The sequence below is a fragment of the Triticum urartu genome, chromosome 7A (assembly GCF_056163025.1).
Source record: "Triticum urartu cultivar PI428250 chromosome 7A, HENAU_Tu73, whole genome shotgun sequence".
Lineage (NCBI taxonomy): Eukaryota > Viridiplantae > Streptophyta > Magnoliopsida > Poales > Poaceae > Triticum > Triticum urartu.
Genome location: NC_141879.1, coordinates 748,522,784 through 748,664,659, shown reverse-complemented (window position 1 = coordinate 748,664,659; position 141,876 = coordinate 748,522,784). Strand labels below are relative to the sequence as shown.

Here is a 141,876-nt window from a genome sequence, read left to right as displayed (position 1 = left end):
AGAGGACGTCTAACTTGTTTTTGCAGGGTATGCTATGTGATGTGATATGGCCAAAGGATGTGATGAATGATATATGTGATGTATGAGATGATCATGTTCTTGTAATAGGAATCACGACTTGCATGTCGATGAGTATGAAAACCGGCAGGAGCCATAGGAGTTGTCTTAATTTATTTATGACCTGCGTGTCAACATAAACGTCATGTAATTACTTTACTTTATTGCTAACCGTTAGCTGTTGTAGTAGAAGTAATAGTTGACAAGACAACTTCAAGAAGACACGATGATGGAGATCATGATGATGGAGATCATGGTGTCATGCCGGTGACGATGATGATCATGGAGCCCCGAAGATGGAGATCAAAAGGAGCAATATGATATTGGCCATATCATGTCACTGTTTGATTGCATGTGATGTTTATCATGTTTATGCATCTTGTTTGCTTAGAACAACGGTAGTAAATAAGATGATCCCTCATTAAAATTTCAAGAAGGTGTTCCCCCTAACTGTGCACCGTTGCGACAGTTCGTTGTTTCAAAGCACCACGTGATGATCGGGTGTTTGATTCCAACGTTCACATACAACGGGTGTAAGACAGATTTACACATGCAAACACTTAGGTTGACTTGACGAGCCTAGCATGTGTACAGACATGGCCTCGGAACACAGAAGACCGAAAGGTCGAGCATGAGTCGTATGGTAGATACGATCAGCATGAAGATGTTCACCGATGTTGACTAGTCCGTCTCACGTGATGATCGGACACGGCCTAGTTGACTCGGATCATGTAATCACTTAGATGACTAGAGGGATGTCTATCTGAGTGGGAGTTCACAAGATGAACTTAATTAGCCTGAACATAGTCAAAAGGACTTTGCAAATTATGTCGTAGCTCACGCTATAGTTCTACTATTTAGATATGTTCCTAGAGAAAATTTAGTTGAAAGTTGATAGTAGCAATTATGCGGACTAGGTCCGTAAACTAAGGATTGTCCTCATTGCTTCTTAGAAGGCTTATGTCCTTAATGCACCGCTCAGTGTGCTGAACCTCGAACGTCGTCTGTGGATGTTGCGAACATCTGACATACACATTTTGATAACTACGTGATAGTTCAGTTAAACGGTTTAGAATTGAGGCACCGGAGACGTTTTGAAACGTCGCGGAACATATGAGATGTTTCGAGGGCTGAAATTGGGATTTCAGGCTCGTGCCCACGTCAAGAGGTATAAGACCTCAGACGATTTTCTTAGCCTGCAAACTAAGGGAGAAAAGCTCAATTGTTGAGCTTGTGCTCAGATTGTCTGAGTACAACAATCATTTGAATCGAGTGGGAGTTGATCTTCCAGATAAGATAGTGATGTTTCTCCGAAGTCATTACCACCAAGCTGCTAGAGCTTCGTGATGAACTATAATATATCAGGGACATATATGATGATCCTTGAGATATTCGCGATGTTTGACACCAAAGTAGAAATCAAGAAGGAGCATCAATTGTTGATGGTTGGTGAAACCACTAGTTTCAAGAAGGGCAAGGGCAAGAAGGGATACTTCATGAAACGGCAAATCAGCTGCTGCTCTAGTGAAGAAACCCAAGGTTGAACCCAAACCCGAGACTAAGTGCTTCTGTAATAAGGGGAACAGCCACTGGAGCAGAATTACCCTAGATACTTGGTAGATTAATAGAAGGCTGGCAAGGTCGATAGAAGTATATTGGATATACATTGTGTTGATGTGTACTTTACTAGTACTCCTAGTAGCACCAGGGTATTAGATACCGGTTCGGTTGCTAAGTGTTAGTAACTCGAAATAAAAGCTACGGAATAAACGGAGACTAGCTAAAGGTGAGCTGACGATATGTGTTGGAAGTGTTTCCAATGTTGATATGATCAAGCATCGCACGCTCCCTCTACCATCGAGATTGGTGTTTGTGTTGAGCATAGACATGATTGGATTATGTCTATCGCAATACGGTTATTCATTTAAGGAGAATAATGGTTACTCTGTTTATTTGAATAATACCTTCAATGGTCTTGCACCTAAAATGAATGGTTTATTGAATCTCGATCGTAGTGATACACATGTTCATGCCAAAAGATATAAGATAGTAATGATAGTACCACCTATTTGTGGCACTGCCACGTAAGTCATATCGGTATAAAATGCATGAAGAAGCTCCATGTTGATGGATCTTTGGACTCACTCATTTTTGAAAAGTTTGAGACATGCAAACCATGTCTATTGGTGTATATGCATGAAGAAACTCCATGCAAATGGACCGTTTGGACTCACTTGATTTCGAATCACTTGAGACATGCAAATTATACCACATGGGCAAGATGACTGAAAGCCTCGTTTTCAGTAAAATGGAACTACAAAGCAACTTGTTGGAAGTAATACATTTTGATGTGTGCAGTCCAATGAGTGCTGAGGCGTGTAGTGGATATCGTTATGTTCTTACTTCAAAGATGATTTGAGTAGATGTTGAGTACATTTACTTGATGAATCACGAGTCTGAATTATTGAAAGGTTCAAGTAATTTCAGAGTGAAGATGAACATCGTCGTGACAAGAGGATATAATGTCTATGATATGATCGTAGAGATGGATATCTGAATTACGAGTTTGGCACAGAATTAAGACATTGTGGAAATCGTTTCACAACTAATACAGCCTGGAACACCATAGTGTGATGGTGTGTCCGTACATCATAACTGCACCCTATTGGATATGATGCATACCATGATGTCTCTTATCGAATTACCACGATAGTTCATGGGTTAGGCATTAGAGACAACCACATTCACTTTAAATAGGGCACCACGTAATTCCGATGAGATGACACCGTATGAACTATGGTTTAGAGAAACCTAAGCTGTCATTTCTTAAAAGTGTGGGGCTGCGACGCTTATGTGAAAAAGTTTCAGGCTGATAAGCTTGAACCCAAAGCGGATAAATGCATCTTCATAGGACACCCAAAAACAGTTGGGTATACCTCCTGTCTCAGATCCGAAAGCAATAAGGGATTGTTTCTAGAATCGGGTCCTTTCTCGAGGAAAAGTTTCTCTCGAAAGAATTGAGTGGGAGGATGGTGGAGACTTGATGAGGTTATTGAACCGTCTCTTCAACTAGTGTGTGGCAGGGCACAGGAAGTTGTTCCTGTGGCACCTACACCAATTGAAGTGGAAGCTTATGATAGTGATCATGAAACTTCAGATCAAGTCACTACCAAACCTCGTGGGATGACAAGGATGCGTGCTACTTCAGAGTGGCACGTAATCCTTTCTTGGAAGTCATGTTGCTGGACAACAATGAACCTGCGAGCTATGGAGAAGCGATGGTGGGCCCAGATTCCGATAAATGGCTCGAGGCCATAAAATCCGAGAAAGGATCCGTATGAAAAAGAAGTGTAGACTTTGGAAGAACTACTTGATGGTCATAAGGCTGTTAGGTACATATGGATTTTAAAAGGAAGACGGACAATGATGGTAAGTATCACCATTAAGAAAGCTCGACTTGTCGTTAAGATGTTTTCCGACAAGTTCAAGGAGTTGACTACGGTGAGACTTTCTCACTCGTAGCGATGCTAAGAGTCTGTTGGAATTATATTAGCGATTACTGTGTTATTTATGAAATCTTGCAGATAGGATGTCAAAACATTGTTTCCTCGACGATTTTTCTTGAGGAAAGGTTGTATGTGATACAACCGGAAGGTTTTGTCAATCCTGAAAGATGCTAATAAGTATGCAAAGCTCCAGCTATCCTTCTGAGGACTGGAGTAAGCATCTCGGAGTTGGAATGTATGCTTTGATGAGATGATCAAAGATTTTGGGTGTATACAAAGTTTATGAGAAACTTGTATTTCCGAAGAAGTGAGTGGGAGCACTATAGAATTTCTGATGAGTATATGTTGTTGACATATTGTTGATCAGAAATGACGTAGAATTTCTGGAAAGCATATAGGGTTATTTGGAAAGTGTTTTCAATGGAAAGCCTGGATTAAGCTGCTTGAGCATTGAGCATCAAGATCTAGAAGGATAGATAAAAACGCTTAATGGAACTTTCAGATGAGCACATACCTTGACATGATCTTGAAGGTGTTCAAGATGGATCAGTCAAAGAAGGAGTTCTTGCCTGAGTTGTAAGGTATGAAGTTAAGACTTAAAGCTCGACCATGGCAGAATAGAGAGAAAGGACGAAGGTCGTCCCCTATGCTTAAGACGTAGGCTCTACAGTATGCTATGCTGTGTACCGCACCTGAAGTTGCCTTGCCATGAGTCAGTCAAGGGGTACAAGAGTGATCCAAGAATGGATCACAGGACAGCGGTCAAAGTTATCCTTAGTAACTAGTGGACTAAGGAATTTTCTCGATTATGGAGGTGGTAAAAGAGTTCGTCGTAAAGGGTTACGCCGATGCAAACTTTGACACTAATCCAGATTATTCTGAGTAGTAAACTGGATTCGTATAGTAGAACAGTTATTTGGAATAGCTCCAAATAGAACGTGGTAGCTGCATCTAGGAGATGACATAGAGATTTGTAAAGCACACACGGATCTGAAAGGTTCAGACCCGTTGACTATAACCTCTCTCGCAAGCATAACATGATCAAACCCAGAACTCATCGAGTGTTAATCACATGGTAAATGTGAACTAGATTATTGACTCTAGTAAACTCTTTGGGTGTTAGTCACATGGGGATGTGACCTTGAGTGTTAATCACATATCGATGTGAACTAGATTATTGACTCTAGTGCAAGTGGGAGACTGTTGGAAATATGCCCTAGAGGCAATAATAAATTGGTTATTATTATATTTCCTTGTTCATGATAATCGTTTATTATCCATGCTAGAATTGTATTGATAGGAAACACAGATACATGTGTGGATACATAGACAACACCATGTCCCTGGTAAGCCTCTAGTTGACTAGCTCGTTGATCAATAGATGGTTACAGTTTCCTGACCATGGACATTGGATGTCGTTGATAACGGGATCACATCATTAGGAGAATGATGTGATGGACAAGACCCAATCCTAAGCATAGCACTAGATCATGTAGTTCGTATGCTAAAGCTTTTCTAATTTCAAGTATCATTTCCTTACACCATGAGATTGTGCAACTCCCGGATACCGTAGGAGTGCTTTGGGTGTGCCAAAGGTCACAACGTAACTGGGTGGCTACAAAAGGTACACTACGGGTATCTCCGAAAGTGTTTGTTGGGTTGGCATGAATCGAGACTGGGATTTGTCAGTCCGTGTGACGGAGAGGTATCTCTGGGCCCACTCGGTAGGACATCATCATAATGTGCACAATGTGACCAAGGAGTTGATCACGGGATGATGTGTTACGGAACGAGTAAAGAGACTTGCCGGTAACGAGATTGAACAAGGTATCGGGATACTGACGATCGAATCTCGGGCAAGTATCGTACCGATAGACAAAGGGAATTGTATACGGGATTGATTAAGTCCTTGACATCGTGGTTCATCTGATGAGATCATCGTGGAACATGTGGGAGCCAACATGGGTATCCAGATCCCGCTATTGGTTATTGACCGGAGAACGTCTCGGTCATGTCTGCATGTCTCCCGAACCCGTAGGGTCTACACACTTAAGGTTTGATGACGCTAGGGTTATAAAGGAAGTTTGTATGTGGTTACCGAATGTTGTTCGGAGTCCCGGATGAGATCCCGGACGTCACGAGGAGTTCCGGAATGGTTCGGAGGTAAAGACTTATATATGGGAAGTCCTGTTTTGGTCACCGGAAGAGTTTCAGGGTTTATCGGTAACGTACCGGGACCACCGGGAGGGTCCCGGGGGTCCACCAAGTGGGGCCACATGCCCCGGAGGCTTGCATGGGCCAAGGGTGGTGAGGGACCAGCCCCTAAGTGGGCTGGTGCGCCTCCCACACGGCCCAAGGCGCAGCAAAGGAGGAGAGAGGGGAAACCCTAGGCTTAGATGGGCCTAAGGCCCACCCTAGGGGGCGCCCCCTCTCTCCCCCTCTTGGCTGCCTCCCCTTTCCCATCTAGGGCTGCCGCCCCCTAGGGGTGGGAACCCTAGAGGGGGCGCACCCTCCTCCCTCTCCCCTATATATAGTGAGGCCTGGGGCTGCCCATAAGACGCGATCTGATCTCTGCCTTTGGTGCAGCCCTCCCCTCTCCCAAGTCCTTCTCCTCTCCCGTGGTGCTTGGCGAAGCCCTGCAGGATTGCCACGCTCCTCCACCACCACCACGCCATTGTGCTGCTGCTGGATGGAGTCTTCCTCAACCTCTCCCTCTCTCCTTGCTGGATCAAGGCATGGGAGACGTCACCGGGATGTACGTGTGTTGAACGCGGAGGTGCCGTGCGTTCGGCACTTGGTCATCGGTGATTTGGATCACGACGAGTACGACTCCATCAACCCCGTTCACTTGAACGCTTCCGCTTAGCGATCTACAAGGGTATGTAGATGCACTCTCCTTCCCCTCGTTGCTAGTTTCTCCATAGATAGATCTTGGTGACACGTAGGAAAATTTTGAATTTCTGCTACGTTCCCCAACACTATTTTCATTGGGTGTGTAACCATATAAGGTTTTATTCATGTAAGCAGAACAACAATTTATTCTCTTACTTAAATGAATAACCGTATTACAATAAACATGATCAAATCATATTCATGCTCAACGCAAACACCAAATAACACTTATTTAGGTTCAAAACTAATCCCGAAATTATAGGGAGTGTGCGATGATGATCATATCAATCTTGGAACTACTTCCAGCACACATCGTCACTTCACCCTTAACTAGTCTCTGTTTATTCTGCAACTCCCGTTTCGAGTTACTAATCAGCAACTGAACTAGTATCAAATACTGAGGGGTTGCTATAAACACTAGTAAAGTACACATAAATAACATGTATATCAAATATACTTATGTTCACTTTGCCATCCTTCTTATCCGCCAATCACTTGGGGTAGTTCCGCTTCCAGTGACTAGTCCCTTTGCAGTAGAAGCACTTAGTCTCAGGCTTAGGACCAGACTTGGGCTTCTTCACTTGAGCAGCAACTTGCTTGCTGTTCTTCTTGAAGTTCCCCTTTTTCCTTTTGCCCTTTTCTTGAAACTAGTGATCTTGTCAACCATCAACACTTGATGCTCTTTCTTGATTTCTACCTTCATCGATTTCATCATCATGAAAAGCTCGGGAGTCGTTTTCGTCATCCCTTGCATACTATAGTTCATCACGAAGTTCTACTAACTTGGTGATGGTGACTAGAGAATTCTGTCAATCACTATCTTATCTGGAAGATTAACTCCCACTTGATTCAAGCGATTGTAGTACCCAGACAATCTGAGCACATGCTCACTAGTTGAGCGATTCTCCTCCATCTTTTAGCTATAGAACTTGTTGGAGACTTCATATCTCTCAACTCGGATATTTGCTTGAAATATTAACTTCAACTCCTGGAACATCTCATATGGTCCATGACGTTCAAAACGTCTTTGAAGTCCCGATTCTAAGCCGTTAAGCATGGTCCGCTAAACTATCAAGTAGTCATCATATTTAGCTAGCCAAACGTTCATAACGTCAGCATCTGCTCCTGCAATAGGTCTGTCACCTAGCGGTGCATCAAGGACATAATTCCTCTGTGCAGTAATGAGGATAAACCTCAGATCACGGATCCAATCCGCATCATTGCTACTAACATCTTTCAACACAATTTTCTCTAGGAACATATCAAAATAAACACAGGGAAGCAACAACGCGAGCTATTGATCTACAACATAATTTGCAAAATACTACCAGGACTAAGTTCATGATAAATTTAAGTTCAATTAATCATATTACTTAAGAACTCCCACTTAGATAGACATCCCTCTAATCCTCTAAGTGATCACGTGATCCAAATCAACTAAACCATGTCCGATCATCACGTGAGATGGAGCAGTTTCATTGGTGAACATCACTATGTTGATCATATCTACTATATGATTCACGCTCGACCTTTCGGTCTCCGTGTTCCGAGGCCATATCTGTATATGCTTGGCTCGTCAAGTATAACCTGAGTATTCCGCGTGTGCAACTGTTTTGTACCCGTTGTATTTGAACGTAGAGCCTATCACACCCGATCATCACGTGGTGTCTCAGCACGAAGAACTTTCGCAACGGTGCATACTCAGGGAGAACACTTCTTGATAATTAGTGAGAGATCATCTTAAAATGCTACCGTCAAACTAAGCAAAATAATATGTATAAAAAGATAAACATCATATGCAATCAAAAATATGTGACATGATATGGCCATCATCATCTTGCGCCTTTGATCTCCATCTCCAAAGTACTGTCTGTTGGAAATATGCCCTAGAGGCAATAATAAAAGCATTATTATTATATTTCCTTGTTCATGATAATTGTCTTTATTCATGCTATAATTGTATTATCCGGAAATCGTAATACATGTGTGAATAACAGACACCATCATGTCCCTAGTAAGCCTCTAGTTGACTAGCTCGTTGATCAACAGATAGTCATGGTTTCCTGACTATGGACATTGGATGTCATTGATAACGAGATCACATCATTAGGAGAATGATGTGATGGACAAGACCCAATCCTAAACATAGCATAAAGATCGGTTAGTTCGTTTGCTAGAGTTTTTCCAATGTGTCAAGTATCCTTTCCTTAGACCATGAGATCGTGTAACTCCCGGATACCGTAGGAGTGCTTTGGGTGTACCAAACGTCACAACGTAACTGGGTGACTATAAAGGTAGACTACGGGTATCTCTGAAAGTATCTGTTGGGTTGACACGGATCGAGACTAGGATTTGTCACTCCGTATGACGGAGAGGTATCACTGGGCCCACTCGGTAATGCATCATCATAATGAGCTCAAAGTGACCAAGTGTCTGGTCACGGGATCATGCATTACGGTACGAGTAAAGTGACTTCCGGTAACGAGATTGAACGAGGTATTGGGATACCGACGATCGAATCTCGGGCAAGTAACATACCGATTGACAAAGGGAATTGCATACGGGGTTGCTTGAATCCTCGACATCGTGGTTCATCCGATGAGATCATCGTGGAGCATGTGGGAGCCAACATGGGTATCCAGATCCCGCTGTTGGTTATTGACCATAGAGCGATCTCTGTCATGTCTACATGTCTCCCGAACCCGTAGGGTCTACACACTTAAGGTTCGGTGACGCTAGGGTTGTAGGGATATGTATATGCAGTAACCCGAATGTTGTTCGGAGTCCCGGATGAGATCCCGGACGTCACGAGGAGTTCCGGAATGGTCCGGAGGTAAAGATTTATATATGGAAGTCCTGTTTCGGGCATCGGGACAAGTTTCGGGGTTATCGGTATTGTACCGGGACCACCGGAAGGGTCCCGGGGGCCCACCGGGTGGGGCCACCTATCCCGGGGGGCCACATGGGCTGTAGGGGGTGCGCCTTGGCCTACATGGGCCAAGGGCACCAGCCCCAAGAGGCCCATGCGCCTAGGGTTACAAGGGGAAAGAGTCCTAGGAGGGGAAGGCACCTCCTAGGTGCCTTGGGGGGGGAGGGAAACCCCCCTTGGCCGCCGCCCCACCCTAGGAGATTGGATCTCCTAGGGCCGGCGCCCCCCCTTGGCCCTCCTATATATAGTGAGGGAAGGAGGGCTTTTCTCCCACGCCTTTGGTTGCCTCCTTCTCCCTCTCCAACACCTCCTCCTCCTCCATAGTGCTTGGCGAAGCCCTGACGGAGTACTGCAGCTCCATCATCACCACGCCGTCGTGCTGCTGCTGGTGCCATCTCCCTCAACTTCTCCTTCCCCCTTGCTGGATCAAGAAGAAGGAGACGTGGCTGTTCCGTACGTGTGTTGAACGCGGAGGTGCCGTCCGTTCGGTGCTAGGATCTTCGGTGATTCGAATCACGTCGAGTACGACTCCCTCGTCCACGTTCTTTGAACGCTTCCGCTCGCGATCTACAAGGTATGTAGATGCATCTAATCACTCGTTGCTAGATGAACTCCTAGATGGATCTTGGTGAAACCGTAGGAAAATTTTTGTTTTCTGCAACGTTCCCCATCAGTGGCATCATGAGCTAGGTCTATGCGTAGTTCTTCTTGCGCGAGTAGAACACAATTTGTTGTGGGCGTAGATGTTGTCAACTTTCTTGCCGCTACTAGTCTTATCTTGCTTCAACGGTATTGTGGGATGAAGCGGCCCGGACCAGCCTTACACATACGCTTACGTGAGACCGGTTCCACCGACTAACATGCACAAGTTGCATAAGGTGGCTGGCGGGTGTCTGTCTCTCCTACTTTAGTTGGAGCGGATTCGATGAAAAGGGTCCTTATGAAGGGTAAATAGAAGTTGACAAATCACGTTGTGGCTTTCACGTAGGTAAGAAAACGTTCTTGCTAGAACCCTACTTCAGCCACGTAAAACTTGCAACAACAATTAGAGGACGTCTAACTTGTTTTTGCAGCAAGTGCTTTGTGATATGATATGGCCAAAGTTGTGATGAATGATGAATGATATATATGTGATGTATGAGTTGTTCATGCTATTGTAATAGGAATCACGACTTGCATGTCGATGAGTATGACAACCGGCAGGAGCCATAGGAGTTGTCTTTATTTTGTATGACCTGTGTGTCATTGAGAAACGCCATGTAAATTACTTTACTTTATCGCTAAACGCGTTAGCCATAGTAGTAGAAGTAATAGTTGGCGAGCAACTTCATGGAGACACGATGATGGAGATCATGATGATGGAGATCATGGTGTCATGCCGGTGACAAGATGATCATGGAGCCCCAAGATGGAGATCAAAGGAGCTATGTGATATTGGCCATATCATGTCACTATTATTATTTGATTGCATTTGATGTTTATCATGTTTTGCATCTTGTTTACTTAGAACGACGGTAGTAAATAAGATGATCCCTCATAATAATTTCAAGAAGTGTTCCCCCTAACTGTGCACCGTTGCGACAGTTCGTTGTTTCAATGCACCACGTGATGATCGGGTGTTTGATCCAAACGTTCACATACAACGGGTGTAAGACAGATTTACACATGCAAACACTTAGGTTGACTTGACGAGCCTAGCATGTACAGACATGGCCTCGGAACACAGAAGACCGAAAGGTCGAGCATGAGTCGTATAGAAGATACGATCAACATGAAGATGTTCACCGACGTTGACTAGTCCGTCTCGCGTGATGATCGGACACGGCCTAGTTGACTCGGATCATGTTATACTTAGATGACTAGAAGAGGGATGTCTATCTAAGTGGGAGTTCATTGAATAATTTGATTAGATGAACTTAATTATCATGAACTTAGTCTAAAATATTTACAATATGTCTTGTAGATCAAATGGCCAACGTAGTCCTCAACTTCAACGCGTTCCTAGAGAAAACCAAGCTGAAAGACGATGGCAGCAACTATACGGACTGGGTCCGGAACCTGAGGATCATCCTCATAGCTGCCAAGAAAGATTATGTCCTACAAGCACCGCTAGGTGACCCGCCTATCCCACAGAACCAAGACGTTATGAACGCTTGGCAGACACGTGCTGATGACTACTCCCTCGTTCAGTGCGACATGCTTTACAGTTTAGAGCCGGGGCTCCAAAAGCGTTTTGAGAGACATGGAGCATATGAGATGTTCGAAGAGCTGAAAATGGTTTTTCAAGCTCATGCCCGGGTCGAGAGATATGAAGTCTCCGACAAATTCTTTAGCTGTAAGATGGAGGAAAATAGTTCTGTCAGTGAGCACATACTCACTATGTCTGGGTTACATAACCGCTTGACTCAGCTGGGAGTTAATCTCCCGGATGATGCGGTCATTGACAGAATCCTCCAGTCGCTTCCACCAAGCTACAAGAGCTTTGTGATGAACTTCAATATGCAGGGGATGGAAAAGACCATTCCTGAGGTATTTGCAATGCTGAAATCAGCAGAGGTAGAAGTCAAGAAGGAACATCAAGTGTTGATGGTCAATAAAACCACTAAGTTCAAGAAGGGCAAGGGTAAAAATAACTTCAAGAAGGACGGCAAGGGAGTTGCCGCGCCCGGCAAGCAAGCTGCTGGGAAGAAGCCAAAGAATGGACCCAAGCCCGAGACTGAGTGCTTTTATTGCAAGGGAAGTGGTCACTGGAAGCGGAACTGCCCCAAATACTTAGCAGACAAGAAGGCCGGCAAAACAAAAGGTATATATGATATACATGTAATTGATGTGTACCTTACTAGTACCCGTAGTAGCTCCTGGGTATTTGATACCGGTGCAGTTGCTCACATTTGTAACTCAAAGCAGGGGCTGCGGAATAAGCGGAGACTGGCAAAGGACGAGGTGATGATGCGCGTCAGGAATGGTTCCAAGGTCAATGTGATCGCCGTCGGCACGCTACCTCTATATTTGCCTTTGGGATTAGTTTTAAACCTTAATAATTGTTATTTAGTGCCCGCTTTGAGCATGAACATTGTATCGGGATCTCGTTTAATTCGAGATGGCTACTCATTTAAATCCGAGAATAATGGTTGCTCTATTTATATGAGAGATATGTTTTATGGTCATGCTCCTATGGTGAATGGTTTATTCTTAATGAATCTCGAGCGTAATGCTACACATATTCATAGTGTGAGTACCAAAAGATGTAAGGTTGATAATGATAGTCCCACATATTTGTGGCACTGCCGCCTTGGTCACATAGGTGTCAAACGCATGAAGAAGCTCCATGCAGATGGACTTTTAGAGTCTCTTGATTATGAATCATTTGACACATGCGAACCATGCCTCATGGGTAAAATGACCAAGACTCCGTTTTCAGGAACAATGGAGCGAGCAACTAACTTATTGGAAATCATACATACTGATGTGTGCGGTCCAATGAGTGTTGAGGCTCGCGGTGGCTATCGTTATGTTCTCACCCTCACTGATGATTTGAGTAGATATGGGTATATCTACTTAATGAAACACAAGTCTGAAACCTTTGAAAAGTTCAAGGAATTTCAGAGTGAGGTTGAGAATCAACGTGACAGGAAGATCAAGTTTCTACGATCAGATCGTGGAGGAGAATACTTGAGTCACGAATTTGGCACACACTTAAGAAAATGTGGAATAGTTCCACAACTCACGCCGCCTGGAACACCTCAGCGTAATGGTGTGTCCGAACGTCGTAATCGCACTTTATTAGATATGGTGCGATCTATGATGTCTCTTACCGATTTACCGCTATCTTTTTGGGGCTATGCTTTAGAGACTGCCGCATTCACTTTAAATAGGGCTCCGTCGAAATCCGTTGAGACGACACCGTATGAATTATGGTTTGGGAAAAAACCTAAGCTGTCGTTTCTAAAAGTTTGGGGATGCGATGCTTATGTCAAGAAACTTCAACCTGAAAAGCTCGAACCCAAGTCGGAAAAATGCGTCTTCATAGGATACCCTAAAGAAACTGTTGGGTATACCTTCTACCTCAGATCCGAAGGCAAGATCTTTGTTGCCAAGAATGGATTCTTTCTAGAGAAAGAGTTTCTCTAGAAAGAAGTAAGTGGGAGGAAAGTAGAACTTGATGAAGTATTACCTCTTGAACCGGAGAATGGCGTAACTCAAGAAAATATTCCTGAGGTGCCTGCACCAACTAGAGAGGAAGTTAATGATAATGATCAAGATACTTCTGATCAAGCTCCTACTGAAATTCGAAGGTCCACAAGGACACGTTCCGCACCAGAGTGGTACGGCAACCCTGTCTTGGAAATCATGTTGTTGGACAACAGTGAACCTTTGAACTATGAAGAAGCAATGGCGGGCCCGGATTCCGACAAATGGCTGGAGGCCATGAAATCCGAGATAGGATCCATGTATGAAAACGAAGTATGGACTTTGACTGACTTGCCCGTTGAACAGCGAGCCATAGAAAATAAATGGATCTTTAAGAGGAAGACTGACGCGGATGGTAATGTGACCATCTATAAAGCTAGGCTTGTCGCTAAGGGTTATCGACAAGTTCAAGGGGTTGACTACGATGAGACTTTCTCACCGGTAGCGAAGCTGAAGTCCGTCCGAATCATGTTAGCAATTGACGCATTTTATGATTATGAAATTTGGCAAATGGACGTCAAAACGGCATTCCTTAATGGTTTCCTTAAGGAAGAATTGTATATGATGCAGCCGGAAGGTTTTGTCGATCCTAAGAATGCTGACAAGGTGTGCAAGCTCCAACGCTCGATTTATGGGCTGGTGCAAGCATCTCGGAGTTGGAACATTCGCTTTGATGAGATGATCAAAGCGTTTGGGTTTACGCAGACTTATGGAGAAGCCTGCGTTTACAAGAAAGTGAGTGGGAGCTCTGTAGCATTTCTCATACTATATGTAGATGACATACTTTTGATGGGAAATGATATAGAACTCTTGGACAGCATCAAGGCCTACTTGAATAAGAGTTTTTCAATGAAGGACCTTGGAGAAGCTGCTTATATATTAGGCATCAAGATTTATAGAGATAGATCAAGACGCCTCATAGGTCTTTCACAAAGCACATACCTTGATAAGATATTGAAGAAGTTCAATATGGATCAGTCTAAGAAGGGGTTCTTACCTGTGTTGCAAGGTATGAAATTGAGCTCAGCTCAATGTCCGACCACGGCAGAAGATATAGAAGAGATGAGCGTCATCCCCTATGCCTCAGCCATAGGTTCTATTATGTATGCCATGCTGTGTACCAGACCTGATGTAAACCTTGCCGTAAGTTTGGTAGGAAGGTACCAAAGTAATCCCGGCAGAGAACACTGGACAGCGGTCAAGAATATCCTGAAGTACCTGAAAAGTACTAAGGAAATGTTTCTCGTTTATGGAGGTGACGAAGAGCTCGTCGTAAAGGGTTACGTCGACGCTAGCTTCGACACAGATCTGGATGACTCAAAGTCACAAACCGGATACGTGTATATTTTGAATGGTGGGGCAGTAAGCTGGTGCAGTTGCAAGCAGAGCGTCGTGGCGGGATCTACATGTGAAGCGGAGTACATGGCAGCCTCGGAGGCAGCACATGAAGCAATTTGGGTGAAGGAGTTCATCACCGACCTAGGAGTCATACCCAATGCGTCGGGGCCGATCAAGCTCTTCTGTGACAACACTGGAGCTATTGCTCTTGCCAAGGAGCCCAGGTTTCACAAGAAGACAAGGCACATCAAGCGTCGCTTCAACTCCATTCGTGAAAATGTTCAAGATGGAGACATAGAGATTTGTAAAGTACATACGGACCTAAATGTAGCGGATCCGTTGACTAAACCTCTCCCTAGAGCAAAACATGATCAACACCAGAATTCCATGGGTGTTCGATTCATCACAATGTAACTAGATTATTGACTCTAGTGCAAGTGGGAGACTGTTGGAAATATTCCCTAGAGGCAATAATAAAAGCATTATTATTATATTTCCTTGTTCATGATAATTGTCTTTATTCATGCTATAATTGTATTATCCGGAAATCGTAATACATGTGTGAATAACAGACACCATCATGTCCCTAGTAAGCCTCTAGTTGACTAGCTCGTTGATCAACAGATAGTCATGGTTTCCTGACTATGTACATTGGATGTCATTGATAACGAGATCACATCATTAGGAGAATGATGTGATGGACAAGACCCAATCCTAAACATAGCATAAAGATCGGTTAGTTCGTTTGCTAGAGTTTTTCCAATGTGTCAAGTATCCTTTCCTTAGACCATGAGATCGTGTAACTCCCGGATACCGTAGGAGTGCTTTGGGTGTACCAAACGTCACAACGTAACTGGGTGACTATAAAGGTAGACTACGGGTATCTCCGGAAGTATCTGTTGGGTTGACACGGATCGAGACTGGGATTTGTCACTCCGTATGACGGAGAGGTATCACTGGGCCCACTCAGTAATGCATCATCATAATGAGCTCAAAGTGACCAAGTGTCTGGTCACGGGATCATGCATTACGGTACGAGTAAAGTGACTTGCCGGTAACGAGATTGAACGAGGTATTGGGATACCGACGATCGAATCTCGGGCAAGTAACATACCGATTGACAAAGGGAATTGCATACGGAGTTGCTTGAATCCTCGACATCGTGGTTCATCCGATGAGATCATCGTGGAGCATGTGGGAGCCAACATGGGTATCCAGATCCCGCTATTGGTTATTGACCAGAGAGCGATCTCGGTCATGTCTACATGTCTCCCGAACCCGTAGGGTCTACACACTTAAGGTTCGGTGACGCTAGGGTTGTAGGGATATGTATATGCAGTAACCTGAATGTTGTTCGGAGTCCCAGATGAGATCCCGGACGTCACGAGGAGTTCCGGAATGGTCCGGAGGTAAAGATTTATATATGGGAAGTCATGTTTCGGGCATCGGGACAAGTTTCGGGGTTATCGGTATTGTATCGGGACCACCGGAAGGGTCCCGGGGGCCCACCGGGTGGGGCCACCTGTCCCGGGGGGCCACATGGGCTGTAGGGGGTGCGCCTTGGCCTACATGGGCCAAGGGCACCAGCCCCAAGAGGCCCATGTGCCTAGGGTTACAAGGGGAAAGAGTCCTAGGAGGGGAAGGCACCTCCTAGGTGCCTTCGGGGGGGGGGGGGGGGGGAGGGAAACCCCCCTTGGCCGCCGCCCCACCCTAGGAGATTGGATCTCCTAGGGCCGGCGCCCCCCCTTGGCCCTCCTATATATAGTGAGGGAAGGAGGGCTTTTCTCCCACGCCTTTGGTTGCCTCCTTCTCCCTCTCCAACACCTCCTCCTCCTCCATAGTGCTTGGCGAAGCCCTGACGGAGTACTGCAGCTCCATCATCACCACGCCGTCGTGCTGCTGCTGGTGCCATCTCCCTCAACTTCTCCTTCCCCCTTGCTGGATCAAGAAGAAGGAGACGTGGCTGTTCCGTACGTGTGTTGAACGCGGAGGTGCCGTCCGTTCGGTGCTAGGATCTTCGGTGATTCGAATCACGTCGAGTATGACTCCCTCGTCCACGTTCTTTGAACGCTTCCGCTCGCGATCTACAAGGTATGTAGATGCATCTAATCACTCGTTGCTAGATGAACTCCTAGATGGATCTTGGTGAAACCATAGGAAAATTTTTGTTTTCTGCAACGTTCCCCATCACTGTCATGATCTCTATCGTCACTGGCATGACACCATGATCTCCATCATCTTGATCTATATAAATGTGTCGTCACATGGTTGTCTCACCAACAATTGCTCTTGCAACTATTGCTATCGCATAGCGATAAAGTAAAGCAATTATTTGGCGCTTGCATCTTATGCAATAAAGAGACAACCATAAGGCTTTTGCCAGTTGCCGATAACTTCAACAAAACATGATCATCTCATACAACAACTTATATCTCATCACGTTTTGACCATATCACATCACAACATGCCCTGCAAAAACAAGTTAGACGTCCTCTACTTTGTTGTTGCAAGTTTTACGTGGCTGCTACGGGCTTAAGCAAGAACCAATCTTACCTACGCATCAAAACCACAACGATAGTTTGTCAAGTTGGTGCTGTTTTAACCTTCGCAAGGACCGGGCGTAGCCACACTCGGTTCAACTAAAGTTGGAGAAACTGACACCCGCTAGCCACCTGTGTGCAAAGCACGGCGGTAGAACCAGTCTCGCGTAAGCGTACGCGTAATGTCGGTCCGGGCCGCTTCATCCAACAATACCGCCAAACCAAAGTATGACATGCTGGTAAGCAGTATGACTTATATCGCCCACAACTCACTTGTGTTCTACTCGTGCATATAACATCAAACCATAAAAAACTAGGCTCAGATGCCACTGTTGGGGAACGTAGTAATTTCAAAAAAATTCTTACGTACACGCAAGATCATGGTGATGCATAGCAACGAGAGGGGAGAGTGTTGTCTACGTACCCTCGTAGACCGACAGCACAAGCGTTGGCACAACGCGGTTGATGTAGTCGTACGTCTTCACTGCCCGACCGATCAAGCACCGAAACTACGGCACCTCCGAGTTCTAGCACACGTTCAGCTCGATGACGATCCCCGGATTCCGATCCAGCAATGTGTCGGGGAAGAGTTCCGTCAGCACGACGGCGTGGTGACGATCTTAATGTACTACTGTCACAGGGCTTCGCCTAAGCACCGCTACAATATTATCGAGGATTATGGTGGCAGGGGGCGCCGCACACGGCTAAGAATATGATCACGTGGATCAACTTGTGTGTCTATGGGGTGCCCCTGCCCCCGTATATAAAGGAGTGGAGGAGGGGAGGGCCGGCCCTCTCTATGGCGCGCCCTAGGGGAGTCCTACTCCCACCGGGAGTAGGATTCCCCCTTTCCTAGTCCAACTAGGAGTCCTTCCATGTAGTAGGAGTAGGAAACAAGGAAGGGGCGCAGCCCCTCCCCCTAGTCCAATTCGGACTAGGCCTTGGGGGGGCGAGCGGCCTGCCCTAGGCAGCCCCTCTCTCTTTCCCGTATGGCCCAATAAGGCCCAATACTTCTCCCGGCGAATTCCCGTAACTCTCTGGTACTCCAAAAAATACTCGAATCACTCAGAACATTTCCGATGTCCGAATATAGTCATCCAATATATCGATTTTTACGTCTCGACCATTTCGAGACTCCTCTTCATGTCCCCGATCTCATCCGGGACTCCGAACTCCTTCGGTACATCAAAACTCATAAACTCATAATATAACTGTCATCGAAACCTTAAGCGTGCGGACCCTACGGGTTCGAGAACAATGTAGACATGACCGAGACATGTCTCCGGTCAATAACCAATAGCGGGACCTGGATGCCCATATTGGCTCCTACATATTCTACGAAGATCTTTATCGGTCAGACCGCATAACAACATACGTTGTTCCCTTTGTCATCGGTATGTTACTTGCCTGAGATTCGATCGTCGGTATCCAATACCTAGTTCAATCTCGTTACCGGCAAGTCTCTTTACTCGTTCCGTAATACATCATCTCGCAACTAACTCATTAGCTGCAATGCTTGCAAGGCTTAAGTGATGTGCATTACCGAGAGGGCCCAAAGATACCTCTCCGACAATCGGAGTGACAAATCCTAATCTCGAAATACGCCAACCCAACATGTACCTTTGGAGACACCTGTAGAGCTCCTTTATAATCACCCAGTTACGTTGTGACGTTTGGTAGCACACAAAGTGTTCCTCCGGCAAACGGGAGTTGCATAATCTCATAGTCATAGGAACATGTATAAGTCATGAAGAAAGCAATAGCAACATACTAAACGATCGGGTGCTAAGCTGATGGAATGGGTCATGTCAATCAGATCATTCAACTAATGATGTGATCCTGTTAATCAAATAACAACTCTTTGTCCATGGTTAGGAAACATAACCATCTTTGATTAACGAGCTAGTAAAGTAGAGGCATACTAGTGACACTCTGTTTGTCTATGTATTCACACATGTATTATGTTTCCGGTTAATACAATTCTAGCATGAATAATAAACATTTATCATGAAATAAGGAAATAATTAATAACTTTATTATTGCCTCTAGGGCATATTTCCTTCACCCATGTGCCCACGGCCGCCACACCGTTCCGTGGAGGCACTATCCCACATCACGCTGATGGAAGCTTTGAACCAAATGGTTCTACGACACTCTTGATCCTGAATGTGTCACCCATCAAGGGCCCACCAAGCGAAGTCAACCTATTACCCCATGGCTTATCGACCACCAAAGGTAAAAACTCACTCGAGGTAGATCTGCATGGAGTAGCCGATATCATTGCCCTTACAAACTCTTGACCCCTTCACACGTGAAACAAAGACTCTTTAGTTAATCCTAACCACCAAGGAGGAGCGCACCCTACAGTACTAACAAGCAAAATGAAGTCACTTGGATGAACTCCTCAAAATGAAGTCCAAACGCTTAGAGCATGTTCTGAACCAGGCCTAAAAAGAGCAGTGGTTCCGAACAACAAAAAAATGGCTCTTTTCTACGAGAATAGAACTGACTTAGAAGGCACGCATTGTCTTCCCTCCATCCTGGTGTACTGAACTCTCTCATGTTTTGGGTTAAAATTTGACCATCATTATGCCTAACAAAATATGAAGTATATTGTTGGATTTGTATTTAAAAGAGATTATCCATTGTATAATTTTTGTGGCATATAAATTACATTATTAGTTAAATGAATCTATGGTCAGACTTTAACTCAAAATAAGAGGGGGGCTAATAAACCCAGACGGAGGGAGTAGTTCTGAAGATTCAAAAACTACAACCTCTTCACTTCACGGACTTCTGAGAAACTGCAAGAAGCAAAACACAGTAATTTTTCTCGGAGGATTTAATGCATTTGTATTATTGTATATATGATGCATCTTCCCCTACCTCCACCCTGCAACGCAGGAAGAGGTGCCGACTACTTAACCAGTACAGACTTCGAACTACAGCACATTCATGAGTAGTAACACCAAATTCTTCTTGCTTGTACAGGACAGAAGCGAACTATCAACTATGCACAGTACTCCACAAGGTAGGCAAAGAACAAGTTCTGCTTTCCCTGAAGAATCTCTTGGTGACTTCTATCTGCAAGTGGTAAACCATAAACAGGAAACATATTTCAGTTTAATGCCAATCGGGAGAAATTTCAACGGCGGATCCAGAAGTGGACCAGTTTTCAAAAAATATTTTGTTAAAAAAACCACTAGGCTGGCAGTAGGACCTTTGTCAACCCGAAGGACATTCAGCTCATAATTTATGCATAAAATGAATTTCCAGTTCTTCACGTTCAAATATTAATGATCTTAATAAATCACATTCACCAAATAAAAATACTTTTTCTAAACCGAAACGAAACACAACCAGTATATATGATGGGACTTGGAGGATCAATTATATATGTTGAGACTTTCGCAAAGACCATGTGTGAAGTGCCAGAGCCTATTTCTTCTTGCCCATCCACCTTACTAGTACCTCACATCACAAAGTCAAGCATTAACCCAAGCAACTCCAGGAGTCACTAACCAGGCATGCAACTTGACTAATGTTCTGCTGATCTTAGATTACATACAAGACTTCACACGATTAAATCCGACAAGTTCCACTTGACAGGACAGGTACATACAAGTAGAACGACCTACATACTACATAGAAGAGCAATCTCAGCATCAACCATATCACATGCCGCGGCATACATTCATACCAGAAGAAACTACGGACTACACGGGAGGACAATTTGAGCATCAACTAGGCATGCATGTGTCTCGACAAAATAGAAGAACTTCATTACACCAATTGGCCATGGCTGCATCTAAGCAAAATAGAACAACTTCCCTGCGCCAACTAGCCTTTTTTTTTAAGGATGAAAACCCCCGGCCTCTACATCAATCGATGCATGCAGCCATATTATTAAATAAAAACGTAACAAGGTCATAAGGTCCAAAGATACTCATAAAATGAGCAGTAGCCGAAAATAAATAAATCCGGAAAGCGCCACAGCCGGTGATATAAGACTGAAAAAGTGCCACATCTGGCGATATAAAATAAGATACGATGCCTACACACCTAGCCTATTATTAGCTCGCCACCCGAATCGGCTGAAGATAGCCTGTGCTACCGCCTCCCAACGGTTGCACCCGATAACCAAAGGCTCCCTGAAGTTCGCATGAGTGAGTAAGGACCACATACGGATCCAAGTTGTAACTCTGTAGATAACCTGCAAAAAATTGGTGAATCGTGTCCCATTAAAAATCATATCATTTCTAGTGTTCCATATAGCCCAAAATAATGCACATACTTCTATCCGAATATCTTTAGCTAAGTGTACGTCCACTCCATTAAGCCACGTCCCAAATAACGTGTTTATGCTCCTTGGAGGTTGAACGTTAAAGGCTATATGAATTGATCGCCATAATAATTGTGCAAGAGGACATTCGAGAAAGAGGTGTTTAATCGTTTTATTTTGATCACAAAAACCCTGCACCAACTAGCCATGGCTGTGTCTCAGCAACCTTTCCTCCCAACTCCCCTGCCTATAATCAAAAGAAGCCCAAACTATATGAAAATTCAAAGAGAAGTTGAGTCAAGGATAATAAATGAAGCCACATCTATCACCAAGTCCAAAGAAGAATGGTAAATTGTCCCCGGGTGTACAATCAAACTTTACCATTGTGGAAATTGTACAAAAGTATCGAAAACTAAATCATCTGGATCGGCATTATTAGACAAAACCTATATTACAAATCAAGAATGGCAATAGAAGAGCAATTACTTTGTGATGTCTCACACCTTCGCCCTATGTTTATGATGGAAAAAACTGCACTTCTAGATTGTTAGGTTATTCAAGATTTACTTTGTGTATCATGACATATGAGAATCTGTACAAAGCGCTGATTCTAATCAAAAGAACATTTTTTTAGATGTGTAAGAACTGAAATTAATCAAATTCATGCACTACAAACCTAAATCAATTAATCATGCATTATTCTATAAACTGAAGAACCAAGCAAAAAACATATACACATAGCAAAACGATAAATTTACCTCACTTGTTCAACAAGGATAGCACATCACCAGACTTCATGCTTTCACAGTTCTAGATCCAACCATTTCCACCCAACTCCCCTGCCTACAAGCAAAGAAGCCCAAAAAACAATGAAAATTCTAAGAGAATTGGGATCAATGAGAAGGCATATGTGCCCAAAAAACCAATGAAAATTCTAATTCGTTAACTATTTCACATAGCAGATGATATCACTATATTCTCTTAGTGCAATTGTACCCAGTTTCCGGTTGTTAGAAACCACTTGGTGAAGAGATCATTATGTGCACAAAACCATAGTCAGCATTTGTAAATTGCTAGACATTAAAGCAATTGTTATATTCCTATTCTAGCTTTAATATTGCCTAGTAATAACAACATGTTACATTGCCATAAATCACCTTGGTGACAAAGAAACAACTAATTCGATGCATTCTTATATATATTCAATGGATCCTTAATCACATGAGAAATATCAGGAACGAAAATTAAATGTAAGGAATCCAAGCCAAACAAACAAATTGGGATTACTGTATTACCTGCAGTATAGAAATTTGTGTACGGATGAAGGGGGTCGTAACATGTTTTACTTGTATGAGTAATATGTCTGATTTGCATCGATTCAACTTGGAGCAGAAAGTTTCCAACTGTCGTAGAAAGAACAATCACATTTGTGTCCTCCTCATACCCCATTATCAACAAAAACCTTTCGTGGCCACTTTGCATTGAGTGTGGGAAGAGCCCTTCTAGCTCAATAGTTTTCTGCAGCAGCACCCATCTGGCAACACCATCACATTTTGATTCCCGCTCCCATAACTGGATGGTAAATTTTGACAAAGTGGCAAGACCAAGTTTATTATCCTCTGTTCGTAAGAGCTGCACAGACCCATACGTTTGATGGTTAATATGGGCATCCGCGGGCTTCTCCATCACACAAAGGCTCTGACTTTCAAAATCAAACACAAGGGCGCCACCTCTGCAAAGCGTCCAACAAAGTGCATTCCCAACAAGGACGCTCGGCCTTGTGAAAAATATCCTAGGTGTAGAGGCCAGCGAGACAATATCTCCCCACACACCAGATACCGATTTGTACACACAAGCGAACGTATTTTTGCCTCCGTTGTTGACCAATACCAATTTGAACGGGCTAGAGAAGCAATCGCCATGCACGTGCCCATCTTCGGCATCAACACACAACACCACGACATGCCATCTTGAAACGTCATCGTCATCTTCTATCCCCAGCGGAAAAGCCACACGGTGTCGCCGGCCGGTGAGAGGATCCCACACGATGGCCTTGCGCAAAGACTCTTCAAGCAGGACGGCGAGGCCATGGCGGCACCCGGTGCAGATCCAGCCTTTGCGAATGCAGATTTTGTGAGCTTATGCACCCGGGCCTCACTATCCTAGCACTCCAATGTTGCTTTGACATCTGTGCTACACAACTACCTTATTACATGGAATTTTCTTTTTTTTGTTCCTCTCATATAAAACATGTCTTGAACTTCAAACTTTGCAGTACAACATAACTTTGTAACTAGAATGTGAGATAAAACTTTCAGATTTTTTTGTCCGACATAAATATGAAAAATAAGATTTTTTTAATCAAACAAATCTCATTTTGTATATTTATGTTGGACCAAAAAATCTGTAAGTTTTATCCCACATTCTACATAGAGAGCTTTGTTGTGCTGCAAAGTTGAAGTCAAAAAAGAGAAAATTATTTGCATGAATCGTGATGCAGGAATGAGTGGTTGGATAAGGAGTACCCGGGTGCATAGGCTCTAAAACATGTTTTCGCAGCCTTTGCGGGTGTGTAGTGGCGTGAAGCGCCCGGCCAGGACGCGGTCCGGCGGGTCTAGCACGGGACTGAACTTGAATCTTGTGCCGCCGCTGAAGAAGCCGAGAAGAGGAGGCTTACGGTGGTGCTTCCGGAAGCAGCGCGCGAAGCCGGCGTCGGAGAGGATGCTGCGCCAGTGCTTGCAGACGGCGGACGCGCGGGGGAGCGACGATGGATGAGGGAGGCGGAGAAGAATCTCCCAGAGGACGTCCTCGTCGTCCAGCGGGTGGGCCGTCGCGCGCTTGGAATAGTGGCCGCTCATACTTGAGTCTCAAGGTTGTACACCAAATTGAAATTGGGGAGAAACCAGGGGCGCCCACCGGTATTTCTTCAGGGTGAAATTGGAGAGAAACTAGAGCCGAAGTGACACTTTCGATCGCCGGGGGAGCTAGGCAAAGGAGCTCGATCGGCCGGGGTCGGGGAAGCTTCGAAAGGCGGAGGCAGGGCGAGGCGTGCCGGAACGAGGGAAGGACTCGCCGGAGCGCTTGCGGGAGGGCGGCCGCCGGCGCTGGGCGCGGTTCGCCGGAGAGACGCAAGGTGGGATAGGTGAGTTTGTTTTCTTCTCTCCGTCTATTGCTTCGTTTTTTTGGGGAGAATATCGTCGTATTGCTTGGTCAATGTGATGAATCCCAACGAGGGCCGAATAAATAAGGCCCAATAAACTGGCTGACGCTTTCCGAGTAGAACACGAAATAGATGTTTTTTTTTGAACTTCGAAATAGACGTTTCTTTGTCTCGAAAAAAATGAAATAGACGTTTTTACTATTAAAAAACAAAGAGTGAAGTGCATTGTAGGTCCCTAAACTATTTCAGGGGTGTCATATAGATCCTCAAACTATGAAAACAGGCATCCAGGTCCTTGAAGTCCAGTAAGTCTGTCATTCAGGTTCAAAATCTGTCAAACTCCTCCTGACCGGCCAGCTGGCGCAATTAACCCAGGGCACGTCGGACCGGGGGCCTGCAAGGTAACGCCTGGTCATAGAAATATGCAAATAAATTCAAATTCATGAACTTTAACAAAATGTCCGCGTCGTTCGCGAATATGAAAAAAATGTTTGCGAACATTCATATACTTTCAGGACTTTCAAAAAGTGTCCATGAAAATGGAAAAAATGTTCACGACTTTAAAAAAATATTCAAGTTGTTCGCTAACATTCATATGCTTTCATGACTTTAAAAACGTGTTCGTGGATATGGAAAAAATGTTCACGACTTTAAAAAAATATTCGTATCGTTCGCGAATATAAAAAATGTTCATGAACATTCATTTACTTTCACCACTTTAAAATAATGTTTCTGTCGTTCGCGAATATGAAAACAATGTTCATGAATATGCATATACTTTCACGACTTTAAAAAAATGTTTGCCAATATCACGAACATTTTTTTAAGTCCTGAACATTTTTTCCATATTCGCATACTACGCATACTTTTTTTCCATATTCACGAACGATGCGAACATTCTTTTAAATTCATGAATTTGAATTTATTTGCCTATTTCCTTCACCGGCCATTACTTACATGACACCCTTCAAATAGTTTAGGGACCTACAATGCACTCCACTTAAAAACAAAATAGACATTTCTTGAAAAAACCCAAGTAGAGCCAGACAGCCAAGCGAGCCGTGCGATACTTCTCTCGGGTCAAGCATGTGGCCCACCTTCAACGGTCGATGATGCCTCTTGATCGCCATTGCCTTGTGATGCACTGGGACTGCCACCTTTCCATTGGATTGCTTTGAAGAGAATATCAAATATAAACCTTGGTAGAGGAGGCTTCCAATGGTGCTTGAGGAAGTGGCAAAGGAAGTCGAGGTCGTCCAGGGAAGGTGTGGGGGAGGGGCAATGGTTGTGCAGGGAAGCCAAGGAGGATCTCCTGGAGGTGGTCTTCAACCTCCCGCTGCGACACCGGCGAGGAAGGGTAGTAGCTCGTCTGAGCGGACGTAGGATCTGAACTGGGTAGGTGTATTCGATTGTCGATGATGAACAATAGCTGTCCACTTGGTCTACATGCAAATTTTTGTTCTTACTTTTTTTCTTTTTTGTGAATAATATTTTATTTCCATTTCAAAGAGAAAAAGAATATATTGTTTTGCCAGGAAAGAAGATATATTTTTGACTTGGAGAGGAATTGAGATGCTTAAATTTACAATTAAGTTTGCATATTTGTGTCATGCATTTTCTTTGGTAAATATTTTTTTACTGAACTAATGTTTCAGTCCGGCATGACGAGGAACAGCAGAATGAAGAGGACGTGTGTTTGGGGGGTGTACACGCACGTGACCTCTACAATAACAACAACGAGCAGTGAAATAATAGAATTTAGCAAAGACATGTAGAAAAGAAACAGTATACAAGCCTGTTTGCGTCTTTTACCAACTCATCAATGTACAAACAGCAAGAGAGCACATATTGCAGTCTACTCTAATCACAGGATAAGGAGGTTTACACACTAAAAGTTATTATTCTCCACTCCCCGGTTTTCTGTCAAGAACTTGGTGACTTTATGGACCGTCGGAAATTGTATATCCAAAACCACAAACAAATTTTAGTGCTACTTGGAATGAGAAAATATTTGACGGCAAGATCCAGAATTGGACTGCCATTTGAAATTCATACATCAAGAATTTTTGGGGGGTCAAGTACTCTTTGCAGTTGAATGGCGCAGCGCATGAATGTAACATGGGCCGATTCAGAAATAAAAAGCATCGGGACACTCTATTTTCACATGTCTCCTTGTGCCCTCATTGCACTCTTAAAGACCAGAGTAAGTTTAGCCCACAAAGGCAAATACATCCTCTGTGTGAATGTTTTGTCTTGCACTCCCGGAGCACATTCTAAAATAATGAGTAGTATGAGAAATGATGGACGACAGATTTATAGATACATAAATATATATGTATAGCAACACATTCGGAATGCCAAAAAAGATATGTGTTTCAAGTTACTGAAAACATAATGCAAACATAGATTCAGTTTAACAAAAGTTTTCAGATAGACTAGCAGAGCTGCAAAAGGATAATGTAGCAACCAAACAATGATGGTCAGACTGTTCCCCACATGCATGTCTTGGTTTCTTTGAAGTACGTAACCGGGTCTCAGGTGGGTAGCCACACCAAACTTTAGAGCGATGAGGGCGGAAGGTTCAGGGCCATGAATCAAAGCAATAGTTATATTCCTTTTCTAGCTTTAATGTAGCCCAATAATTACAAGAAATTACATCACCATAAAGCACCAGACCAACAAAGAAACAAACAACTTAGCATATTCTTATATGCCTAGTTAACGTTGGTCTTTAATCACAAGAATAATATATATTACAGCAATCAGGTAGCACAAGCAATCTGCAAAACAAACAAATTAGACTTTACTGTTTGTCCCGTGTAGGCATGGAGGTATTGCCTGTAGTATAGAAGTTTGTGTAGGGATGAAAGGTGAGGTAACATATGCTATTTCTTTTGATAATATGCTTGATCTGCATGGAGTCAAGTTGGAGCATGAACACGCCAGTCACCGCAGACAGAATAATAACATTTGTGTCCTCATCATACCCCGATAGCAGTACCGTTTTGAAGTCACTAAACACTCCATGTGGAAAGAACTCCTCCAATTGAATGGTTTTCTGCAACAACACCCAACTGACAACACCATCACAGTTTGATTTCCTCTCCCATAATTGGATGGTCAGTTCCAACAAATATGCAAGGCCAAGTCCACCATCATCTGTCCGTAAGAGTTGGACTGATCCATAGGAGTCGGTGTCTATCGGCTTCTTGATCACACTAAGGCTCTGACTCTGAAGATCAAATACAAGGACATCACTTCCAAAAAGCAACCAACAAAGTGCATTCTCAACAAGGACACTAGGCCCTATGTCATAAACCTCATACGTACACTCCATAGAGGAAATATCTCCCCATAGACCAGACACCGATTCATACAGGCAACTGAGGCAAGCGAATGCTTGCCTGTGCGTGTCTTGTAGGTTCTCGGTGACCCAGATAAAGACCAATTTGAGCGGCCTCGAGAAGCAATCGCTGTGCACATGCCCATCTTCATTGTCAGCGCACACCACCGCAGCATGACAACACACCATGTAGTCCTGCCCAAGCATGAGCCCTGGTGGACAAGTCACCTGGTACTGTTGCCGGCTTAGGGGATCCAACACCACGATCTGGCGTTGCGACAAGTTGACTAGGACGGCGAGGCCATGGCGGCAGCCCATTAGGTTCCAACGTTCGTTGTAGGGTATGATGTCTTTGGGCATGGGGACTCGCAGGGAGAAGCGGGCGGCAGGGATGCGGTCGGGCAAGTCCAGGACGGAAGTGAAGTGGTACTCTGTGTAAACATCCCCATTGAAGAAGCCGAGCAAAGGAGGTTTCCGGTGGTGCTTGCGGTAGCGGCGGAGGAACACGTCGTCGGAGAGGATGTTGCGCCAGCGCTTGCATACGGCGGACGCACGGGGGAGCGAGGATGGCTGCGGAGGGAGGCGGAGGAGGATCTCACGGAGAAGGTCCTCGTCTTCCAGCGGGAGGGCCGTCGCGATCGCGACCAAGGAACGTCGGCGGCTCATGCTTCAATCTTGAGTGAGCTAGGGTTCCTGAAAAGTGAAAACAAAGACCGGAAGAGAATCATCAACACACGCGAACCAAACTGGAATTGGGTAGCAGGATCACCGAGAGAAGCAACATAATTAGGGGCGCTCACCGTTCCCAGCGCAGGGCCGGAGGGCCGCCGCCGGTCGCCCGGATGGGCTAGGGCTAGGTCGAAGGAGGCCGGGGCAGGGCTGGACGGCGGTGGTAAGGGGAGGCGTGGCGGAGAACGGGAGGAACGCGGAGGAGGGCGGGCGGAGAGCCGTGCCTTCTGGAGGGGCGGCGGAGTGCAGCCGCCGGCGCCGGGCGCAGTTGCGCGAGAGGCGCAAGGTCCGAGGGAGCGAGAGGCACGGAAGGCGTCGGGCTGGAAGACCCGATGGCGAACGTGCGCTCTCTAGAACTATTGTGTTTTTTCCTTTCCGGATAGAACTCTCAATAACTTTTTTTAGGGGTAGAACTTTCAATAACTTGGGAGGCTGAATCCCCATAAAAAAACGACAGCACTACGCGTGAGCCGGCTGATCTGACATATAGATCAGCCGGCTTGGCCGCCGTAGGATTAATCCGTTGGATCGCTTCGCGGGGCTGCATGCTGCCTCAGATCTCTAGTCGCTTTCAAATGGCATTTTCATCGGCTCGCGAGCTGTTCGCTTGAGTGATGCAAGCCATCAGTTTCTCTTCTCTAATTTTGTGCAACAATACTCTTGTTGCGAAACCTTCTCTTCTCTAATTTTCTGCAACAAGATCTTTGTTGCGGAAACTTCTCTTCTCTAATTTTCTGCAACAAGAGCTTTGTTGCGGAACCTTCTCTTCTCTAATTTTCTGCAACAAGACTTTTGTTGCAAAACCTCCCGTTCACTAATTTCCTCTAACACGTCTCATCTTGCAAAATCTCTTCTTCTTTAATTTTCTGCAACAAAACTCTTGTTGCAAAAATTCCAAACACATCTTCTGCCGCGTCTAATTTTCTGTAACAAGATCTTTGTTGCAAAAAATGCAACAACATCTCTATCCGCGTCGCGCACTAACACAATCGTCCTATGTTACCGCCGTTCCGCAACAACGTTATTGTTGCAGAAACTTGGAATGGACATGGACGTACTGTGTGGTTATATGGTTGCTGCTTGCGCCGGTGTTGCCAGGATGGTGGTGAGGTTGATGGCGCTCCACATCGATGGTCCAGGGAGAGCGTACGCGTGGGACCATATGACGCGTGGCGCCTGAGCGAGGCGGCTGATTTCCTCAAGAAAATCAGCCGGCTGTTTAGAAGCTTTTCCCCATAAAAAAGGTGTGGTAAACTTTCGAAGAAAAAAAATTGCGGGGAAAAACTTTCAATAATTGACAGAAAAAGAAACACATATGCATATTGCGGAGGTCCAGGTCTGGATGACGTCAGGCGATACAATGATAGCCACTTGATGAACCCTATGCATAGCGCATTGCCGTTGGTGGTGGCGGTGTGAGATGGAGAGAGATCGAATGGGATTTGCCGATAAGAAAGGCATCACAACCTTTTTTTTTTAGGATATATAATGTGAGTTTTATTCTTCGGTTGTGCAATAGTTACATTGAGCTAATACAAGACATGAAATGGACTCCGGGTGCTGGTGCAGCCACTAGTACAACCAGAATTATCTAGACAGTGGTATTGTTCAGAAGTTGGTAATGTTCTTACCACATACTCCCTCCGTCCCATGGTTCATGTAATTTCGGAGGATGGTGAGCGGTACTTCCTTGGAGCCAAGATAGTTTTGCTTCACAATCTCAATCTTTCTGGTTGACTCGGCTACTGTTGCCCATTCTACTTCTCATGTAAAACATTGTAACCAAGCGTTCTATTTTGGATGAAATAGATGCAATGTATCTCTCAATTTTAGTTGTCCTAAACATGAATAGGCAAGGTGCACTAATTTTGAGTGTCAAGTTGGAAAACTTCAATTGTCCTGTGCTGTAGAAATGAATAGGCAAGGTGCACTAATTTTGAATGTCAAGTTGGAAAACTTCAATTGTTCTGTGCTGTAGAAATGAATAGGCAAGGTGCACTAATTTTGAATGTCAAGTTGGAAAACTTCAATTGTCATGTGCTGTAGAAATGAATAGGCTAGGTGCAATCCCTTTATGGAATGAATAATCCATTTGTTTGATTATAGCATGTGGCGGTGTTTGAAAATCAAATTTATGTTCATATGAGCAGCAAAATGATGAAAAATAACTCGATATCCTTTAATTAGAACAACAATGTTGTCCACGGGCATTACAGACATTTCACTGACTATACCATAGATAAGCTGAAAAAAACACTGAAAAGAACTAGCTGGCTTATTATCTGGAGCTTATTTTCACAGGAGCTTTTCTAGAGTTTATTTTCACAAGATGGCTCAAAAGAACTGGCCCTAAGAAGTTTTTGCAAGCTAACATAGCTTGCAAAACATCTTATATTATGAGACGGATAGAGTACTATATAGTACAATGCAAAATTGTCCTTGCCTAGTAGTTGGCCTGGGTCTGAACTGGGTCATCTAGATAAAAAAAGAGTAGCTGCTAGTGTACCTAAATCCGGTGTTGTATCAATGTCATATCCATTAAAAGGTGGCAATACAACCTAATGGTCAGGAACTGTGCTGTCAAATCCTAGGGCTTGAGTGACAATCCTAGTAGATCTAAGAAAGACAGGAAGTTAGAGCATGGATAAAAAATGACTAACAAGACCGTTGGGGGCTTTAGGCCGGGGGTGGGAATGAACGGAACGGTTGTCACGGAGAAGAAGCCCTACTTGTTCTTATTGCGGGGTCGAGCCCGCGCCATCGGATCGGTCTGCCTGTGCGGTCGAGGCTACAATCGGACGGCCATGGCCGGCTCAAAACGGTTGTTTGGTTCATGCGGCACTGAGCAGAGGAGGCCCCGCCATGGCTAGGTGCGTGTGTCGGGCTGGATTTTTTTAACAGGAAGATAACACGTCTTCGGCTCGAGGGTTTAGGGCGATGAGGCCATCCGGCCAATGGTGCCAGTACACATGGAGTGACTAACAAGATTTAGGATGCTAGTAATATGAACTTTTTTTTGCGGGGAATTTAGGACTTTATTCAATCATGCATAGCTCCTACATGATCAACCATTATGCTAGTCATGAGGAAACTAGGGAGGGATCCATCCAACAACTCGCAACCTCTAGTGTTCATGCATGTTTTGCACAAAAGTGGGCTGGAGTACTTGGCTTTCCTAGATACACTAGATCATAAGTGGCGCGCGTTGTCGCGCCCGTCTATTTGTACAACAGTATAGTTTTTTTGTTATATATAGCCACATGGAACATACTAACCATAGCCATGTATTTGTTCGTAGATGTAACTGTAATGTATACTTGGTAAAAGAAAGGCTCACTAATACAAATTCATTTCTTATGACAACATAAACAACAACGTATATAGAAAAATATGACAAGCAACAACATAACAAATGAACATGTAAATGGTGCATTCATGAAATCTTCATGGACCTCTGCCTAAAGGGCCAATATGCTCAGCAACAAAGAAGAATTAGATGAGCCTGGTGAACCTAGCCATTTCTTGTGGAGAGCATCACACTGATGTGAGAAGAGTACTAAGAAGATTTTCTGTCAATTAGAAAGCAATTAAACGATGTACTACAACATACAAACAACTGTGGGAATCTATTATGTCATGTTGGTTTTGTTAAAGAGCAACTTGGCTGAAAGCAATTTGTAAGACAGAGGCCAGCAGTTCCTTTTGATTCTTGAAGAGCCTTTCCAAAATAAACATGCATGGTTATACTACATTAGTGCCGAATTGCAAAATAAAAACTCCATCAGCACATGATGTCACTGTATGACATCATCCTTTAATGGGATTGTAGCAATGTTCGAAATTAATCATGTTAAGCTGAAAGCAATCACCTACATGTAGATCATATGGTCCGATCATCAGAATACACGTCTTGCAAAGCATCTTGATGCAGTGATATAATTGTTGAAAAATATACCAAGGGCGAATACTATTTTTTTTCATATACCTACAGCTTGTGGACGATCAGTTCTTACATAGGGAACATCTGACTTGAAGGCCTAAATTAGCATGTTGTCATTTGGCACTCAGCTTATGAATGGAAAATCCTGCAAGCATCAGCACATGATTCAGACATTAGGTACTTATATGAAAAAACAATTTTATTTTTTTATATCAGCTTGGCTAACACAGATTGAATAATCCTGTCAAAGAAATAAAATATGTATCAGCATGATTCAAAGAACAGATCTATTTCATAAATTCAGGAACTGCCCTTGTCTCAAAATTAACCTCGCACCCATTTGAGTAACACACTTTGGTTTTGGAGGTCACATGCTTCAACGGAGCTTTATGTTGCAACATGAAGACACATTTTCAGTTGTTCGTCTATAGGATTGTAAAGTGGAAATATCATCAGGAAGGCACTTGATCGATATAAGAGACAAAGAGATCTTCATAGATAGTTTAATACAATCATACAAAAGGGAAAACATGTCGAACAGAGGAAACACCAAATTTCTGTGGAAATGTAGAGCTACAAAATGAAAACAATAAATCACTTAGCAAGCAGGACTACATGTCCAATACACAAAAGAGCCATGTAAGCATGTCAATACACAGTCAGGAACCAGTGTTATTAATATAAATGCAAACTACTATTTTCTATAGCAGACACTGGCGAAGCTACATGCTGCCAAAAAGGGCCGTGACAGTAGGGAATTGGGAGTAGTCTGGGCTATGAGTGCAAAAGTAATGGGCTATATCCTTTTTACTGGCCCGCCTAGCTTTTCCGCTGTAGCTCCGCCACTGATAGCAAACATGGAAAAAATACATATGTGTGGCGATAGAAGGAATATTTTCTTTAGTCTTTAGCATCTATGATCACAATTAATATTACTTCCATGGAACTTCATATAGTTACCATAATAGAGTGCTTACATCACCTCTAGTGATAGTTGATACTGAATAGTTCTCAGTCTCGCCGAAATCAGTTACTCTGCTTAGTGGCGGAGCTTCAACGCGATTTGAGAGGGGGGGGGGGGGCTAAATAAGTCTTAAATAGAGTTCTGGCCTTGTGGGGCATAATCTAGTGTATCCTATATATACTTAAGAAGTTCATCCCCAGTACTTTATTTATCTTCACATGCATGCAGCCTATCCACATCATCAAGTGGCCGCATGTGTGAAAACGTCCCCACTAGCTCATGAAGTCTGCTAGGTCATCACAATCCTCCTTGTGTTTTTTTCTCAATGGTATAGCCACCCCAAGGCCCACGAACTGCAATTCAGAAGCAGGACCAGTGGCCTCCTCCGCTTCCCCTCACTATTACCCGCAAAACAAAATTCTGACAAAACATACGAGGAAAATAAGAATAAGACGAAGAAGAATAAGAATTGTGTCGCATCTTATTCTTTCGCTGGCTTCCACCCCGTCTTCTCCCCTTCAGTTCTCAATCCGCGAATTCATCTCCCTCTTCATCTTCTTCAATCTCCATCAAATCCCACTACTTCCTTCTCGCGTTGGGTAACCGACACAATTACTTCGGTGCTCTTTCCATCTTATATTTCTCTATGGAGAGCATGAACGCGAACGTGTAATTTGGCAGGGGAATGATGGCCAGAGGAGTTCCTAACGACGAGATCCCCCGACGGCTGTCCCCATCCTACCTCCGGCTTCCCCGGCAGAGCGCCTTGCGAAAGATGCCGCGGCGTCGACATCGGCCCCGGTGACTCTCGGTGATTATCTCGCGGCAGATGGTCGGGAAGGCTTCTCGTGGCAGCGGCGAACCTTGCTCGGTGTCGCGCATCTCATGCGTCTGCCGCTCATCTTCCCCACCCCGAAGCAGGCGACGGCGAGCGAATCAGCTGAGTGAGGCCCGTGGTGGTGTTCCTGTCCCGTGTGCATGAACCCATTGTCGGACCATTTGTTATCCTTCTATGAATTCAGGCAAGGATGGCGAGGATGCACGGAGAGCATTAATCTTAGCCCGAATTGCTAGGTGATTTTCCTCTAGACATAGCGATGGAATCAGCACTTCAGCAGTCGCTAGCTTTTCGGCGCCGCTGCGGCAAGATCAGTAGCCATGAGGCTCCTCCGTGAGTTCAGTTCATTCTCTCTTCAATTCCTTCGTCAGAATATAGAACATATAAGTCCATTTCCTATTGAATTTATTCTCTTATTCCTATTATTCACACTCTCAGCTTTTGTTTGTCTACTTGGTCATTGCAAGATTTGATCTACAATTTATTGACTGGTATGGAATCGTGAACATTTGGCGTTTGATCAGGTGAGCCTGTGATTTTTTATTCTCAAGAGGTTATGTTCATTTTGGATTTGCCCACATCAATTTATTGTTATTTTTTGTCTTTTTTATGATGTGGACAGGAAATAGCTGTGGTTGTCAATTTTTTCCGAGAACTAATAGGACTAAGAATACAGTACGGTACTCATTTGGTGATTTATACTTGATTCATTTACACATCAGACCATCATAGTTTGATTTCAATATGGTGTGCACGCTTACAGTTTAAAAGGCGGAAGCTAAAAGGAGATTGTGGCTGGTAGTAGACTTATTTACTTTGATAAGGAATAGAGCGATTTTACTAGAGATTGATCAGTGCAGTCGTTTTGCTCTAGGATACATGCTCTGTGTAGCCTTAAATTTAAATTCTTCTTCCAAGTTTTATGATATCATTGAGGTGTTCGTGTACAAGGGGGTTTGTTCCAGCACACAGTTCGCATTGTACATTTGGTTGCAGTATCTCATATTTTCTTTTGGTTTCTTTCTTCCCATTTGGCAACATTAACATATACACATATGGACCTGGCTATCTTACCATGATTTTATACACCTTTTTTTAGACATCCATGAGGGGCGACCAAGGTTTTGGATCCCAAGCAAGCCTTTTTTCTTGAGGAGCACCGAAATTCACGGTTCCCATGGTAACCACGAAATACCGGGAAAAAATCAAACGAAATTTAAAATCAAATTTTGAATTCAAATATTTCAAAGTTGGTATAGATAAACTTTTAACTCTTTCAGATCACAACGTTTGTCCTAGGGTAGTGGCTGAACACACGCACCCACCAGTGCCGCTTGGTCAGAGATATCGAGTTCGACTCCTGCTGGTAAGACTCGAACCCGCGACCTGCAGCTCCATAAAGCAAGGCTTTGCCACTACGCCATTGTGAGGGCTGTTGCTACATGAGAGATGCCACCTATTTAACAGCAGAGTGATCGTTTGAATTCAAATTTCAAAAAAGCTCGAATTTTTTTGCTCGGTATGAGTGTTTTCCGTGGGGTAGCGGTAACCGCTCGGGATCGCGAAATTTCAAGCGGTACCCAAAACAATGGGGGCGACTCATGCGACATTTGAGCTGCCTAATATGCACAAAAGATGCAAAGATTTCTTGATCATCACGCTATATTTATGAGTGGTAACTGACTTACCTCTACTATCTAAAAGAAACGTAGTGTTCCGTTTCCCCTCTTACGTTCCCCGCTCCGTCCAACCTCTCGTACGACCCCCTCACCCCTCGATTTTCTTTCCCCCCTCCCAGTCCCACCTCTCGTACGACCCACTCACCCCCCGATTTTCTTTCCCCCGTCCCGGTTTTCTAACCAGAGGCAATCATTTCAAATGCAATCATTTCACATAAGGTAACCAGACACAATTAATACAAACACAATCAATTCATTCAATCACCTTCCTTCTTTCAAACAAACGGTGATCAATCTCCCCTTCCTTCTTTCAAACAAACGGTGATCAATCTCCCCTTCCTTCTTTCATTGAAACCATGATCAATATTCTTCCTTCTTTGACTATCACCATGGTTTACATCTCCTTCCTTTATTCAATCAATACATCTCCTTCCTTCTCTACTACCTCTCTCATCTTACGTCAATATTTCTTCCCACTTTTTCGTCCAACCCTGTCCCTCCGTTCCATTGCACGCCGCCCCGCTCCCTTTTTGTTTTTTTGGCCCCTTCCTTTCATCTAGTTTTCCTAAAACTAGCCCTAATTAGAGGCTTTAATTTTGTCTGCGTGATCTCCTCCACAATCAGTGTTTTTATTCATTGCACCGTGATCTCCTCCACAATCAGTGTTTTTATCTGCGACCGCGGCGCGCACGCATGCAAGCCCCGCGCCATGCCGCAGCCATACGCCTTGCTCCTGCTCGGGATGGAACGATCCCCGAACACCCCCGGCTTGCTTAGGTTGCGCCGACATCAGCCCGATCTCCCGTCCTGTCGCCTCCGCTTCTCGCCGTATATCCCGTCATGTCTCTGCAGATCAGCCCGCGAACGACTCCGGAGGTGATCGACGCCGCCACCACCGCACCCCTCCATTAAGGCGAGGAACACGCAGCCGCCGAGGCGAGGGGCTGCTCCCTGCAACTGCTACTCCAGTATGTTTCTCAGTTGAGGTATTTGTTCATCAGTTTGCCAATTTTCATTTTGTTGGACTCCTGCACATACGTCTATGATTGCTTCATTGAAAGTCAGCTCTTGTACATTAGCACAAGATTAGATGATCATGGAGCGCACAGGAGCCTCGTGGACGGACAACCGTGCCCAGATTCACCTCATTGCTTATCCATGCGTATGTCACAGCGAGCCTCTGTACCACTAGCTACCAACTCTAAGATGTACTACAAAGGTTACATCAACGGTGCTATTCAGTTCACAATTTGAGGATCAATTTACGGTTTTTCCATTTATCTACTGTATTGCATTTAAGTCATTTATATAAAAGATATAGCAGAGATTTTTCTGCACCAAAAGAGCACATATTGGGTGACGCATTGTACAGTACATGAAATAATTCAGCCATGGTTTTGTAGTTTGCCAATCTGCTGTATTATTACCAGGATTATTCTCGTGGTTGTTGGACTGTTCGAATGATAAAAGTGACGTGCTTTTAATTTGTTTGATCTTCTTAAGTGCCGCAAGCCATGAGCCCATTGTTGGGGAACGTAGCAGAAATTCAAAATTTTCCTACGTGTCACCAAGATCTATCTATGGAGAGACCAGCAACGAAGGGAAGGAGAGTGCATCTACATACCCTTGTAGATCGCTATGCGGAAGCGTTCAAGAGAATGGGGTTGAAGGAGTCGTACTCGTCGTGATCCAAATCACCGGAGATCCTAGTGCCGAACGGACGGCACCTCCGCGTTCAACACACGTACAGACCGATGACGTCTCCCATGTCTTGATCCAGCAAGGAGAGAGGGAGAGGTTGAGGAAGACTCCATCCAGCAGCAGCACAATGGCGTGGTGGTGGTGGAGTAGCGTGGTACTCCAGCAGGGCTTCGCCAAGCACTACGAGCTATGAGGAGAAAGAGAGGGATAGGGCTGCGCCAAGAAAGAGAGATCGAATCGCGTGTCTTGGGCAGCCCCTAGGCCTCACTATTTATAGGAGGAGGGGAGGAGGGTGCGCCCCCTCTAGGGTTCCCACCCCTAGGGGGGGCGGCAGCCCTAGATGGGAAAAAGGGGGGCGGCGACGAGGGGGAGAGGGGGGCGCCCCCTAGGGTGGGCCTTAGGCCCATCTAAGCCTAGGGTTTCCCCCTCTCTCCTCCTAGCTGCGCCTTGGGCCTTGTGGGAGGCGCACCAGCCCACTCAGGGGCTGGTCCCTCACCACTCTTGGCCCATGCAAGCCTCCGGGGCTTGTGGCCCCACTTGGTGGACCCCCGGGACCCTCCCGGTGGTCCCGGTACGTTACCGATAAAACCTGAAACTTTTCCGGTGACCAAAACAGGACTTCCCATATATAAATCTTTACCTCTGGACCATTCCGGAACTCCTCGTGACGTCCGGGATCTCATTCGGGACTCCGAACAACATTCGGTAACCACATACAAGCTTCCTTTATAACCCTAGCATCATCGAACCTTAAGTGTGTAGACCCTATGGGTTCGGGAACCATGCAGACATGACCGAGACGTTCTCCGGTCAATAACCAACAGCGGGATCTGGATACCCATGTTGGCTCCCACATGTTCCACGATGATCTCATCGGATGAACCACGATGTCAAGGACTTAATCAATCCCGTATACAATTCCCTTTGTCTATCGGTACGATACTTGCCCGAGACTCGATCGTCGGTATCCCGATACCTTGTTCAATCTCGTTACCGGCAAGTCTCTTTACTCGTTCCGTAACACATCATCCCGTGATCAACTCCTTGATCACATTGTGCACATTATGATGATGTCCTACCGAGTGGGCCCAGAGATACCTCTCCGTCACACGGAGTGACAAATCCCAGTCTCGATTCGTGCCAACCCAACAGACACTTTTGGAGATACCCGTAGTGCACCTTTATAGTCACCCAGTTACGTTGTGACGTTTGGCACACCCAAAGCACTCCTACGGTATCCGGGAGTTGCACAATCTCATGGTCTAAGGAAATGATACTTGACATTAGAAAAAGCTTTAGCATACGAACTACACGATCTTGTGCTATGCTCAGGATTGGGTCTTGTCCATCACATCATTCTCGTAATGATGTGATCTCGTTATCAACGACATCCAATGTCCATGGACAGGAAACTGTGACCATCTATTGATCAACGAGCTAGTCAACTAGAGGTTTACTAGGGACATGGTGTTGTTATGTATCCACACATCTATCTGAGTTTCCTATCAATACAATTCTAGCATGGATAATAAACGATTATCATGAACAAGGAAATATAATAATAATCAATTTATTATTGCCTCTAGGGCATATTTCCAACACCCATGATGTGCAATGAGGGATCTAATGTCGGCAGGACCAACAAGGGAATTGCGGAGCTACATATTTAGTTTTTTGTAAGGTCCATGCTTGCTTCAAGTGTCTAATGTCTCTATAGATATTGTGTAAATGCATATACGATGCAGAAGCTAAATATTGGATCACCTTTAGCATGAGAGCAAAAGATTCGATGCAGATGCAACACATTCATTTTATTCCTGTACTGCATATATAGATATTGTTTCAGGTGATTGTTCACTTTTGTAGTCAACTTCCTTGTGTATGCACTCGGCCCTCAATATCTATTTACTCGAACCATTAGATTTATTATTGGTAGTACTCATTATATTACTATAGGGGTTGAAGTGAAGCAAGGAAACTCCTATCCTTTTTAATTCATGTAAAGTAAATGTCTGTAAGGATGTAACACCCTTCGAAGGTGAGAAAGTAATGACTTTTGGTAATGAAAAATAGTATTCTATAAGGGATATTATAGAAATATAACTACATGAAAAATAAATTTTAATTATTGCTGACATGCAAAAAAAATTCATTGCTTACCTACATATTTACAACCTTCTTACTTTTATTATTACACTATTCTTTGCTATACACCACATTTTAGCTATGAAGTTGATTTCAACTTACGTGCATACTGACTGGACTTGACTGACATAAGGATAGACTGTTGTTCAAACATACCACGACCAACCCTAATAGGTTGTGCGCATCACAACTCCTAGCAGTATCTGTTACGACAGTGTAATGCCACGATCCCTAGCGACGAGGATCAAGAAGGATCAGATGGTAGCTGCCGACAAAGATTGAAGAAGGACGTGACACCATAGTGTCGGTTGTAACATTAGTCGAGATGAATCTCGAAAAGAAATATTTGGGATGTCGAGGTATGTTGGATTTCTAAAAGTGGATTTTGCTAGAGAACAAATTAATATGTATGCACATATTGCATTTGCTTCACCACACTATATGTTTATCATGTTGTTAAAATTGTATTATTTTTTATTGCTTGTTTTGTATTATTTGTTGTTTATTTTCTATTTTATTTCTTATTGTAGCAAATTTGATCATTCAACTAAAAATGTGAGGTATTACAGTGATGAATATATGCATTTGGTAGTTTCATATAAAATTAATAAGCAAGAGATAATGAAATATAGTTGTGAGTGTTGCAGGAGTTAAAACAACTTTTAGGGGAGAATCTTTACAGTGGAACCCCATGTACATAGGTCCATCTGGATTTGTATGACAGTGAAACAAAGGTGATACTATTGTATCCAGTTTAATTTACTTACCAAACTTCTCAAACTATATTGATAAATCACGGGCAAAATTACACTATCACATTAACAGAAATTTTTTATCCCGTTGCAACGCACGGGCAATGTCCTAGTTGCTAAGCCGTGGTTCTACACTTTGAACATAAAACTTTGGCAATCTCATGCTCTCCATGGAGCGCTCTCTCAGATCCATAATAACTTTGGCAATCTCATGCTCTCCATGGAACGCTGCAATAGGCCATGTGAAGTAACATTAAAAGTAATTAATGCGCTACTTTAAGTTTCCTAAATGAAGATTTCTCTGAAACGAGCTAACACCATCGACAGTTCAGTATAATGCACACTAGCTACAACAAGACAGTATGACACTTATGTAATAGTTGCACCCTTGCTATCACCCTGAGGGCGATCCGATCCTCAAGTCAGCACCTCCACCTACACTGTTTCATTGTCCTGCCTTTATTTACTAAATGCTGGATATTGTTTTGGTAAAACAACTGATCTATTCCACAATGCCTATATTCTTTCTGAATAGAGAAACATGATATGATATGCAAGTATGAGTTGGATGTCGGCCATTTATTTTGTATCTAAAATATCCAATACCTCTTACACTTAGTTTCTTATTAGCATGTATTACAAAATTCCCGCAGCAACACGCGCGGCATCATCTAGTTATATTAAAGTTTGTTCAAATATTATTAAATATTACTATGTGTTTATACAAAGAAATAAATTTGGTAGGGGTGGGGGGGGGGGGGGCATTGCCCCCTTTGGCCCTCACTAAGCTCCGCCACTGTTCACATGCATGAAACCAACCATGTAACTAGGCAACAATTCAAACATGTCTAATACCACAAGAAAAGAAAAAAAAAGAAATGCACCAAAATATCTTGTGAGCTGAGATTCCGATTTACCAAAAATAGTGCAACCTATGCAGTCAGAAGCTTACTTATTGTATCCTTCAAAGGTTTTTCCATTCCTATACATGAAATTCAGAAAAGTTTAGATGCCCCCCTTACATACACAATAAAATGCACCCAGTGACGTGCAAAGGGGGCTAAGATGTAGAAATCTCCATCTTTGCAGTCATTAGATGGAACCACAAGAAGAGCAATTTGATACCTTGCTAATGCGCAGAGTCTCGGGGTAGCGGTTTGGGAGCGACGGTGAGCAGAAGCGCAACAAGGTAGATATGATGGTTCATGGTCGAGGACCTTGTGCGCTTGTTCCTCGACTCAAAAGCGCTCTTCTCCACGAACACTTTGATTTTCTTTGCTGACCTCGACATTGTACGCATGACTGCTGTTTTTCCTCTCGTTCAGTGCTGCTCTTCCTATAGATATAAACAGCTTCAACTTGTATTAACCCAAAGGGCTAAATTTAAAGCAGTAGAGAGGAAGGTGTAACCTAGAAGTTATACAATTTTTTTTTAGATGTGAAACGTCCCCTAGCCACTGTAAATCCCACAAAAAATCTGAAACAACCATGGAACAAGTATCAAACACTTGGCATTTTGCTCGTCAAAGAACATGACATCCAGTTAGATCATCAAGAAGCCTTTCTGCAATCAGTACACACATTCATATTGCTCTCTCAGCTTTCACTGCAGTCATACCTTGAAAGTAGGCCGGGGACAATCTCAAGGCAGATAAGTAAACACATTTTTAGCATTAGTACCTACATCAGTTTCGGCTACGGGAGCAGCAAGCTGGGCCAGGAATCTACATAGTAGCCCAGGCGGAACTGCAGTCAGATCTGACGGCCTTTGACGACCGAACCAAGAGATCGAACGGCTAAAAATGCATATGGCGTGAGAAGCCTCGGTTTAGGCTCAGTTTTACAGTCCTTAATGTTGAATAATGAAAGACTAAAAAGATAAAACTAGTCCTTCTATTTCTATGAGTACTGGTGCTACCAATGAGCATGAATAAGTGCGCGAGGCCCAAAGATCGACCACCTCCTTGCAGTCGGCCTCCAGAACCACTTGCAGAGCTATCTTGAGGTGAGGGTAGTTCAAAGTGGATCATTGGCGGGAGGGGCGTTTTGATTCCCGAGAGCATTTGCTCCCGGATGAACAGTACCGCAAAAAAGATGGTAAAATGTTTTTAAAAAATTCTGAATTTTTTTGTGGATATCCATGTTAGTGTCGCAACCATGCTTGACGGTGAAAAAAAATAATTTGGGGTGACATTTTGAGGCAACATTTGGTGTTTAAATTTGTTTTTTTTGCAGGCCAAAATGTTTATCCTTTTTGCCTAAAACTTTGCAGGTAGCATTCGGGTGTGACTATAAATACATAAAAAATTGTTGCGATTTTTTGACATTTCAAAAGTTATTTTTCACGCGCAGGAGCACATGCTCCCGGGAGCCAAATTGAATTTCCGATCATTGGCCTCATTCGTAACTTTTTTCTGGCTCGATCATTCATGAATATAGTAGGTGAAATCGATTGAAGCCCGGTTTGTAAACTATTTGCTCATCATTTAGGGGCATCGATATTTATGGCTTAGGATGCTTTCAAGATATATGGCTTCAGTATTTATTTATCAGTAGGTGAACTTTATGGGTTTCACTCTAGTAGTAGCAAATGCTGAAACCCATAGAGCCCAGCTTGGGGTGGGCCCAACAAACGAACCCCACACACACAAGTCAAGAATCAAGACCGACCACAGTCCACAAGCTACAGCAAAAGCCCGTCTCTCCTCGCTCCCGTCGCCTCGCTCGCTCGCTTCTGCTGACGACGATCATGCCCACCGCCGTCGCCGCCGCGGCGAGCCCCACGCCGCGGGACAGCGGGCGCGGCCGCCCCCGCCGCCTGCGCCGCCGCAGGGACAGGAAGAGTAGGGCCAATGCGGGGGCCGGCGAGGAGAGCGCCCGCCCCGGCCCCGACCCCGCTCCCCAGGCGAGCTCCTGCTCCGCCGCCCCGTAATCCGCTCGAACGGCGCCTAACGCCGCGCTTCCTTGCAGGTGGAGGTGGAGTACGTGCCGGAGAATCCCTGCCTCGGCGCCGACGACCCCCGCCTCCTCGGGGTCTTCGCGGCCGTCTTCGAGAAATTCGGCCTCACGGGCCCCGCCGCCGCCGCGCCCGCCGAGGTCTCCGGGCCCTCCTCTCCCCCCGCCGAGGTATCCGCGCCATCATCCTCCCTTCCTGTCCATTTCGGGGGAATTTGGTAGGGTTTTTGGCGGGGTTTCGGCCGCGAGGGTTTGGTGCCTGCTGACAGCAAATGGGTCCTCTGCTTGAACTAGAATTGGGAATGAAACGAGCGGAATTTTGTTGTTGCTGGTAGGGCGAGGAGAATGAGAGGGAAGGCGCTGTAAATGCCGCGATGAACAAGGGGCCAGATGCTGCTGATGCTGAGCAGGAGACCCCAAAGAAGGAGGAGGAGGAAGCAGTTGCCCCGTCGAAGAAGCAGAGGAAGCAGCTGCGGAGGGTGAAGATTTCAGAGCTGAGGCAGATGTGCAGCAGGCCTGATGTTGTTGAGGTGCTTTGCCTCTTTCAATCACTCTCCTGTAACCCCAATGTCGACGATTCGTTGAACTTTTACCTGTTGTGCGTCCATCTATGTTGACATGTTGATGCTGTTGGCTAGCTGTGGTATGTTTACATGAATGCGCTCTCTTCATCTGACATGTGCTTTGTTGTTTGTTTCCCTTGCCAGGTCTGGGATGGTAATGCCCCGGATCCGAAGTTGCTTGTATGTCTCAAGTCCTGCAGGAACACCGTGCCTGTTCCGAGACACTGGTGCCAGAAACGAAAGTACTTGCAGGTTTGTGATCTTTGAAACATCTCTGTTTTAGTATGATAACCAAGTTTTGTGAAATTCGTTACTCGGTAAGTCGGTATGCAGAAGATAGCTGCATTTTCTTCCAAGTCAGCCAGGGAGTGGGTGTGGGAGCATGTGCCTTGGGGAGGCTTGGTTGCCCTGTTTTATCCTACCATAAATTTGTAGTGCCCCTAAGATGATTTGGTCGCTTGGCCTAAGATGATTTGGTGCATACTAGGAAAACTCAACTCACTGGCACACCTGCTGCTTGTGCCCTTTATGCTGACAAGTCTAGAGATAGTTGGCTATACTAATTAGTTATTTATTTGAGGTCCCTTTATGCTGACATGGCTAGAGATAGTTGGCTATACTAATTAGTTATTTATTTGAGGTCCCCTTTTGCTGACATGGCTAGAGAGAGTTGGCTGTACTAAATAGTTATATATCCCTGAGTAACAGGCTTCAAACATTAATTCTTCTGAAATGCCAATCCAATTTGTGACCCATTTGAACAGCTATATCCCTTTTGGTTTAATCAGTAAACCTAGACCTACATTGACTATGTTTTGATGAGAAGTATATGAAATGTGGGATCCATGTGCCACAGCAACAACTAGAGAAGTTGTCGTTGGCTGCAGTCCGATAATCTCAACCTTACTGGCATTTTGGAGACGTCTTGATTATGCTTTACCAAAATTGTGGCTTGGGTATCTGGGGCAACAAACCAAACATGCCCATAATATCCAACATCTTTCACCTTTCTTATATGGATTTGTAATTCTTGCAGGGACTGTTGTAACAATCGAGGAGGCTGGAAATGGTGTTGTACTACTTGAATGGTTTCTGTAGTGTATACAGGATAGGTTGTTTTCTGGTGGGGGTATTTAGGATAGTTGAATCTTGTGGGCATTCATTTGATGCCCCTTCTGCTGTACAGATTAGAGTCCAACTAGAGTCCATGGCTTTTGATATTCCGTGCATTAGAATCAGAATCGTACTTCTCGAACTGTTCTCTTTTTCTTGAAGACTACAAAATTCTAAACTCAAGATAGCATCTAGGACTAGGACTGCCATATTCACATATTTCTCTGTTCATATTTTTGGATTCATGCATGATGTTGCTGTTTCAGGGCAAGAGGGGTTTTCAAAAACAGCCGTTCCAGCTTCCTGACTTCATTGCTGCAACTGGAATTGAAAAAATAAGACAGGTAACTTACTTTCTTGGAGTTGAGGAACATACATGGAGTGTTTGTGTTGGTTTCAGTGAAGCTATTATTCGGGTTTATTGGCTGATAATTGGCTGGTAAATCCAGTGTTATATTTGTAAGCTAGTGTCAGTGTCTGTTCTATCAGGGGAAACGTTGCATGTTGGCGCAGTCCTTTGGCAAGCCAATAAATTTCGGAAACTTGCCTGCACAAAAAAGGAAAGCCCAATTGATTTTCTAAATGTTTATGCAGGCATACGTTCAGAAGGAGAACAAAAAGACATTGAAACAGAAGCAGCACAACCGTATGCAGCCCAAGAGGGGATATATGGATATGGATTATGAGGTCAACATCTCCACCTGCATATCATAGTAGTTTAGTTATGTTGCCAAAGCTGCAAATATGAAGCAGTTTGTGGGTTTCGTTTCCTCTGTTTTCTTCCATACATGATACAACCATCAGTACGGGTGTGTTTGGTAGGGTGTATGAAGGGTGCATGAGCCCAAGAGTTCCCTTCCCGACCCACTTTTGGGTGTTTGCTAGAGTGTATGGAGGGTGCATGAGTCCACACTAGCTTAGCACAATTACACTAGAAGCATGCATGAAGAGAGCATGCATGAAGAGGGGTGTTGAGTTGAGCATGCATGAAGAGGGAACAACTATGCTGAGACGAGAACGCAACCAAACACACCCTACATATATTGCTACTGTTCAGTGCCTTCTCTAATTTTCTTGCCGTGTTTGTATTTGAGGCCCTCTTTTTGATGCAAACCTAAATCCTCCATGAACCCATAAGAGTAACTCCCTGAGTGCCATTCTATTGTTGTGGGAACTTACACAACTAATAAGCAGATGAGCCCAGGATCACAGATGAATTATCATATTTGATGCAACTTTAGTATATTAGATTTGTCCAGTTATCAGTTTGTACCATGGTGTCATTCAAGGCTAATAATGTTTTGTTTTCCACAGGTTTTGCATGATGCATTCTTCAAATATCAAACAAAACCCACATTGACTAGTTATGGTGATCTGTATTATGAAGGGAAAGAGTTTGAGGTACGTAATCTTCAATATTTACACAGAAAAAAACAGGAGACACCATCCATGAGTGGTTCTGATGCTAAGTTCTACTTACACATTCGACAGCTGAAGCTTAAGGTAATGAAACCAGGTATGCTGTCCCAGGAGCTTAAAAAAGCTCTTGGTATGCCTGATGGTGCCCCGCCCCCATGGGTTACCAGGATGCAGGTATGTATTTTCTAACCTATGTTTGTCTGGTTCGTACTGACAGTGCTTTCATCATTAACCAGTTGACCCTGATTCATTTTTCGCCAGTTCTTTGGTCCTCCACCCTCTTATCCTTATCTGAAGATCCCAGGTTTTAATGCCCCAATCTCTCCTGGAGACAGTTTGGGTGATGAACCTGATAAGGTACCTTATGTGAAAAAATTGCTTTTCACACCATTTAATTATTCATACACTTTCTTTCTAAACCTGCTCTTGTTTCTTTGCATCATATCCCAGTATATGAAAAAGTTATTTGGATTCCTGCAGCAAGACAAACCTTGTAAATAAAGTTAGTTGCAATGTATTGTGGTCTTCGTGAGCAGAACTAACATTTGCTTTCTGCGGTTATCTAGGAAGAACCTCTCAATCGCAGCAAACACTGGGGAGATTTGGACGAAGAAGAGGATGAAGAGGAAGAAAAAGAGGTGGAACTAATTATTCATGAGGAAATAGAAGAAGGTGTTCGGTCTATTGACACCGTCTCAAGGTAATTCTCTATACTTCTGTTCTCTTGTTGCCAGTTATTTTATCGTCAGTTACCAGTTCTTTTATTTGAATTAAATAGTGCAGTAGACACCTAGTATCTAATTGTCCTTCTTTCTGTAACAGTACTCCGGCTGGTGTGGAAGCACCTGATGTTATTGAGCTTCGGAAGCTGAGGAAGGAGTCAGATAACCAGGCAGAAAGGCCATTATACCAGGTAAGTAAACTGCTGCCCTCTGTCCGAGAAAGCAAAGTGGCATTAATCATCATTTTTCGATAATTAACAAATGATTCTATTATAGCACTACTTGGCTTGGCTAGTCGTTGCTGTTAATCATCGACATGTTGTTTCTTCCCTCTGAAGGTTCTTGAACAGAAAGAACTAAGGATCACTCATAGGGCGCTGTTCGCGTCTAGCCACGCATATTTTTCCCTGGCCAAACCTACTGAGTAATCCTCCCCCGATCCCCGTCTTGTTTGTCAACCAGAAAAGTCACACGCCACATGTGCTCACTTTGCAGGTACGTGCTGGTTGGAGCGCAAGATACACCGTCATCATCAGGCGGCAATTTTGGTGATGGGCCTGGGGAGTTGGGAAAGCCTCCAACTGACGAGGTAACTTATCTATTTAAAAGTTACTTTTTATACTATCTAATTACTAATATGCTTCCTTCGGACACCTGCTATTGTTTGTTGCCAACAGCCTAGGCACCCAACCCAGTATAAGAAAATGGTTTTGGATTCAGCACGATAAACCTTGTAAATGAAGCATAGTTTTAAATAGCCGGCTATAGCCCCGCTATAGCTCTGCTATAGCTGTTTGAGGATGTTGCCGCTAAACGATTTCATGTACAATTTGCCGCTATAGCCCAGCTATAGCTGTTTTTAAGGGTTGTCGCTAAATGCCATAGCCCGCTATTTAAAACATAGAGTTAGTAGTGAGCAGAAGTAACATTTGCTTTATGCAATTATGTAGGAAGAACCTACTGATCGCAGCAAACACTGGGGAGAACTGGGCGAAGAAGAAGAGGAAGAGGAGGAATTGGAAGATGGGAAACTAGAAAAAGGCATTCTAGAAGAGGAAGAAGAGGAAGAGGTACTGGAAGATGGGGGAATAGAAGAATGCATTCTAGAAGAGGAAGAGAGGAAGGAGGAACTAGAAGATGGGGAAGTAGAAGAAGGCACTCTGGAAGAGTTGGAGGAGGAGGAACTGGAAGATGGGGAAATAGAAGAAGCTACTCGGCAAGCAGAAGAGGAGGGGCTGGAAGATGGGGAAATAGTACAAGGTATTCGGCAAGAGGAGTTGGAGGAGCTGGAAGATGGGGAAATAGTGGAAGGCATTCTGCAAGAGGAAGAAGAGGAGGAGGAACTGGAGGAGGGGGAAATAGTAGAAGGCATTCGTCAAGAGGAAAAGGAGGAGGAGGAACTGGAAGATGGGGAAATAGTAGAAGGCATCCGGTCTGGCACCATGTCAAGGTAATTTATCTATGCCTGTGTTCTTCTGTTGTCAGTTACCATATTAAGTTTTCTTTTCAATTAGATATTGCAGTAAACACTTGGTATTCACTTGTCCTTGTGGCTGTGACAGCAGCACTCCAGCCAGTGTGGAAACACCTGATGTTATCGACCTTGGGAAGTCGTGGAGGAAGGAGCCCGAGAAGCAGGCAGAAAAGCCATTTTACCAGGTGATGTGAAGTGCTCTCTGTGTCCGAGAAAGCAAAGTGCTGTTGATCATCAAGTTGTGTTGATAATCAACAAAGTGCTCCCTGTGTGGGTTTGCTAGTCGTTGCTGATAATCGTCAATTTGCTGTTTCTTTCTTGCATGTGAAGATTCTTGAGCAGAAAGAAGGGAGGATGGCCTCTGCCAGATCACTGTACTTGTCAAGCCGCAGGTGTGAATGCTTCCCTAACCCAACCCTTATCATGCAATCCTCCCTTGATCCCCGCTTAGCTTTTGAAATGAAACCCATAAAAGTCACAAGCCGCATGCATGCACGCGCACTCTCGCTTTAATCACAGGTACGTGCTGGTGGGAGCGCAAGATAAACCATCAACATCAACATCATCATCAGGCCCTAAAAGTAAAAGGGTGAGCCCATTAGCAGTGGAGTTCCCTCCCTCATCCTCTGTTGTCAATACCCGTTGCTTGCCTGACAGTCACTACTTGTTAGTTGAGGTTCTGACGTTTATGCCTCCTCTTTCTTTCCTTTCCCCGTGCCGCTGGTGCTGCTGTTAAGAAGCAGAAGCTGGAGAGGGTGGACGTCACGATCCACCCTGACCAGCTCGACGCCGTAGAGGACGCCCTGGTGGCCAAGTAAGATAAGACCAGCGTCTCTCGCCGTCCCAATCCTGCGGCATAATGCCAGGGATATCATATATCCTGCGGCATAATCCTGTGTACGTCTTGGTGACCGTAGTGGGGTTGTGATGGACAGGTACAGGGAGCTTTGGGGGGAGGAGGGCAAGGGCAAGGGCAAGGGGAAGATGAGGAGGAAGGTGGTGGGCGGGGAAGGCAGCAGCTGGGTGTCGCCGCCGTCCTGGAAGACGGTGACAAAACGGAAGAAGGTGGACTTCAAGTTTTAGAAGAGGCCGCGAATGGGATGTAACTTTTTTGTGTGCACTGGAGGAGGTAGATTAGTGTGTCTGATGATGATGATCTGATGAACAGAAGAGCTCCCGGCCGTTGCACGGTGGTGGTGGAGTAGGGGTAGGAATTCAGTTTCTGATGGGCTGTCGGAGCCGGTGAAGATGGCTGCTGTCTGTCGGAGTAATTTTTGTGCACAAAGGAGCTAGTAACTCACTGGAGGAGACAGATGAGCATGAGCGTATCAGTATGCGATGACTTGCTGAACAGAACCCGTTGCACCGCGTATGCATGTGCAGATGGTAGGAATGCAGTTTTTTGGTTGGGCATGTGAATGGATCATCACCAAACCCGTTGAACCGTGATGCTGTAGCCGCGTGTTGTGGGTGCTACTAGGATGTAGAGTTTTGGTTTGTAGAAAGAGGGCGAGTAACATGCGTTGCATTGCATTTGCATGCGATGGGATGGGCGATTGGTGGGTTTTTGCTTAAGCTGGATTTGGCAGCTGGCCTACCGGCCCTACTGTAATGATGATGATGGTGGTGTCTGCTCCCTACACCCACTGATTGGTGTAGGGGTGCCCAAACTATTCCATTCTGAGTACAGATCAGATCAGATGACATTCCACGTGTCAGCTAACCAACAAGGACGCGTCATTAAGGGGACACGTCACAAAAAGCAGTCGTCGTCGGCTCACTGCCACTGATGAAACGGGACACCTGTCTCACACCATCTCGCGCTAATGAAGGCCTCCCTAATTAATTAGGCAACTTTAGCCACCGACTGGGGCACTGGCAGGTGGGCCCGCCACGACAAACCCACCCACCCACCCACTCACCCGCTAGCAGGCAGGCGGTGGGATGCCGACCGACCCGACCAAAAAGCGAGTACGAGGACGCAATTTGTTTAAGCCCATTTCGGAATAATGGGCCATTAGATTAGGCGCTTCCTCCTCTCCCCCCGCCCACCTCCTTCTAGAACCCTCCAGAACCTTCCTCCTCCCCCAGCACCCCCCGCCCACTCCGGCGAGGAGCGCTCCAGAGCCCCGAACATCGGGGGCAGGGAAGGCTGCCTACACCAAGGGACGGCCGGCGGCGGCGGCGGCGCCGGGAGGGATGAAGTACCCGCCCATCCCGCCGCGCCGGGCCGCCTCCTGCGGCTGCGGCTACCTGGCCGCCTTCGTCGCCCTCATCGTCATCACCTCGCTCCAGATCCAGCACCACCACCTCAAGGCAAGGCCCCCTCCCCTTCATCCCCCCCCCCCCCCCCCCCCACCACCACCTTTCCCTTCCCCCTCCCATTTTTAGCTCCCCTGCCCTGAATGAATCACTGCCTGACTGACTGACACTGGAGCCGGTCTCTGTTCCTCCGTCAGGTGGATCTCGGCAGGTCCGACTACGCCGCGGCCACGGCCACGCAGCAGCGGCGCCGGGAGGAGGGGAACTGGAACCGGAGGACCGGCGCCGAGGGCCTGCCGCGCGGGATCGTCCACACCAGCTCCGACATGTTCCTCCGCCCGCTCTGGGACCCCGCCGCCAACCGCGCCATCCCCAAGGTACGTCCGCTCCTGCCCCTCCTCCTCCTCGGCGCCCCACCTTCACTGTCACTGTCAATTACTCTTTTTACAGTTGCTGTCATAGCATTGGTTGGGTCTCTTCTTAGCTCAAACTGAACCACACTGAATGGATGAACGGATGAGTGAAATTTGGTTGGGTCTCCTAGCTCAAACTGAACCACACTTAATGGATGAACGGATGAATGAAAACCGGTTGTGTCTCTCAGCTGAAACACGCTGAATGGATGAATGACCGAAACTGCCCCCCTTGCTATGCCGGTGCTCATTTCTCACGGCGACGCCAAATCGAGCTTTTAGTGTGGCGACCCGGTTAGTGAAGCTGCCCAATGCTCTGAATCCCGTGCTTACAGCAGGCAGGCGCCTGTGAGTGTTAATGATGTATGTACACTTCGGTTCTGTCAGTTCAGTTCAGTTCAGTTCACTTGTCTGGTCCGTATCCGCAGACTTCACACTAGCTTTTGCTCTAGTGGAGACACACCAGCGTCCTTACAGCGTAATCTAAGGAATCTCTAGGATATGATCCGTGTTTCCAGTCGCGATTTCCTGGCGGGCGACCAGCCCATCGGGCCGTTCTGTTACTAATACGTGCGTACCACTGCTCACCCTTGCCTGCAGAACAAGAATGATAGACACAAAGCTCTCCTGGCGATGGCGGTCGGGATCTCGCAGATGCAGAATGTGGACGTGATGGCTCGTAAGGTCCGTCTTCTTCTTCTCGAGTTCGCCTCCTTTAACGCCAGCTGCTTTTGTCGTTTCGTAAGGGAAGGTTTTGTCTCTTCTGATTCGATGCTCGCCCTACCATGCTTCAAATGTTTTAGTTCCTGAATGAGAGCTACACGGTCATGCTATTCCATTATGACGGGAACGTGGATGGGTGGCGTAGCCTCGAGTGGAGCGATAAGGCCATCCACATAGTTGCGCCCAACCAAACTAAATGGTAAGCCCCAGGCGCAGATACTTTGCTGTCCCTTTTACCTCGGCATGTATCATCCACATTTGGAATGAGCGTATCTTCCTATTGCAGGTGGTTTGCTAAGCGTTTTCTGCACCCTAGTGTTGTGGCTATCTACGATTTCATATTTTTATGGGACGAAGACCTTGGGGTGGAAAATTTTGATCCGAGGAGGTATGGGACACACCATATTTTTTTCATTTTGTTGAAATCGTCTTCTTTTTCAGTTCGCAAATGCTAATTTTTGTGATGGCCTGAGTAGTTATGAAGCAGCCATTTTGACACTGGTTCAGTTTCTTTCGCTCTAGCTGTACAATCTTGTTTGCGAGATATAATTGTTATTCTGCACATTTCAGTGGTATGGATTCAGCTTGAAACTCCTACTGGGATGATTGACAATATACTTGGAGTAGATATGGACTTGCTTTGGTCATCATTGCTGTTGAAAATATATCCTGCTGTGTTGGATTTTCTGCTGAAAGATGCCTTTTCATTTTTCATGTTGCCCGTTTAGGTATATTGATATAATGGTTTCCGAAGGCTTAGAAATCACGCAACCTGCATTGGATCCTGATCTATCAACAGATATTCACCACCGCATCACAATCCGCAACAAGATGACAAAAGTGCATAGGTGCTTGTGTCTTTCTAGTTCTCACATCTAAGAATATGAATTGTTTTTTTAATCATTTTTGTATGAGCATTCGCTAACATTTTTAATTCTTCATTTCTTCTGCAGGAGAGTATATGACAATCGTTCAAGCATGAACTGTTCTGATGATAGTAAAGGACCTCCATGCACAGGGTAAAAATTGAAGCTTTGGCCTTGCATAGTAATTTTTCTGGCTATTCTAAACTATACTTGGCCATCATAGTTTATTCTCTAGACCTCATATTTAGCATGTCCAATGATTCATATGTATTAAATTATGCTATACTTTATTCTTCTGTGATTGAAAAAGACAGTTACCTTACAGAGTTACGGTCATATTCTTTGAACCGATTAATGTTTTTTACAGCTATTGTAGAACCAAAAATCAAAATGCTGCTTTGTTCAATGGCATTTTTTTTGTGTGGTCAGCAAAATAAAGTTACATCATCCAACTGATTGATTGTTGAGCAAATTCTGCTGATCTCGTTCTCATAAACTAGCTCGATTGATTACTAGTATTGTAACTGGCATTCTTTGATAGGTGGGTCGAGGGCATGGCACCAGTTTTTTCTCGTGCTGCCTGGAAATGCGTATGGCATCTAATACAGGTACGAATTCTGACCATCTAACCTACTCGATAATCCATCATATCGTATGATCTATTCAGTGTGACTGGAGGGTCATAACTCTTCGTAGCACATCCAGTTTTAATGTCTCAAACCTGCAGAATGACTTGATTCATGGATGGGGCCTTGACATGAAGCTTGGTTACTGTGCTCAGGTACTTAAGATTGCTCAAATCCCATGGCGGTTTGCTCTATTCAAGCTTTACAACCTATTTCATTTCTTTTTTTGCATTTCAAGTGCGCCATTCTAGATGTCACTTCCTTCTATGAGCTGGCCTATTTTTTATTATAAATGTGTAGCTTGTTAGTATACTCTAGGAAGATTACTCTATTTTCAGTGTTTGGCACCTGTGGATCAAATTTAGCTATACATATTCTAACATAAGGATCAAATTTATGGGCTAACTATTACAATATGGCTTTCAGTACTCTAGCTGATAGTACTAATGACTTCTGTCTTGTTTTGTTCCATTATTTTTTTTGCGATGTGTTCTTCTGTCACTTTGCAGCTTAATTATTTCTGGTGTTTCAACTATCATCTGTAGATTAAGAGGAATGCTTTAATAGGCATGGGTTTGTTAGAATGATAAATGACCAAAAATACTGATGCATGTAGTGCTATGTGATTTCAGGGTGATCGAGCTGAGAAGGTCGGTGTAATTGACAGTGAGTATGTCGTCCATCAAGGGATACCATCATTAGGAGGACCATCAGATACCAGCAAGGTCTGTTTGTCGTCATATTTTTTATAAAATGCCATATATTTTTTTGGTCACAATGTGATTTGAAATGAAATTACAGAGAGAGAAAATGTCTCTTGTTTCTGGAATCATCTCTAAGGTTACCAAATCTAAATCCAACTAACACAGATTGAATCTTTTAATATGGTAATGGGGTATCGCTTCAGATATCTAACTCGACGGCCAACCTTCTAGCCTTGATTTCTCCATGCCTGCAAGATAACTACCATTGTTATCATCTGATCAACAATTTCCTTTCTTGCTCCAGTTACCTCGAAGATCTTTGGATTTGCGGACACACGTGAGTATAACATATGCTCTCTTCCCTCTAAACCTAAATCAATATGTTTCTCCTGCATATTTTCTAACATCAATTGCACTCTTATTTCAATCAACAGATTAGAAGACAGTCGTCGGCGGAGCTGGAAAAGTTCAAAGAACGGTGGGAAAAAGCCGTAAGGGAAGACGATGAGTGGATGGATCCTTTTGACGCTTGATTACTTTGGAAGAAACATCTGACATGAAGATACAAGGCCCACCATACATGGGTGGATGCGTCCACATTCATCATGGCGGTTGGAGTCGAGATCATGTGGGCCTCATAGCAAAACAGTTAGTTATATAGCCTTATAGGCATTTTGCTGACTAACACACACCACCCTGCCCTCAAGAGCTGGAAGAACAAGTGGGAACGGCGTCGCGCTAATACATGGAGAAACTGAGAAAGAACCTGTATACTACCAGTGGCTGACAGACACAGTATCTTGTAATCTTAATTCGATTCTCCAATCACCGAGGTTGTATAGTGACAAATGAATATATGTATGTGCAGTTATTTTTAGTAATAATAAGTATTTATAGAAAAAAAAAAAGTTTGTCCCATTGTCTGCTGCCATCTGAGAATAAAGCCATTCACGGTCAAGTCAGATGTAAGGCTGAGCAATGTTTGGCAGAGCAATGTAAACGATATGGTGGCAGAGCAATGTTTTGCAGAACAGGAGCAGCCTGCTGATAATTCTTGTGTTACTGGACCGAGGTTAGTGCATGCTCACTTTCTTGGGTGTGTTGCTGTGATCACTGACCTGGTAATTGTACTCCATTAGAGCTTATAAAGTGTCAAACTGACCATTTCCCTCTTTCTGGACTAATTATTCAAGTCATGGCATCATAGACTAGTTGCTATTTATCTTTTGTGAGTTTGTCATCAAGGCTTGATCATGTTGATACAGGGTACCTCCACATCGGGTTGTCGACGGCCAAGGGCGGCATCTGGAGCTCGGCCTGTCGACGGGAACACTATACCCCTTTGTGGACGGGCGAGCAGAAGCTGCTGGACTCTTCGACCAACCCCCAACAGGTTGAGGCTGGAGATGCACTATGAAATCAGGTCGGTGGGGAACCCTTGTCTTGCCAAGATGGGCGGCAAAGCTAGTCTAGTTAACTGAATTGCTTACACATTGCTGAATCCTAGCAGTATGTACCGGTATTTTCGGCGATGCACTACATCCAAAAGAGTAACAGTAGTGTGCAGTTTCAATTGTAAGCGGAGATGATATATCATAAGTTGTAGCCATAGATTATATGTGTGTGATAATCCAAACAAAGTGGATGCATCGACATCCATGTATCTAATGAAAAAAAAATGCATCTGCCAAACATAAGAAGAGGAGATGATGCATTTCACAAGCAATTCGTCAACAAATGGATGCATTCTTTTTTGAACAAGGGCTGCATTGATCAAAGCTGCTGGCAGTACATCTTGCACCCCAAAGAAACTGAAAATAACAGACTAAACTGTACCGAAGATAAGCAGAAAACACGATCGTGTCCAGGTGCTCTTTGATGGAACCAATCTTCGCCAGCGCCGGGGGCAAACCACTTGGTCCGGCAAGACCCCTACGGTGGAGCACCGGAGACTCCCTCTTCTAGCAGCACTGCCTCCCGTTAGGCATCAAGGCTGCGAGGAAAGAGCCGCCGCAGGCCGAAGCCCCTTCGAACCCACCACCTCTCTAAGCTTAGGATCCCCATCATCTGCCTCTAGGACTTGGCACCGCTAGCAATTTACAAATGGCCAAATAACAGCAACAAACAAGGGAGACTACATGGAAGGAAACATGAAAATTAACAGTAGCTAGAGAGACTGCAGTCTGCAGAACCCATCTCTAATATATATGAGGCAGGTCGACCGGTTGACGACCCATGTACCCATCTAATATTAACGCACTCAAGTTGCGCACACATGGCAAATCAACCAACATGTAACATGCATGCGGGCTTTGGACATAAAAGGACCGGAGGCGAGACTCGAGTCAACAGGCCAAACACAGACAATTGCTTGATGTATGTGTCATCCTTCCTTGCAATCATCAGCCAGCAGCAAAATGAGTCCAATACACAGCGGATTAAGCCCTGCAATAATAGCATGTGATGTGATGAGAAACCAACCCCTCTTGTTAATTAGATGCAACCAAAACATATATCTAGTTTCAGATGATCAATAGGATTGTTCATATACACATTCTTGCTTTCAGGACGACCAAATGCAGCGTCGGACCCAGGATGAAGGCCAGAGCTACGCAAGGTTAATTAGAACATTCTCTTGTTAATTGGATGCAACAAAAACCTATATCTAGTTTATCACCCAAGTTTATTTGGCCCACATACACGCTATGCTAAAGGAAAACCCAGACGTATCCAGTGCCCTGTGCATCAAAGGTGTCTTCAAACTTCTCTAACCAAGTTAACTAACCACGTAATTGCAGTTCAAGGACAGACATTTTACTGGGCATAAGCGTCAGCATCATTGGAAACAGATGGACTTTAATTTAAAGCTAATCACCTACTAGGAATTTTGGATGCTATACTAGCTAATACTTGCATCACACTGCAGCGTCGATCCTACCTATACATGGCATGGACAACACAGGCAAAAATAGGAGCAAGCTTACCCCTTCAAATAGTTGGTTGAGACAAGGATGGCGGGAAACCCGCATACAGTAGTTGGTTCTTCAATGGCATCATGAGCTCAGTCCCACAAAACCGCTCAAGCTTCATAGTCTGGAGATTCAGTGAAAAACAGTCCGGATCTGGCATTTCAAACGAAGGGTACGATTCCGGGTTGTCTTGAAACCCATGTAGGAGTAAGAATCCCCCAGCTACACCAATGATGTAATAGGCGTAATCAAGGGGCAATGGGACTACAGCCCCCATTAGCCACAGCCTTGGGGGGTCATCCTCAATGCTCCCCGAAATGGAATACAAGAGGAGATTGTGGCTGAGAGCAAACAACCCAAGCCTCCCTTCCCTTGCCTCCACAAAGGCCATCTGGGAATTGCTCCAGGGACTAGGCGGGAGGTCGATGGAGGAGAACTCCATCGTGGCAATGTCGAGCATGAGCATCGAAGCGACGGAGGAAAGTGTGGTCGGCGATGATGCGGCGGAGGGCGGGGCCGGCCATGGAGGCGCGGGCGAGGTCGGCGGCCGTGGTGAGGCGGAGCAGGATGTCCTCCGTCAGGTGGTCCGGTAGGTTCGCCTGCGACTCCATGGCCGGCGATGCGTCGGGGCCGCAGGGCGGCGCCGGCGACGCCATTGTGGTGGAGTGGAGTGGGGAACGGACGAGAGGATTGAGAGTGTCCTTTGGGGGTTTGGCTTCCCGTTTCTGCTGGAGGAAAACGTCTCTATATCCTACTAGTGCTCCCATTTTGACGCCTCCTTCGAGGTCAAAAAAAAATGAAGCAAAAATTCTCTACTTGTTTTATAATAAAATCGTTTACACTCTCTCTGTTGTCAAAGAACATATACTCCATACATTTCAAAAGGCGAGGCCAGTCTATTTTTTGAGAAAACATTTCACGAATACATTTTTTGGTGAAATCAGAAAGAGCTGTCAGTGCAGCCGCCGCCGCCTCTGACTCCTCTTTCCTAAAAAGCTTAGGGTTCCGCGGCGCTGCCGCCGGTCCGCCTCGTCTCCAGTGGCCCTGGGATTAGGGCCATGGGGGCGCAATGGATCCCGGCCCATGCCGACAGTAGGACTCAGTTTTCAGATCTTTATTTGAGTTTTGTTAGGGTTTATGCCCTGCTCAAGACGGCAGGACGGTGGCGGCTCCCTGAAGATAGAATAAGGTTCTCCCTGCTTAGCCCCCGTTTGTCTTCGTCTTCGGTCGTGTGTCTTCAAATTGGATCCTTTAGATCTACGCTACTCCTCATCAGCAGCAGGTGCTGTTCTGGTCCTATGGTGGCTTTAGCATGCCAACAGTTGGAGGCTATAGGGGCACTACGAGTAGAAGAAGTTTGTTTGTGTGGTGGGCATAAGCAATGTTGCATTGCATAGTTACCCCCGTGAGGCTGGTGAAATGAGAATGATAAACATGTAATTTAGTTCTGTTGCAATCATTCTAAATCAGCATGGGCAGCCTACATGGCACAAACTCCTCTACTACGCATTTGACTTAACTTGCATTTCCAACTACACTTGTTGTGAAAAAAAAGCTGAAACAGGAAGCAGCCATCGGTTGATGCTGATCAGGTGTGTGTTGGCTGCAATCGATAAGTTTGATGCCATGTCACTCACTCGTGTACAATTTGAATTGAAGGCTTACAGCGTTTCAAACATGAAGGAAGTAGGAGTACCGTACCTTTGCAGATGAGGTTTGCATATGAATAAGAAAGATCTCAGAATTAGTTTCTGAAATTGCAGCACACAAGTTCTAGTCTGTGATTGGTGGATTATTTGTTCGATACTGACCATCATGAATGCAAGTTCCAGAGTTTCAGAAATTGGAAGCTCTGTAGGCTAATGTTGTCTGCTTTCTGCCTTCAGCTTTTGCCCGCGGCGTCAACGTCAGCTAGGGAAATCAGTGCTGCAAGCAGACCACCGTTCACTGCAAGAGAATGCTCCGTGTGGATCTAGTTGCCGCGGACATCTTTGAAGCCATCATGCCTGTCGGGACCAGCAACCATTGCTCCAACGATTAGCTTGTCGTCCTAGAGGAAGACCTTGAAGGAACTGTAGAAATTAGCTTGTCGTCCCAGAGGAAGACCCTTGAAGGAACCGTAGAAATTAGCTTGTCGTCCCAGAGGAAGACCCTTGAAGGAACTGTAGAAATTAGCTTGTCGTCCCAGAGGAAGACCCTTGAAGGAACTGTACGAGGGCTAAGGGAGGATGGTCGGTTGTGTAGGTAGGAAGTGCATGTTCCCTGTGGCCATGTACATCCAGGAGGGCAGGCACCACCCCACCCCACAGAGGTGCCAACCACTTGCAATGATCCACAATTCCACATCCAAGTTTACCTTGTTTTCCTTTCAGTTAGCTTCTACTTCAAGAATTGAGAAAATTTGCCAACAAATGTCAATCGTGCCCCTAGTTTTTCTAATGGACCATGTTTTGAAAGCCCAGCATTTGTCCCCCTTGAGCAATTGTTTTTTTCGCCAAGGTTTGTACCTTTTTAAAAAAAATACAATACCCATGTACGTGTGGTTCGAGTGTCGTACACATGAATATACATTGGATTAAGGAAAACATCAGCATACGGGGTTACTATATATTACTCAAAACAAAACATCTGATCTACAATTTTTCACTTCACCTAGATGTGCCCCCAGATCGCAGCCTTGTCCAGCAAACAACTAGAGGAGCAAACAACTGGAGAGTCATGAACCGATTTTGATACAGCTGATTTTGGTGGGATGGAGCAGTCCCAAACATGACCTTCTCTAATTAATCAAATCCAACAGATTTAAGAAGAGATTGTTTGAAGACATAAGGTCATAAATGAAACAAAACACATGGAGAACAGGCAAGTGTGTGGGCGTGTGTGTGTGTCATCCATCTTTTCTTGCAGTTGTATGTAAGCAGCCTGGCGCAGAATAAGTCCCATATGCAATCCAATGATAGTATGTGATCAGAAACCAACTAGTCCAGTATAGCAAAAAGAAGCTTTGTATTTCTTCAGAATCAACACTTACTCCAACTCGTTACTGATGTGGGTCCAGTCTATAAACCTCGCATTCTTATCAATAGCAATAGGCGCAGGCGAAGGAAGAGGCCTCCTTTCCCACAAAAAGGAGAAAGAATGAAGATTTCTTCTCCCTGATGTGGTCCATGAGTACAATGTAGTACATTACTGAGCGTCAAGATGAAATGAAACATACAAGTTAACGGAACAACAGGACACTTACACGTGCTAGCCAGAATTAACACGATGTGCATACATATATACATACATACATACATGGTTCCATCCAGTCCACCAAATAAGAGGAATGAAGCAACTTAATCACTGCTGCTGCTGCTGCTAGGCACTCCATCAGTTACCGGGCTTGGCACTGCCTTATGAGATGGATCAAGTCAACAACAATCCAAATGGAGTCAACTGGTCCTGTACCCAGCAGATTAAGCCCTACAATGATGATAATATTGTGTGGTCAGAAACCAACCACTCTAGTTAATCAGACGCAACGAAAATATATAATTTCAGATACTCAACAGGATACATTCATATATTATACTGACGAAAATTCGTTTGGGCCTTCAAACTTATCTAATCAAGTTAATCAACCATGTAATTGCTGCTCAAGGACAAACTTCTCTGATCAAGTTAAGCAACCATGTAAACAGTGTCAATCTGGATGCTATGGACACAAAAAATGACAGTAAGCCAAGGGACTAAATCCTCTTCAAATTATATCCAAGCCACTGCGAGTATCTATCCCAGCACCACCGGAGGTACCATACCAGTACTCTTTATGCAGGTGTGAAGCTATACTATAATGTCTAGTAAGTGGAATGACACAAACTGCTAGTAGATTGGAGCTTATCATTGTGTATAAGCGGAATGGCCAACTAATAGATGCACGAGGACATGCAAAATAGGAATCCATCATCAACACATAAAGTCATAAACTGCTGCCATGCATAGGACACAAGGTATTATATCATTAGTGGTGGTGAGCACCATTTTTTTTTAAATAAAAACTGAACCGTGAGTCTCACACTACCACAACCCCAATGAGCATTCATCAGACATGGGCGCACAACAAAGCACAACAGCACTCAGAAATAGACAGTTGTAAAGTGTTATTGTTGATCATGACAGGTGGTGCTTGCTGCTACTATGCCGCGATATATACCCAGTCTTTACACAATCTAATCTAATCTAATTACAAAGGTACTTCCTCTGTAAACTAATATAAGAGCGTTTAGATCACTATTTTAGTATTCTAAACGCTCTTATATTAGTTTACAGAGGGTACTAGTTAGTGGCATACACCGGGAATGACATGAGAACAAGGACCTCGCAGAAGCAAAGGGCACAGATGGATAAAATTAAGAACTAGAAAACTCAAATAGATGTAGCAAGACATAAATAACTAAACTAGAACTATGTCCAAATCCAGGTTACAAGAGCATATTAGGGATAGGATGACGCTGCTTTGATGATTTCTTGTATTTATTTGTATGTCCGTCTCAAGATGTGAAAGAAGTATTTCTTGCTTTTCTGAGTTTCATATCTTTCTATTTGCATATTTTTACTATAAATTAACCATGAGAATATCATATAAATGCCAAAAGGTGACCGAGGATTACAATGGACAGGACATAACCTGGACAGCCCCTCTGTAGTTAGGACTGTTTGCTAAGATTAGCAGAATGACAGGCACAGTACCACCAAACTAACTAATACTTGCATCATATAGCAATGTCAACCCTCTATACTGCATATGAACAATAGAGGCAAAAACCAGGAGCAAGCTTACTGTTTCAAATAGTTGGTGGAGTCAAGTATCGCGGGAAGCCCGAATACAGTTGGCCCAGCAATGGCAGTATATCTCTATTCCGAGAGAAGCGCTCAAGATCCATAGTGCGAAGATTCAGTGAAAAGCAGCCCGGGTCCGGCACTTTACCCGGAGGGAACGAATCCGGGTTGTCTGTAACCAGATATAGGAGCAGGTACCCCCCAGCTACACCAATGATCTGATAGCAGTAATCATGGGACAATGTGACCACCTTTTTCTTTTCCCACAGCCCTGGGTCATCCCCGGTGCGAACCAAAATGGAATACCGGAGGCGAGGCACGAGGTGTGTGGGAACTTGGCTGAGAGCGAACATCCCAAGCCTCCCTTCGGTTGCTTCCACAAAGGCCACCTGGTGATTCATGAGATCAGGCGGAAGGTCAACGGAGGAGAACTCGGTGGTAGCTGTGTCGAGCAAGAGCAACTTGTTGATCGCACATATCGGCCAACAGAAGCACCCGTGCGCGTAGTAGCGCTTTCCGAACGCAACAGAGGATCGCACATGGACACTGACTCCTGCGAGGAGAGCGGCCCAGCCATCAAATGTGACGGTGCGCCATTGTCCGGCATGGGGGCCTGATGAAGAGTAGACGTGGAGGACCAAGCGGGTGTGGTACTGGGCCAAGCACATGACTTTGAATCTCAAGGGAGCGCCCGCAGCAGTGTCAGCGCCCTCGTCTGCGCTGGCAGGAGCAAGGAAAGGATCCAAGTGATGGACCAGATCGGGCAGGCCCTGGGGGACGGGAGGTAGCAGCAGGTAGCGCCGGTGCAGCGGGTCGCAGACGGCGACGTCCCTCACCATGGCACCGCCGTCGGTGTCGATGCAGAGGAGGGCGCGGCCGTCGCGGAAGTCGCAGCGACGCCACCGCTGCTCGCGGGAGGGGAGGAAGGAGCAGGAGAAGTCGGTGCCTGCGAGTGTTCCGGCGGCGGCGGCGGAGGGGTGGGGCGGCTGGGCTGGGAAGAAGGGATCCGAGAGTATACCCAGCAGAGGCGGCGGGTGGAGGGTGCGGAAGCGACGGAGGAAGGTGTGGTTGGCGATGATGCGGCGGAGGGCGGGGCCGGCCATGGACGCGCGGGCGAGGTCGGCGGCCGTGGGGAGGCGGAGGAGGATCTCCTCCGTGACGTGGCCCGGGAGGGTCGCCTGCGCCTCCAAGGCCGGCAAGGCGCCGGGGATGCAGGGCAGCGCCGCCGGGGCGTCGGGGCAGGGCGGCGGCGGAGGGGCATCGGGGAAGGGCGGCTCCGGCGACGCCATGGGGGTGGAGTGGAACGGAGGAGGGGATTGATTTTCCTTTGGGGGTTTGGTATTTCCGTTTCTTCAGGTGGAAAACGTATACCTGCCTACTCGTGCTCCCACTTTGACGCAGACCTGGCCAAACGGGCCGGCCCGGCCCGGCCTGTGCTAATCGTGGCTGGCCCGCCATGGCACGTTTAATAGCCGGGCCGTGCCGTGCCGGCCCACGGGCGCTGCTCTTTGGCCCAGGCACAGCCTGATTAGTAAACGGGTCGGTCTGATGGCCCGTTTAGCACGCTGGGCTGCACATTTTCAACCTGTTGGGCTGGTTTTTGGTCTATTAGGCTATATTTTAGGTATACATATGTAATTTTTTGAAAATTATATAAAAAATTAAACGGGCCGTGCCGTGCCAGCCCGCGTGCCCAGGCTCCAGGCCCAGGCATGGCCCAATGCGTGCCACATGCCGGGCACGGCCCATTTAGCCCGTGTCGTGCCGGCGTGCTCCAAACCTGTTTGGCCCGTCCCGTTTGGCCAACTATACTTTGATGTCCAAAACGTATACTTCGTATGTACGTGTCACTAATACTTCCTCCGTTTCTTTTTAGTCTGTATATAAAATTTGGTCAAAGTCAAACTTTCTTAACTTTGACTAAGTTTATAGAATAAAATATTAAGATTCATAATATGAAATCAATATTGTTAAATGCATCATGAAACGTGGGGTTTCAGGGGATTTGAGAGATTTGGGGGGGGGGGGGGGATTGCAGGGGTTTTGGTGAATCCCTTCCTTTCACCCAATCCTCTCAAATTCCCCCAAGCCCCAAACCCCTCACCTATTTGGTACACAGGGATTGATACACAAGGTTTGCAAAACCACTATATTACAATTAAAATGCAATTTTTACAATTTCAAAAGCGCATGGAGGAAAAGTGCAACTAGATTACACAAAACAACAAACATGCTCTGTTACAAGTACTATTATCAATGGTTCTAATAAAAATGGTACATGCAAACATTCCACGGTCCAAATGAAAAACATGACACATGCTACATGCCACGGTCCAAATGAAAAATACAAGATGTTCGGTCAACAAAAGTCAACAACTCATCACAACATAAACACACGTTTGATCGATGATACGTCTATTTTGTATCATGCTTTTATATCTATATTTATTACATTATGGGCTGTTATTACACATTATGTCACAATACTTAAGTCTATTCTCTCTTATTTTACAAGGTTTACATGAAGAGGGAGAATGCCGGCAGCTGAGATTCTCGGCTGAAAATGAGCAAATATTAGAGACCTATTCTGCACAGCTCCAAAAGTCCTGAAACTTCACGGAAGTTATTTCCAAAATATATAAAAAAATAATGAGCGAAGAAAGTTCCAAAGGGGGCCCAAACCCTGGCCACGAGGGTGGGGGGCGCCCCCCTGCCTCGTGGGCTCCCTGGTGGCCCTCCGATGCCCATCTTCTGGTATATGAGGTCTTTCGTTCGAGAAAAAAATTTAAGCAAGCTTTGGGGAAGAAACTCCACCGCCACGAGGCAGAACCTTGGCGAAACCAATCTAGGGCTCCGGCAGAGCTGTTCTGCCGGGGAAACTTCCCTCCGGGAGGGGGAAATCATCACCATCGTCATCACCAACGATCCTCTCATCGGGAGGGGGTCAATCTCCATCAACATCTTCACCAACACCATCTCATCTCAAACCCTAGTTCATCTCTTGTATCCAATCTTTGTATCCAAATCTCAGATTGGTACCTCTGGGTTGCTAGTAGTGTTGATTACTTGTTGTAGTTGATGCTAATTGGTTTACTTGGTGGAAGATCATATGTTCAGATCCATTATGCATATTAGTACCCCTCTGATTATGAGCATGAATATGCTTTGTGAGTAGTTACGTTTGTTTCTGAGGACATGGGAGAAGTCTTGCTATAAGTAGTCATGTGAATTTGGTATTTATTTGATATTTTGATGAGATGTATGTTGTCATCCCTCTGGTGGTGTCATGTGAACATCGACTACATGACACTTCACCATTGTTTGGGCCTAGAGGGAGGCATTGGAAAGTAATAAGTAGATGATGGGTTGCTAGAGTGACAGAAGCTTAAACCCTAGTTTATGAGTTGCTTCGTAAGGGGTTGATTTGGATCCATATGTTTCATGCTATGATTAGGTTTACCTTAATACTTATGTTGTAGTTGCGGATGCTTGCAATAGGGGTTAATCATAAGTGGGATGCTTGTCCAAGTAAGGGCAGTACCGAAGCACCGGTACACCCACATATCAAATTATCAAAGTACCGAACGCGAATCATATGAACATGATGAAAACTAGCTTGACGATAATTTTCATGTGTCCTCGGGAGCGCTTTCCTTCATATAAGAGTTTGTCCAGGCTTGTCCTTTGCTACAAAAAGGATTGGGCCATTTTACCGCAGCTTATTTACTTTTATTACTTGTTATTCATTACAAATTATCTTATCACAAAACTATCTGTTACCGACAATTTCAGTGCTTGCAGAGAATACCTTGCTGAAAACCGCTTATCATTTCCTTCTGCTCCTCGTTGGGTTCGACACTCTTACTTATCGAAAGGACTACGATAGATCCCCTATACTTGTGGGTCATCAAGACTCTTTTCTGGCGCCGTTGCCGGGGAGTGAAGCGCCTTTGGTAGGTGGAATTTGGTAAGGAAAAAAATTATATAGTGTGCTGAAATTTACTGTCACTTGTTACTATGGAACATAATCCTTTGAGGGGTTTGTTCGGGGTATCTTCACCTCGTCCGGAACCACAATTAGCTACCCCTCAACCTACTGAACCTACTGAAAATGTTACTTTGGAATTCCTTCGGGTATGATAGAGAAACTGCTAGCTAATCCTTTTACAGGAGATGGAACATTGCATCCCGATTTACACTTAATCTATGTGGATGGAGTTTGTGGATTATTTAAGCTTGCAGGTATGCCCGAGGATGTTATCAAGAAGAAGGTCTTCCCTTTATCTTTGAAGGGAGATGCATTGACATGGTATAGGCTATGTGATGATATGGAATCATGGGACTATAAGCGATTGAAATTGGAATTTCACCAAAAGTTTTATCCTATGCATCTTGTTTATCGTGATCGTAATTATATATATAATTTTTGGCCTCGCGAAGGAGAAAGCATCGCTCAAGCTTGGGAGAGGCTTAAGTCAATGTTATATTCATGTCCCAATCATGAGCTCTCAAGAGAAATGATTATTCAAAAAATTCATGCTCGGCTTTCTCTCAGTAATCGCTCCATGCTCGATACTTCTTGTACTGGCTCTTTTATGATGAAGACTATTGAATTCAAATGGGATTTATTGGAAAGAATTAAACGCAACTTTGAAGACTGGGATCTCGACGAAGGTAAGGAGTCTGGTATAACACCTAAGTTTGATTGTGTTAAATCTTTTATGGATACCGATGCTTTCCGTGAATTTAGCACTAAATATGGACTTGACTCTGAGATAGTAGCTTCTTTTTGTGAATCATTTGCTACTCATGTTGATCTCCCTAAGGAGAAGTGGTTTAAATATAATCCTCCCATTGAAGTAAAAGTAGTTGCACCTATTAAAGTTAAAGAAAAGACTGCCACTTATAATGATCCTATTGTTCCTACTGCTTATGTTGAGAAACCACCTTTTCCTGTTAGAATAAAGGATCATGCTAAAGCTTCAACTGTAGTCAACAAAAGTAATATTATGACACACAAACCCCCTGAGCAAGTTAAAGTTGAACCTAATATTGCTATGGTTAAAGATCTCTTGGCTGATAATATTAATGGGCATGTTATTTATTTCTGTGATGATACTGCTAGAATTGCTAGACCTGATACTAAAAATAAACATAGACCTGTTGTAGGCATGCCTGTTATTTCTGTTAAAATAGGAGATCATTGCTATCATGGCTTATGTGATATGGGTGCTAGTGCAAGTGCAATACCCCATTCCTTATACAAATAAATTATGCATGATATTGCACCTGCTGAGATAGAAGATATTGATGTTACCATTAAGCTTGCCAATAGAGATACTATTTCACCAATTCGGATTGTTAGAGATGTTGAAGTCTTGTGTGGGAAGGTTAAATATCCTGCTGATTTTCTTGTTCTTGGTTCCCCATGATACGTCCATTTTGCATCATGCTTTTATATCGATATTTATTGCATTATGGGCTGTTATTACACATTATGTCACAATACTTATGCCTATTCTCTCTTATTTTATAAGGTCTACATGAAGAGGGATAATGCCGGCAGCTGGGATTCTAGGCTGGAAAAGGAGCAAATATTAGAGACCTATTCTGCACAGCTCCAAAAGTCCCGAAACTTCATGGAAGTTATTTCCAGAATATATAAAAAATACTGAGCGTAAGAAGTACCAGAGGGGGGCCACCCACCAGCCACCAGGGTGGGGGGCGCGCCCCCTTGCCTCGTGGGCCCCATGGTGGCCCTCCGATGCCCATCTTCTGCTATATTAGGTCTTTCATCCGAGAAAAAATTATAAGCAAGCTTACGGGACGAAACTCTGCCGCCACGAGGCGGAACCTTGGCGGAACCAATCTAGGACTTCGCCAGAGCTGTTCTGGCGAGGAAACTTCCCTCCGGGAGGGGGAAATCATCACCATCATCATCACCAACGATCCTCTCATTGGGAGGGGGTCAATCTCCATCAACATCTTCACCAGCACCATCTCATCTCAAACCCTAGTTCATCTCTTGTATCCAATCTCTGTACCCAAACCTCAGATTGGTACCTGTGGGTTGCTAGTAGTGTTGATTACTCCTTGTAGTTGATGCTAGTTGGTTTACTTGGTGGAAGATCATATGTTCAGATCCATTATGCATATTAATACCCCTCCGATTATGAACATGAATATGCTTTGTGAGTAGTTACGTTTGTTCCTGAGGACATGGGAGAAGTCTTGCTATTAGTAGTCATATGAATTTGGTATTCGTTCGATATTTTGATGAGATGTATGTTGTCATCCCTCTGGTGGTGTCATGTGAACGTCGACTACATGACACTTCACCATTGTTTGGGCCTAGAGGGAGGCATTGGGAAGTAATAAGTAGATGATGGGTTGCTAAAGTGACAGAAGCTTAAACCCTAATTTATGCGTTGCTTCGTAAGGGGCTGATTTGGATCCATATGTTTCATGCTATGGTTAGGTTTACCTTAATACTTCTATTGTAGTTGCGGATGCTTGCAATGGGGGTTAATCATAAGTGGGATGCTTGTCCAAGTAAGGACAGTACCCAAGCACCGGTCCACCCATATATCAAATTATGAAAGTACCGAACGCGAATCATATGAATGTGATGAAAACTAGATTGACGATAATTCCCATGTGTCCTCGGGAGCGCTTTCCTTCATATAAGAGTTTGTCCAGGCTTGTCCTTTGCTACAAAAAGGATTGGGCCATCTTGCTGCACCTTATTTACTTTTATTACTTGGTACTCGTTACCAATTACCTTATCACTTACCGATAATTTCAATGCTTGCAGAGAATACCTTGCTGAAAACCGCTTATCATTTCCTTCCGCTCCTCGTTGGGTTCGACACTCTTACTTATCGAAAGGACTACGATAGATCCCCTATACTTGTGGGTCATCAAGACTCTTTTCTGGCGCCGTTGCCGGGGAGTGACGCACCTTTGGTAGGTGGAATTTGGTAAGGAAAAATTTATATAGTGTGTTGAAATTTACTGTTAGTTGTTACTATGGAACATAATCCTTTGAGAGGTTTGTTTATTTGGAGTTGTCTTCAGTATTTGAGGGTAATTTTCTTAACAACTCTAAAATCACTTTTAGCGTTAGTTATGATAAAAGGTTGTGCTTGCTGCTATTGATGTCACCGATACCCTGTCCTTATACAGTTGAATCTTATTAAAAAGATACTACTATGTAATGCAATGATTCAGAAATGGCATGAGCATTTTGAGGACAAATACCTATAGAATGCTAAGGGGTTAACATCAAGCAACTAAAAGTGGAACTGGGTAGCATTACCTATGTACAGAAGTGTACCTCAACCAGAAAAAAAAAATACATGTCAAAAACCAGCTTAATAGAATCTTATTAAAAATTTGTGTTCAAAACTTTTATGGGATTAAATTATAGGGCATCTTCTAGGTAAGGAAAAGTTTAATCCCTCGATTTTTTTCACTTTTGGGGATAGGAAGAAGGTTTGAGGGATTAAGTTTAGGGGATCTGCTAGAAATGCTTTAAGCAGCTAGCGTTATCAAAGTCCAAATCCAGCTTAATAGAAAATTATAAAAGCAACTCCATCCGAGCAGCACTGGCGAAACCTTAACCCCTCCCCGACCCGGCTGCCACCCACTCCCCTCCTACTCCTTGGGTCGTCAAAGGGCGACACCAAACAAAGCTCATGCAACGTTCACGCCCACAGGGCCGTCTTACAACGCTCGTGAGCTCCCCCCTTCTCGTTTTGGTGTGGCTGTTGCTTGTGTGCTGTCCAAGGCGGCAGTCCCTCCGATATTCGTGCTGGCCAACCACCCTTTTCAGTGCTGCAGCGGGGCCCTGTATGTGCAAGCGAGCAGCAGATCCCTGGAAGCGCCCCCTTCTTGGTACTACTCAGATTCGACGCTCGTCCACATCCTCTTCCTCGATCTGGCATCTCCAGCTTACTATAGTATTGATAGTACGACGCTGCTTTGATGATCTCTTTTATTTATATGACAGTCTTATAATGACACCATGCATATTAATAAGATGAGAAAGAAGTATTTCTTTCTTTCCTAAGTTTCATATCTTTCCAACCAACTCATCCGAGCAGCACTAGTGAAACCCTAACCCCTCCCCGACCCCACTGCCACCCACTCGCCTCCTACTCCTTGGCGCCAAGCAAAGCTCGTGCAACATTCGTGCTGACGGGACCGTTCTGCAGGCTGCAACGCTCGTGGGCTTCCCATCCCATCCTTCTTGCTTCGGTGTTGCTAGCTGCTGTTCGCCTGGCCCTGGCGGCAGTCCCTCCAATATTCGCGGCGGCCAGCCACCCTCTGCAGCATTGTGGCGGGCCCTTGTATGTACAAGCACACAGATCTCTAGAAGCGGTCCCTTCTTAGTGCCACTCGGATCTGATGCCCACCCGCATCCTCTTCCTCGATCTGGCGCCTCCAGCTTACTATAGTAGGGATAGTATGACGCTGCTTTGATGATTTCTTTTATTTATATGACAGCCTTAAAATGACATGGATATTAATAAGATGAGAAAGAAGTATTTTTGCTTTCCTAAGTTTCATATCTTTCCAATTGCATAGTCTATAGAAATAAAAGCACCATAATATCATCTAATAAGCACCGAAAGACACCAACATGATTATAATGGGAGAAGATAACTTGGACACCCCTTCCGTAGTGAGGACTGTGTGCTAAAATTAGTAGAATGTGAGAGGATGGTACCATGAAATTAACTAATACTTGCATCATATTGCAATACCAACCATATATGGTATGCCACAAACAATACAATTAGAAACTAGAAGCAAGCTTACCCCTTCAAATAGTCGGCGCAGACAAGGACGGGGGGAAACCCACATACAGATAGGTGTGTGGGGAGAAGTCTAAGGACACAGTCCCACAGAACCACTCAAGCTTCAAAGTCTGGAGATCCAGTGAATAAGAGTTGAAGTTGAAGTCCGGATACGCCGGGTTGTCAACATTCCCATGTAGAAGTAAGTAACCCCCAGCAACACCGACGATGTCATAGTGATATTTATATGGCACTGAGATTACGTCCTCCCTTCGCCACTGCTTTGTGCCATCCCCATTATCTCGCAAAATGTCATACAAAAGGTGTTTTCCATCATCTTCAATGCCACGACTAAACATCCCAAGCATTCCTTCCCTTGCCTCCACAAAGACCATCTGATACTGATAACGACCAGGTGGAATGCTGAGAGAAGAGAACTCCTCCGTGCGTGTGTCGAACATGAGCAACTTGCGGGTATTCGGTATCTCCCAGTAAAATCATCCTTGAGCATAATGGCGACGTGTGGATAGAACGGCCGGGAAGAAATCCACGCCGACGCATCCTACCCTCAAGGCATGCCAACCATCAAATGTAACAATGTGCCATTGGCCGGCACGGGCACCCGATGAAGAGAAGATGAAGAGGACTAGCTTGCTCGAGCACCTGCGCAAGCACATGACCCTGAAGCCCGATGGAGCGTCGACAATATCGCCCTCGTCCTCGCTGGCAGGGGCAAGGAAAGGGTCACAATTCATGATACCCAGCTTCCTGGACAGAGCAGCTAGGTCGTCGAGGATGGCAGGTAGCAGGAGGTAGCGCCGGTGCAGTGGGTCGCATACGGCGAGGTTGGCCAGGAAATCCCCCTTCTTGGAGAGGAGGGCGCGGCCGTCGCGGAAGTCGCAATTAATCCAGAGCTCCGAGGAGGGGAGGAAGGAGCATGAGAAGTCGGCCTTGGCGAGGGTGCGCGTGGCGGCTGGGCCGGGAGGAAGACGGCCGAGAGGTTGGCCCTTTGGGACGGTTCGTACACGAGTATTCCCAGGAGAGACGGCCGGTGGTGGGCGCGGAAGCGGCGGAGGAAGGATTGGGCGGCGATGATGCGGCGGAAGGAGGCGCTGGCCATGGATGCGCGGGCGAGGTCGTCGGCCGTGGGGAGGCAGAGAAGGATCGCATCGATGATGTGTTCCGAGAGGTCCGCCTGGGACTCCATGGTCGGCGGGGCGGAGCCAGGATTTTAGTATAGGGGGTTAGTCAAGAAGTCAAGTTCATGTTTTTTTTTCTACATATAAAAATAACTATGAACATACTGTATATGTGTGCCACGCACAACAAACATGGATACAGTTGCATGAGTTTAAATTTACCTCCACAATTGCTAATAAGAGAAAAAATAATTAATAATTTAATTCGAAGAGAACTTACCTGCTAAATTTTCAACATATATGATAATGCAATACTGAAGTAAGTTGTCTCCCATTTGGCGGCGCTGAAACATATACGAGTATTTAGAGCGTTTGGGGGGCTCTTCCCGGCTGATATGGCCCCTCTGATATATGAAAATGCCGAGCTTCATCTTGCTTATCCGGTGGCAACTCCCAATTTGACATGATTTTGCTTGTTCCGCAACATTTACCATGTCCGTCTTATCCTGAACATGAGTGTCAATTGGACTAGAATTTGTAACTCACACATCAGCCACATTAACAATTTTAGTAGGTTGAGAACTTGAAGCAACTGACTTAAAATATGAATTAGTCTCAATGGTGCTTGACGTCGCTTTTCTCTTCATAGCTGCTGAATTGAAATCTCACAATTAGTTATATTGGATAAGTTCGACCTAGGGAAAAATGCATCACAAATAGAAACTCATACGGAATAATTTGCATCACAATCACAATTTTTAGGACATGTACAAGATAGGAATTCTTCATAGAATCATAACTTCACAAATCACACAACCAAAACAAGTAAACAACAAAAAGATGAGAATTGAAATTAGTAGATGGTGTAATGTACTGATGTGTTAAACCTTGGTCCTTGCCTCCTTGGCTAGTTCCCGTAGTTGGATCCAAAAGAAGGCTGCAACGCACCGTCGCCGTATGAATAGGATCGAGAGCAGCAGGGCACAATCGGCGGCGGCAGGGCGGGCGAGGTCACGGAACGGCGGCGGCTAATTTCTGCGTACTAACCCAACTACTGACGTACGGGTCGATGACATGAGAACGCAACTGCCAGCCCAGGAGAGAGTCAATCGCCCCAAAAATCTAGCAGGTAGTGGGCTCCACATGGGCTTTTTTTACTTTCACATAAGGGCAACAAGACCTTGGCACGCCAAAAAAAAGGTATACTAACTAGTAACCCCCCCAAAAAAAATACTAAATAGTAAAAAAATTTGCAGTATCGACCCGTACCAACAATACTCTTTATCCCCTCCAATCCAACTAATAAAATAACAAAATGTTCCAACTTTATCCTCGGTCAAACTTCTTTACAAGTTGTTTGTTAGTATTGATTTTCTTTTGCTTCATCTCGCCATGCCAAGCCAATGTACTCCTTAGAGCAACTACAGTCGCGTCTCAAACCCGCCTCATACGCCCGGTTAATGACCGGTCTCGAAATTTTGACTCGGACGGGCTTCTTAAATGGGTCTCAAATGCACGGACTGACCAGCACACCTCATATCCAACCTAATTATGGGGCGAATATGGGTGCACCCGGGCACGCCCGTCACATCGGACCCGACGGCCCGACACCACCCCAAATTGCACCAAATCGACCAAACCCTTCATCCTCCTCCTGCCGCCCTCCAACCTTTCCCGTGCCCGAGCCCTTGCCGTCCTCCACCCTTGCTCCTCATCCTCACCACCAGTCCCGATCCATCGCCGAAGATGTCGTCCAACCCGTCCCTGACAGTCGCGATGGAGAAGCGGTCCGCCTCGTCCGTTGGCGCCCCTTCGTTGGCTCCATCTTGCAAGGCGGAGAATATCTCTCGGAAGTTGTGGTAGCGCCGACAACGAGAGAGGGAGGCAGCAGCGTCGTTGCGGCGAGGTTCGTACATGGTCGAGCAGTTGTCTCTCTGGCCATGCCCTACACCCTGCACCCCTTCCATCCGAGACAGAGGATGATTCAACAGCCGGCTGGGCCATTCCGGCAAGCTTTCCGCCGACACGGATGCCGGTGGCCGACGTATGTGATTCGCCGCAGCTCGTTAGGGCGCGGATGACCAGGGCAGCGGCGGCTCCCGGGCCACCCTCGACATGTTCGACGGAATGACAGAACAAGAATCGGTACATATTCTTTCCTCCTGTCTGATCAATTTTTTGCACAGACAACTAGTTCATCTCGCACATGATGAATGCTAGCAAACCATGATCATATAGAAGGTGTTCATGTCGAGCATGATCAATGAAAATGAAGATCTGACCGAAATGGACTATGAATTGGAGGGCACCACCGAATTTGATGTTGGGAGAACGTCTGATCCCAATCTGAGCAAGAAGAGGAAGAAGAATTCCAAGACGGCGAAGGCAAGAGGTCCGGCATTCTCAAGATACAAGGACATCTTGTTGGTCAATGCTTGGTTGGCCACAACAATGGATGCAATATGCGACACCGAGCAAAAGGGAAACACGTATTGGGAGAAGATTTGGAAGAAGTATCACGAATAAAAGGAGTATGTGGAGCCACATCCTATCGCGATCACCCGCAATGTGGCATCTCTCCAATATCGATGGGGGGTCATTCAAGGGGAAGTGAACAAGTACGTCGGCCACTACTCACAAGTGATCAAACGCCCTCAAAGTGGGATGGGAGTGGCAACTCAAGTAAGCTCAATTGTTTCATCTTGTCATCATTTGCATATGCATCTTGTGTTTGCATTCTCGTGCTCATACACATGTTGTTTGCTAGACGGCGGAGACGGCCACTTTGTATCGCAAGTTGGAGAAGAAGCCGTTTGCTCTTAGCCATTTTTGGATCATATTGAATGGCAAGCTGAAGTGAAACCAAGTTGTGGCCGACCTCAAGTCCGGCAAGAAGAGGAATGATAGCTCAAGCTCTCACTAATCAATTGGGTTGGACGATTAAGAGTACAATGTTGTCGTCACGAATGGAAGAGCCACCGTGCCAAATGATAACCGACGAGTCATGGGAAACAAGTGGGAGAAGGCAACTCAAGAAGCATGAAGGCAAACCTGTCCTGAGCTTAACGCTGGGAACGGTTTGGACTGAAACCAGAGTTTCAGTCAGTTTTCGTATTGGACTGCTTTTGGATTGGATGAAATGGGCTAAATCCCTAAATTAGTTTAATTTGGTCTGGGCTTTAACTATTGTTGGACTGGGTTGGCCCGGTCTGGACAGGAACCGAACTGGTCTCAGACCGTTTCGATCCATAGTCTGAAACCGGATCGAGGACCAAATCGACAACGCAGCCTGACCTAGCGAGGAACGCCTCCACTGCCTGCCGCCCTCCGCCGCCAACCGGGATCTTCCGCCGCCGCCCGCCGGCCGACTGGAGATTGGTCGCGGCCTTCCCATCCCTCTGACACCATCCGTCCAGGTCCAGTGGATCGCTGTCTTCCCCTCCCTGGCTGGAGCTTGGCCGCCGGTCACCGCTACGATGCACCGGTTGCCGACTTGCCGCTGCCATTGCCACTGGCTGGAGCTCGGCAGGTCAATGCATCACCAGCCTTCTCTCCCCCTTCTCTCCCTCTCTCTCTCTCCTCTCTTTCTCTGTCTCTGAACCCCACCCGTCTCTGCAGGTGAGGGTGAGACGCCGCCGATCAAGAGGCCGTCGCCGGTGACCGATCGTCCTGAAAGTATGGAGCCATGGTAGGATGTGAGTTAAATCCATGTAAAACTGATGAACAGTACTCCTGCATGTGTGCTTAATGTAGCCATGTTTGATTGGTGCTGATAATTAAGTCACATTCAAGCATATCTTCCCACTTCCCAGTAAGTACATTCTGGCCGATGTTAATCGATTCATGTCCGTACCAGTTGTTCTCTTGTTGTTAGCAAGAAAGCTCCATAATTTGTCATATCACTATCTCGTTGAATCTCTTATCTTTAATTGTGTGTTGGGTCTGAAGCTCCAACTACATGATCGATGATTCTGCATTTGAAGGAACAGTGAGAAATAGCAGCACCAACGATTGATAAAATCATAAAATCAAGACGAAAGGCTTGAGTAAGATGGCAGGAAGGAAATTGCAGTGGTCAATTTTTGTTCTTGTTCAGAGGCCAAATCAAATACTGCCTCTGTTATTGTTCTCCATCGTATTTTTGCAATCGGCAACTGGTCTTCTTGTGAGGGATTAAACAAAATAGAGATTCAGATAAAATGTAAGTTTTACATGTGCTTTCAGCTCGTCCTGAAAGGGCAAGCTATCCTTTTCCTAGTAAAACTGGGTTACTACTCATATTCCTTGTCCATGGATTGAAACTATGGGTTAAATCCATAAATGGCATATGGTTTGGATTGGTCTGGGTGGAAAACGCATGTGGTTTGGTTTGGTTTGGATGCTAGCTTAATTATTTTGGTTTGGTTTGGTTTGGTTGCTGGAGGTGTAGTCATATGGTTTGGGCTGGGTTTAGTTTGGATGTCAAACTATTCCCAGGTTTACCTGAGCTTCTATAACTTGCGATCGATCATAATAGATGGTGTTGTTTGTTTGCTTCCTACTTATTTTGTGTATGAATTAATTTTAGTCATTTATTCACAATTTCAGAAATGTTAACACTCGAGTGAGTTCCATAAATTTCAGACAACAAAACAGTACTATGTGGCTACCTTGTCACAACTTTTTCAGCTGGCATCCATATGAATTGAACTGATGGTACAGCCTGAGTAAGCTATAACCAGACCATGGCACCCTAGCTAGCTTAAACTTTCAACAATTAGCTTGTATAATCAGTTAGCTGCAACTGGTTACATAAGTGTTTTAAGACTAATCTCCTTAAAGAATTAATGCAAGGAATTAACACACACAGGAGAATCGTGATAGGAGGACTCACCCGATCAACAGCTGATGATTGATGGAAGGATGGGCGCCCAGTTCTTCCAATGCATGTGGAAGTCGAACCGCATCTCGGCGCCATGGAGGAGGGTGTCCAAGTATCTAGCTCCATCGTCCACACTATGGAAGCTGCGGTGGTGATGTCAGAGCCGAGCAAGCACCACACCCATTTTTTGGAAAAGGAAGCACCACACCCATGCACGGCACAAACTTATTTGGTACTCCATGTGACTATGTCCAAATTGGTTTAACAGAGCATGTAACACAATCTAAGTCACCCTGGATCGGCGCTAACACTGGGAACAACAACAACAAATTAATTAAGGCAGCCTGATGCACAAGGATGTTTATTATTTCGAGGCACAACCGAATGAGCCCCGCATATTACTACTACTTACGGCTGTCAGTGCGTGAATCCGTACACTTTTATCCTCACACTAGATAGGATGAATATACGTACTTGCATATTCCATCGAGTCCAAATAATTATAGCAGCTTGCTTAATTAGTCAACAAGCCAGCTGCAGCCTGACACCAAATACTGTAAGCCCCATATGCAGCAGATGAAGCCCTGCAATGACAGTAGTAGTATGTGATGAGAAACCAAATACTCTTGTTAAGATGCATCAGAAAAATCTATCTAGTTTATGCCGATACTCAAATAATATTCATTCATATATTATTATTGTGCCGATAACCAAAGTTCGTTTGGTCTGCATACATGTTTGCTATGGTTAAGTTTGTCTGTCACACATACCTAGCTACAAACATGTCTTCAAACTTGTCTGGTCAAGTTAATTAATCATGTAATTGAGTTCATGGGCAGGCATCTGAAATGCACGGATTCTTATTTACAGCTAAAAATAACCTTGGCCAAGCACATATTTGTGTTAGCGTGCTGTATATAAACTCGTTGTAACAACTCTTGTATGACATGGACTGGTTGTAACCTTCCTTCCCCTATTCTGTAGGATCGAGATATACTAGTCCCGCACGCCTAGCTAGATCGTGACTAACCTCCAGGGAGTCCGTTGGGTTTTCTCCCACATACGTACTATGTAAAGTCAATTTGTGAGCTAATGCAGTGTGAAAGTAATCCCATAACGAGCGCCTGCAACAATGTCAGACAGTACCCTCGCCTCAGCCTGACACCAAATACTGTAAGCCCCATATGCGTTAGACTTGAGAATCGACACTTGCCTCTGTCATAACGTGTGGTCGTCTATTCCGCACCATGCTCCAACCCTCGCTGGCACACACTAGCAAGCGCCTTACGTTTGAGTGGAGCACGAGATTTCGCTATCGTTGTTCGGGTCTGGTTCTTGCAGGTTACTGATGTGGCACTCCACATTTCACACTGAGGGACGACCTATATCGATTCATCCATCTAATATCTTGAGCAATTATTCTAGGAATTGGAAGATTCATATATCCAAAATTTGTTTGCTAATTGCCGTTTGAAATGTGTGATTTTGAATATGTGCCGAGGCCAAGGAGCAAGAAGATTCAGAGCACCAGGGACATGTGCTCCATTTTTTTTTTGCGAAAAAAAGGATTGTATTAATCAATGGAGATCATTACAATCCTGTTGGCAGATGGTGCCAATTTCATCAGGTCCATGGCGAAGCCAAACAGCAGTACGAGGTACAGAAATCCCCATCTGAGCTAGGGAATGGCTAGCTTTATTTCTACTCCTACTCACAAGTGATATCACATGCTCACGGCCAAGCCCAAGTAGTCTCTTAGCTTCACCAACTAATGCAGCTACAGGGGATCTATTTTGCTCAGAATCTGCAATCATGTTGGCTGCAATACCGCTATCCGTTTCCAGAATGAACGGCAGCGTAGACCACTCGAGGGTAAGTGCGATTCCCTCCATGCACGCTGCTACTTCGGCCTCCAGAGCGCTCCCACAGGTCGTCAGTAACCTGCAAGAAGCAAACATGATGGTGCCTGTGCTATCTCGTAGAATCATCCCTGCACCTCCGGATCCCTCGGACTCGCGCCATGCACCGTCGACATTCAGTTTTGCCCAACCAACAGGTGGCTTAGTCCATTGCTCAGGTTGCCTGTTACATTCAGTATAAGTGGTCGGCCTCCTCACATGAATGTTACTGCACTGCTCCTCGGCCTGTTACATTCAGTATAAGAAGATTCAGAGCACCAAGGACATGTGCTCCATTGCGCAAGTAATCCATATATATGCCATAAAAATAGACATATAAATATTACAGTGCTTCGTATGCATGCAAATTTCATGAAAAAAATGACAACTTTGGTGTTCTGTGCGAAAATAATAAATCTGGTGCTAATGCTTTTTTGCTTTTCTAAAGAACCAAAGTTTGTTTTTTTTCTCTCAGGCATAAAAAGTTATCCTTTGTACAAATGAGAACTAGCATAGCCACACAAGAAAACGCACGGGCAACATCTTTAAAGTGTGTAATTATTTTATAAAACTGTTGTCATCTAATTTGGATTTTTCATGTCTAATGAAATGAGTTCTACAGTAATAGTGTAAAGAAAAATATTTCACATAATGATTGTGTCAAATTTAAACGAAGTATGCAACTTAAACATGAATATTGAAAATATGCGACTTTTAAGTAGATTCGTTCGGATTGCCGATGTAAGCATTTTCAATTTTAGGCTGGTCTTTGGAAGGGGAACCAAGTTAAATCCGAAAGTGCCCACATCCATTTATGTCAGTCAGGTGGGTGAACCAAATATTGTGGAAGTTTCTCTGTGTCTGACCTTTCTAATCCACTGACCAAATAGGCAAATATGTCTCCAAACATGTCTAATTAAGTAACAATTAAATGTGTAACAACAGTTAAAACACATACATACATATTCCATCAAGTCCAAATAAATGTTGTAACTGGAAGGAAGCATGCATATTGCAAATAACACTAGCTTGAGAAAGTAGGCCGATGGACTGTCGATGCATTCCCAACCAACTGGTCATCAGGTATGCCATCACAATGACTGGAGACCAGACAAGCCAATTAGTCAAACACAATTGCTTGATGTATGGATGTGTCCTTGCAATGACCAGCACCAGCAGCCAGTTTAGTTAGGCCCTGCAACAATAGCATGTGCACAACAATAACAGTTAGATGCGACGAATTAAAGCACCTACATACTTTCGGAGGAACATTGGTTTATAAGATAAGAAATGTGCAAACATGTTTTGTTTTCAAAAGTTGTCAGGACAGGTAAATAGGCATGTAATTGTAATTGCAGACATTTTTTGGGCATATATATGTTAGCAGCATGGTATCAGAAATGCATTTTTTTTCTTCACAGCAGTATAACCATTTTTTTATATCATCAGGAGGGGCCAGGGGCTGTCCCGGTTCCATTGAAAATAAAACCCAGAAAGTTCAGTGCATACAAAGGTCCAGTATCTCAGAAGAGATACAGCAGAAACCAGCAGCATAACCATGTAATTGTAATAGTTTAAGTCGCCTATCAATCTGGATGCAGGCAAGTATGCAAATTTTCTTCTTACCATTATTACCAAAACACACAATTAGTCAGCAACGCCACGATCAGCAGCACCATGAAACCTCTTGAGGTACCCCTACTCTTGAGTCATGTGTGAAGCGATATAAAACTGCATAGCACGAAAAAAACTACTACTGCCTCTGTTCCAGTGGTTTTAGTTCAAATATTGCTATTTATAAGCATAATGACAGATTCTTGTAGATAAATGATAGCATGCAATACAGGAGCCATCATTACATGAACTGATACTGGCATGCATAATACACCATGTATTATTATGTCACTCCCGGCAGGCTAAGGAGCAACACATTTTAGGAAAACTGAACCATGAGTCTCGCGCTCTCACCAGCTTAATGGGACTCCATTAGAAATGCATGGTGCACACAACAAAGCAGAAGAGTACTCAAAATAGATGGTTCACAGATATCCAATGCAACATAGACATTCTCTCCTGTAGTCCTGTTCACCTATATTAGAGTAATGCATATTGACTAAATTCCCCACTCATATTAGCTTTGGATATGGACACACTGTTTATTTGGAGCTGTCTTCTGTATTTGAGGATAATTTTCTTAACAACTCTAAAATCACTTTTAGCGTTAGTTTTGATAAAAGGTGGTGCTTGCTGCTATTGATGTCACCGATACCCTGCCCTTATACAGTTGATTTTTTTTAAAGGTACCGCTATGTAATGCAATGAATTGGAAATGGCATGAGCATGTTCAGGACAAACGCCTACTGACAGCTAAGGGGTTAACATCAAGCAACTAAAAGTGGAATTAGGTAGCATTACGTATGTACAGAAACGTATATTGACTGGAAAAAATACATTCAAAACCCAGTTTAATAGAATCTTACTAAAAATTTGTGTTCAAATTTTTTATGGGATTAAATTATAGGGCATCTTCTAGGTAAGGAAAAGTTTAATCCCTCATTTTTTTTTTACTTTTGGGGATAGGAAGAAGGTTTGAGGGTATAAGTTTAGGGGATCTGCTAGAAATGCTTTAAGCAACTAGCGCTATCAAAGTCCAAATCCAGCTTAATAGAACATTATAAAAGAAACTCCATCTGAGCAGCACTGGCAAACCCTACCCCCCCTCCCCGTCCCCGCTGCCACCCACTCCCCTCCTAATCCTTGGCATAGTCAAACGGCGCTGCAAAACAAAGCTCGTGCAACATTCACGCCAACGGGGCCGTCTTACAGCGCTCGTGAGCTCCCCCCCCCCCCCCCCCACCCCCTTCTCATTTCGGTGTTTGCTTCTGCTTGCGTGCCGGCCAAGGCGGCAGTCCCTCCAATATTTGTGCGGGCCAACCACCCTTTGCAGCGCTGCAGCGGGACCCTGTATGTCCAAGCGAGCAGCAGATCCCTGGAAGCGGCCCTTTCTCGGTGCTACTTGGATCCGACGCCTATCCCCATCCTCTTCCTCGGTCTGGCATCTCCAGCTTACTATACTAGGGATAGTACGACACTGCTTTGATGATTTCTTCTATTTATATGAAAGTCTTATAATGACCATGCATATTAATAAGATGAGAAAGAAGTATTTCTTGCTTTCCTAAGTTTCATAACTTTCCAAGCAACTCCATCCGAGCAGCACTAGCAAAACCCTAGCGCCTCCCTGACCCCGCTGCCACCCACTCTCCTCCTACTCCTTGGCGTCATCAAAGGGCGCGGCCAAGCAAAGCTCGTGCAATATCCACGCCGAGGGGCCGTCTTACAGCGCTCGCGGGCTCCCCCCTCCCCTTCTCGCTTTGGTGTTGCTGATGCCCGCGTGCCGGTCCTCCGATATTTGCGGAAGCCAGCCACCCTATGCAGCGCTGCGGCGGACCCCTATATGTGTAGGCGCGCAGATCCCTGGAAGCGGCCTCTTCTCGGTTCCACTCGGTTCCAATTCCCGCCCACATCCTCTTCCTGGATCTGGCGTCTCCAGCTTACTATAATATGGATAGTATGACCCTGCTGATGATTTCTTTTATTTATATGACAGTCTTATAACGACGTCATGCATATCAATAAGATGAGAAAGAAGTATTTCTTGCTTTCCTAAGTTTCATATCCTTCCAATTGCATACTCTATAGAAATAAAAGCATTATAATATCACCGATAGGCACCAACAGGATTATAATGGGCAGAAATTAGTACAATAAGAGAAGATGGTACCATGAAATTAACTAATACTTGCATCATATTGCAATACCAACCATATATGGTATGCAACAAACAATACAATTAAAAACTCGATGCAAGCTTACCCCTTCAAATAGTTGGTGGAGACAAGGATGGCGGGAAACCATCATACAGATGGCTGTGCGGGGAGAAGTACAAGGACTGAGTCCCACGAAACCACTTAAGCTTCATAGTCTGCAGATCGAGTGAATAAGAGCTGAAGTGGAATTCAGGAGACTCCGGGTTGTCTACATTCCCATGTAGAAGTAAGCATCCCCCTGCAACACCGATGATGTCATAGTGATATTTATATGGCACCGAGATTACGTCCTCCCTTCGCCACTCCTTTCTGCCATCCCCATTATCCTGCAAAATGTCATACAAGAGGTGTTTTCCATCATCTTCAATGCTGCGACTAAACATCCCGAGCCTTCCTTCCATTGCCTCCACAAAGACCATCTGATAATGGCCACGTGGAGTGCTGAGAGAAGAGAACTCCTCCGTGCGCGTGTCGAACACGAGCAGTTTGCGAGTATAAGGTATCTCCCAATAAAAGCACCCATGAGCATAATGGCGCCGCGTGGATAGAGTGGCCAGGAAGAAATCCACGCCGACGTGTCCTGCCATCAAGGCGCCCCAACCACCAAATGTAACAGTGCGCCATTGGCCTGCACGGGCACCCGACGAAGAGAAGATGAAGAGGATCAGCGTGCTCGAGCACCTGAGCAAGCACATGACCCTGAAGCCCGACGGAGCGTCGGCATTGTCGCCCCTGTCCTGGCCGGCAGGGGCAAGGAAGGGGTGACAATGTATCACATCTAGCTCCCTGGTTAGGGCAGCCAGGTCGTCAGGGAGGGCAGGTAGCAGGACGTAGCGCCGATGCAGTGGGTCGCACACGGCGAGGTTGGTCAGGAAATCCCCCTGCTTGGAGAGGAGGGCGCGGCCGTCGCGGAAGTCACAGTTGATCCAGAGCTCCGGCGAGGGGAGGAAAGAGCAGGAGAAGTCGGCCCTGGCGAGGGTGTGGGCGGCGGCCGCCGCGGCCGGGTGGGGCGGCTGGGCCGGGAGGAAGGCGACCGAGAGGTTGGCCCTTTGGGACGACTCGTACGCGAGCACGCCCAGGAGAGGCGGCCGGTGGAGGGCGCGAAAGCGGCGGAGGAAGGAGCGGGCGGCGATGATGCGGCGGAAGGATGCGCTGGCCATGGATGCGCGGGCGAGGTCCTCGGCCGTGGGGAGGCGGAGGAAGATGTCATCGACGACGTGTTCCGGGAGGGCCTCCTGGGACTCCATGGCCGGCGAGGCGTCGCCGTCGGGGCTGTTGGGCGGCGCCGGCGGCGCCATTGTGGTGGATCGGAGGATTTGGGGTTTCTCTGGGCTTCCGTTTCTACTGGAGGAAAATTACCTCCCTTTTTTCTTTTCTTTTTATAAAAAAGAAGCAAATTTGTACTGTATTTGTTTTGTACCATATACTCTTCATTTCAAAAACTTATGGCGTATTATTATTCCCGTATTACAGCAATACCCTGACTGCTAGTAGTAATTTCTTTGTTGGTACGTATGAGGTCATGCGACTTGGAATTTAGTCACTAGACTAGAATCGTTTTCACAAATTATATATTTTATGAACAAAAATATAGCATAGCACATATTACCAAAGTGATAATATGTCAAAAGACTTTCTTGACAAATAAAAACACATCATGTACTATTAAAATGATCAAGCATATATATGGTACTAGCCCCAGGGAAGGAGAAAGCGAAGGAGCACCACCATGTGAAACAGAACATTCATATTGCAATTTTTCTATAAATTTTGAACACCAGTACTCCCTCCGTAAAGTAATATAAGACTTTTACCAAATCTAAGACTTTTTAGAGCACTAAATATAAGACTTTTTAGATCAGTACTTTTTTTTACAAGATTTTAGATCAGTACTTTAGTGATCTAAAAAGGAGGGAGTAAATCTGCTTCAAAATGTACGGCGTATTATGTTCCCTTACAACAACACCCTGGCTGTTAGTAGTAATTTCTTTGTTGTTGTTGTTGGTATGAGGTCATGTGACATGGCATTGTGGTCACTATATTCGTTTTCAAAAACTGTTTCATTTTACGAATAAAAATATAGCACGCCACATAGTATTACCAAAGTGATAATATGTCAAAGGCCTTCTTGATCAATGAATTACATCTTATGATATTTAAAATGATCAAGCATATTGTACTAGCCCTGGGGAACAAGAAAGCGAAGGAGCACCACCATGCTAAAAACACTAATATTAGTATGTCGTAACCTGGCCTCCATTACACTCCTTCGATTCACATCGTAGTGCTACAACAGCGGCGGTGGCAGCCTCTCACCCCTCGTCGCCCACAGAAGCAACACCGCGAGGGCGACCCCACCTGCCCACCCACCAAGGATTTGGGGTTTCTTTTCTTTTCTTTTCTTTTTAAAATGAAGCAAACTAATACGTATTTGCTTTTTAGCCAAACCGTATACTCTCTCCAACCAAGCACTACTACAAAGAGAATTGTGCCATGATCGCTTTCCAATTATAGTGTATGAAGCTAGTAAGAGGAAAATCATAAGCAGCATGGTAACAATCATGAAAACCTGCCAGATCTTCCATCATTCTTTATGATTTCAATGACCTTAAGGTTGTCCGAATAAATAACAAGGCGATTACAACATCTTGTTTGCATTAGGTCAGTCCGAATCTCAGTGCCAAACCGTGGTGGAGGCAGAAAATTTGGATTAGGGGGGCCAAGTGCCACTGAAATAGGTTGGGGAGGGCCAATTCATAGGAAAATAGATGTTTAGCAGTAAAAAAATTCTAATTCATCACTATTCATCAGTAATTTAGTAGTAAATTCATGTTGTTAGGGGGGGCCAGGACCCGTGCTGGCACCCCCTGTCTCCGCCACTGGTGCCAAAGCTCGTGCAGTGAAGACATCAATACGCCAGATAACTCTTTGGGGATTGAAGCTTACCGACCCTTCTCTCAGTCTCCACCAATCTTACTCCCCTATTTCTTACCATGGACCTCTCCTCCCTCTGTTTTTGAACAAAATATTGACATGTTTAATTGCTAAATCTGACTGTTTCTTTGCGATACTGTCATACATGAGAGACCCTGATCATTGATTTTTTTAACACAGTACAAACACAGATGCTCAATCATACACACATATACTCACCCTTATAAAGGCACACATGCACACCCTATCCATATGACCACCTCCGAGAGACTGAGTCGGCACATTATTTTGAGATTCCACCACAGACGCCTTCGTAGTCGATGGAAATGTCTCCTAACACTGAACGCACATCGCCGAAAGATCTGAAATAAATTCAGAAAAACACGAAGACCAGTGAGTCTAGGACATGAACCTGGTGGATTAGGAATACCACCAACCATATGTTGATTTGCGATCATGACCATCTAACTGAAAGCAATGGGTGATATTTATAAATTGCATGGCCTTGCCTTCAGAATAACAACGGCAGAGATCCTCCTCCTTGTGATCATCGAAACATAATTCAGTACGCTGCAAATTGTCTCTTGCGGTTTTCCTGACCACCAGGATGACACACACATACACACTATGATGACACACACATGTGCATGTTCCGGTAATTTTGCCTGATCAAAAGTACGAGCACGTAAACTCCCAAGATGGCCAGCTTGTCGACATCGACGAGCACTTGCAGTCAGACAACACACGCCGCGTGAAAAGACAACCCCAGTCAGACCAGACACCAGCACACACCTGAAACAAACCAACTATACAGAGAGCCCATAGACGTAGCTCAAACTACAGACCGATAGCATTGGAACCGGCGTGATTCGGTCGCCGCCTGGCCGGCATGCCGCTCAAGCTCGTGTTCATCGTCGTTGCTCCGGTGGCCTTGACGTGCGGCATACTGCAACTCTCCGGCATCCCCTGGCGAACCAATGTCGGCATCGGCAGCGTTCTGCTCGCCTTCCTCTTCGTCATCGGGCTGTGCGAGCGTGTGCGCTCGGGCGCTAGGTCGCAACGCGAGCTCCTGCAAGAACCAGAGGGGGGTCAGTTCATGGCCGCACTTGCATGGGAACCGGCCATCGGGCTAGGCCGTGCCGCGATCGCCGGCCTGCCTGTGTACATGTACGAGAAGCTGAGGTGCGGCGGCGGAGAGGGCCACCAGTGCGCGGTGTGCCTCGCCGAGGTCAGGCCCAAGGAGGTGGTGAAGCAGCTGCAGGCGTGCACGCACCTCTTCCACGACCGGTGCATCGACGAGTGGCTCTGGTCTCACAGGACGTGCCCGGTCTGCCGGTCTCCGGTCGATGCCTCCACCGTGCCGGCCATGGAAATCGCCGCCCGTGCTATGCAATCTGTGTAGGGCTTCTTTGATTTTTCATAGGAGTTTTAGAGGATTGGATCATTAAGGATTTCCCATACGTTCATCGCTCATATAACACCATCAAAAATGTAATGAGTTGCAACGGGAGAAAAATAAACACGAAACTATGGCCACTGAGTTTAGCCAGCTTAAACATTGAGGAAACTTGTATAAGGTGAGCTGGTTCTGAGTGAATCCCTCAGAACCCATAAAAAGATATCCACAGCACATATGTTCCTTTACTAAAAAGAATGTCATAAATAAATACTACCAATCTGGGCCATTTCCTGTCGGCAGAAAGCCGTGAAGTGTAGGCCACCAAAAGACGCGAATCTTTCGGTTGTACATCTAGACACCAAAGGGCCTTCCATACCTCCTGCCCTTGTGTCGAACTGCCAATCTAGCTCTTCAACTCTTCACGCGACTCCATAAGCATACGGTATGCCTAGCGCACCGTAAAAATTCCCGACCGCTCAAAGCCCCATGCCCAATACTCCTCCGTAGCCACACGCGATCGGGGCATGTTCAGAATGGCATTGGCGTCTGGAGAAATGGAAGTCCTTCTAATCTTCTCCTCGTCCCACTCACCCGACTCCATCATCAAGTCGACTACCAAATGGACTGGAGCATCTCCCATGTTACAAACTGGTTTGAAGGAAGTAGCATTTTGAATCCAGTTATCATGCCAAACTTCCGTTGTCAAACCATCTCCAACTCTTTGGATGAGGCCTTTCTTGAGCACCTCTCTGCCTGTAAATGATGGCCTTCCACGTAGTGGAGGGAGGCGCTAGCAGGGCATCCTGCCTGCAAGAAATCTCCATCAGGATAGTAATGTCCCCTAAGGACTCGAGCACGCAAGCTCTCAGGCTTGTCAATCAGGCGCCATGCCTGTTTCGCAAGCACGGCAACATTGGACAGCTGTAGGTCTCAGAAGCCAAGCCTGCCCTTCGCCTTTGATATCGACATCTTCTCCCATGACTGCCAGTGCATTCCCCTCTTGTCAAGTGATCCATCCCACCAAAACTTTGACATAACTGTTGTTACTTTCTGTCATAAGCCTTTTGTGAACTTGAAACAGCTCATAGAATATGCCAGCAAGGCTTGGATCACTGCCTTAAGGGAACCAATTTTGCCGCACATGACATCAATTTCTCACAGTATCCCTGCACCCTGGATCTAGCCTGCTCACGGTAATGAATAAAATTCTGCTCTATAATCCTACCTGTCGCCGTTGGTGGTCCCAGGTACTTCTCTGCCAGAGCTTCTCTATGAATCTGCAAGTTGGATCTGACTCCTGCCCTCATAGATGCCCCACAATTTGGGCTGAAAACACGGAACTCTTGGCCTTATTAACACACTGACCAGAGCCCAAACTATATGCTTGCAAAATATCATTTAGTCGGTGTGCACTTCTGGAATCTGCTTTCATAAAAACTAGACAATCATCTGCAAACAAGAGATGCGAAATCCATGGAGATTTCAAACCTGGCCGAATGCATCTGTCAACCCATCCACCATCATAATTCTTGAGAAGGCATGCTAACCCTTGCCCGCACAACCGAAAGAGATAAGGGGAGATTGGGTCACCTTGCGTTATACCTCTAGAAGGGCGAAATGATGGTAGAACTTCCCCATTCATCTTAACTTGAAAAGCACCGAGTTGACACACTTCATAACCAGAGACACCCAATCTTCAGAAAAACCCAGCTGAAGCGTGATTCCTTGAAGATAGGGCCATTCCACGCGAGCATACGCCTTCATCATGTCAAGTTTGGCAGCACATTAGCCCTGCTTACTCTTCTTTCTCTTCATGGCGTGGATGCACTCGTAAGCAGTGATGACATTATCAGTTATAAGTTTACCTGGTACAAAGCGCTTTGCTCTTCAGCAACAATCTCATCAAGGATCTCCCTTAGCCTATTAGCCAACACTTTAGTGTAAAGTTTATATATCACATTACAAAGAGAGATGGGTCTGTACCGAGTGATATTTGTCGGATTTTTTAACCTTGGGAATTAACACAATTACCGTTTTATTTATAGCCTCCGGCATATATGGCCACCATTCAGAAAATGTAACACCGCATGTGTGACGTCCTCCTCTATCAGAGACCAATGGTGTTGGTGAAACCCCGCATTGAAGCCATGGGTCCCTGGTGCCTTCGATGGAGCCATTGCAAATAATGCATGATCGACTTTTTTTTTTTTTGAAATAAAATGCATGCTCGACTTCCTCCTCACAGAAAGGCCGGATCAGCTTCTCATTCATAACGCTAGTCACCACAGGTGGGGTGCGGTGCAGCACCTCATCAATCACAACCTCCTCCTGAGTCGTATACAAGTTTATGTAAAAAAAATTGCACTTCAGCTCGGGCTTCATCCTTTGTGTCAAGAATCACCCCATCCGCATTTTCCAGCACCAAAATCTTGTTCTGATGCTTTCTCCTTGAAGCTTTTGAATGAAAAAAAAAACGGTGTTACGATCACCGGCATGTAGCCAATCTGCCCTTTGATCTTTAGCGTGTCATAATCTCCTCTTTAAGCAGGAGATCATTAAGCTGTCTAGCAAGGTCCTTTTCCTTCCTGGATGACCCCCGATACAGAGAATTAGCCTTCTCCTGCTCGAACTCACGGCGCACTTTCGTGAGCTTCCTCCGGATATCTCCAAACTTTTATGAATTGTGTGATTCTGAACATATGTCAAAGCCAAGGAGCGAGGAAATTGAGAGGTGCACCGGAACAAAACAATAATAATCGTATGTCACAGGATTCGGGAAGAGAACATGTAAATTTTGTGAAAAAACCCAGATATGTTTAGTGCCTTCTGTGAAAACAACAAATTTAGTGCTCATAATTTTCCTATTTTAGAGAATCATTTTTTTCTCTCGGGCACAAAAATGTTTTCTTTCTATATGGAAATCTGAGAAGCATATGGAACATTCATATTGCATTTTTTCTATAAATTCTCAACATAAGCACCTCTGCAGTAGTGCTCATCATCTACTGTTCCCCTGAGGAATCATTTTGTCTCTCCCTCTTAGCACCGCTGCAGTAGAGGTATAGCTCACATGTAAGCACTACAATTGTGCAAGTAGCAGATCAAATCGCTACAATTGGAGCCACAAAACTTTGGGGTGTTTTGATTGGCAGATTATGAAAACGCGAAAATAGAAAAATTGCACGATACAGTAATTAATTCTCCATGGTTGAATTAATTATGTAGAAAATTCGATATGATGCAGTTCAAAGTTCTTATGCAAAAAGGAAACTTTAAATCAAAGAGGCCCTTGGGCATTGAAGAGCAAAGAATTAGAATCGCCCATTACATATGAATATATGATTTGACTTGCAGCACTAGATACAGTCACCATTAGATATCGTCGAGAAAAATGTCACCATCAGATATACAAGAAAGCAACATACATATGGCCCAGCCAACAGTAGTCAGCCATGAAAACTGGTCGTCCCCTTGCAGGCTTGATGATCATCATATCAGAAGCGATGCCAAATTATTCCCGTTTGCATGCAACTCAGTCTGATTTCACAAAAAAATCATGGAAGCAGAGCTAGAATGCCAGGCTCAATGCAAAATCTTTTCACTCGAATCAGCATGTGCTATGTTACAGCATGCTACTGTAGGCTCACAAGAACCTGTCGACCGTGGCGGCCAATGCAGTGTCTGCGATGGCGCCAATGATCGTCTCCTTCCTCTCACCGTCCTTGAAGATGAGGATGGTGGGGATGCTTCTGATGCCATACCTCGAGGCCACCTCCTGGTTCTCATCTGTGTTCACCCTCAGACACCTCAGCCTGCCAGCGTAGGCCTTTGCCAGGTCTGCGATGATGGGGTGCATCAGGCGGCAGGGGCCGCACCATGGCGCCCAGAACGCGACCAGCACCACTGTCTCGCACCCCAGGACGACCTCGTCCCATGTCTGCTCCTCCACATCGCCCACTGCAAGTGCAAACAGGCACTCAAGATCAATATAGAGAACCTGATTGTTTGTTTCTTGTTTCATATAAGAAAAATTCAACCAACACTCCAACTAGGCAATCATGCAGGTACACTATTTTGTGCATGATGCAGTTAACCATCTGCAAATCAAGAATTCTGTATTCTAGATATGCATATGCCATTGATTGGGAGCTAGCGACCAAAGATAAGCGACAATAGCTAAGGCCTGCCGCAAGTTTCTGTTGCACTAGGATTAGTATGTTTACACGAGAAGCAGAAGTTACTAGTTAATTATAGTGTGAAAACTTGCTAGTTCACTGTGACACTACAAGCAGAGGACAGTAACATGAGCTTTACATCTCTGACATACTGCCGCAGTTGCAATACAACTCCAAAACTGAGGCCTTGCTTACAGAAAATGCAGTGAAGTGCACTACCACTAAAATGCACCAGCGCAACAATGTGACCCGAAAGCTGAGACCTTGTGTAGATAGGATCGGGATGCAGTGAAGAATTCAACCAACACCAGCTGGGCAATAGGTAATGCCTTCTACAGCCTTCTGTTGCACTAGGATTGGATTAAGAGTAAGCATGCCGCATCACATAGTTCACCAGCACACTACCCTGTGAAAAACTTACTACTAGTTCACTGTGACACTAGAAGCAGAGGATAGAAACGTGAGCTTCTTATCTGTAACATACTAGTACTCCAGTTGCAATAGCTCCAGAACTGAGACCTTGTTCCGATACAAAATGCAGTGAAATGCAGTACCAATAAAATGTACTAGAGCAGCAATGTATTAACCCAAAAAGCCAAGACCTTGTGCAGACTATCTATAGGAACAGGGTGGCATGAAACTCGATCGCTGACCGCACACGAGTTTGCCCCGTTAATTTGGCTATTTTGTTGAGAGGCGAGATGTGGTTGCTAACTGCTGGCTGAACAGATATAGTACAAGAAGCACACCTGCACAGATGTATGGATTGTTTCAGGCTTATTACAGGGGTGAAATTCCAGCGTTGCTCACGAGAAGTCGCGGAACAAGATGAACACAAGCAAGCACAAGTTTGCGCGCAGCTGGTCAATCCGGCAGTAAGCTATTCCTATTCCTATCTGGTAGCAGTAGCACAGATCCCATGCTGAAAATGATTCGGCAGGCGGCACGCAAGGAATTCTTAGCTGGGACTTGATAATCAAAGCGTGATTTTGCGTCTCACGTACCGTGGTCGGCGGCGGAGGGGCCGGCGGCCTTGCAGCAGGCGACGCGGCGTCCGGCGGGGGCGGAGGCGGCGACGGCGCCTCCGGGGAACGGCCGCCTCGGCTGCGGCGGGTTGAAGCAGGAGGGGGAGGAGGAGGAGGCGGCGCGGTGGAGGGGGTTGGTTTGGCGTCTGGCGGCGGAGGCCCCCGGAGAGGGCGATATCGCCGTCGCCGTCGCCGCCGGCATGGGGGATCTCAAAGGGAGGGGGGAGCGAAGGTCTGGAAGTGAGCATGGGTCGATCCAACTTTGCTTACCTCGCTGTATAAGAAGAGAGTAGTATTACAAAGGATTAGTAAAGGGATTAACGGTATTAAGCATACAGTTGGGCGTTTGGTCTAGTGGTATGATTCTCGCTTTGGGTGCGAGAGGTCGCGAGTTCGATTCTCGCAACGCCCCGTTCCTTTTTTCCTTTTCTTTTTCTTTGGACGTGAAGAAAACTAGTACATTGTTTTTTTGAAGGACCAGATTGATAGTGCATGAAGAAGTTCTCACTACGAATAACATAATTTTCTCACAATATATACGTGTAATAAGGACCACATTGGTAGTACATGAAGAAGTTGTCACTATGAATAGCATAATGATGATGATGATTTCGGCCGGGGCGGCGACCGGAGTTGGGTTTTCGGGCTCGACGACGATGTTGGCCTTGGCCTAGTGGCGGCGGCAGCACCAAATAATGCAGCCGACAATGAACACGCCCCCACAACGCGAACTCCGATGGCGAGGCCATGATCAATGCTTCTGTTGCCGGCCGTCTCAACAGCGGGAAAACAGAGGAAACAGAGAAGGAATAGGAGTTGCATAAACAAATGAAAGGGGGAAAATCAATGCATTCTTACAATTCTGTTCTGGTAGAGGTAGACGGCCACGCGGGTGATGAAGCGTCAGAGGAGGATCGCTGGCATCAACAAATGAAAGGGGAAAATCAAGGCATTCTTACACTTTTGTTCTGATAGAGGTAGACGGCTACACAGGTGATGAAGCATAGAGGATCGCCGGCAATGCCCCAATGGTTCTTGAAGTGACGAAGGGGGGGGGGGGTTGCCCCCGCCCCAACGAATTTGTTTTACTCGGTAACAATTAGTAGGTCTACAGAAAAAGAATGAGTATTTTGGTAATATCACCCCCCCCCCCCCCCCCCCCCCCCGCCGCTCCCCGACCACGTGAAACCCAACCAAATCAAAAGGCCCATCTTTAACACGCCTGCACGAAGTAGCCGAGGATAAAGGGACATGACCGGGGGGTTTCCTATTTAGCGTTGCAGGCACCCATTTGTATGCATTTCGCAAAGTGGCGCCTGCAGCGCCCCATGCTGGCCAAGCCCATGCAGGGACGTCTAAGGTTTTATTCTATGATTTTAAAATGCAAAAAAAAAGAATGAGTCCCGCCACCTAGCAGGTTCGATAAGGTGCAACCTTTCCTCTCTTTTATTCTCTCTTTTTCTTTTTTTCCTTTTCATTCCGTTTTTCCCTTTTGCACGACCAGGTTTGTTGAATTGCTTGGAAGTACGTGATTTTTTTTTCAAATCAATGACATTATTTTTGAAATTCGAAGAATATATTTTAAAATTGATGAACTTTTTTGAATTTTGTGACTTTTTGTCAAAATTGATAAACTTTTTTCAAATTCGTGAAATTCTCTTTCAAAACCGATGAACTTATTTTCAAAATTGATGAATTTTTTTCAATTTTTGTGAACTTTTTCCAAACTTGATGAACCTTTTTTTAAAATTTGATGAATGTTCTTCAAAATCGATGAATTTTTTCCCAAAATCAATGACCTGTATTCAAAATCTGAACTTTTTTTTCAAATTTATGAACTTTTCTTCAAAATGTATGAACTTTTTTTTCAAAATCGATGAATTATTTCGATTTTGTGAAGTTTTCTTCCAAGTCGATGAACTATTTCAATTTTGTGAACTTTTCTTCAAAATCGATGATTTTTTTCAAATGCAAGATTTTTTAGCCCGTGATTTTTTTTCCAAATTCGCTAGCTTACTCCAAATTTCGTGATTTTTCATACTAATTACGTTGGATATACAATAGTATATGTTACTCACTAAAAGGAAGGGTAAATATGTTAACTAAAACAAATGGTCAAATAGTAATGTTTCGATATACTGGACAACCAAATCAGCACGTCATAGTGGTTACTGCCTAGGCCTATGCATCTGCCTCTACGTGGTTCGAACCATGGTTGTCCGAAATTAGCGCCAGCAATATCATATTCACCTTTTTATTCATTTTGACGTTCCCGTGTTTCAAAGGAAGGTACTGGGCCTGCCTGTTACAAGTCCTCTGCGAGCGCCAACTAGTCTAAGGGGCGCTTATGGCGCCAAACAGGATCGTTTAACTTTCCATCATCCGATGCGTATCGCCAAGGTCCAGCCGTCAACGGCAGTTCATGAGCAGCGTGGTTTCAATCTACTCCCTCCGTTTTAAATTACTCGTCGCAGAAATGGATGTATCTAGAACTAAAATACATCTAAATACATCCATACCTGCGACAAGTAGTTTAAAACGGAGAGAGTAAGCCCGAGCGGAGAATCCTTGCGCGGAGGAGGTTGCGTTTAATGCTGAAGGGGGGCGAGGGCAATCTTGCTCGGCCGCGCAACCAGTTTGAAAAGCAGCGACCAAGGAAAAAAAGGGCTTAGGTTTATATTAGTTATGAGTTTCTTCATTATGACCTCACTCGTAGGTAGCTAATAAGTACAGCCAAGTTGATCTCACTTAACATATGTCAATGTTCAGACCTGCAAGCTTCCGTTAATTAATTAGAAGGACCTCAATCCAACCCCAAGTCTAGTCTACGAAAATCTTGTTAACAATTAATGATGCCAGTTGATCCAGGACTGGCTGATATCTCAAGCCGATACATGGCCTGGAACGGCTATTGTTCGAACAAAGGTGAGCAGTGGCGGAGCTTGGGACACATCTTAGGAGGGGCAAATGGGCTGGGGGGGGGGGGGGGCAACTATTTGTTGGGTTTCGTAGTAATTTCAAAAAATTTCCTACACACACGCAAGATTATGGTGATGCATAGCAACAAGAAGGGGAGAGTGTGATCTACGTACCTTTGTAGATCGACAACGGAAGCGTTAACTTGGTTGATGTAGTCGTACGTCTTCACGGCCCGACCGATCAAGCACCGAAACTACGGCACCTCCGAGTTCTAGCACACGTTCAGCTCGATGACGATCCCCGGACTCCGATCCAGCAAAGTGTCGGGGAAGAGTTCCGTCAGCACGACGGCGTGGTGACGATCTTGATGTACTACTGTCGCAGGGCTTCGCCTAAGCACCGCTACAATATTATCGAGGACTATGGTGGAAGGGGGCACCGCACACGGCTAAGAATATGATCACGTGGATCAACTTGTCTCTAGGGGGTGCCCCTGCTTCCGTATATAAAGGTTCAAGGGAGGGGGGCCGGCCGGCCAGGAGAGGCGCGCTAGGAGGAGTCCTACTCCCTCTGGGAGTAGGACTCCCCCCTTTCCTAGTTGGAATAGGATTCGTGGAGGGGGGGAAAGAGGAGAGAGAGGAGGAAGGGGGGCCGGCCCCCTCTCCTTGTCCAATTCGGACCAACGGGGGGGGGGGGGGGGGCGCGGCCCATCTTAGGCCACCTCTCCTCTCTTCCACTAAGGCCCATATACCTCCCGGGGGGTTCCGGTAACCTCCCAGTACTCCGGTAAAATCCTGATTTCACCCGGAACACTTCCGATATCCAAACATAGGCTTCCAATATATCAATCTTTATGTCTCGACCATTTCGAGACTCCTCGTCATGTCCGTGATCACATCCGGAACTCCGAACAACCTTCGGTACATCAAAATGCATAAACTCATAATATAACTGTCATCGTAACCTTAAGCGTGCGGACCCTACGGGTTCGAGAACAATGTAAACATGACCGAGACACGTCTCCGGTCAATAACCAATAGCGGAACCTGGATGCTCATATTGGCTCCTACATATTCTACGAAGATCTTTTATCGGTCAGACCGCATAACAACATACGTTGTTCCCTTTGTCATCGGTATGTTACTTGCCCGAGATTCGATCGTCGGTATCCCATACCTAGTTCAATCTCGTCACCGGCAAGTCTCTTTACTCGTTCTGTAATACATCATCCCGCAACTAACTCATTAGTTGCAATGCTTGCAAGGCTTAAGTGATGTGCATTACCGAGAGGGCCCAGAGATACCTCTCCGACAATCGGAGTGACAAATCCTAATCTCGAAATACGCCAACCCAACATGTACCTTTGGAGACACCTGTAGAGCTCCTTTATAATCACCCAGTTACGTTGTGACGTTTGGTAGCACACAAAGTGTTCCTCTGGCAAACGGGAGTTGCATAATCTCATAGTCATAGGAACATGTATAAGTCATGAAGAAAGCAATAGCAACATACTAAACGATCGGGTGCTAAGCTAATGGAATGGGTCATGTCAATCAGATCATTCAACTAATGATGTGATCCCGTTAATCAAATAACAACTCTTTGTCCATGGTTAGGAAACATGACCATCTTTGATTAACGAGCTAGTCAAGTAGAGGCTTACTAGTGACACTCTGTTTGTCTATGTATTCACATCGTGTATTATGTTTCCAGTTAATACAATTCTAGCATGAATAATAAACTTTTATCATGATATAAGGAAATAAATAATAACTTTATTATTGCCTCTAGGGCATATTTCCTTCACTAACATCAGGTTTAGGCTAGATTTCTATGAATCTATGGGCAATTACTTATGATAATATGAACAAATCTCCTGGGTAGGGGGGCGATGGCCCAGCTTGATCTCCACTAAGCTCCGCCACTGAAGGTGAGGCGTCCTCCCTCATCTTATCCTAGGGGTGCTTACACTCTTATTATATTTATGAAGCCATGAATGGTCAATGTGCTTGCACATATATACATATAGAATGAGATTGCACGGAGGTACACACGCAAAACATTGTCCTCGTAGATGACAAGCTTTGCTTGTTAGTTACGTAATGAAGTTATGAATTGCTAGTTATTATGTTGCTTTGGCAGGATGCTAACCTTTGCTTTGTTATGTAGTGAACTGGACCATGTCCTGGATTGTGACTTGTTGCTATGTGTGGCTGTTATGTACTATAGCTAGTTGATGCTATGTGTTAGTTATGTAATGAACAACACCATGTCCTTGTTATGTGCTAGTTGTTGTTATGAAGTATGAACTGCAGTACACCATGTCCTTGTTATGTGTTATGAACTACACCATGTCATTGTTATATTTCTTTGGTTGGACCGTAGTTGTTATATGTCAATTGTCAAGTATGTTATATTTGTTGCTTGATTGTCTGCTTATTTATGCTGAAATGCTAAATACGGCTTAGCTTGCTATTAGGAAATCCAAATGGATAGTTATCCAGTTTTTCAACACAGTCATAAAGTGCCAGTTCGCATATCATCATTGATGCTTATGCGTACATCCTATGCAATGTGTGTACCGATTGATATTGGATATTCATGTTCTTTTTCATATCAGAAGGACATGTTAATATTTCTTGAAAGTCGAACAGATCCATATGCCTAATTTCTCCAAAGTCAAAGGTGAAGAAGCATCATCAGTTAATTTGACGACGCAACCGATGTACAAGTAGCACTAATTAACAATCAATCGCATGCAATAAGACAATAACTATTACTACTACCTCCGTCTCGATGACCTAGAACTACGCGGATGACTTATTCACCTAGACGGAGGTAGTACCAATGTCATGTGGCTTCACCAGACGGCTAGCTATACAAGTAGTAGAGCGAATGTGCGAGCAATGCACCACCAGCAAGAGCTACCGGGCTAGTAAACATACACACACACGTACGCATCAGAAATTACAAGTGAGCCGAGCGAATGGCAGCACTCAGCGGTGGCGTGGACGACATCGAGGCGGGGCACACGCCGCTCATCAAGCCCGCGGCGGCGGCCGGGGTGGACAGGCCGATTCTGGCGGCGACGGCGAACCTAACGCAGCTGCTGCCGTCGGGGACGGTGATGATATACCAGATGCTGGCATCATCCTTCAGCAACGGGGGAAAGTGCTACAGCAGCAACTGGTACATCACCATGGTGCTGCTCGTGGTGCTCTCCCTCTCCTGCTTCTTCTTCGTCCTGACGGATTCCCTGGTCCACAACGGCAAGCTGTACTACGGGGTGGCCATCTGCGGCCGCCTCAACGTGCTCAACCTGTCCAAGGGGGAGGAGGACGTGGAGTTCTTCGACATCTTGCCGGAGCTGAGGAAGCGCCGCCTGAGGGGCCAGGACCTTGTTCATGCCGTCCTCGTGGTGCTTGTGTTCTTGGCAATGGCGTTGACCGACGTGGGGATTCAGAACTGCTTCTTCCCGAACGCGGGGGAGGAGGCCCAGCAGCTGTTCAGGAACCTGCCTCTCGGAATCACCGCCTTCGCCAGCGTGCTGTTCAGCGTCTTCCCCACCAGAAGAAAATTCATCGGCACCAGCCATCACACTGCCTAATTAGCAAGCATACAGATGGGGTCAGTTCTTCATGTACCTCCTATGATTTGTAAACTGTGAAATGGGATGGTAGACTACTAAGACTAGATGTGTTGACTTTTATTATCTCAATGGTTTGTAATCATTGGGATGATGAACACAAAATCTATTTATTTTTCAACCGGCCTCTACCCCCTTTTGCACAATGGAGATATAGTTTTTAGAGCATCTCCAACACATGATGTAAAAGTTGGTGCTCAGAAAGAGTTTTAAGGAAGGAGAGAGAAGGTTTTGGGGGGCGCTAGAAAATTTTCCGCCGTAGATGTAAAACTGGTGCCAAAAAATTGGCCTTCAACTATTAGAACATGTTGGCATGTGATGAAACAAATCCGGAGCCGTCCTAAAACGGCGTCGAAAGTATCACTCTAGGTACACCGGATTTGCACCAAAATAGTTGAGCATCTGTCTATTGTGTCCATCTTGCCTCAACCTACAAATCACCTCACAGCCGACAACGAAACCATCATGCTTCGGTCGCTTGTTCTAATGCATGTGCATCGCAATGATCAAGGCAATGTCCTCATCTTCGTCCATCTCATATTCCTCTTCAGAGAAGGATACACGGAGAGGATTCAAACGAACTCATCTAAAACACAATACTTCCCATAACAATCTACTCCCATATCGCAACAAAAAACAAATGAGAAAATGAATTATTTTACCTTACAGGCTTTTCTTCGAACACCGTGTGCTCAAGGAGGATAATTCCGACAGGCTGCTCATCGAGACCAAGGTGGTTGTATGGCCGGCTAGGAATGACCTCGGGGTGGTCTTCGTGACACTGGGAGCTTTGGGTTGAGCCAACATAGGGCCACAGGGTTGAGCCGAAGAGAAGTAGGATGACGAGGAACAGAAGTGGGAGAAACATAGGGTCACACACAGTGGCGGAGCTACACAAGATTGGTTGGGGGGGCAAGAGAGAAAATGTCCAATTCTAAGGGGGCAAAAGCTGTATTTTTCCAATCTACACCTTCATATAACAAATTTCTTCACAAAATTTACCAAACCTGGGGGGGGGGGGGGGGGGGGCATGGCACCTGCAGGGTTGCATGTAGCTCCGCCAGTGGTCACACATGATAGAGCGGCTAGAAAAATGTCGTCCACATTTTTTTTGACATTGCGCAACCGAATATTATAGAACATATTCTTTTTTGAAATGTATGAACAGTTTCTAAAACCATGAGAACACAAACAAATTACATTCTCCGAACAATACTATAATATGCGATGAACCATTTAAAAAAAACTAAGCAAAGTAATTTTTCCATTATAATACATGGTGAATTTTTTAGCAAACATTTTTTAGTGATGTGGAAATATAAACATAATTAAAGTAGGAAAGCAAAAAAAGTAAAAAAAAAGGAAGAGTTTTACACAGGAGAAAAGAAAAGAACAAAAATATGTAGTGGTGCGGCCCATTACTGGCTGGCCTTGAGGGCAGCGGGTTGCTGCGTCGAGAGCACTTCTACAGCGCGACACCTATGTGTTTCTAATAGGAAATCGCCGACGGCCAACCACTAGCGGCAGGCCCATTTTGGTAGAAAATTGTTTAGTGATGTGGTTGCTAGGTTTGGTCGACCGTTTATCTTCGGTTTTTTCCTGTTGTATTTTCTTTTATTTTCTCTATCTGTGGTGTTTCATTGCTTCGGTTTTTCCATTTTTTACTTTTATTTCTCTATTTTTCTCATCAATTTTTTTCTTTCTTCACTTTTCTTTCTTTGGTTTTTTTCTGGTTTTCTTCGCTATCTTTTTGTTTCTAAGTCAGCTTTAAATCGGTTTTCTTTCTATTGAAAACATGTCTACCTTTTCTCAGTACAAAATATACATTTTTGGAGCCCACATGAATTTTTTTTTATACACGTTGGACATTTTTAAAATACATTTCAAAAAAATACATGTTTTGAAGAATTTTTTGAATACGTGACGACATATTTCCATATACACATTGTACAATTTTTTAAATGACAATGAATTTTTTATTAAACTGCATGGAAATTTTAATACATTGCATAGACATTTTTGAAAATTTGACAGGTATATTTTGGAAACACGTGAATATTTCTGAAAATGTCACGATACAATTTTCTAACGGAACTAAGCATTGGTTTAGCCTAACTGATCATTTTTTATGAAATATCACAACTAGTTTTTCAGATACAGGAACATTTCTATCCAATGTGACTTACACTTTGGCACGACCCATTTTTTTGACATTATTAAAGCTTTTTAAAAATGTATACATATTTTAAAAAACGACCGCATACATTTTTTTGAAACATTGGATTTTTTTGTCAGAACCATTTTTTAATCAAATTATCAACTTATTTTTATTATACTATGTTAACAAAATTAAGTTTGTATTTTAAAATTTCTGAAGTAAATTGAAGTTTTGAAATGTATTCATTTTATTTAGAATGCAAATAAAAGTAAAAAAAATGAAATTCTAGTGATGTCAGCATGACATCAGCCAGACAAGCCAATTCCTACTGAGTTGGCCTACCACAGGCACCTTGTAGACGTGGCAGCCATGCACCTAACAATAGGCGGCACAGAGCCGCACCCCCTCTACAGCGCTTCAGGCAGCACTTTGAGCAACAACACTAACAGACTGTTGCATGGGCCGGCCCAGTAAGAACTAATAACTGATCGTTCGGTCTGCCACACTCGAGAAGAAAGGAAACTTCACTGTTCGATCAACATATAATATGCTGGTAGCAATACGGCAAAGAAGGGAGGCGTGGCTTGAGGGGACTGCCGGTCCATCTAACTCGGCTAAGGAGGAGAAGGAGTAGAAAATTCTTTGGAAAACAGTTGTTCCGGGAAAAGTAAGAATGTTTCTATGACGTTTATCACAGCAATCGATACCTACCAATAATATTCACGCACACAGGCACATGACGGATTCAAGCTCTTGCGGTATCTGTGGCGCGCCCGACTCATGGAAGCACTCTTTAGTGGATTGTGCCATGTCAAGGTGTACTTGGGCACTAGTGGATGAAGAGCTAGGACAGAAAATTGCGGCTACCTCAGAACCCAATGTGAAACAATGGCTATTTACACACATGAACTCATTATCTCATGAGCTGTTCGTCAAGCTTTCGGTAACTTTATGGGCAATCTGGGCGGCCAGGCGTAAGGCCATCCACGAGGGAATCTTCCAAAGTCCCCACACTATACATTCCTTTGTTATTCGATTCATACATGATTTGGAGATGTTGAGGGAAGATGGAGGGAGAGAGGTCCGCTATATGCCAGCTCCGCGCGGTGCAACATTAAGGCGGTCCAAAGCTCCACCACTTGGCTATTGCAAAATCCATGTTGATGCCGGGGTTCAAGGGTGTGAGAAGAAGGGTAGCAGCAGCAGTCTGTCGGGATAGAGAAGGTAATTAGCTGGGGAGCTCGGCCTTGTTGATCAATGGACTCCTCGACCCAGCTACTTTGGAGGTTATCACATGCAGGGAGGCCCTTGCACTCGCATTGGATCTGAATTTGCATCAGTTTGTCATCTCATCTGATTCCAAACAAGCTGTTGGTGACATCAACATGGGGGCCAGAGGAGACTACGGAGCTATCATCAATGAGATAAAACTTCAAGCGTCAACTTTTACTTGTTCTTTTATCTACGAAAGTCGTGCTGTCAACCATGAAGCACATAGTTTAGCCAAATTTGTACTTAATCTTGGTCAGGGGTGCCACGTTTGGTTTGGCCAAACTCATGATCCGAACTATATCCTACTCTCTGTGGCGTTTGATAAATAAAATTTGGCTAAACCCTAAAGAAAAAGCCAGTTTTTTCTGCTCCTATTTTTTTGCAGGGCTCGTCTTCTATCGAAGTAAAGAACCAATATTTTCTATTTTGGAAAAATATCATGAATTTGAAAATATTCACGGAATTTAAAAAAAATCATAAAATTTGAAAAAAGGTTCATGAACCTGAAAAGTTCACAATCTCCAAAAATGTTTGTCAATTCAAAAACAATTCACAAATCTGAAAAAAGATTAGCAAAATACTAAAATTCCCAAATTTGGAAAAGGTACACGAATTCTAAATTTAGAATGTTCATAAATTTGAAGAAAAACATGTATTAAAAAATTGTGAATTCAGAAGTATTTCACAAAGTTTGAAAAAAGTTTGCAATTTCAAAATTGAAATAAAAAAATTTGATCGATTTGAAAAGTATCCCGATTTTTTAAAAAGAAAAGAATAAATAAATAAAAATCAAGAAAAAACCCAATAAAAACAAATAAAAAACTGGTCGAAAGCTTCACAAAACAAATCGAAAGCATCTAGATGCTTCACAAAACCAAAGTGAATTACATATTATGAATGCATTCGACTGATGCTGATAGTTCAAGTTCATTTCTTTTAGCATGCAACTATGCCACATCATCATGTCACCATGTATAAAAAAAGGCCATTAAGGTGGCCGTTTTGGCTCTCGGAGCATATGCTCCTTGATGAATAGTAAATACAAAACAACTAGTAATTTTTTTAAAAAAATTCTGATTTTTTTTGGATGTTCATGTTAGTCTAACAGGCATGATGGACAATTTTCATGGGAAATGGGATGGGATAGCAGTGCTTCGTCGATGAAAAATAAAATTAAGAGTAAATTTTGACATCTGATTTGTTTTTCACATTGGTCAAAATGCTTAAACTTTTCCACTAAAAATAAGTGGGTAGCATTTATGTGTGACAGTAAACACATATAATTTTCATTTTTTTTAGGCAGGCAGAGCATATGCTCCCGAGAGTCGAATTGGAATCCTGTATATTCTACACCTACAAAACAATAAATACAATCAATTCAATTGTGTGTATTTTCATTCAATTCACATATTAGTTAATCTAATTACAACAATATATCTCACTAAAATTTCAGGGGTATCATCTCACTCCTAGTTTTCCATTACTTGTGACGAAGGATTCACCCCCACCCCCCCACCACCTACGAACACCTCGTCGTCGCCGCCCCTACCCATCCCATCCACGGCGATGACTCTCCCCGGCCACCCCCTACCTCCCTTGCTCCGCCCTCGTCGATGGCCATGCTGCTCGATCGGCCGAGCACACGCGGGTGTGTCGGCCGTTGACGGAGTGGCGCAACGGATGGACCCCCCCTCTCCCTGTGCTCTCTCCAAGAACTGCATCAGGATATGATCCAGCCGTCTCCTCCTTCGCTGCGTGAGCTCAGCTTGCTGGCTACGCGGTATGCCAACGACCCGTCACATCCACAGTCCTGGCAAACCCCTCCCCGCTCTTTTTAGGTGCTGCCCGGCCTTAGAGTATCTCCAACAGCCGCGCTACGCGCCGCGCGCTAAAAACTAGTTTGCCACGCGCCGTTCGCCTGGTTTTACGCGGCCGCTAGCGCTGGCTCCAACAGCCGCGCTAAAATGCAGCACGCGCGCCGCTCCAGCAGCGCGCGCGACTCGCCAGGGCATTGCATATATGACATTTTGGACACAAAATGGATTTGAAAACATTCAAAATGCAATGAACATGACATATAAATTTTCACACAAACAAGTTGATAAATAAAAGTTCATGCCCACAAGTTCAAAATCATGCCCACAAGTTTATCCAACCAAGTTTAAAATGCAAACCAAGTTCAAGACACAAACGAAAGACACATCAATCCTCCTCCTCGTCTTCGTCCTCATCTTCGGAAGACCATTCTGCCTCCTCCGAAGATGATTCTTCCTCCCTCTCCTCATCGCACACTGCATCACGTGAAGCTCCGACGGTGTTAGCAAGATTTTCAATGGCACATTCATGGGAATGTGTGTGAGGAGGCACATCGAAAGACATTCCGCCCATGGCGGCCGGAGGTGCACCCATGCCTCCCATGAGAGAAGCAAAACTCATGCCTCCCATGGAGGCCATAGCGTCGGGGGGTGCTCCAAAGCCACCCATGCCTCCCATGTCACCTAAACCGCCCACGGAACCTCCGAAGCCACCCATGGCGCCGAGGCCACCGCCACCCATTGCGCCGAGGCCACCGCCACCCATTGCGCGAATCATGGCTCTTTTTTGGATCAAGACTTCTTCACGGGCAAGATTGACATACTCCTTTTGCACCTCATTGATGATAGATGTGTCCAAGAAGAACAAGTGCTTCTCCCATTCCAACAATCTAGTTCGCTCCTCATTGCTCACCTTCCTCTCCTCCAAAGCCACCTTCCTCTCCTCGGCCGCCACCCTCCTCTCCTCGGCCGCCAACCTCCTCTCCTCGGCCGCGGCATCTTGGTTCCTTGCCATTTTCCTCACCTCGTTGGCTTCTTTTCTTGCCTTCACAATAGCTTCCATAGCATTTTTGAGCTCATCATCTCCTTTCCTCTTCTTCTTTTCTTTTGCGTCTTTCTTGCACCCATCCGGTCGTTTTGGCTTCGAGTATGAAACCGAGTTGGGTGTGGGGCTTCTCTTGCCGTCACTTGATGCATCCTCCTCCTCCTCCTCATCATCATTCAACTCAATTGTTCGCTTGCGTTTGTTGCTCAAATTCAAATAATCCAAATCTTCACGCTTCTTCCATTTCTCATCATCCTTCAACACATTATAGCAATGAGGCAAGGTAAAGACCCTTCCTTTCTTGATCTTCCCCTTCTTGGTTTTCCTCTCCTCTTCTTTGAACAAGTTCTGTGCAATGTGGTACTACATGAAAACAAAGCAAGTTAGCACTTCGAACACCAACAACAAGTATGATGAACATGTATGGAAATGCCACTTACTCTATCGTCCTCATTTGTGCCACTTGGGTTCAATTTGTCAACCGCCTTTTGACAAGCCGCCCATTTTTGACAATTTGAGTTGATTGTCGACCACCAGGACCGAAGTGATCTCTCGGAGCGGTCAATTCCACTCACGTTGTTAACATCATAGTGTTCTTTCATCCGCCCCCAATAAGCATCTCTACTTTGTTCACCTCCAACGGATGGATCCCTCGACACTTGCAACCAAGTATTGCATAGTAAGATGTCATCGGCGTTGGTGTAATTGCCCGCTCTTCCTTTCGGCGCGTCGACAATGCCCTCACCCTCCTCGTCCACCTCGAACTCATGGTCTTCAAAATGCATGTCATTGGTTTGAGACATGCGAATTGTTGGTGCCAACACCCATAGTTGACATGTATGCATCATCGTTGAGACTACAAAGTTTTTTGAACAATGCGAATAAGCTATCTATATGAATGCATTCAAAAAATAACAAGAAAAAAAACGTTGATTTTTTTACCTTGGGGGCATTTCGTCGAACATGTTGTGCGCGTCGGTCGCCGGCTTAACGAGTGAGCTCGCCGTCGCTTCGGTAGCCGCCGCGCCCGTCCCACGCCCTGCAAGCTTCTTCCTTCTCGCCTTCGAGGTGTCGGAGCTGTCCGCCGCCTTGTTCTTCTTCGCCGATGACTTGCCCTTCTTCGGCCGCGCCGCATTGGGGAGCTTCGCGCGGGGGGGGGGGGGTGGGGGGGGGGGGGGGGGGCGGCGCGGGGCCGCGGCGGCGCAACACCACCCGCCGCCGACGTCATTCGCGGCGGCATGAAGAGGCCGCGCGCGAGGCCGATGCTTGGAGGAGCTCCGGCGAAGGCGAGGCCAACGCCCCCCACGCTAGGGTTTGCGATGGCGGCGGCGGTGGACGGGTCGCGGCTATAGGATGGGGTGAGCGGGGTGCCGGCGCGTGTGTCCATGGGGTGCAGCTCGCCGGCGCCGGCGCGCGCGGGGCGTAGGAGGCGGAGAGGAGAGAGTGCGACGCGAGCGCTCGAGTGTACCGCGCACGGAAGCGGGCGCCCCAAATACACCGCGCGAGATAGCGAATCAGACAGCGCGCCTAACTCCTTATACCGCGCGCGCGGTTATTGCGCACCCGCTGGAGACACCCGACGGGTTGCGCGCGCGCTAAGATGACCAAATTTGCGGCGCGACGCTTATTTAGCACGGCTGTTGGAGATGCTCTTAGACTGAGGCCCTTACAGATCCACAAGACAAACCATCCAAAAGACCATGAAAGCAAATAAAGGAGGGATACAAGCCCGTAGGCTGGGACACAGCGGCGCAGCGCTGGCGGTCAAACTACACGAAGATCAAGGGCTGTCGAGGTAGCGAGCGATGGCGAAGATCAGCCGGGGATATCTCTCATGATGTTCGGCGCAGCTCAGTGCACCTTGCCCGCACCTTTGCCACGAGCTCCTGAACGCGCCCTCTGTTCTTTGGTCTTGGCAGAAGCTTCCAGAGCTGCATAAAAGACACAATTTTGTACAAAAGATCAGCTGGATGCTTGATGAATTGTCCCTCTATTAAGGCTTTATTTCTCGTGGTCCAGAGAGCCCAAGCAATCCCCTCCCTGCTCTCCCTCCCAAGATTCAGTTTCAGTCCAGCCTCTCATTAGCCTGTAATACTTCCGCCCCCTTTCAGTTACCAGGGATTTTAACAGCAGATCTGATGCAATGCACAGTGTGTGTTCTGTTCACCAACAAGTCAGCTGAGCTGGTCTGCAGCTTCAAGAAGGAGGAGGAGGTTGCTGTCGGCCTGTCACTGCCTCGTCTTCAGACTCTGGAGAGTGGGCGGCAGTTCAGCTTGAAACAAAGGGTGAGTGGTCAGTTACGCAGATTCAGTTGTGCAGCCATGCAGATGATCGTTACCTGTATCCCCAATTTATCTGCGAGACCATTGTTTACTACACCAGTTGCTGAACTTATATGCTAGTAATCTTGATCAGTGATACAAACCACCCCCATGTGCCAGTGGCAAGCTCGATGTTCGGTTAACTTGAGCAAAGGATCCATCAATCGATGAGCTCCTTAATTACGGCATCGACCCGTACCCAAGTCTTCTCATAGCTACTCCCTCTGTCCCATAATATAAAAACGTTTTTCAAGCTAACATAGTTTGAAAAACGTTCTTATATTATGAGGCGGAGGGAGTAGCTAATAAGTGCGACCAGCCAAGTTGATGCACAATTAACAATGTGCCAATGTGTGCATCACGTTCAGCCAAGGCGATGTCACCTAACGCCAGCTGCTCGACGGAATGCCGCAACGGGTGGATCCCCTCCCCCTTGCTCTGTCCCTGTGCTCTCTCCAAGAACACCATCAGGGTTGAATTCAACCCGCTCTTCCGTCGCCCGAGCACAGTCAGCATAGCTAACTACTTACACCAGCTGTCCGCCCCCCTCCCTCCTCCCTGTCTTCAGGCTAACGGCACCAACTGAGGTCTACAGCTGCTAGACTCGTACAATGTCGCGAAGCAAGTCGATGCCGTCACTGTCTTACCCTCTGCCAAACGAACGATACACACAGTTTGGACGGAGTGGGCGTCGGTCAGACAAAGGTGAGTGAGGCATCACCCCCCAGTTTACTCCTGCCTGGCTGTGGTTAATTTTGCTCATTCAGATGTAAATTAAGCCATGGCGGTCTTCTGTCCCTTGTAATTAGGTTACCTGTAGCCCTGATTCAGCATCTACACTATTGTTTACAACTCCAGTTGCCGAAATTTATGCGAAGGTGTCCGGTCAAGGTACCACCTACTAGCTCCCATTGTTAGTTGGGACGTACTCCCTCCGTTTCTAAATATTTGTCTTTCTAGATATTTCAACAAATGACTACATACGAAGCAAAATGAGTGAATCTACACTCTAAAATATATCTACATAATCCGCATGTGGCAGTTTGTTTAAAATGTGTAGAAGGACAAATATTTAGGAACGGAGGGAGTAATTAATTAACTCATATGCCTAGCTAAGATAAGACACCCTACCCTTCCAAAAAACAATTATCAATTATGAAATGTCCAATTAACCCCTATTAATTGTAAAACCTGGCAGTCAACTCTCCCAGCCTTTTGAACCGGTGATGTGCACATCACCGTAAAAGATTGTTTTCGTATAACAGTATCGCCACGGCGATAGTGATTTTGCTGAAGTTGCAATCCAACACCAAATATCTCTCTGGGTTATCTCTTTCTCTCTGCTCTCCAAACTGATGTTGCAGGCCGTGCAGAAGAGTTGCTTAATTTGCATATCCCGAGCGTAGAAAGAGAGCAAGAGAAGGGAGAAACACGAGAGGAGGAAGAATTAAACCGTTGAAAATTACTTTTAACGACAAATATCATGGTATAGGTAATTAATTATGCAACACATAACCCACATTTTGATGATCAGACCTGGTCAAAGCTGAATGTAGAAATATGTGCGCACCATGTAAGTAGGGACAGAGGGGGTACTAGTACCCCAGGAAAAGATTCCCCTGCACACGTTTTTTTAATGTGAATAATAACAAGATTGATGTTGATGTGGCATAGTATGGTTGACTATATTGTATAAACACGTTTTTTTTTTTGGAAAGCACAATGTGATGCTTACGGTTGACATCCCAACCAATATATTCTCAGAATGCAGTACCCAGCAATTGCACACAAAATGAAATCTATATATGTACACCGGCGCACTCGTTGGCAAGCCACACAGAGGTCGACAAAAGCAAGATTACTCCAAAAGCAATGAAAGGGAGCCTCTGCATGAGTTGATGAGTAGCCTCCGGGCAGCCGAGGTGTGGGAGGTCTATTTGGGCCAGTTGATCCCTCAATTGCTTCCTGACGTGCTCTCCAAGGTCGAGGTTGTGGCTGGAGATGGTGGTGTTGGGACAGTCTTGCGTCTTACCTTTCCTCTTGGTTAGAATCTGAATCCATATACTTCCGACCAGCAAGGTCTTGTTTTCCTCTCGGAATATGCACCCAAAACTCCTAGCTTTAGGCCGGTAGTTATTTTAATTTGGTGATTAATTCATGCTAGGAATCCCTGGATTGGAATACCAGAAAGAGAAGTTCATCAAGATTGACAATGAAAACTTTGTCAAGGAGGCACTGGTAATAGAAGGAGGTCTCCTCGACCTAGGATTTCTGAAGTATTTGGTACGACTAGAGATTGTCGGAGATGCAGATAAGACATGTATAATAAGATCAACAGTGGAATATGAAGTTGAGGACGAGCACACAGGCAACGCATCCTTTATCACCGCCAGCACTTTCGCTCGTATTGCTGAGGCCATCACAAAGTACATCAAGGCGCACTAGGGCGATGAGAAAGCCCCCGAGGAAACTTCGTAAGAACAAATTAAAGCATCCCACCAGGCCGATGCGTAAAATAAGTTAGAGTGACTTCATATGTAATCTTTTTTACTGATTGCATTTGTCATGCATAGTGAACTCTGGAGAACATCTATGATTTAGAATACTCTCAGCACGATGCAGCTTAATTTAGAGACACCGTAAATCAATGCTGGTACATCAAATGCCTGCAACAAAAGAATAAAGCTATTACCATATTTTGAAGTCTGTTTACCCTGATTTGGGATGTCCCATATCGTTCATGTTTCTTTGGTGCTTCTTTATCTACTACAGTATATACGTATATGTTTAATGGTACATTTGAGGAGGCACGGTGTTGCTTGTGAGAAAAGATGGGATGTGCCCGTCAGTCTTAACTCTTAAGTGGCCTGTGAGGCACATCTTCTCCATGGAGAAATTGCTGATGCCAGGAAGGAGCTCATCGCCGGGCTCCCCTCCCACTGCCTACTGGTCGTTGTCGCTGCCGTTCTCCCCCCTCTCGTCCATTCCATCCACGGTGATCCACTCTCCCCGGCCACTCCCGACGTCTCTTGCTCTGCTTCGGCCTGCTGTCATGCTACTCGATCCATGGAGTACATGCATGCTCGTGGCAGCTGTTCGACAGAACCCCCCCCCCCCCCCCCCCCCCCCCCCATGGATGCCCTTCTCCAAGAGCCGCATCAGGATTGGACTCAACCTTCTCCTCCGTCGCTGCGCATATGCCAACGGTTCGTCGCTCACTCTCAAACATGCTTTTCATCAGAACATGATCCTCCCAACTTCCAGTCCAATTAGTCTGATACATTCTTCCCCTTCCCATTAACAGGTATTCTAACATCAGATCGAATGCACAAGGGTATTCACCAACAAATCAACTGAGTTATGCGGTTGGGAGACGTGCAGATTGTTGTGACTCACTCCTCATCCTGTGGACTGAACTGGGCGTCGGTCAAAAAAGGTGAGCAAGGCATCCTCCCCCATTTACTCCTTCCCAACTTATTGTGATTAATTGTACTCATTCAGGTGTCTTCTGTCCCTACTAATTACCTCACCTGTTTCCCTGATTAGGTGCTACACTTTCTGTTTACTACTCCACTCGTGAAATTTATATTCTAATCTTGATTCTCGATCGATACTAACCCCATGTAAAAACACGAGCTACTGTCCAGCTGGTCCACGCTCGGTTAACGTGAACAAATTAAGGGTCCATCGATCGGCTCATCAGATCGATGAAGGACCTCGATCAACTCCTTAAGTCTTCTCATAGCTTACGTTTAGCTAAGTTTGGCAAATGCATCCAAGTTGATGTCAGTTACATTAGTTAATTAGTTGGACCTCCATCGATCCCCAAGTCATCTCATATCTAGCTAGATCTGGTCATCTCTGGTTTAGCGATGTCTGTCAGATCTTGCTTGATAAAGATATTGTCTTGGCACTGTGCATGTTCACTGAACTGGTAAGCTTAGCTACTGTGCAAATCAATTGATACTAGAATATGACACTTTACATTGCCAGCGGGCTTAAGCCAAACGTCCGGTGACTAATCACGCATTGTGTTTCTATCTACCTCCATGACCTCATCCATCATCATCATCTGCCATGTGACAACTTGCATGCACGTTGAAATTACTGATCAACTGTTCTAATTAGGATTTGCAGATTCACTAAATCGGCAAGGGCTGAGTCGATGCATCGATCTGTGATGTGATGCCTTGCTAGCTACTGGACAAATTGATCTAAGAAAAAAATGTAGTTAACCATGTCACAATTGGCTACTAGGGCACTTCATTAGACCTCTCAATTGTAAAGAGAGAGAGCAACTTTGCATAATTTATAATGACAGAAAGAGAGCAAGAGCAACTTTGCGTAACTTTCTCTCTCGGCTCAGTAATTAGCAAAGGTCTGCAAAGTGGTCCAAGGGGACGCGAATACTCAATTCTTTCACCTCATTGCTAATGGTAAGCACAGAAAAAAGCGGATCTTTCAGCTTGAACAGGATGAGGGTACGATTTTAGGTCAAGATAATCTCAAAACCTATATTACCGAGTATTATAGACAGTTATTTGGTCCTCCGGAGGATAATTTTGTGTCCCTCGATGAGTCCAGGACTGAGGATGTGCCTCAGTTGTCTGCTGCTGATAATGATATCCTGGTTGCCCCGTTCTCAGAGAAGGAGGTGTTCGATGCTATTGCACAAATGAAAAACAATAAGGCTCCCGGACCGGATGGGTTCCCGACTGAGTTCTATAAAAAGTGCTGGCACGTTATTAAGGGGGATTTACTACCTAAGTTTTATGATCTCTTCTCTGGACAGCTTCAATTATTTCACCTGAATTTTGGAACTATCGCATTGCTCCCTAAGAAAACGGATGATGTGAGAATTGAGTAGTCCAGACCGATCTGCCTCCTCAATGTTAGTTTCAAAATCTTCACCAAGGTCGGGACCAATAGTCTCACACAGATTGCGCATTCTGTGGTGCAACAATCCCAAACTGCTTTCATGCCGGACAGGAACATCCTTGAAGGGGTGGTTGTTCTTCATGAAACGCTCCATGAAATCCATTCCAAAAAATTAGATGGAGTAATTTTTAAGGTGGATTTCGAAAAAGCGTACGATAAGGTCAAATGGCCATTCCTCCAACAGGCATTGCGTATGAAGGGTTTTGATGAAGCCTGGCGCCGACGGGTCGAATCCTTTAAGCAAAAAGGGAGTGTGGGAATTAAAGTGAATGGCGATATAGGTCATTACTTCCAGACACATAAAGGCCTCAGACAAGGAGATCCGATGTCCCCTATCTTGTTTAACATTGTGGTGGATATGTTAGCAATTTTGATAGGAAGGGCTAAGGAGAATGGTCAAGTGGGTGGTTTGGTACCTCATCTCGTTGATGGAGGTGTTTCCATCCTTCAATACGCAGATGATACAATCATCTTTACGGAGCATGATTTGGCCAAGGCGAGAAATATGAAGCTGGTGTTATGCCTTTTTGAACAATTGACCGGGTTAAAGATTAACTTTCATAAGAGCGAGTTGTTTTCCTTTGGTAGAGCCAAAGACGACCAAGAGTCTTATAGGCAATTGTTTGGGTGCGAGTTGGGGAGTTTACCTTTCTCATACCTTGGTATTCCGATACACCATCATAGGCTGACAAACAGAGTATGGAAGTGCATCAAGGATCGATTTGAGAAAAAAACTGAGCTGCTGGAAGGGTAAGCTCATGTCATACGGAGGCCGTTTGATATTGATTAATTCGGTGCTCACGAGTATGCCTATGTTCCTCTTATCGTTTTTTGAGGTCTCATTTGGTGTTAGGAAAAGACTGGACTTCTATCGGTCGCGTTTCTTCTGGTAGGGTGATGATCTTAAAAGAAAATACCGGCTTGCTAAATGGGACATCATCTGTCGACCGAAAGACCAAGGGGGTCTTGGTATTGAAAATCTTGAAGTCAAGAACATATGCCTTCTTAGTAAGTGGTTGTGGAAGCTTTCATCCGGGACTGAGGCCATGTGGGCGCAGATCCTCCGCAGCAAGTACCTCCAGACTAAAACATTGTCCCAGGTCACAGTCAGACCGACTGATTCGCCTTTCTGGAAAGGACTAATGAAAGTTAAATAATCAATGTTCAATAGGACGAGATTTGTTATTGGAAACGGTGCAAGTACACGTTTCTGGGAGGATACTTGGCTTGGCGACTCACCTATAGCCATTCAATATCCATCATTATATCGGATTGCTCAACGACGTGAGGTATTTGTGGCAACGGTATTTCAATCTATCCCCCTTAATATTCAGTTTAGACGGTCGTTAGCGGGCAATCGTTGGGAAGAATGGCTCCATCTAGTTAGGAGACTGATGGACGTTCAACTTTCTCACCAACCCGATGAATTACGATGGAAGTTGATTAGGTCTGGAGTATTTACAGTTAAATCAATGTATATTGATGTTATTAATTTGAACTCCATTCCAACTTCCAAGTATGTTTGGGCAGTCAAAGTACCTTTAAAAATTAAAGTGTTTATGTGGTTTGTCCATAAACAAGTTATTTTAATAAATGACAACTTGATAAAGTATAATTGGACAGGACCTACTCGGTGTAGTTTCTGTGATTGGGATGAGACGATTAAGCATTTATTCTTTGATTGTCCGTTGGCCAAATTCCTTTGGCGGACTATCCATATTGCTTTTAATATTACTCCACCGACTTCGGTCAATGCATTATTTGGGACATGGCTTAATGGGGTTGAGCCTGACTTAGCAAGACATATTCGGGTTGGAGTTTGCGCTTTGTTGTGGACTATCTGGAATTGCAGAAATGATTTGGTTTTTAACAGAACATCACGGATTCATTTTTTGCAGGTTATTTTCCGAGCTACGGCAGTGATCCGTTCATGGTCGCTACTCACTCCGATGGAGGCCAAGGAGCGTTTGGTTACTGGATCTATCCGTTGAGAGATGATAGCTCGGGATATCTTCAACCGGTTTGGATGGCGGTCATGTAATAGGATAGGCAATTAGTTTACCTATCTAGTTTTAGCCAGCCGGTTGTGGCATCTTTTCCTGACTAGTTTGTGTATCTAGCCTTTTTAAGCTCTGTGTGAGCTGCATTTTCCTTCTATCAACTGGAGACTTTGGAATCTTGTTGACACCTTTTGTTATTTGGTTAATAAGATGGCCATATGCATCACTGATGCAGAGGCCGGGGAGCCCCCCCTTTTCAAAAAAAAAGTAATTAGCATAATCTCCCTTTTTGTACAATACACACATGTAATCCTGCGGCTGTAAAGATCAAGATTTTTTTAGTTGTTGCTGCAGGTTGTAGTATTAAGCTGTCGTGGGTCGTAGTATATGATAACCACACATCTGTCCTGATATTTTTAGTTCGAATAATCTAGAACATGTAACCTAAAAGAGAAACCTGAAGTTTAGGGATTTGACTAGATACTTCAAGATGGATTCAACGGCGCCCATTAGTTAGCAACACCTTTTTTTTTTCTGCGGGTGAAGTTACCAACACCTTTGTACCACAGGATAAAAAAAGAAAGAACGATCAATTAGATAAGTACTTAGCAAGCATAGTACTATTATTGTTTGATTGTCCACATGCAGAAGCATAATGCACAGACGACGACATAAACTCAGGATGCACGCGGATATGTCCGCTGCTTTATTGACGTGCTGCTCTAATTACCTTTACTCAGACGGCCCTAAACATGACTATCAACTCAATCTGACATAATAAGACAGCATATGTACATAGATAACGATAATAGATCTAGTTACTTCATCTCCGAATTAAATCCACCACAGCCACATAGGGAGCACGCGACCTTATCCGCACTAATCAGCTGACAATGTTGGCACGCGCTGAGCACAGAATCGGGACTTGTTTGCTGCTCGTTGGGTTTTGTGGGGTTCGGTGGGAATTGCAGTTCATGTTGTGAAGTTGGTTTGAAGTCCCCATTGGATCCTGGTGTTCCAAGCGGATAAAGAGTCTGTTGGTGCGGAAGCTGACACCCGCTGGCATGCTCCATGCCATTGGCTGGCAGGAAAAACTGATAATTATCTATGTAGCTTGGCTGGTGCTGCTGCCACCACCCAGGTGTTGGTTCTTGATCGGTGTGGCCCTGAAAAATCATGGTGTTGAATGGGTCAAACTGATGTTGATCAGGGAACGGATCCTCAAGCTCCTGATGTTGTTGCTCTTCCAGCCAAGCATGGTAATCTTGCTGGTGGTGCGGCTTCAACGGTGGCTCGTCGGGTCCTTCGTATGTTGTCTCTTGTGGCGCTGGGGCGTCAAGGTAATGCTGGTCTCCATATGTGTGTTCTTGCTGGACAACGACTTGCATCATCTGGGTTGTCTCGTCCTGCTCCATGATCTCTTCTTCATGCAAAGCATGGTGATCACTTGTAAACATTGGTGGCTGTTCGGAGAATACATCAGCTGTGGTGTCTTGTTGTTGCTGCGGTTGCTGCAGTTGTTCCTGAGTTTTATGTGGCTGGGAGGGGTCCATCTTCTCCTTCTTCTGTCTTTTGGTCTTGCGCACCTTTCTAGCGCCTGTTGCCGCCGTCTGGCCTTCGCTACTAGTGTCTTCTGCCATCATGCCAGCTGTGCGTTTGCTGCTTTTGGCCTCCCAGTGTTGCTTCTCCTGTATTGTGCACAAGACCCATTGATCCAGCTGCAATGCAGGCAGAGTAAAAGGAGAATCTGATGTAAGTAGTAGTAGTATTTAACGTTAGTACACCCCGGTGCACTTCTATATACTTCTACCACATGCTTATAGTAGCTTAACAAGCTATTAGAAGTATATGATTAGTACACTCCCATACACTTCTGGCACCTTAATTACAACGCCATGCGATTAACAGTCTAGACATTCACATACGAAGTAATGTATTTATAAATAAAACCCTACAAAATAGGATACAACGAATGCAGCATCGAGATAAATTTATACGTGTGATTTTCAAATATTCAGCCCACTGGACGTTCTAAAAAGTGTTGATAGTGAAAGTTGCAAATGTTTGACTAGATTTGATTATGTTCTAAACAATGTCTTTTTTAACTAATAAAGCTTACATTTGTTTTTTTGGGGAAACTTACATTCGTTATTTGGTGTGTGAAGAATTGGCTACACACTATGGCAATTAAAACAATATATTCAAACTGTTTGGAATTACTAATATTAGTAATACCTCATTACGGAATGCTCTTATGGAATTACTTATACATGAAATTGTGAGCGGCACAATGAAAAAATGCAGGAGAACATGGTGTAGACCACAAACCCTAATTTACTTGCAGAACAGGGCACAAGGGATGATTTGATCTACAGAACATCATAGATAAGTACTCCCTCCGTTTCAAAAAAAGTGTATCAATTTTAGTACAAAGTGATTCTAAAGAAAAACTATAGTACAATATTTTCAAGGTTGTACTAAAGTTGAGACATGTATTTTGGAACGGAAACAGTAAATATTCCGTTCGTCATCCAACTATTTCATGCTTTGATAATTTGTACTTATATAAAAAAAGCAAGGTAGCAATGCGTGTTGACCTAGGTGTACGTACCCCTTCCCTGCCTCGCAAGATAAACTCGTTCATGCTCCACTTGTCATGGTGGACGCCCTTGGTGTCGTAGATGAGGAGCCTCCTTGTCCCGATGGTCTCGCCAGTTGCGCTGCGCTTGATGATCTCCAGGCACCCCGTCGCCTTCCAGCTCGCCCTCACCTTGTTCAGCTTCCGGCGCGGCTCGCCGTTCTTGTTCGCCGGGCACTCGGTCCTTTTCGTGAAGAAGAAGTACCTGCCTTCCCCGTAGGCCTTGCGCTTCTCTTGTTAGGTTAAGATGAAACCAAAATTAATCTATCACCTCGATTGATTCAGAGTGCATGCATTTGATATAGTAATTTACTGGGATGCCCCTCGAAATCAAGTTTTAGGATGCATGGACACGATTTCATTCAACATTTGACTGAATTTATTAACAGCGAATAGGAAATCACGATGAGTAGATCAATATATGGAGCAAATCATCAATTAAGAAGTTGAGATGTGGTATAATTACGTACGTACCGACGAGCTCGGTGGGGTCCCAGTCGAGGATGTCGACGTCCATGAACACGTCGAGCGGCGGCTCCCGTCCGTCGATCTTGGCGCGGAGGTACATGTCGAGGAGCTCCTCGTCGGTTGGCCGGAAGTGGTATCCCGCGGGGAACCGTAGCTGCGGCACCAACTCTTCCTCCTCTTCGCCTGTCATGTTTGCCGACGCCTCCTCTTCGCCTGTCATGCTTGCCGACGCCTGGCGTCGAGCTGCCGTAGTACTTCCGGCGACTGGTGACGGGATGACGAACGACGATGAAGGGAAGCACTTGTAGCTTCTCTTGCTAACAATCGATCCGCAACTAGCTTCTTGCTAACAATCGATCCTTCCCTGGACGTGGACGTGTAGCGCTAGGACTTGTAGCCGGAACAGGACACGTACGTATACAATTACATCCAGCCGATCGATCTATACTTTGATTGATCGATTCAGCACCCAGCAGCGCACGCGGACTCTGATTGTTTGATGGCCACAACTGTATATCTAATTAAGGAGTGTCCGTAATGTCGCAAAGTGTTGTAGTATCTAATTAAGGATAGTTATTGGAATTGTATCAGGTTTGGGACAGCCTGCCATGTGGGGTCGCTTGAGCGATAAGGACATCTCTAGTGCTGACCCACAAATTTGCTCTGGCATTCATTGGCGAACAGAGGGGATCCGTCCAGGGATACTGATACGGGAGCTGGCCATCCAACACTGCCTGCATATGTTTGAACCACTGTTTAAACTATCCGGACAGAATTAATGCAAACACGATGGATTTCATATAAACCGGGAGAAATTCATTATATTTCAGACATACTTCAACTAAAAGCGGAGCTCGTCCGACTCTGAAGGTATAATTTTGGACATACTTCAACTAATCAACTAGTCTAATGCTGGCCGCGGCAGATCTCCGTTCCCATGACATGGCTATCCTCCACGGCTTCTGCCTCCGCCATATCTTCTCTATGTCTGGTTGCGCCACTCAACAGAGTAGCCATGCTTCAGCCGGAGGTGAAGAGTCGCTACTCCGATTCCGTAAGCCGAGCCGGGGGTCTACGATGGTTTGCATTGAACCGGGCAAGACACTGGCTGTGTATGCCGGCGACGCGGTGGCGGTGGACATCGTGGGACCCAAGTGGCGGCGGCCTCCCATGGTTTACTTTTCCTCGGTGTCGGCGGCGGCCACAGACGGCCTCGCCGCCTCCGTCGACAGGGTGCAGTGCTGCCAACATTTGCGGCGGATGGCACGACAGTACGCGCAGGAGGAGTGTGACGACGCATCGGCGTCTACGGCATCCATGGTGCCCGTGCCATCGTGCTCCCCTGCGTGCCGACTGGAGCAACTAGCCACTCCTCTGCGAGCTGGCTTGGAGCGATGAGTTGCTGCACCAGGGGCCAACTTGGATCGACGGCTTGCTCCTCCGCTAGCCCGCATGCAGCCTTGCCCACGGTACTGACGGCCGGGGCAGCGAGGGAGGTGGAGCAGCGAGTTGGCTAGCTCGTATCAGGCAGGCTCAGCGGGCCACACATCCAGCTATTATGGTAACCCCTTTCACCGCTCACCGGATGCCATGGAGTGTGCAGAATATGGTGTAAGGAGGAGATGGGGAGCAGAGGTGTGGTGCGGTTCTTGCCTGGTGTCTGGCCTTGTTTAAATAGCAGGCAAACACGAGGAGCTAACCGACATCATGTTTAATGCGGGTCGGCCAACTGGCGGACGAATGTGTGGCCGGAGTAGGTTTCTTGGCACACGTGCATGTTCAATGCAGGTAGGCAGGGCAGTGGTCGCGCCGGTGAGTGGTCGTGTCCGCTCTTGGCCGGAGTCAATGCGGAGCGTCCACTCCACAACAGCATGAATGCGAGCAGCTGGCACTAGGCGGGAATGAACGCGGGCGAGGGAGGAGGGTTTTTTGGCGGGTTAGGGTAGTTAGGAGCATAGTTAAATAGTTGGCCATAGCCCAGCTATAGCCTTTTCAGTAGTGTGCCGCTAAATGGTCTCATGTACAAATAGCCCGCTATAACTGATTTGGAGGTCCGCCGCTATTTAAAACATTGGTTAGGAGCGGGTGTGGCAACGGTCCGGACTCCCGCAAAGCCCCCCCCCCCCCCCACCCCACTTTATCTCTGGTTTGCGGGAAAGTACACGTCTGGACCTCTCGACGGATCAATATAGGCCCGCGTTGAATGACACAACACATCTGGATCTCGTGGTTCGGACGTATGTATGCGGGCGGTATAAGGGTCGACGTTGGAGATTCCCTAAGGCCCACTTGCTCCTCCTAACCGGTCCCTTGTGCATGATCATTTTAGAAGAATTTAGTTTCAAACATGATCAATGAGGATCAAGAGCCTAAGGACCCTATGGAATATGACTTGGGGATATAAATTATCCTAGGTTTGATGTTAGGGGAACATCACGCACTACAATAAAAATGGCAAGATACCCAAGGCAAGAGGTCCGACATTCACAACATTTACGGATGTTTTGTTGGTTAAATCTTGGTTAGCCACAAGCATGGACCTTATATGTTTCACAGAGCAAAAGAGCAACATGTATTGGGAGAAGATCCACAACTAGTATCATGAACACAAAGAATATGTGGAGCCGCATCATATCAGTACCACTCGCAATATGGCCTCTCTCCAACATAGATGGTCCACCATCCAAGAGCATGTCAACAAGTTAGTAGGCCACTATGCTTCCGTGATTCGCCGAAATCAAAGTGACATTGGAGTTTAAAGTCATGTAAATTGAATTTCTTTGTTTCATTATGATTTACATTGCCAATTTTTAGTGCGGGATTACCACGATTACTTTATTGTTTGATAGATGATGTGGGCGGTGACTATTGGATTGGAGGATGACTAGGAAGAAGCTGTTGAGGAGGATGAAAGAGCCACCGTGCCAGTGCATAACCAACCAATCCATGGGAAACAAGTGGGAGAAGAGGAGGGTCGCTTGTAACACCGCAGGGACAAAAATGTCCACCGCATGGACGGGCATTTTTCCCATAAAGGAGAACAAGAGAGAGGCGGGGTACAAACTCATGTTGGATGCACAAAAGGAGAAGATGCATTGGGACCTGGAGATGGTGAACAACAAGTTGCAAACTGAGAGCAACAAGTTGGGAATTGAGAAGATCAACATGCATAGAGAGTACGAGGACAGACGCGGAACGGATGGCGTCTGGCCAGTGTTCATCACGTTGTCCATCCGCGGCCCGGACGTTAAATTTCATTGTGGCATGTCCGGATTATTGAACTGTAAATTGTTTTGCTTTGTCGCGTTGTTGAATTGGGATGAATTTGTGCTATATGATCCATGTGCATGGATTGCATGGATTTGACGGATTGGATATGAGTACTGTGGTTGTCCGACAAGACATCTGAGGGATTGTCCGGCGCTGTCTAGGATAGCGCTCATGGCATCCATGATTGTTGCTGAATTAGTCTACTATTACCACTGATTCCACACTGGTCTCAAAAGAAAAGGAAAAACTACTACTGCTGACGAATGCCGTCGTTGCTGAATGGACAAGTCCTGAGCCTGGGATCAGACCCCATTTTTATCTTCCTCTGTTTTGGAAGAAACAGAGGAATAATAAGAGAGACAAAACAAAGTCCCCCACTGCTGTTTGTTTACCCTTTCGACGAAAACGTGCAGTAAATGCTAGTTCATGATATAGCCTTCATTCTCTACCTACTCCCGCTGTGCGCTCCTCTTCCGCCGTGGCCAGCAGCAGCCACCGTCGTTGAATGGATAAGTCATGAGTGTGGCATCAGGCCCATTTGTTCTTCCTCTGTTTTCAAAGAAACAGAGGAATCCCAAGAAGTTTGTTTGCCCCTTCCAAAGACCATGCCAAACTGCAGTACATGGTGGTTCCTGATGACAGCCTTCATCCTCCACCTGAGCATGTGACATTCTCCTCTTCCACCCCACCAGAAGCAGCCACGGCCACCCCTACCACATCCACCCTTCGCAACTGCCAACTGCCGCCTCCCTCCACATCCAGGGTCTGGGAGCCATCGCCCTCTTCTTCGTCTTCCGTGCCCATCCGCCCTATTTCCATTGTGCCCAAGCTCCAGCAACAAGGAAGCGGCAAGACTCCATACAAGCCGGACGAGAGCAGAATCCTACCTTCCATGTGCTGGCAAAAGGAACAACAACAACAACAACAAAAATCGTAATTAAGCACTCGTCACCATTCTGCAAGGATGATACAAAATGAACAAAACGGTACACACACTGAAGATGCGTTTGGTTCACTGCAGCCTAGGACGAATAGAATGGGGATTTAAGCCAATAAGGTCATCGCAAGGCAAGTGACTTCATATACACATCTAGATTTGAGGGTACTCACGAGTGTGCACAATGCATTTCAAGAACTATTTTTGGTACTGGTGCAGTAGCACTTGCAACAGCTGAAACTGCATCCACCGGGCAGAACAGTTTGTGCATGGCTGCTGCAGTTGCAGAGGAAAGCCTGATTCAAAGTTTCAAACACAGACTTTGCTTCCAAGGATGCTACTCTACATAAATAAGTAAAATAATATATAATTAGCATCAGATCTACCAGCAGTACTGCATGTAACTGAAATGGGAAAAGAGCAATAAGAGCAACCAGACAAAGTTGGTATGTAAGCAGTCGTGCAGCAGTCAATCTTTTCGAGAAGTTACATTCTAATTTAGTGTCGACTGATCAGAAGCTACTACTGCATTGTTGATTTCCATGCAAATGAAGAACATGTTGGGCATACCTATTTAACGATAACAATGACCTGAATTGCCTCTAATAGTGCACTGACATAGTGTGCGGGCATTCTTCTAAAGATCATATCCGCCATTAAATTTCATTAAACAACAACGATTACAATGAATGCAAAAATACGACCTGGTATGGTAGAATGTAGACTGAGTTGAAAAACTGAAAAACTTATTAGTAGCAGAACACAGAAAGCTCACTGTTTTCCATAAGTATGCCAATGATGATCTTTCGATCCTTGAACATGATCTATCCTGGTAAACCAACAATTCTTGATGAGTTTTGGACAAAATTTGAACACAAGTGACCAGAAGCTACCAGAACAAACATAGGAACTCCTGCACATCAAGCCAACAGCAAAGATAAATAAAAGAGCATCTGGTATTGATAGCAATGCAGCAGTGTGTGAAGAAACTGCTGACCTTAACATCAGTAGAATGATCCCAAAGTCTCATTTGTATTCCATACTCATGCCATACTCATATGTTGATCCTGACACCCAAGTCTTGATGAATGACAATAACCCAAATTTAAATGCAAAATATGCAGAAGCCAAAATGTGATCCCGAGGAACACGAACGAACACCTACACAAAGAACCAAAATAAATGGTAATTACATGACAGCTTTCGCAATTTTCATTTAGGAAAAAAAAACTTGCAAAATTGCAGAAGGCACTGACTGAAAATTGTTAAGAAGTGGAAGTTGACATAATTGGTACTGTACATAAGGAGTGAGGTTCTAGTTTAGATGTACTTACTAGATTTATGTACATGAAGGAAGATGGCCACAAGATCCCCATGTAATGCATGTGTCAAGTGTGCATGTGTGCAAACAATTGAGTTGCACAAGGCTAGAAGAATGTACAACGGAACTCCAGAGCAGAGGCCTGCATGCGTAGTAGATGGAATCAATACTGATGAGATCTAATGCAAGAACAGGGTGAGGTGGCAAAAAGCAATCCAATATAATTATGTTACCTTGGATCAGTCTAGCATGATTTTTGGGATGGTTCCCACTAACCCCCTGCACTGTTGTTTTAGCTCCTTGTTGCCACACCAGCAGACACTTAATTCTTGCAGTGATTTGGGAAGGCCATCATTGGGCAGTGACCGGATGGCAGGACATGAGTCGACCTCTAATCGCTTGAGGTTGGTAAGCTTGTGCAGCCCTGCAGGGAGGTGCTGAAGCTTGTCGAATCTCGAAAACTCGAGTTGCTGGAGGGAGGCGAGGAGGTGAAGGGCGTCCTCTTGCTTGTTAGTGAAGCACTTCATCTTACAAGTTCCAGAAAGGTCCAGGTGGGTGAGGGAGAAAGCATTAGCTCTTGCGGAGGACCTGGCCGTCTCAAAAGCACGCATTGCATCTGGCTGTCTGTGAGTCATAGACGACCTAACGAGCGAGTGAAACCTTGGCGAGTGCTGCATGATCCTTAGAGAGATTGAAGATAGAAAGATGAGACTGCAGAGTTGCGAGTTTGTCGACAAACACTGCGCAAGTAATGATGGGGCACACAAATTAACTAGATCATCCACTACACTTTGTATTGGTAGACACGTGTGGCTTATTGATCCACCGGATCGCATTTTTATCCCTTCAAACATGATTGAATGAAATAAAGTGCAGTGTTTTCTCGAAAAAAAAAACTCGTACAATCAACATATACCATACACAAAATCTATCGTGTACAACACTTTCTATACAAATCGACCATCTAAAATATTTCTACTATATGTATAGCCTTCAGTGACGTTAATCTGACTCCATCACGTTCTTATCCAGGATTTATTGTGCACCGTGGTTTCCCCAAGTGTCAGAACTCCTCCAGACAGGCTTTTTCTAAAATGATGCACAAACCCCAAAGAAGGGTTGATTAATTAGACGATCTTATTCATAACGTGGTCTGGTCGTGGCTCTGTTCGTACTGGGACATGGGAACAAGGGCAGGCCAAATCGAGGCTACGATTCAAACTCGCAGCTTGGGCATTTAACTTGCAGGGCTTCCTATCGGCTGCAATTCAAACGGCCCCACGATCTTTGTATGACGAATGCCAAGGAGATTATACAAATTAGTATTTCATATTTTTTTAATTAGAATGCTGCCCATGCTTTTACGATGGCAACTATCACCTTGCTACTATAGAGTATTTTTTTATTTTTTTGCGGGAATTGCTACTGTAGAGTGCTTGTATGGTTGTTAGAGAATCATATATCTCCTTTTTTCTTAATGCGATTTTTTTTCAGTCCGACTGAAGTAATTATTAACACCCTTAGATTAAGTACATGTGATTATATTTCAAATGGCTAAGAGATTGACGTGGTCAACATGAATTTGAACTAAATTATATACTTTCCTATGTTAAAGTTCCCGCTCTTTAAACAGGATCATTTACAATCTTCATGGTATTCATCTGTTCGCCTCTTCCACATAGAGTAAGTCAACTGGACGTCAGAATGAAGCTTATCGTCTCGCTACTGTGTAATACCTTAACATCTACTCCCTGTACTTGGACATAAAATATATCGTTTGGATCCATGTATTGCGCTTAATATCTAATTAAGTTTACAATATTATGCACAGAGAAGTCAACACCTAGATATTTCTTGTGTCCTGGATCAGGAGCCATATTCAACTTTTTCTTTGCGGGAAACTGTCGATCTATTCATCTTCAATCATGGCAGTACAACGAACCCTACAAATAATAAAAATTATCTAAAACTGATGAGTATACCTACGGACGTGTGTGTCCTACAGTGCATCTAGGCTGAGCCTTGGTATTACGTAACCTTTTAAATTTGAGAGGCTAACCGACATGGGTGTGTTGATCCCACTTAGGTTTCGGTCCTCATAATGGGTATTAACCTGGGCTACCCATTTGACAATCTGTTGCATGGAGGTCTTATATATAGAGAGGAAGAAGAGCCTCCAGAAACAATACGAAAAATATGATGTAGCCGTATTATGAGAAACTATCAAACTCCATCAAGTTCGCTGCTCAAGTTGTGTACCTTGGATATTGATCCATGGGACTGGTCCAACTGGTAGTCGGGTGGGATTGAGACTATCCTGAATTTCGCAGACCTCTAATGCACAATGCAAAAATATATCCCAAGAAAAACTCTATTACACAAATCCGAAATGTGTCATGCTTTCTTCGTCCATGTGCTCCACTTCTGCGGCTCATGTTGGCTGCCTTGTGTTGAGATATACTCCCTCCGTTGTTAAATTTTACCATCAGGACAACAAAACTAGTTCATTTCTAAACTAAATTTCCTATCCTAACGATAACAATTAAAAAACAAAGGAAGTATGGTGGAACAGACCATGGCGCACCGCTCCATACGTCCTTGTTGAGCACATGCCCCAGCTACACCATGGCGAGGAAAAAAGACCCACATCGCGTCTCTCCTCATGAGGGTTTCCCCACTTGGCAATAGGAGATGAGGAGAATTAATGATGGACAATTTGGTGACTGGTCCAAGTCCAAGGATCAAAGCAGCCCAAGTATGTTGTAGGATGTCCGCCGCTATGTATGGACAGGTCTAATACGCGCGTATGAACTATGAAGGGAAGTCACGCCCCACTCCGACATAGGCTCAGTATTCTGTTTACGAAAAATGGCCTTTCTCCGTCCCTATTTCCATTTCTACAAATATCAAAAAGCACATTGCCATATGCTTAATTTTTCTGTGTTAAAAAATTGCAATATATATTCTAGGATTATTTTCATAGTTTAATATATAGTATATAATGGTAGCTTAATAGAACAAATATAAAAAATACATGGACATATTAATTAGAAAAATATAAATTATTTTGCTCACTTTGTCATATCATCCTGCCAAATTTGAAGTCAAATATTTTTACATGAAAAAAAAAATGATGAATTTGAGGAGGTAAAATGGACTTCTTCCTTTGAACATTTATGTTTCATTATCATTATGTCACATAACCAACAGAGTATGCTGCCCTGATAATTGTAGATAATGTCCCCTATCATATTCAAGAGGAGGTGGTATAGATGAAAAATTTGATGCGGGCAAGTTATGTACTCCCTCGATCCATATTAATTGTCGCTGCTTAAGAAAAGTTTAGGGTTCCTTTGCCTCCCGTCGGTGCCGTGGGTCCGCTTCGTCTCCGGTGGCCTTAGGGCCATGGCGCCGCGGTGGATCCCGGTCCTTGCCGGCAGGAGGGCTCCATTTTTAGTTGTCTCTTCAAGTTTTGTTAAGGGTTGTGTCCTGCTCAGGAAGACGAGATGGTAGCGGCTCCCTGGAGATGGAATAAGGTCTTCCCCGCCTAGCCCCCGTTCTGGTGTTGTGTCTAGTATCGTCAGTGGGCGCGTGGAGGTGTGTCTCCAGCAGATCTATCCTTGGTGGATATGCTCGGATCTGGTCGTAGTTCGTCTACGTTTGTGTATCTTCAGGTTGGATCCTTCCGATCTACGCTACTTTTCATCGACGGCGGTTGCTGTTCTGCTGCGCTGGTCCTATGGAGCCTTAGCACGATGACTTCCCGACTGTCTACTAGAACAAGTTTTTTTCAGCTCCGACGAGGGAGGGACGATGACGGTGACGCGCCTTCGGCTCGCTTCAGTGACTGTAGTCGTCGCTAGATGGCCTACAGACCTGGATGTAATTTTTATTATTTCTGATGTTCGTTGTATTGCCCTGATTGAAGATGAATAGATTGAAAGTTTTCTTACAAAAAAATATTCAAGAGGAGGCTCCAATTAGGATTTCACTGACGACACGCTTGAGCGCAGATTGGTCCGAGATCATACCCTTGTGCGTCATGTTGGGGATCAAAATTGACTTGAAGTAAGGCTCGTTCGACATAGGCTCGATATTCTGTTTACGAAAAATGGCCTTTCTCCGTTCGGCTCCCTATTTCCATTTCCAGAAATATAAAAAAGTACATTGCCGTCGCTTAAATTTTCCGTGTTAAAAATTCCAATATATATTTTAGGACTATTTTCATAGTTTAATAAATAGTATATAATGGTTGCTTAATAGAACAAATATAAAAAATACATGGACATGCTAATTAAAAAAATACCAATTATTCTGCTCACTTGTTTTTGCGCGAGTGAGTTTTATTCCTAAATAATAGTGTTACAGTCTGCTAATACATGATTTGAGACACTCTTTGGCACACGGCACAACCAACAAGCGATGCTACCAACCAGTACCACCAATATTAGCAAAACAATGAGCAACCCTATTTTGATTACCATCAATCTTCAACAGAATAAACCCACGTGTATCCAGGAGCTCCTTAATTTCCACAACAAGATGTCCACAGGCAGAACGATCCAGCGAGCCATCTGTCAACGCGACAATAGCAATAGAGCTGTAGACTGTGTCATAATAGGAAGATTCGACCGTTGCATGCTTACTGACAGGCCTTCCTGTAAAGCACTAATTTCTGCCTTGAGGACGTCTTTGCAATGAAACAAATGTCTGTAAGCTGAAAAAATATCACTGCACCCTCTGAATCCCTAAGCACCATACCAGTACCAAATTATTTTGCTCACTTTGTCATATCATCCTGCCAAATTTGAAGTCAAATATTTTTACATGAAAAACAAAAATGACGAATTTGAGGAAGTAAAATGGACTTCTTCCTTTGATCATTTATGTCTCATTATCCTTATGTCACATAACCAACAGAGTATGCTTTTTTTAAAAGGGCCAGCAGAGTATGCTGCCACGATAATTTTAGATAAGGCAAATTTTAACATGGTCCCTCTTACCTCTTTTTTTACATGTGAGGTAAGAAGGTAAGAGTCAATCAAGCCATCCATTCATGAGATCAACAGCTAAGATCTATTTTATACTCTTACCTTTCATGTGAAAAGAGGGGGTAAGAGGGACCATGTTAAAACTGCTCTTTAGATAATGTCCCCTATCATATTCAAGAGGAGGCTCCAATTAGGATTTCACTGACGACACGCTTGAGCGCAGATTGGTCCGAGATCATACCCTTGTGCGTCGTGTTGGGGATCAAAATCGACTTGAAGTAAGGCTGGTCCGGATCAGCCCCTACCAACCTTTGCAACGCCAAGACGGTCACCAAGTTGATCTGGCCATCGCCATCGCCGTTCACCAACTGCGGCTTCCCACTGAAGTTACCGTCCCAGAACACCAGCTGATCCACGGTGAGCACGCCAACACCGTTCATGGCCGTCATCGGCACGAGCGGCGCCCGGAGGCTGAGCGTCACCGGCAGCGCCCTCGTTCTGTACCGCGCCACCTCGTCCCCGGAGAAACCTGCCGCCGCGAGGAACTCCGGCATGTCATCGGCAGAGTAGTTCCTGTCCCGCGTGATCACCAGGGGCGTGCGGCCGTACACCCTGGGGGACGGCAGGAGCGAGAACATGCTCGCGAAGCTCCTGTTCCCGTAGGTCAGTACGGCGGCCTGCAGCGACGTGGGGTTGGAGGCCAGCGGCTTGGAGGCGAGGGGCCACATGTTGAGCGGCGATCCGCCGACGCCGAGGCAGAGCATGACGAGGTGCTTGACGTACCTCCTGCGCCACCGCAGGGGTGTCCGGTCGAGGAACACTGTGGCGAAGAGGCCGCCCAGGCTGTGCGTCACGAGGACGACCGGCTTGTTCCCGTTCCTTCGGCTTGCGCGTTCCACCAGGAGCCTGAGGCTGGAGCTGAAGCCGGAGAAGGCCCGGGAAGCCAGCCCAGGAGCGGCCGGCGCGTGCCGGAAGTCATACGGGGCGCCGAATAGGTTCATTCCCTCTCTGTATCCCACGCGTTCCAGTGCCTCCACCAGCCCTTCCATGCACACATTCCTGAACAATGATCGAGGACACTGAAATCATCCATCCCCTAGCTAGAAACATTCTTCGATTGACATGGTTGGTTATATCATATGCTTACTTTCGGGCAGGGTCGTTGAAGCCGAAGCTGCGGGTGGTGCCGAAAGCCATGACGCGGGTCTTGACGCCCGGCACGTTACGGTAGTCACCGGCGGGGGGGTCGTAGACGAGCCGCAGTTGGTCCGCGTAGCACCGGAACAGGGAGAGGTCCTCCTGCAGCGCCGTGAAGTTGTCCCACAGCCGGAACCACCCACGCCCTTGCCTTGGGACCCCGCAGCCCGACGCCGGCGGAGGTTCGTACTCGTCGGTGAGCCGCGCCTCCAGCTGGCTGCAGGTGTTGCCCGGCACCAGCACCACAGGGTGGAGGCTGGGCACAGCTGACGATGGTGGAGCGACCAACGAGCAGAGCAGGGCTACAAGGGGCAAGAAAGGCTGGAACGCCATTGCCGTGGCACGATGGAGTTTGCTGTCTACAATATACTCCAATCGAAGGATTTTTTATGCCAGCCGATTGCTTTCTTTTTCATAATCACATTTTGGCAGTCTCCTTCTCTTGTGTGCAGACGGCATATCCAATACAGCTGTATTGATTTGATGCACGGTCAAAAGGTTGACAAGAACGGTGGAGGAGCGACTTGTTTACGACTTCTCTCGTTACACGTGGCGGGTAGAAATTAGTTTGTTATGTTACTGGCTTATCTCATTGACTTTATTATTGGCGGACCAGAACTTCGCCAAGACTGACAAGAAAATTGATATACGGAGTCACATGTAAGCAAAAGATATCAGAGAAAGTACGTACGATAGGGACCTCTCTTTTCTTCTAAGGCTGAAGGAAAGATGAGATGAACTTCCCACCAAGGGGTCTGAAAAATATAAATATTCCACTACATGTCCGATCAAACAACTGTTCATACAACTAGGGTTGGCCGGCATGCATGGAGCTTTTTTTTGGAAATGGAGGCGTGCCCCCGGCCTCTGCATCATAATGATGCATGCAGTCATCTTATTAAAAAGTCTCGAAGAATCCCAAAGTCATGAAGGTATTACAGCTCGCAAGCGGAGCAAAGACAAAGAAAATAAAAGTACATGCTCAGAAATACAACCGGTAAGGCAAAAAAGAGGATAAGCTCCCTAGACTCCTATCCTGTTATGCGACCGCCATCCGAACCGGTTGAATATCCCCGTGCTACCATCCCCCATTGGTTGCACCCAGTAATCAAAGGCTCCCTGGAGTCCGCGGGAGTGAGTAAGGACCACGTACGGATCCAAGCGGTAGCTCTGAAGATAACCAGCAAGAAAGTTAAAGTGTGTTGTCTGTTAAAAATCAAATCATTCCTACAGTTCCAGATAGCCCACAAAAGCGCACATATTCCAATCCGAATACGAGCAGCAGTATCATGTTCAACCCCAGCTAACCACGTTCCAAACAACGATTCGATGTTGGCTGGAGGATTAATATTGAAGGCAATATGGATAGTTCTCCAAAGCAATTTAGCGAGAGGGCATTCAAGGAATAAGTGTTGTATTGTTTCATCATGATCACAAAAACAACAACATGAACTACCTACCCATCGCCTCTTGATTAAGTTGTCCTTAGTGAGTATAACTTGCTCGTGGACAAACCACATAAAATTTTTAATACGCAAGGGAACCTTAATCTTCCAAATATGCAACGATCGCGAGATTTGGCCAGAATTAATCAAATCTATATAAAAAGATTTCGCCGTGAAACCTCCATTCTTAGCTAATGTCCATTGCGTCGAATCCGGCTGGTCGGAAAGTTGAACATCTGTCAATCTCTGAACCAAGTGCAACCAAGCAGTCCATCTCTGACCAACTAACGCACGCCTGAACTGGATATTCAAGGGGATTGTTTGGAACACGGTATCTATGTAATCCTCCTTGCGTTGTAGAATATTATAAAGGGTGGGATACTGAACGGCCAGGGGTGTTGCTCCTAACCACGTATCCTCCCAAAATCTTGTTGACATCCCATTGCCAACCAAGAATTTGACCCTACGAAAGAATAAATCCTTCACTCTCATAAGCCCTTTCCAGAATGGCGAGTCAGTTGGTCTCATGGTAACCTGGGCGAGCGTTTTTGACTGCAAGTATTTATTGCGCAAAAGTTGTGCCCATATGCCTTCCGGTTCTGTCTCCAACCTGTAGAGCCACTTGCTCATAAGGCATTTATTCTTGATTTCTAAGTTCTCAATACCAAGACCTCCCTGGTCTTTTGGCCGGCAAAGGATGTCCCATCGTGCCAGTCGGTATTTCCTTTTGGCCTCATCTGACTGCTGATACGTCTCCAACATATCTATAATTTTTGATTGCTCCATGCTATATTATCTACTGTTTTGGACATTATTGGGCTTTATTATCCACTTTTATATTATTTTTGAGACTAACCTATTAACCAGAAGCCCAGCCCAGAATTGATGTTTTTTGCCTGTTTTAGGGTTTCGAAGAAAAGGAATATCAAACGGAGTCCAAACGGAATGAAACCTTCGGTACGTGATTTTCTCATCGAATACAACTTAGGAGACTTGGACCCTACGTCAAGACACGTAACAGGAGGCCACGAGGTAGGGGGGCGCGCCTACCCCCCACCCCCCAGGCGCGCCCTCCACCCTTGTGGGCCCCCTGTTGCTCCACCGACGTACTTCTTCCTCCTATATATACCCACGTACCCCCAAACGATAAGATACGGAGCCAAAACCCTAATTCCACCGCCGTAACTTTCTGTATCCACGAGATCCCATCTTGGGGCCTGTTCCGGAGCTCCGCCGGAGGGGGCATCGATCACGGAGGGCTTCTACATCAACACCATAGCCCCTCCGATGAAGTGTGAGTAGTTTACTTCAGACCTACGGGTCCATAGTTAGTAGCTAGATGGCTTCTTCTCTCTTTTTGGATCTCAATAGCAATGTTCTCCCCCTCTCTTGTGGAGATCTATTCGATGTAATCTTCTTTTTGCGGTGTGTTTGTTAAGACCGATGAATTGTGGATTTATGATCAAGTCTATCTATGAATAATATTTGAATCTTCTTTGAATTCTTTTATGTATAATTGGTTATCTTTGCATGTCTCTTCGAAATATCAGTTTGGTTTGGCCTACTAGATTGATCTTTCTTGCAATGGGAGAAGTGCTTAGCTTTGGGTTCAATCTTGCGGTGTCCTTTCCCGGTGACAGTAAGGGCAGCAAGGCACGTATTGTATTGTTGCCATCGAGGATAACAAGATGGGATTTTCTTCATATTGCATGAGTCTATCCCTCTACATCATGTCATCTTGCTTAAGGCGTTACTCTGTTTTTAACTAAATACTCTAGATGCATGCTGGATAGCGGTCGATGAGTGGACTAATAGTAGTAGATGCAGGCAGGAGTCGGTCTACTTGTCTCGGACGTGATGCCTATATACATGATCATACCTAGATATTCTCATAACTATGCTCAATTCTGTCAATTGCTCAACAGTAATTTGTTCACCCACCGTAGAATACTTATGCTCTCGAAAGAAGCCACTAGTGAAACCTATGGCCCCCGGATCTATCTTTATCATATCAATCTCCTACTACTTAGTTATTTGCTTTGCTATTTACTTTGCCTTTATTTTACTTTGCATCTTTATCATAAAAATACCAAAAATATTATCTTATCATATCTATCAGATCTCACACTCGTAAGTGGCCCTATAGGAATTGACAACCCTTATTTGCGTTGGTTGCGAGTATTTATTTGTTTTGTGCAGGTATGAGGGACTCGCGCATAGCCTCCTACTGGATTGATACCTTGATTCTCAAAAACTGAGGGAAATACTTACGCTATTTTGCTACATCATCCCTTCCTCTTCGGGGAAAACCAACGCAGTACTAAAAGAGGTAGCAAGAAGGATTTGTGGCGTCGTTGCCTGGGAGGTCTACGCAAAAGTCAACATCCCAAGTACCCATCACATACCCTTACACTACTAGGGAAAACCTTATACACAGAATCTTAGCAGCAGCGCGGTATAAAAACAGACGCTACTGCTAATTAGCAGCAACGAGCTTTAGAAAAGAGCGCTGCTAATGACTGAGTAGCAGTAGCGCTCTAGGTGAAAAGAGCGCTACTACTATAATTGCCACGGTGTTGCCTCCAGGCTAGATATAGTAGTAGCGCCCTTCCCATGGACGCGCTACTGCTAAAGAACTTAGTAGCAGCGGTTTTGCTCAAAACTCGCTGCTGGTAAGTATGACCGCAACTAATTAAGTTTAGTCCCATACTGCTAAGCGAACAAGGTGTTTACCACCTTAAATATGTTGCTTCTCAACCTATCTCAAGCACTTGGTCTTCATTGAACTATACGTGTATGATTTGTGGTTGCAATATGAATCCTCGCCTGTACCTATACAGGTACAGTGAGGATTCATGTTGACTATTTAGATTATACACAAAAAGATCAATGATGACCAATGTATATTTTTGATGTTTTTACTAAACAAAAGAAATAACTGCTTCCATTAGCAGTAGCGGTTTTTCCCAAAACACGCTGTAGATAAGTTAGCTATAGCGCGTTTTCTGTACGTGCGCTACTGCTAGTTCGAGTTAACCACCCCCCGCATCAAAATTTCGCTAAGTCCTCCTTCCCCCCCCCACCGGCCTGTTCCCCTACTCCCTGTCGCCGCCGCCCGAGCCCGAGCGCGCCTGCGCCCTCACCGCCGCCACCGCCCGCCCGCCCTCAACCTCCCCGCCGCCGCTCTCGACCACACTGTCGCCGCCCTCGACCTCATCGCCGCCGCCCTCGACCGAGCCCGCCGAGCCAGCCGCCCAGGACCGCCGCCCTCCCGATCCCGAGCCCGCCCTCGCCGCCCCTCCGTCGCCGAGCACCTCCCCGCCACCGTCTCTCCCTCTGTAAGCCCCCCACCCCTCCCCAACCCCCTCTCTCTTTGCTTAGTTAGTAGATGATTTTAGTAGTAGTAGATGTTAATTTAGGGTTCATAGATAATGATTTTTAGAAGTAGTGGATAGATGTTAATTAGTAGTAGATGTAGTAGTTAGATGTTAATTAGTAGTAGTAGATGTGCTAGTTTCTTTCTATTTATAGTAAGTTTATATTTAGTAAGAACTAGTTGAATTAATAGAACTAGTTTAGTTTTAGTTGAACTAGTTAAGTTTTAGTTGAACTAGTATAGTAAGTAAATTAATAACTAGTTGAACTACTTCATTTTTAGAAAGAACTAGTTTTTTTCTTTTTATACTAAGTTTATATTTAGTAAGAACTAGTTGAATTAATAGAACTAGTTGAACATGCCATATTTGGTGTTATTTTTTAGTTTAAGCAATTATTTCATGTTTTGGTTACACCTCCGAGTGGCCTATGTTTTGCCGGAGTGTTGATTAATTTCCGTTCCAGCAAATTTCAGGCACTCGATATGTCCTTTTTTAGCAAAGGTCATGCCGGATTTTTCCGTGAATTCTGGCATGACTTGTGCTAGAATATGTGGGAAATATCGAGTGGCCTGGATTTTTTTTGAAAAATAATGATCTAATTTAGGTTTTTTAGTACATATATTCAATTGTACAAGTTTAATCTTTGAATTATGAACGTAGGAAATGTCGTACTCGGACGACGACAGTCTCCCGGGGGAGTGCAGCTGGTGCCACGATGATCGAGGTATGTGCGACAGGTTCGTTGAGCTGGACGAAGATCGGCGCTTCAGCATTAAGCTCGAGGAGACCTTCGATGTTGAAACGGTACGCAACAACGCAAGTGTTTTTTTTCATAATTAAGCATGACTTCAACTATTTCAACGTCTAATTTTTATCTTTTACAATTCGACTAGCTTATCCCATGCCATGCAAGACGCTATGTCTTGGAGAGGATGGGTTTTGAAGACCATGAAAATTTTCGAAGAAAGAAAATACACCTAAGGACCCATCATGATATTGATTTTGAAGTAAATCTGTATAATTCTCAGAGAGTAACCCATTTTGGTTGTCAAAATTGGGAAGCACTTTGCAAAATGTATGGTTTTTATGAGGGTATGATTGTCACCATGGATCTTGGTCATCCTGACATCAAGCAAGACAATATGGACATTTGGGTCCTTGTTGATACGCTTCCGATTCTACCACAATGTGAGTTTCTCAAACATAGTTATTAACTAATTTATATTGTTTATTTCAAAATAGTTGACAGCTTATTTACATTGACAGCTTATTTTGAATCTTCAAAGAATGTGCAGAAGATGGTAGACAAAACCCACTACACTGATGGCTCCGAATTAACTTATAAGGAGAAAAATCATCTGATTGCTTATTGTACTTTTTTGAGAATTACAATACCTATTATCGAACTCCTCCAAATTATGGTGAATACGTGCCACTAGTGCACGTGTTGAACCACGATAACTTCTATGGAGATACCCTGGTAAGATATTTTACTATTACGACATCCGTGCATCTTTTGCATACTTCTAAAACTAGTACATCATTGCTAACTACGAAGTTATTACTATATTTTTCAACAGAAAATCCCGATGGATTGTGTGCCTCATCTGATGTATTACAATGGTCGCCTTGAAGTTCTGAACCTACAGCCAGGTCATCCTACGGATCTCACCTGTGCATATCGAATTTCTGAAACCGGTGAACACATGCTAATCAAAGAGTGGAAAAATGTTTGGACATTCGTAAGGAGGTTCTTGGAAGCAACATTAAGCGAAAGGATAATCTGCATTCTCCATAATGGAGAGCGAGGGGCTATCTTGTTTTTTGCTATTTTACCTTAGAGAATATAGTAGGTCCTAAGAGAATGTAGTAGGTCCTATGAGGTAAAATATGTTTATTATGTGATACAATGTGTTAGAGTTGAAGATGTCAGGAGTACTTGTGATTACGACTAGTGACCAATGATATGATGATGATGATGATAAGTTGTTAATGATATGATGATGATGATGATATTTATTATATCATTGGGTGAAAGAACCGCGGATTAGTTTCAAGTGGATGCCCGTCCACTTGAAACTAGTCCACACGGTTCTTTCACCCCGTAATGTAATAACTCATTATGATGTAAAAACAATTTGTAAATTCCTGTTGTATGAAAATTTGTGTAAAGGTGTACGAATACAACATGAAATAAAAAAGAAATAAAATACGAAATAATAGTAGCAGCGCGGGCAGAGAGAAGCGCTACTACTAATTACCAGCAGCGCTCCTCCTGGAACTCGCTGCTACTAAGTCGATTTAGCCATAGTGTGGGTGGAGGCACGCTACTGCTATTCGTTAGCTGTAGCGCCTTATTAGTAGCGCACCACCCCGCGCTACTGATAGGTCTAAAACCCGCGCTGCTGCTAGCCTTTTCCCTAGTAGTGTTATCTCCCGCATTACATTATTTGCCATTTGCCTCTCGTTTTCCTCTCCCCGACTTCACCCTTGTCGTTTTATTTGCCCTCTCTCTGTCTATCCTCCCTCTATTTGCCTCCTTTTGTCCGTTTGCTCTTTGTTTGCTTGTGTGTTAGTTTGCTTGCTTGTCATGATGGCTCTACCTAAATTTGGTGACCTTCACCTTAAAAGGTTAGAAGACATCGAAAATAATGTTAGGAGTTTCATGGTTTTGCAATTTGAACATAATAGTTTCTTCAGAAACGAGCTTAAAGAACAGAAAAGTTTTATGAGTTTTATGAATAAAGAGCTCGTTGATATGTCTAAAGAATTCGATGGTTTAAGATCCCAACTTGCTCATCTTGAGAAGTTAACTACTGAAATTTCGGATAAGCAGGCTACCCTAGTTAATAAGATGGCTGCTAAACCGAGTTGCTATGAAAATATTGATGAAGATCTAAAAGTTATTGATGTGTCCCCTATTAAATCTTTGTTTTGCAACATGAATCTTGATAATGATGGGACTGAATATGATCCACCTTTACCTAGAAGGCGTTCCAAGAATTCTGAATCTTTTGATCTTGATGCTAAATTTGATAAAAGTGGGATTGAAGAAATTAAAACCCTAGATGTTGCTAAACCCACTATTATGGATTTCAAGGAATTCAACTATGAAAATTTCTCTTTGATTGATTGTGTTTCCTTGTTGCAATCCGTGCTAAATTCTCCTCACGCTTATAGTCAAAATAAAGCGTTTACTAAACATATCGTTGATGCCTTGATGCAATCTTATGAAGAAAAACTTGAATTGGAAGTTTCTATCCCTAGAAAACTTTATGATGAGTGGGAACCAACTATTAAAACTAAAATTAAATATCATGAATGCTATGCTTTATGTGATTTGGGTGCTAGTGTTTCCATGATTCCAAAGACTTTGTGTGATTTGTTAGGTTTCCGTGATTTTGATGATTGCTCTCTAAACTTGCACCTTGCGGATTCCACTATTAAGAAACCTATGGGAAGAATTAATAATGTTCTTATTGTTGCAAATAGGAATTATGTTCCCGTAGATTTTATTGTTCTTGACATAGATTGCAATCCTTCACGTCCTATTATTCTTGGTAGACCTTTCCTTAGAACGATTGGTGCAATTATTGATATGAAGGAAGGAAATATTAGATTCCAATTTCCATTAAGGAAAGGGAATGGAACACTTTCCTAGAAAGAAAATTAAATTACCTTATGAATCTATTATGAGAGCCACTTATGGATTGCCTACCAAAGATGGCAATACCTAGATCTATTCTTGCTTGTTATGCCTAGCTAAGGGCGTTAAATGATAGCGCTTGTTGGGAGGCAACCCAATTTTATTTTTGTTCCTTGATTTTTGCTCCTGTTTAGTAATAAATAATTTATCTAGCCTCTGTTTTGGTTGTGTTTTTTGTGTTTAATTAGTGTTTGTGCCAAGTAGAACCGTTGGGAAGACTTGGGGAAAGTCTTGTTGAACTTGCTGTAAAAAACGGAAACTTTAGCGCTCACGAGAACTGCTGTCATTTTTATTTGAAAAGTTATATTTAGTTAATTCTTTTTGAATATGATTAACAGATAAATTCCTCACGTCCAGCAATTTATTTTAGAATTTTTGGGGTTTTAGATCTTGCGCTAGCTACAGATTACTACAGACTGTTCTGTTTTTGACAGATTCCGTTTTTCGTGTGTTGTTTGCTTATTTTGATGAATCTATGGCTAGTAAATTAGTTTATAAACCATAGAGAAGTTGGAATACAGTAGGTATAACACCCATATAAATAAAAAATGAGTTCATTACAGTACCTTGAAGTGGTCTTTTGTTTTCTTTCGCTAACGGAGCTCATGAGATTTTCTAACTTTAAGTTTTATGTTGTGAAGTTTTCAAGTTTTGGGTAAAGATTTGATGGATTATGGAACAAGGAGTGGAAAGAGCCTAAGCTTGGGGATGCCCATGGCACCCCCAAGATAATCTAAGGACACCTAAAAGCCAAAGCTTGGGGATGCCCCGGAAGGCATCCCCTCTTTCGTCTACTTCTATCGGTAACTTTACTTAGAGCTATATTTTATTCGCCACATGATATGTGTTTTGCTTGGAGCGTCTTGTATGATTTGAGTCTTTGCTTCATAGTTTACCACAATCATCCTTCCTGTACACACCTTTTGAGAGAGCCATACATGATTTGGAATTTGTTAGAATACTCTATGTGCTTCGCTTATATCTTTTGAGTTATATAATTGTGCTCTAGTGCTTCACTTATATCTTTTAGAGCACAGTGGTGGATTTGTTTTATAGAAACTATTGATCTCTCATGCTTCACTTAGATTATTTTGAGAGTCTTAATAGCATGGTAATTTTCTTAAAATCCTAATATGCTTGGTATGAAAGATTAATAATAAAACTTTCTTATGAGTGTGTTGAATACTAAGAGAAGTTTGATGCTTGATGATTGTTTTGAGACATGGAGGTAATAATATCAAAGTCGTGCTAGTTGAGTAGTTGTGAAATTGAGAAATACTTGTGTTGAGGTTTGCAAGTCTCGTAGCATGCACGTATGGCAAACGTTATGCAACAAATTTGAAACATGAGGTGTTATTTGATTGTCTTCCTTATGAGTGGCGGTCGAGGACGAGCGATGGTCTTTTCCTACCAATCTATCCCCCTAGGAGCATACGCGTAGTACCGAGGTTTTTGATGGCTTGTAGATTTTTGCAATAAGTATGTTAGTTCTTTATGACTAATGTTGAGTCCATGGATTATACGCACTCTCACCCTTCCATCCTTGCTAGCCTCTTCGATACCGTGCATTGCCCTTTCTCACATTGAGAGTTGGCGCAAACTTCGCCGGTGCATCCAAACCACGTGATATGATACGCTCTTTCACACATAAACCTCCTTATATATTCCTCAAAACAGCCACCATACCTACCTATTATGGCATTTCGATAGCCATTTCGAGATATATTTCCATGCAAATTTCCATCATTCCATTCATCATGACACATTCATCATTGTCATATTGCTTAGCATGGTCATGTAGTTGACATAGTATTTGTGGCAAAGCCACTGTTCATAATTCTTTCATACATGTCACTCTTGGTCCATTGCATATCCCGGTACACCGCCGGAGGCATTCATATAGAGTCATATTTTGTTCTAGTATCGAGTTGTAATCATTGAGTTGTAAATAAATAGAAGTGTGATGATCATCATTTTCTAGAGCATTGTCCCAAGTGAGGAATTATAAAAAAGGGGAGAAAGGCCATAAAAAGAAGAAAAGAGAAGGCCCAAAAAAATGAGAGAAAAAGAGAGAAGGGACAATGTTACTATCCTTTGCCACACTTGTGCTTCAAAGTAGCACCATGATCTTCATAGTAGAGAGTCTCTCATGTTATCACTTTCATATACTAGTGGGAATTTTTCATTATAGAACTTGGCTTGTATATTCCTACAATGGGCCTCCTCAAGTGCCCTAGTTCTTCATGAGCAAGAAAATTGGATGCACACCCACTAGTTTCTTTTGTTGAGCTTTCATACAATAATAGCTCTAGTGCATCGGTTGCATGTCAATCCCTACTCCTTGCATTAACATCAATAGGTGGGCATCTCCATAGCCCATTGATTAGCCTCGTTGATGTGAGACTTCCTTTTTTGTCTTCTCCACATACCCCCTCATTATATTCGATTCCACCTATAGTGCTATGTCTATGGCTTGCGCTCATATATTGCGTGAAAGTTTATAGGTTTGAGATTACTAAAGTATGAAACAATTTCTAGGCTTGTCATCGGGGTTGTGCATGAGGATAGCATTCTTGTGTGACGAAAATGAAACATGACTAAACCATATGATTTTGTAGGGATGAACTTTCTTTGGCCATGTTATTTTGACAAGACATAATTGCTTAGTTAGTATGCTTGAAGTATTATCATTTTTATGTCAATATGAACTTTTGTCTTGAATCTTTCGGATCTGAATATTCATACCACAATTAAGAAGAATTACATTAAAATTATGCCAAGTAGCACTCCACATCAAAAATTCTGTTTTTATCATTTACCTACTCGAGGACGAGCAGGAATTAAGCTTGGGGATGCTTGATACGTCTCCAATGTATCTATAATTTTTGATTGCTCCATGCTATATTATCTACTGTTTTGGACATTATTGGGCTTTATTATCCACTTTTATATTATTTTTGGGACTAACCTATTAACCGGAGGCCCAGCCCAGAATTATTGTTTTTTGCCTGTTTTAGGGTTTCGAAGAAAAGGAATATCAAACAGAGTCCAAACGGAATGAAACCTTCTGGAACATGATTTTCTCATCGAATAAAACTTAGGAGACTTGGACCCTATGTCAAGACACGTAACAAGAGGTCACGAGGTAGGGGGGCGCGCCTGCCTGTTGGAAATATGCCCTAGAGGCAATAATAAATTAGTTATTATAATATTATATTTCATTGTTCATGATAATCGTTTATTATCCATGCTAGAATTGTATTGATAGGAAACTCAGATACATGTGTGGATACATAGACAACACCATGTCCCTAGTAAGCCTCTAGTTGACTAGCTCATTGATTAATAGATGGTTACGGTTTCCTGACCATGGACATTGGATGTCGTTGATAACGGGATCACATCATTAGGAGAATGACGTGATGGACAAGACCCAATCCTAAGCCTAGCACAAGATCGTGTAGTTCGTTTGCTAAAGCTTTTCTAATGTCAAGTATCATTTCCTTAGACCATGAGATTGTGCAACTCCCGGATACCGTAGGAGTGCTTTGGGTGTGCCAAACATCACAACATAACTGGGTGGCTATAAAGGCACACTACAGGTATCTCCGAAAGTGTCTGTTGGGTTGGCACGAATCGAGACTGGGATTTGTCACTCTGTGTAAACGGAGAGGTATCTCTGGGCCCACTCGGTAGGACATCATCATAATGTGCACAATGTGACCAAGGAGTTGA

The 141,876-nt window shown here is 44.7% G+C and overlaps 11 protein-coding genes, 1 non-coding gene and 2 pseudogenes across 23 annotated transcripts; 6 read left to right on the top strand and 8 right to left on the bottom strand.

Moving 5' to 3' along the window:
- Positions 1-22,537: 22,537 nt before the first annotated feature.
- On the bottom strand, positions 22,538-24,593 carry LOC147962757 (uncharacterized). 2 transcript variants are annotated; one of them, XM_087536964.1, is made up of 3 exons: positions 24,293-24,593; positions 23,031-23,849; positions 22,538-22,578 (listed from the first exon to the last, which is right to left on the bottom strand). In XM_087536964.1, the coding sequence occupies exons 1-3, from the start codon at positions 24,591-24,593 to the stop codon at positions 22,538-22,540; spliced, it is 1,161 nt and encodes a 386-aa protein (XP_087393090.1). The 2 variants fall into 2 exon arrangements, with proteins under 2 accessions (XP_087393090.1, XP_087393091.1); XM_087536965.1 differs by having other exon boundaries at positions 24,296-24,593.
- Positions 24,594-27,500: 2,907 nt separating this feature from the next.
- Positions 27,501-28,993, bottom strand: LOC147962756 (F-box protein At5g07610-like). The gene has a single exon (XM_087536444.1). It carries the CDS (start codon positions 28,902-28,904, stop codon positions 27,699-27,701), a length of 1,206 nt encoding a protein of 401 aa, XP_087392570.1. The 5' UTR covers positions 28,905-28,993; the 3' UTR covers positions 27,501-27,698.
- A 14,682-nt stretch (positions 28,994-43,675) lies between these two features.
- LOC125520171 (uncharacterized) lies at positions 43,676-50,544 on the top strand. Of its 4 annotated transcripts, none has more exons than XM_087532440.1 (19): positions 43,676-43,891; positions 43,957-44,112; positions 44,277-44,471; positions 44,649-44,756; positions 45,884-45,961; positions 46,212-46,304; positions 46,932-47,018; positions 47,109-47,210; positions 47,298-47,393; positions 47,603-47,736; positions 47,859-47,949; positions 48,097-48,182; positions 48,254-48,347; positions 48,709-49,208; positions 49,321-49,417; positions 49,563-49,624; positions 49,752-49,821; positions 49,976-50,046; positions 50,168-50,544. In XM_087532440.1, exons 1-19 carry the CDS (start codon positions 43,736-43,738, stop codon positions 50,313-50,315), a joined length of 2,424 nt encoding a protein of 807 aa, XP_087388566.1. In that variant the 5' UTR covers positions 43,676-43,735; the 3' UTR covers positions 50,316-50,544. The 4 variants fall into 4 exon arrangements, with proteins under 4 accessions (XP_087388566.1, XP_048540968.2, XP_087388564.1 ...); XM_048685011.2 differs by having other exon boundaries at positions 49,970-50,046; XM_087532438.1 differs by having other exon boundaries at positions 49,970-50,046; positions 50,150-50,544.
- Positions 50,545-51,157: 613 nt separating this feature from the next.
- Positions 51,158-55,998, top strand: LOC125520173 (uncharacterized). The gene is made up of 12 exons (XM_048685014.2): positions 51,158-51,548; positions 51,692-51,871; positions 52,508-52,591; positions 52,711-52,829; positions 52,917-53,018; positions 53,359-53,478; positions 53,584-53,649; positions 54,038-54,104; positions 54,224-54,277; positions 54,755-54,847; positions 55,131-55,163; positions 55,261-55,998. The coding sequence occupies exons 1-12, from the start codon at positions 51,432-51,434 to the stop codon at positions 55,357-55,359; spliced, it is 1,134 nt and encodes a 377-aa protein (XP_048540971.2). The 5' UTR covers positions 51,158-51,431; the 3' UTR covers positions 55,360-55,998.
- Positions 55,999-56,540: 542 nt separating this feature from the next.
- LOC125520172 (uncharacterized) lies at positions 56,541-84,491 on the bottom strand. Of its 2 annotated transcripts, none has more exons than XM_087532442.1 (2): positions 83,192-84,491; positions 56,541-57,271 (listed from the first exon to the last, which is right to left on the bottom strand). In XM_087532442.1, the coding sequence occupies exon 1, from the start codon at positions 84,441-84,443 to the stop codon at positions 83,196-83,198; it is 1,248 nt and encodes a 415-aa protein (XP_087388568.1). In that variant the 5' UTR covers positions 84,444-84,491; the 3' UTR covers positions 56,541-57,271; positions 83,192-83,195. The 2 variants fall into 2 exon arrangements, with proteins under 2 accessions (XP_087388568.1, XP_087388569.1); XM_087532443.1 differs by lacking the exon at positions 56,541-57,271 and adding an exon at positions 80,065-80,510.
- On the bottom strand, positions 57,813-63,967 carry LOC125520170 (uncharacterized). 3 transcript variants are annotated; one of them, XR_015609837.1, is made up of 3 exons: positions 62,618-63,967; positions 60,827-61,260; positions 60,389-60,717 (listed from the first exon to the last, which is right to left on the bottom strand). XR_015609837.1 is itself a non-coding variant. In XM_087532441.1 (2 exons), the coding sequence occupies exons 1-2, from the start codon at positions 63,903-63,905 to the stop codon at positions 57,815-57,817; spliced, it is 1,311 nt and encodes a 436-aa protein (XP_087388567.1). In that variant the 5' UTR covers positions 63,906-63,967; the 3' UTR covers positions 57,813-57,814. The 3 variants fall into 3 exon arrangements, 2 of the variants coding, with proteins under 2 accessions (XP_087388567.1, XP_048540966.2); XM_087532441.1 differs by lacking the exons at positions 60,389-60,717; positions 60,827-61,260 and adding an exon at positions 57,813-57,984 and having other exon boundaries at positions 62,765-63,967; XM_048685009.2 differs by lacking the exon at positions 60,389-60,717 and having other exon boundaries at positions 60,783-61,260.
- LOC147962755 (uncharacterized) lies at positions 71,915-72,624 on the bottom strand (annotated as a pseudogene).
- Positions 84,492-86,949: 2,458 nt separating the features above from the next.
- LOC125523883 (E3 ubiquitin-protein ligase RING1-like) lies at positions 86,950-87,497 on the top strand. The gene has a single exon (XM_087532444.1). The coding sequence runs from the start codon at positions 86,969-86,971 to the stop codon at positions 87,479-87,481; it is 513 nt and encodes a 170-aa protein (XP_087388570.1). The 5' UTR covers positions 86,950-86,968; the 3' UTR covers positions 87,482-87,497.
- Positions 87,498-90,774: 3,277 nt separating this feature from the next.
- On the bottom strand, positions 90,775-92,925 carry LOC125523882 (uncharacterized). The gene is made up of 2 exons (XM_048688943.2): positions 92,658-92,925; positions 90,775-91,435 (listed from the first exon to the last, which is right to left on the bottom strand). Exons 1-2 carry the CDS (start codon positions 92,878-92,880, stop codon positions 91,122-91,124), a joined length of 537 nt encoding a protein of 178 aa, XP_048544900.2. The 5' UTR covers positions 92,881-92,925; the 3' UTR covers positions 90,775-91,121.
- A 93-nt stretch (positions 92,926-93,018) lies between these two features.
- TRNAP-UGG (transfer RNA proline (anticodon UGG)) lies at positions 93,019-93,090 on the top strand. The gene has a single exon. It is a non-coding gene; the product is annotated as a tRNA-Pro (tRNA).
- Positions 93,091-98,428: 5,338 nt separating this feature from the next.
- Positions 98,429-99,364, top strand: LOC147962754 (protein DMP5-like). Its single transcript, XM_087536177.1, has one exon. The coding sequence runs from the start codon at positions 98,584-98,586 to the stop codon at positions 99,202-99,204; it is 621 nt and encodes a 206-aa protein (XP_087392303.1). The 5' UTR covers positions 98,429-98,583; the 3' UTR covers positions 99,205-99,364.
- A 10,361-nt stretch (positions 99,365-109,725) lies between these two features.
- LOC125524581 (norbelladine synthase-like) lies at positions 109,726-110,559 on the top strand (annotated as a pseudogene). The gene is made up of 2 exons (XR_015611174.1): positions 109,726-109,896; positions 110,018-110,559. The product of XR_015611174.1 is annotated as a norbelladine synthase-like (transcript).
- Positions 110,560-115,435: 4,876 nt separating this feature from the next.
- On the bottom strand, positions 115,436-118,346 carry LOC147962753 (uncharacterized). The gene is made up of 3 exons (XM_087537060.1): positions 117,904-118,346; positions 117,403-117,662; positions 115,436-116,509 (listed from the first exon to the last, which is right to left on the bottom strand). The coding sequence occupies exons 1-3, from the start codon at positions 118,115-118,117 to the stop codon at positions 115,610-115,612; spliced, it is 1,374 nt and encodes a 457-aa protein (XP_087393186.1). The 5' UTR covers positions 118,118-118,346; the 3' UTR covers positions 115,436-115,609.
- A 9,318-nt stretch (positions 118,347-127,664) lies between these two features.
- Positions 127,665-130,028, bottom strand: LOC125522118 (lecithin-cholesterol acyltransferase-like 1). 4 transcript variants are annotated; one of them, XM_087537281.1, is made up of 4 exons: positions 129,564-130,028; positions 128,658-129,475; positions 128,519-128,580; positions 127,665-128,223 (listed from the first exon to the last, which is right to left on the bottom strand). In XM_087537281.1, the coding sequence occupies exons 1-3, from the start codon at positions 129,944-129,946 to the stop codon at positions 128,567-128,569; spliced, it is 1,215 nt and encodes a 404-aa protein (XP_087393407.1). In that variant the 5' UTR covers positions 129,947-130,028; the 3' UTR covers positions 127,665-128,223; positions 128,519-128,566. The 4 variants fall into 4 exon arrangements, 3 of the variants coding, with proteins under 3 accessions (XP_087393407.1, XP_048543151.1, XP_087393406.1); XR_007289635.2 differs by having other exon boundaries at positions 128,519-129,475; positions 129,564-130,027; XM_048687194.2 differs by lacking the exon at positions 128,519-128,580 and having other exon boundaries at positions 129,564-130,027.
- Between the last annotated feature and the right edge of the window lie 11,848 nt (positions 130,029-141,876).

Excerpts from the sequence above, each read along its gene's own strand:
- LOC147962757 (XM_087536964.1), bottom strand. The coding sequence starts at position 24,593 with ATGAGCGGCCACTATTCCAAGCGCGCGACGGCCCACCCGCTGGACGAC. Across the intron at positions 23,850-24,292 it reads ACTACACACCCGCAAAGGCT|GCTGGATCTGCACCGGGTGC; the intron begins GCGAAAACATGT and ends GCATTCGCAAAG. Across the intron at positions 22,579-23,030 it reads CACAAATTTCTATACTGCAG|GCAGGGGAGTTGGGTGGAAA; the intron begins GTAATACAGTAA and ends CTTTGCTTGTAG.
- LOC147962756 (XM_087536444.1), bottom strand. The coding sequence starts at position 28,904 with ATGAGCCGCCGACGTTCCTTGGTCGCGATCGCGACGGCCCTCCCGCTG.
- LOC125520171 (XM_087532438.1), top strand. The coding sequence starts at position 43,736 with ATGCCCACCGCCGTCGCCGCCGCGGCGAGCCCCACGCCGCGGGACAGC. Across the intron at positions 45,962-46,211 it reads GAATTGAAAAAATAAGACAG|GCATACGTTCAGAAGGAGAA; the intron begins GTAACTTACTTT and ends ATGTTTATGCAG. Across the intron at positions 46,305-46,931 it reads ATATGGATATGGATTATGAG|GTTTTGCATGATGCATTCTT; the intron begins GTCAACATCTCC and ends TGTTTTCCACAG.
- LOC125520173 (XM_048685014.2), top strand. The coding sequence starts at position 51,432 with ATGAAGTACCCGCCCATCCCGCCGCGCCGGGCCGCCTCCTGCGGCTGC. Across the intron at positions 52,830-52,916 it reads GCGCCCAACCAAACTAAATG|GTGGTTTGCTAAGCGTTTTC; the intron begins GTAAGCCCCAGG and ends TTCCTATTGCAG. Across the intron at positions 54,278-54,754 it reads AGCTTGGTTACTGTGCTCAG|GGTGATCGAGCTGAGAAGGT; the intron begins GTACTTAAGATT and ends ATGTGATTTCAG.
- LOC125520170 (XM_087532441.1), bottom strand. The coding sequence starts at position 63,905 with ATGGCGTCGCCGGAGCCGCCCTTCCCCGATGCCCCTCCGCCGCCGCCC. Across the intron at positions 57,985-62,764 it reads CCCGGATTCGTTCCCTCCGG|ACAACCCGGAATCGTACCCT; the intron begins GTAAAGTGCCGG and ends ATGGGTTTCAAG.
- LOC125520172 (XM_087532442.1), bottom strand. The coding sequence starts at position 84,443 with ATGGCGCCGCCGGCGCCGCCCAACAGCCCCGACGGCGACGCCTCGCCG.
- LOC125523883 (XM_087532444.1), top strand. The coding sequence starts at position 86,969 with ATGCCGCTCAAGCTCGTGTTCATCGTCGTTGCTCCGGTGGCCTTGACG.
- LOC125523882 (XM_048688943.2), bottom strand. The coding sequence starts at position 92,880 with ATGCCGGCGGCGACGGCGACGGCGATATCGCCCTCTCCGGGGGCCTCC. Across the intron at positions 91,436-92,657 it reads CCCCTCCGCCGCCGACCACG|TGGGCGATGTGGAGGAGCAG; the intron begins GTACGTGAGACG and ends TTGCACTTGCAG.
- LOC147962754 (XM_087536177.1), top strand. The coding sequence starts at position 98,584 with ATGGCAGCACTCAGCGGTGGCGTGGACGACATCGAGGCGGGGCACACG.
- LOC147962753 (XM_087537060.1), bottom strand. The coding sequence starts at position 118,117 with ATGACAGGCGAAGAGGAGGCGTCGGCAAACATGACAGGCGAAGAGGAG. Across the intron at positions 117,663-117,903 it reads GGACCCCACCGAGCTCGTCG|AGAAGCGCAAGGCCTACGGG; the intron begins GTACGTACGTAA and ends TAACCTAACAAG. Across the intron at positions 116,510-117,402 it reads TCTTGCGAGGCAGGGAAGGG|CTGGATCAATGGGTCTTGTG; the intron begins GTACGTACACCT and ends CCTGCATTGCAG.
- LOC125522118 (XM_087537280.1), bottom strand. The coding sequence starts at position 129,946 with ATGGCGTTCCAGCCTTTCTTGCCCCTTGTAGCCCTGCTCTGCTCGTTG. Across the intron at positions 129,476-129,563 it reads TTCAACGACCCTGCCCGAAA|GAATGTGTGCATGGAAGGGC; the intron begins GTAAGCATATGA and ends ATCATTGTTCAG.